Source organism: Dipodomys spectabilis, unplaced genomic scaffold, assembly GCF_019054845.1.
Source record: "Dipodomys spectabilis isolate Male_0828 unplaced genomic scaffold, ASM1905484v1 ptg000373l, whole genome shotgun sequence".
In the NCBI taxonomy this organism is placed as follows: Eukaryota; Metazoa; Chordata; class Mammalia; order Rodentia; family Heteromyidae; genus Dipodomys; species Dipodomys spectabilis.
The window spans coordinates 2,897,393-3,019,288 of NW_024871050.1; the positions used below are offsets into that span (position 1 = coordinate 2,897,393).

The following is a 121,896-nucleotide window of genomic DNA, read 5'->3' on the forward strand; positions in this document are numbered from 1 at the left end:
TGTAATGTCACTAAGAATAATAACCAGTTTGTGACTTCAGAAGCACTGACAAACTGCATCTGCTTGCTGATATATTTAGGAGACATCATGAATTCTAAGGTGGATACTTATTTCATAGGAGTTAAAATGTAAAATAAAGCCAGGTGTTAGTAGCTAATGCCTATAATCCTAGCTACATAGAAGGCTAAGATCCAGAGGATCATGGTTCGAAGCCAGCCCTGACAGAAAAATCCTCAAGACTCAATCTTCAAAATAACCAGCATAAAGCAGGCCTGGAAGTATGGCTCAAGTGGTAGAGCACCAGCTGAGGAATCAGGAGGCTCTGATTTCATTACTGAGAGAAGAAAAGAAAAAAGAGTGTGTGTGTGTGTACCAGTGTGTGTGTGCACTCTCCTTTAGCTTTTTGCCCAAGCAAAAAAGTCACAGCTCCATATCTAGCTTTTTGCTGGTTAAGTGGAGATAAGAGTCCTAAGGATTTTTCTGCTCTAGTTGGTTTCAAACTGAGATCCTCAAATTTCAGTTTCCTGAGTAGTTAGGATTATAGGCATGAGCCACTGGCATATGATCTCTCCATATTTTGACAATATTTAGATCCGTGGTCCTTTAAATACTTGTCTAACTAATAAGTCAACATTGACTTTTCATGATTGGTGATTTTTATATTTTATGAGGTTAAACATGTTAAAGAATTATTTTTAATTTTTGTGTCAGTACTGGGGCTTGAACTCAGGGTCTGGTCACTATCCTTTTTTTTTCTTATGGACTAGCACTCTAACACCTGAGCCACACCTGCACTTCTGGCTTTTTATTATTGGTTATTTGGAGATATATTTTCCTGTCTAGACCTCAGCCTCCTGAATAGCTAGGATTACAGGCATGAGCCACCAGCTCCCAGCTTTTACAGTTTTTTGTCAAATGTTCCTATTTGTTTTGTGAGATAGATTCTCATATAATCTTACATTTTTATGGATGTTTCTTTTTCTACTAATCTGTAAGAACCTTTTATATTTTATTTGTACTAGTTTACTTTTATTTGTACTATTTTGTATTACCACAAATGCTACTAGCATTGTTAAGTCCAGCTAACACTTTTTTATTATGAACTCTGCATCATTTTATAAACTTTCTTCACCCTTAGGTGTTCCTAATGTACACATCTACTATGCAAGTTTTGCAGTGCTTTTACTGGTTTAATTTTTCAATCAAATAATCTAAAATGTATAAAATTTTAAGATAAGGGTTTGAGGGCTCTTCTTTTTTTTTTTTTGGTTAGTCATGGGGCTTGAACTCTGGGCTTGGGAGCTGTCCCTGCGCTCTTCAGCTCAAGGCGAGTGCTCTATTGCTTGAGCCACAGCACCACTTCCGGTTTTCTAGTAGTTTATTGGAGATAAGAGTCTCAAGGACTTTCCTGCCCAGGCTGGCTTTGAACTGCGATCCTCAGATCTCAGCCTCCTGAGTAGCTAGAATTACAGGCGTGAGCCACTGGCGCCCGGCAGAGGGCTCTTCTTTGTTTCAAATATCTAGCCATTAATTAATAAGTTATGTTTTTCCTCCGAGTTTCTTCAGAGCTTTCAAGTTATCATTAAGACTTCTAGTAACCCACTCTGCTGCTTAACATCTCTAAATCTTAGAGACTAATTTCTAACCTTTTTTTGTGCCTCAGATAATGTTTATCAGTATCTTGAGTGAAATAAAAATAATTACAGCCAGGCATCAGTGGCTTACATCTGCAATCTTAGCTACTGAGGAATCTGAGATCCAGAGGATCAGAGTTTAAAGCCAACCCAAGCATAAAAGTCTGTGAGACTCTGTCACCAAAATAACCAACAAAAAACAAGGCTGGAGGTGTGACTTGAGTGTTAGCGTACCAGCTGAGCAAACAAGAGCCCCTGAGTTCAAACTCAGTACCACCCCCCCCCAAAAAAATTAGCTATCTGTGGATTTTATTTATTCATTTATACCATAGTCTAAAAACTGAGGACTTACTCTGCTGCCTTATCCTTTCCCTTCTCCTTTTTTAAAATAGAACTAACTTATGCCTGTTGCAATTAGTTTGAAAGTGCCTTGACTGAGATCATAAAAATAAACGTGACTGTACAGCCCACTCAAAGGAGTGGGCGAGGAAAGAGTCTTTTACTTTACTAGCTTACATTTATCTGCGTTTACTTAGAAACTCTATGTCTAGAGACTAGATGCGTGTTTTCCTATTCCAGGTTTGGTCTGAGATTGGGAAAGGCTTTCTAGATGGGTCACTTGATAAAAGTACAACTCGGAAAAAGCAATATGAACATGGTAAGTTTGGCTACTCCTAATTTTTTGTAAAGGAGAGAAAGATATATTCCCAATTTTATTTATTTCTGACTGGTTCAATTTATATTTTCTCTCTTTAAGTTTTTACTTACTTTGAAAGTTTTTCTTCAAAAAAAGAGGAGCAGAGGAAGAGGGCAGAAGACTAGGAAGAGATGCAGAGCAGAAGCAAGGAGAGTTATTGGGTTTTTTTTAGTGAAGCAGGCAATAGAGAGGATGTAGCTTGGACTAGACAGCAGGCAGCAGAAACTAGAGAACAGCAACAACAGAGAGTAAAAGAAGAATTGTTTTTTTGTTTTTGGTGTTTTTGTTTGTTTTGGTTTTTTTTGGTTTTGGTTTTGGTTTTGGTTTTTTTACCAGTCCTGGGGCTTAAATTCTGGGCCTGGCTTTTTTTTTTTTTTTTTTGCTCAAGGCTAGCACTCTACCACTTGAGCCACAACTCCACTTCTGGCTTTTCCTGTGTATGTGGCACTGAGGAATCAAACCCAGGGCTTCATGCATGCAAGGCAAGCACTCTACCACTAAGCCACATTCCCAGTCCACCAGACTGGGAGTATTCTTTTTTTTTTTTTAATTGTATTTTTGTCATTTCTTTTTTGGTACTGGGGATCGAACCCAGGACATGGCACTTGCTAGACAAGTGCTTTGTCACTGAGCTACATCCCAGCCCCAGTAATTCTGTATTATGAAGATTAAAACCTCAACATTAGCTGGTAGATTAAATGTGAAGTGAAAAAGGGAAGACAACATGGTTTTAGACCTGAATAACTGGCAAATTTGTAAATGAAATGAGAAGGCTGTAGGAAGGTCCAGGTGTTGAGTAAACCATGAAGAGTTTAATGTGTTAGGTTTAATATATTTAATATGTTAGGTTTAATATGTTAAATCTAAATGGAGATGTTGAGTTTGTTATTAAATATGTAAATCTGGAGTTCTGGGGAAAGAAAGAAGCAAAAATATTCAAAGTGTTTGGTATGTACACTTTAAACCTCAGTACTAGAGAGCACCAAGGTAGCAAATTCTGACACAAAAAGAGGCTCAAAATCTGAGCTTGGTCCTAGAATACATCATCATGAAGAAATTTATTTATTTATTAATTTATTTTGGTCATGGGGCCTGAACTCTGGGCCTAGGCGCTGTCCCTCAGCTCTTCAGCTCAAGGCTAGCGCTCTACCACATGAGCCACAGTGCTACTTCCGGCTTTTTCTAATTATGTGGTGCTGAGGAATTGAACCTAGGGCCTCATGCATGTGAGGCAAGCACTCCACCACTGAGCCACCTTCCCAGCCCGATCATAAGAAATTTAAGAGCCAAGAAGGAATCAAAAAGGAGAGGCAGGAAAAGGGGGAGGAAGTGTGACATTCAGGGAGTATAGAGTCCTGGAGCAAGTGACATCATAGGTCAGCTATGATGAAATAGATATTTGGCTAATTTGACCATTGGATATCAGAAATTTATTTCATTTAGCTTTCAGAATTTACTTTTCTGATTATTTCACATGTCTTTCTTAGTGATACCTGGTTTGAGAGAAGCAATGGAGTTAAGAAAATCTAGAACACAGGTAGATAATATTAAGGGAGAGGCTTAAGTATTTCAGGCCTTTTGGGAGCTACAGTTGTTTACTTCTCAACCTTAGTGGTAATGATATATGGTGTATTTTGGGTACTTTTTTGTATCTAAATTTTAGGGGGAAAGAAGGAAGAAAAATTAGTTCAAATATGAAGTAGTTTTTTTTGTAGTGTACTACCTTTGAAGGTTTTACACCTGGTAACATTGTGAAGCATTATTTTTTAGAACATTTAATCTCCATAAATGCTTGTATTCTAAAAATTTTTTGTTTTTTTTTTTAAGCCCTTGAACAGCTGGAATCTGTTTTAAAGAAAACAATAAAAGAAAGAAAAGAAGGGAAGTTCAATCAACATATTTTCATTGACTCCTTAGTACAGGGCAACCTTAATGACCAACAGGTGATATAATTATTAAATGCTGATCAAATAAAAACAATTATACATGTAGAGTGTGCTTCTCATTTACTTTAATCATGATGCCCTCCCAGCATTCAGTACTTCTCTTTTTTATTATACATCACACAAGCACTCAGTCTCTTTGTTATTTAGCTCTTAGAAGCAGCTGTATAATGTTGAATGTTTATGTAAGTAAATATTTAGCCAGGGTTTTCAGATTATAAATGAGGAGACAGGCTTATGTAAGCCTCCATGAACTGCCTGTGTGGACAGGTATGGCACTTGATGGCATTCACAATGCTTGTTTGTTACCAGCAGCAACACCACTGTATCTTTGCTGTTTTAGGCAAAGGGCAAATGGAGTCATTGCTCTACCAGTTCATTGTAGCATTCTTTGGCCTCATTCGACACATGGTGGCCATAAGTGGTTTTTTGGGGGGGAGGTGTTGGTATAGAAATTGAACAGTGGCAGACACTTCTCCATTGTTCCCACGACACTGTCAGTAGGCCAAGCCAGAGAAAACAGACTGAACATTTTTGTTTTGTCAAAGTGTAACATGAGCCAGTAATAGTTCCAACAGTGTCTATTGTATCAAACAGGCAATGTACTATTTAGATTGGTTTACACATGAAACAGATTTTAAGATGTAGTAAAGAAATAATACACTTTTTTTCTTTAGTTGACCCTAATTTTATACTGTTGATAATTTTAGTAGGGCCTAATATAGGCCACCTTATATGTCATAGTTTCTAAACTTGGCTTTTTTTTTAGATTCTAGAAGATGGAGTGATATTTTCTCTGGCTGGTTGCATAATTACTGCAAAGTGTAAGTATAAATTGATTTTTTTCAGATAAATTACAAAATATACAAGGTATAAAGATACTCTAAAAAGAAAAAAGGAAAGATTATTTACGAGACCTTTTTATATTTTGACTTCCCTGCTTTTCATTTTTATTCTTATTTAAAAAGCTTAATTCACATAGGTGCCTTTTTTTAAACTCCCAAGTGCTTGATACCACCTCTGAAAAATGCTATAAATTTCTTGACACATTTTATAGATTCTGAATTCTATTTAGTACCTTTAAAATGAACTACAGTTGACACCTTTCAGGAGAGCAGAGAGCTTTTCCATCTCCTGCCACTGCTTTTCACAGATGTGAGCCATTCTGCTATTATTAAAGTCTCCAACAGAGGATGTAGGCCACAGAAACCATGATTAAAAAAAACTCTTGGTGGGACTGAAGAAAATATCTATTAAAAATTCCGAAATGCATGATTTGATCATAAGATCCTTCACTGGTTTTAGGTTAGTGAAATAGCACCATTCATATAGTGCTTATAAAAAAAATTTTATAGATGTAAAAATATATGAGATAAAAATGCTTCCAGGAAGTATTAGGGTATTAAAGTCATTTAAAATGTTTCATTTACCTATTTTTAAAATGATGAATATAAATGTCAGCTTCCCACAAGTGTATATTCTTTGACATCTAGATATTATAGATTAAATAAAATGTTTACAATCATGTACCATAAATAATATACTCAACTTGCTTAATATTTACTTGTTTTAAATATATATTACTTTATATATCTATGTAAAGGGCTTTAAAAAATCTAAAATCAGCTGGGTTTTAGTAGCTGTCCTCTCAGCACTTGAGAGGCTAAATCTAGAGGATGGAAAGTTTAAGGCCAACTTGAAGACTGACTTTTTCAAAAAGCAAAAACAAAAATAGAAAGTAAATAGCTTTGGGCATTTGAAGTTCCAGTAAGCTACTGATTTTAGCAAGTAAAAGGTAAAGTAAGATAAAAATTTCTATAAGCATACTAGAAGTATCTGACATAGAAAAGTTGAGCTGTAGGTAGAATTAGCTGAAGCATATTCTAGAAAGTAGTAGTCATATTGGGATAGTTCCATTATCTGGCCAATTATAATCCCAGTGGATTCTTAAAGGAAATGTGACTATTTTATTTCCTCAGATTTATGTTCTTTGTGTAATTTTCTTACAGTTCCATTAAATCGGGAAAAGAATCCTTAAACCAGTTTTAAGACAAAATTAAGCCATGAATCTATGATGTTCCAATTTGGGTGTTCATCAATAACTGTGTTTGGGTGTTCATGAGTAATTGTGATACTTGTTAGAAGTGGATGTGTGGACCTTACTATCAACCTTACTGAATCATCTGTGAATGTGAGGTTGTGGTACCAGCCAACTCACAGGTGATTTTTGAGAACTTTTGGACTAAGCAATAATCAGTGATGGTTCTTGACCTTAGTATAATACTATTGTAAATAAAAAATGTAGACTGTTGACATATAGGTAAATCTCCTGCTATTTTGATTTATCTGTATCATTTTATTATAGTTCCTGAGAGAACTGATGAATCAATTTGTTTTTCAAGATTGAGTGAACCAGATAGTTGATCACAATCACAAAAATTGAGGTCTTCCCCAGATATGAAGTTTATTCCCTTTAACCTTGGGTAAAGAGCATTAAGTGGCAAAACTTGATAGTTTTAAGAAAATATCCAGATTTTAATATCTATTTTGGCACCTTCTATAAATATTCATGTTCTCTTCAAAGAAAGAAAAATCCTGTGAAGAATTTTGTTATTTGTCATCTCTATAAAAAATACATTTAAAAAACAAGGAAAATTTAAAACTCTCCAATCATTAGGTTTTTCTTGTTCTATACCAAAAGTGTGAATTAACTGTTTTTATTATTGCTAATATAATTTCTTACCTAGTGTGTACCTGGGCAGTTTGTTTTTTAACCACTTCTGAAGAAGCTCAGAAAAAGCTGTACAATGAAATAGACCAAATTTTGGAAAAGAGTCCTATTTCTCCAGAAAAAATTGAACAGCTCAGGTAAGAGCATAACAAAAAGAAGAGGAGACCACTAAAAGGTAAATTCAAACTGGTTTTGCTGATTTAAAGGTAATGTTATTATATAGGACATCTATCTATTTTTATAGAAATTTTAATACATTTAGATGCTAATTGGTCATTTAATCTAGTTTTTAAAATCATAAATCATTCTTTAAATTAGCTTGGCACTTGACCCATGATATAAAACAAATAGAATAATCATATTTTAGTGGTAATACAAAAATGATACGGCCTCATTGGGAGGATTTTATATAGTTAAATAGAACGGTAAATAGAATGGTAGGATTTTATAAAGTTAAATAGAATAAGCATATGACTCACTAGTTCTACTCCAAGGTAATTACTCAAGAGAAATGCAAATATGTTCACACAATATGTGTAAAGGTTCATAGTATACTCTTTTGACTCAAAAGAGTCAAAAGAACTGCTCTGGAAGCAGTTAAAAAAGTTACCATCTGGTAAATAGATAAACATATATAACCACACCATGGAATACTACTAATCAATAAAAGGAAAACAGTATCAATATTTACAACAACATGGATAAATCTCATTATGGTAAGTAAAAGAAGTGAAACACGAAAGACTACATCTGGCATGATTTCATTGATCTGAAATTCTGGCAAAACTATAGTGGTAGAAAGCCTGGATCTGCTTCTCTTCAATCTACTCTTCAAATTGCTGCTTGAGCCCTTGGCTATATGCTGTCATCACTTGGGCCACTAAAAATAAGATGCCTGGAACGAACCCAAAACCAGTTAATTCACAATCTCTAAAGCACTCTTCCTAAGTTAGTTATGCCATGTGTTTCCCTCATACTCCGGATTTTATCATAATATTTACAGTGTCTGTTTTAATTTTCCATCCTTTATATCTCCTTGACTTCCCCTGCCTTGCTGACTTTCTTTCTTCCCTTTCCTTCTTTTCTTTTTTCCTTCCTCTCTTCCTTCCTTCATCCCTTTGGGGTTTTTTGTTTTTGTTTTGTAGTAACTAGATTTGAAATCAGAACCTTAGTAGGTGGGTGCTGTACTGCTGAACCACGCATCCAGCCACTTTTTCCACTGGTTATTTTTTAGCAAAATTCTCACTTCTGCCCAGGCATGTGCTGGAATCCACCTATGTTGGATGACAGGCATGTGCATGCCTAACTCTCATTGAGATTGAATCTTAACAGACTTTCTTGTCCAAGCTGGCTTTGAATTGTGAGCCTCCTGATATCAAACTTTCAAGAAGCTAGGATTACAGGTGTGAGCCACCAGTGCCTGGCTTCCATTGACAACATCTATCTTATTCACTGTCTAGCATGTGTCTAGCATGGTGTTTCAAATATATTAGGTGTCTAATACATATTTGTCCAAAAATAAAGGGAAACGATGCTTCCTCTTTTGCTTTTGATATAAAAAACAATTTCATTACTATGCTTACATCTTTGTTAGTATTTTCAGTGTCTGCATAGGAAGATTCTAAAGTGAGCTTATGGCATAGGAACATATACATCAGTGCAGTCTGTAAGATTAGGAGCTATGGAGCAAGACAGGCATAGGTTTGAATTTTGTCGATACTGCTTACCTGATAGATGATCCTAAGTAATTCTTTTTATCTATTAAACCTGTAAAATTAGGATGAGAGCACCCAAGAATTCTGGTAAGGATTAAATGAGATCCTGCATATAAGAAATTTAAGAAAATTGATATTTTATCTTTTATGTCATTTTGATGTATACATAATATTTTGATGTGTTTTGTCAAAAATGCATTAGGACGGTGGTAGAAATTTATGCTTCTGCCAACTAGATATCTTTTTCTCCACCTTTTATTAATAATATCTCTTGTTCTTTTTTTATCTTTGCCAATTCAGCAAGTAAAAAATATTTTGGCTAGTAATCTTTTCATTACTAACGAAGTTTTGTATCATTTCATTGGCCTCTAGGCCATTTATGTTCTTTGCAAAATTATTTGAATTATCTGTCTATGTTTCTGTTGGGGTATTTGATTGTATTAATTAGTTTTAGAGAGCTTTTGTACTTCCAGTATGTATTTATTGAAAATATTTTCCTACTTGTCATTTAATTTTATATTTACAAATATAAAACAATATTTTTATAGATTATGCATATTATTGATTAGGATTTACATCATTTATTCCAAAAATAAGGGACTTTTGACATTGTTTTGTTGGTAGTAGTAAGACTTATGCTTCTTAGGGAGGCACTTAACCACTTGGACTACATGCGCAGTCCAATAAAGGACTGTGTGTGTGTGTGTGTGTGTGTGTTTGTATGTGTGTGTTTATACTACACAAGGGCTTGAACTCAGGGCCTCACACTCTTGCTTGGCTTTTTCACTAAAATCTGGTATTCTACTAGTTGAGCCACAACTCTGCCTGCAGTTTTTTTTCTTTGTACCAATACTGGAACTTGAATTCGGGGCCTGAGTACTATCCCTGAAGCTCTTTTTTTTTTATTTTAACTTTAATTTTTTAATTGAAAAGGTGATGAGCTGAGGGTTATAGTTACATAGGTAAGACAATAAGTACATTTGTTTTTAATAATTACCCCATCCCTCTTTTTCTCCTACTTACCCTTCCCTGCCCTCCCCCCCACCCAAGTTGTAATGTTCATGTTTGACATAGTGTCAAGTGAGTGTCAAGGTTGTTGTGGTTCATCCGTGATTCCCTTTCCCTTTCACATACTGCATTGTTTATTATATGAAACACGAGGTACAAAAAGCTGGGAGAAACAAAGAAAAACAATAGAGAAAAAAGAATGAACTATATACAGGGTCTAATGAGACCCTCTTATTTCTATTTGGAGTTCATGTTAATATGCTTCATTATATATAGTCCTTTGCACTAAGCACTTGGGTTCTTGAGATCACCTGTTAAGAATATCATCTGTGAAGATGGCGACGGGGCAGTAGGGAAATGCCACAGCTCTCCCCAACCAAAAAGAGAGTTTGAGTTCCAACACTTAACTCCCCAAGAGATGGACAACGACAAAAAGATGAACACCCAGAGAAAGACAGGAGGCGGAAAAAAAAAAAAGAGAGAAAAAGAAGAATTTCAGAACAGAGAAGAACGAAGACCCCTCCCCCAACTTGTACTAGCCACCCGGCAGCGTGCCAAGCCGTGGCCAGCCCGGCCCAACGGGGGCTGCCGGAGTCCCAGAGACACAGGGGGCTGTCTGCAGGTCACCCCCGCAGAAGCTACATGAAGTAACGGTGTCGGACCCACTGATCGCTACTAACAGAGAAACCTCCAAGCCCAGAGCTTGCACAAAGATCCCACCCCTACCCCTCACTCTCCATCCAGAGAGGCTCCATCCTGCCAAAGCCACCCAACCCCATGGCAGGAACCCCAGAGCTACACGGGACGCCCACAGAACACCAGAGCAGAAGACCTGCAAGGAAGTGGTGCTGATCCAGAGAGCACAGAGACAAAACCCAGTGCTCAGAACCTGCACAGAGGCCCCACCCCCACCCCTCGGGCGGAGGCTGGAGGCCCATCCCTGCAGCACAGACCCAAACAGTGTCTACCGTGGTTGAGACAGAAGAGAAACATGCAGAGCCACTACTGCCCAGCCCAGCCCACAAGCACCTCAACTGAACTCTGATTGCAACTGCAACCAACGACCTACATCACACAGAAACAACAACTAGCTCCAGGGTGAGTACCCTGCAGGGGACAGTGTATCCCTTAAGGGAGACCAGAGCTGGTGGGGATCCCCAGACCCTGACCCAGACCCCCTACCCCAACACCTGGACCACAGGACCCACTAAAACTGGGAACTGTACAAGAGCTCCACCAGCCCATGGAGCACACTCCGCTGGCCAGGCTAGAGCAAGAACGCCCCTGGAAGGGAGCTTAAACGCCCAAACCAGGAACAGTGCCCCTGGGTCAAAACACCCAACAGTGGAAGAAATTTGAACTGTGTACTCCAGGCTGTGTAACCTAGGCGGGATACACAACAGCACAGGTCCAACCAGTGTGCCCCAGGCCGGGGGCCAGGACCAGACCTGGGGATCCGGTGCCTTAGCAACACAACCAACTCCTCCCAACTGAAGTCAGAAGCTGAGCATACGCCTCAGCAGAGGGGAGACAAACAGGGAACTGCACCCCCTGGGAACTACGCCTGGGACAGCAAAAGACCCAGGGGTTCAGGACAAGAGAAGCCTAAACCCCACCAGAATCCGACCCATATATTCTAGGCTGGGAATTGAACAACACAGGGTGCCAGCACCTGATAATAGTCGGGAGCTCAGGCTGGTAAGGTGGCTCAGCAGTAGAGGGCTTGTTTTGGGTGCATGAGGCCCTGGATCTGATTCCTCAGCACCACATAAGCAGAAAGGGCCAGAAGTGGTGCTGTGCTCAAATGGTAGGGTGCCAGTCTTGAGCTGAAGAGCTGAGGGACAGCGCCCAAGCCCAGAGTTCAAGCCCACAACCGGCCAAAAAGAACATCAGGAGCCCATAGCAGACTCCAGCAGCTGGGAGAGTGCATCCAGCACATCTGATCTCTCCAAGAGCACCTATAGGAGCAAACAGGAGCACTCCAGGCTGTTCAACCCTTCTAAAGGCGGGAACTGCCAGTGATCTACAGCAGAGAGCCGAGAACCCTATGTGGGTCAGACCAGCGGCTGGAGGTCAGCCCCCAACAGAACCGAGATCAGGCACACACTCTCTCTACCAGCACAGAAACAGCAACCAAGCAAAGACAGACGCCTATTGACCAAAACAAAATTTCAGATTAGTCTCCAATAATCCCTGAATTCCCATGCAAAAATCACAGAGAAAAATTACAACGTTTATCAACACCAGGATAGCAAGCTATTCCCAAAAGCCAGCAGCGACCTAGGGGAGAGCCCCAGTGGGAGCAAAGCAGGAATGGAAGACAAAAGCTACATCCAAGAGATGCTGGAGGCAATGACTCAAGAAATAAAGCGAGAAATAGACCAGAAATTGAAAGAGCACAGGGTCAAAATATTGAAAGAGATGCAGGATATCAAACAGGAGATGCATGCAAAAATAGAGGCATCACACACCTCACTAAGAGGTGAGATTAGTGCCTAAATAGAGGCAGTACACACCTCATTAAGAGGTGAGATTAATACTTTGAGAACCAACATCGAATCCATAAATGAGTCCATTTCCTCCATGTAAACCAAAATGGAAGCCATAGATAGCAGAATGAATGAAATGGAATTTAGAGTGTCAGATACAGAAGACAGAATACACCAACTGGACCAAAAAGTCACAGATATGGAAAAATCACTTAAATAATACCAAAATGAAATCCAAGAGCAAGCGGATAGTGCCAAGAAATTTAACCTTCACGTAATTGGAGTGGACAAAGGCGAGGAATATCAAAGCAAGAGAATTCAACACTTATTCAACAAGATAATCGGTGAAAAATTTCCCCATCTCAAAAAAGAACATCCTACCTACAAAACAGAAGCATATAGAACACCTAACAAGCAAGATTCTAGGAGAAACACTTCTAGATACATTATAGTAACAATGATAGATCTGAATAATAAGGAAACAACCTTGCAGCAAAAATTAAGAAGGAGCTATACTACAATGGGAAAAAAATTAGAATCACTCCACATAAACATTGAATGCAAGAAAGGCCTGGGAAAGTACCATATGCGCCCTGAGAGCCAATAACTGCCAACCCAGACTGATATACCCGGCAAAGCTGGCATTCACATTCAATGGAGAACTGAAAATTTTTAATAGCAAAGAAAAACTAAACGAATACATAAACATTAAGCCAGCATTACAAAGAATACTAAGAGAGGGAATACAACCTGAAGAAAGCAACCAGGAACAGGGACCTGCACCCAGACAGGCATTAATAGAAGTCTAACTGAACAAGCACAGGTGGAAAGGAAAGAAGAAAAACCTAGGAAAAGGGAATGGCAGGGACCACAATGCATCTCTCTATACTATCTCTTAATATTAATGGGCTTAGTTCGCCAATCAAAAGAAAAAGAACTGCAGATTGGATCAGAAAACATGACCCATCCATCTGTTGTCTTTAGGAGACCCACCTCTCAGCCAAACAAACAAACTCAGAGTGAAGAGTTGGAAAAAGATCTACCAATCAAATGCCCCCAGTAAGAAAGCAGGTGTAGCAATCCTGATATCTGACAAAATAAACTTTTCATTAAAATCAATACAAAAAGACAAGGGCAGACACTACATATTAATACAGAGAACAATCCAAGAGGAGAATATTAACCATCATCAACTTATATTCCCCAGACATTGGAGCACCCAAATATGTTAAGCAAATACTCTCAAACTTACAGAATAAAATAGATCCCAATATGATAATACTAGGAGACTTTAACACCCCACTCTTACCAAAGGACAGGTTTACCAACCAGAGGACAAGAAACAACCAAATTAAGTGAGGCCATACTTCAAGCGGAACTAACTGACATCTACCGAGTATTTCACCCTAAAACAACACAGTACACATTTAAGATTTCCTGGCATAGCTATGATAACAGGCCCACACCAGCCCCCATTCAAATCTCCATTGAGAAAGGGATCTTGGGAACTCCACACCCACCCAAGGCTGGCTTTGTTCCTGTCAATACCAGCTTCTTAAGTAGCAAGAAGCACAACCATGAGCTACCTGCATCTTGTTGGACTACCATTTTTCTTTGAGTGTAAGTCAATTGTCTCTCAATTTACCTATTTATTTATACCAGAAATATACTTTATTTCTTCCAAAGCATTTTACCGAAGAATTTAAGAGATCAATGACAGCTTTTAGTAGCTTTAAATAGTCCTATTCTGAAACAACTTTTCAAAACTACTTGAGATTACCCTAATGACATTACACTTGGTGACTGAAGCTATTGGCAGCTCTAGGTCTATAAAATGCTTGCAGTTAGTTAGCCACAGGTTGAAACACAGAAAAATGAGCAGTTATTTCTATTATTTGTGAAAATAAATAGCACATATGCTAAGTGTGGTTCAGTTACTACTTTCTTACTCCCACACAGTTTGGAGATGATGTGGAAAAATAAATGGAAGAGGAACTAATCTTTCTCATTTTTAAAATGGGCTGCAAGTATATTATATTCTGCAGGTATATTTATTCTATATTCTAGAAGTCATGTAGCTAAACCTTCCTTTCATTTGTATATGATGTTATAGCAAGGAAAAACTTAGTAATGATTTCCTTGTAATAAATATTAAACAAAATCACCCGAGTCCAGTGGTGTCTTAACATTTAGTTAAAAGTATGCTGTGAACTTGTGGAATCTCTTCTTCCAATGCTAAACTCTATTTTAGTCTACTGGAAATTAAAAAACAAAACAATGAAAGTATGTCAATCTCAATGTCTAATGAACAAAACCCATGACTCTTAAAGGGACAGTTTCATCTGTAGACCCTCAACAAGGCTACTGAGGGAATTTAGGTGAGAGTTCTGTGAAACACAAGCAGGTTGACTTTCCTAGAACCTGCAGCTCCAAAAACATCATTGAAATCGGCACCAACTATGATAATGTAATTACTATTGCTTTGCCTATTTTGATGGTTTTGTTTTTTAGGGACTTGCACTTAAATAGCCCCCACAGAGTCACATTGTGCATAAGGCAAATTCTGAAAGGAAATTCACTCATGTTGCAATTAAAACAGCTAGAAAAACATGAAAAAATGGAACTTAAAGTTACTAGACAGAGCCAGATAACCAAACTAAGAGCAGAGATTAATGAAATAGAGAATTGGAGAATCATAGCCAAAATTAACCAAACAAAAAGCTGGTTCCTTGAAAAAATAAACAAAATTGATGGACCATTGGCAAGATTAATTAAAACAAAAAAGAGAGGAAACCCATATCAACAGGATTAGGGATGCTATGGAAAAAATCACAACACATACCCAAGATATCCAAACAATTTTAACGGACTATTTCAAAAGTTATACTCTCTAAAGAAAGAAAACCTGGCAGAAATGGATGCATTTTTAGAGAAATACAAGTTGCCCAAACTGAGCAAAGAAGAAGTAAATCAATTAATAAGCAAGTATCCTACAACGAGATACAGGAAGCAATCAGAAGTCTTCCAACAAAGAAAAGCCCAGGACCAGATGGATTCACAACAGAATTCTATAAGACCTTTAAAGAAGGTCAAGCTCTTCAGAGAAACAGGAGGGAGCTATCCCAAACTCATTCTACAATGCCAATATCACACTCATCCCCAAACCAGGCAAAGACCCAACCAAAAAAGAGAATTATAGGCCAATTTCCTTGATGAACACAGATGCAAAGATCCTTAACAAATTTCTAGCTATCCAGAAACACATAAAAAAAATCATGTACTATGACCAGGTATGCTTCATGCTAGAAATGCAGGGATGGTTTAACATACGTAAATCAATAAATGTAATCCAACACATCAACAGATCCAAGGTCAAGAACCACATGATTATCTCCACAGATGTGGAAAAGGCCTTTGATAAAATTCAACAATCATTCATGCTAAAAGCTCTGGAGAAAATAGGAATAAAAGGAACATTTCTTTTTTTGGGGGGTTCTGTCGTGAAGCCTGAACTCTGGGCCTGGGCGCTGTCCCTCAGCTCTTCAGCTCAAGGCTAGTGCTCTACCATTTGAACCACAGCGCCACTTCCAGCTTTTTCCTTTTTGCTTATGTGGTGCTGAGGAATCGAACCCAGGCCCTCAGGCATGCAAGGCAAGCGCTCTACCACTGAGCCACCTTCCCAGCCCTAGAAAGAACATTTCTTAAAACAATAAAAGCCATTTACGACAGACCAATAGCCAATATTATACTTAATGGGGAAAAGTTACAACCAATTCTCCTAAAAGCAGGAACAAGGCAAGGATGCCCACTGTCTCTACTCCTCTTCAATATAGTCCTGGAACCTTTAGCAAGGGCAATAAGGCAAGAAAAAGACACTAAAGGGATCCGCATAGGGAAAGAAGTTAAACTATCCCTTCTTGCAAATGACATGATACTATACCTTCACTATCCCAAAAACCCCACCCCCAAACTCTTAGAAATTATAAATCACTTCAGCAAACTAGCAGGATACAAAATCAACACACAAAACTCAGTCGCCTTCCTGTACACTGACAATGTACAAGCAGAGAGGTAAATAAAGGAAGCAACCCCATTCACGATAACCTCCCAAAAATAAAATATTTAGGAATTAACTTAACCAAAGATGTAAAAGAACTATTTAATGAAAACTATAAAAACTTAAAGAAATTACAGAAGACACTAGGAAATGGAAAGACCTCCCATGCTCTTGGATAGGCAGACTTAATATAGTGAAAATGGCAATACTGCCAAAATTAATATGCAAATTCAGTGCAAATCCTATTAAAATCCCAGTGATGTACACCTCTGAAATACAGAAAACAGTCCAAAATTCATATGGAACAACAAAAGACCTAGAACAGCCAAAACAATTCTAGGGAATAAAGACAACATGGGAGGGATATACATGCCGAACTTCAAACTCTACTATAGAGCCGTAATAACAAAAACAGCATGGTACTGGCACAAAAACAGACCCGAAGACCAATAAATAAATAAATCCACATGCCTACAGTCAGTTGATATTTGACAAAGGAGCCAAAGACATACAATGGAAGAAACACAGCCTCTTCAACTACTGGTGCTGGGAAAACTGGGTGGCCACATGCAGAAGACTAAAAGTGGACCCCAGCCTATCACCATGCACCAACATCAACTAAAATGGATTAAAGACCTTAACATTAAACCTGAATCTCTGAAACTACTGCAGGACAAAGTAGGAGAGACACTTGAACTTAAAGTTACAGGAAGAAACTTCCTGAACAGAGTCCCAGGGTCACAACGGATTGGAGAGAGATTCGACAAAGGGGACTACCTTAAAATAAAAGGCTTCTGCACAGCTAACGCTATCACAACCAAGCTAGAAAGGCAATCAACTAATTGGGAAAAAATATTTACCAGCAATATATCAGACAAGGGGTTAATATCCAGTATATACAGGGAACTCAAGAAACTAATCCCTCCCAAACCTAACAAACCAATTACTAAATGAGCAAGGGAACTAAAGAGAGACTTCTCAGATGAAGACATAAAAATGGCAAAGAAATGCATGAGGAAATGATCACCATCCCTGGTTGTAAAGGAAATGCAAATAAAGACAACCCTGAGATACCACCTTACCCCAGTCAGAATGTCCCACATCCTCAAGTCAGCCAACGACAAATGCTGGAGGGGATGTGGAGAAAGAGGAACCCTATTACACTGCTGGTGGGAATGTACACTTATACAACCACTTTGGAAAGCAGTCTGGAAGGTCCTCAGAAAGCTAAAGATTGACCTCCCGTATGACCCAGTCATACCACTTCTAGGCATCTATCCTGAACAACAGGAACCAGTATACAAGGACACATGCACCTCCATGTTTATTGCAGCACTGTTCACAATAGCCAGGATATGGAAATAACCCAGATGTCCCACCACAGATGAATGGATCCAAATATTGTGGTATCTATACACTATGGAATATTATGCAGCCATTAGAAAGGACAAAATAATGGCATTTGCAGGGAAATGGATGGAGCTAGAAGAAATCATGTTGAGCAAGGTAAGCTAAGAGCAAAGAGACAAATGGTACATGGTCTCCCTGATAAGTGTATATTACATCCAAAATGTTAGATGATACTACAAAATTAACAGGACTTAAGAAACAAAGGACTTCCACACATCTGGTCAAATCACTACTAAATAACCCCATGCTGCTGATCACATGTATGGTATATATGTATATACCGGAGGGGAAGCAGGAAGACGACACAGAACTAGAGGGAATCAGAGAAAAACATATAACAGCAGGACCCATCAGCTGCACTGGACATTGACCAAAATGAACTAAGCAACTTAATGGCGGTGATGGGAGGGAGGGAAAAAGTGGGAAAGAGGGAACAGCTGATGCTATGCAAAACAAAAGAAATGTACATACCACCTAATGTGGAAGAAATAACTGTATCACAAAACTCATAGAACTCATAAATGTTATAGACCGTGATAGACAATTTGCTCCAGGAAAGTTAGAATGTGTTTGTGACTTTAACTGAGCATCACTATCCCACAATACTGTGAAATTTGGGAAATTATGTAACCACTTAATCACAATAAAAAATTTGAAAAAAAAAAGAATATCATCTGTGTGTTCTTACAAATGAGGGAGTTCATGCGACATGCTTTTCTTTGGGTCTGGTTTATTTCACTTAATATAATTTTTCCCATGTCTTTCCATTTCCTTATGAATGGAACAATGTTATTCTTTCTGATGGAAGCATAGAATTCCATCATGTATATGTACCACATTTTCTTGATCCATTCATCTACCGATGGACATTTGGGTTGGTTCCATATCTTGGCTATGGTGAATAATGCTGCGATGAACATCGTTGTACTGGTGCGTCTAGTGAGGCCTTGTTTGTGGATATTTGGGTAGATTCCCAGAAGTGGGATTGCTGGGTCATAGGGAAGCTCTATGTGTAGTGTTCTGAGGAACCTCCATACTGCTTTCCAGAGTGGTTGAACAAGTTTGCACTCCCACCAACAGTGTAGTAGTATTCCCCTTTGGTCACATCCCCACCAGCATCTGTTGTTAGATTTCTTGATTATGGACATTCTAACGGGTGAGGTGAAATCTCAATGTTTTGATTTGCATTTCTTTTATAGCCAATGATGTTGTGTCTTTTGGCCATTTGTATTTCCTTTTCAGAGAGGTCTCTCTTAAGGTTTTTAGCTCATTTTATAATAGGATGGTTGTTTCTTGGGGAATTGTTTTGGGGGAATTTAATTTCTTGAGCTGTTGGTATATTTTAGGTATTAGGCCCTTATCTGTTGTATGGGTGGTGAAGATCTTGTCCCAGTCTGGGAGGTTTCCATATATTTTGGTAATTATGTTCTTTGCCATGCAGAAGCTCTGTAGTTTAATTCAATCCCATTTATCCAGCCTTTCTTTGATTTGTTGTGTTTCTGGATCTTTATTAAGAATGTTTCAACCTGTGCCAAGGATCCCTAGTGTTTCTCCTATTCCTTCTTGTAATATTTTGAAGGTATCTGCCTGAAATTCTTTTTGTTCAAGGCTACATTTGAGCCACAGCTGCACTTCCAACTTTTTGTGATTAGTTGGAGATAAGAATCTCAAGGACTTTTACTGCCTGGGCTGGCTTCAAACTATAATCCTCATACCTCAGCCTCCTGAATAACTAGATTTATAGGCAAGACCCATGAGCTCCTGGTTTCTGTTTAAATTTTAAAAGTTTTTCTAGTTTTGTGAAAAGTTCCATTGGTATTTCAAGAGGGATTGCACTTAAATCTTTAGATTTCTAGATAGTATGGGCATTTCAGAGAAAGAGCAAGTGAGTGAGTGTGTGTGTGTGTGTGTGTGTGTGTGTGTGTGTGTGTGTGTGTGTGTGTCCTTTTCAGCGCTTTCTCAATGTTTTACGACTTTCTCTTTGGTTAAAGTTATTCTAGGTATTTTATTTTTGTAGCTATTGTTAATGGGATTGCTTTCTTGATTTCTGTTTGAAATCATTGGCTATTGAGCATCTACTAATACTAGTGGTTTTTGTATGTTGCAGCTTTGCTGAATTTTGTTTGTTCTAATAGTTTTTTTGTTACGTCCACATTTTCTCTATATAAGATCATGAGTATACATACAGTTTGTATATTTGCAGATGGTGACAGTTTTACTTCCTCTTTTCCAGTTTTTTTTTTTTTTTTTTTGGTCAGTCGTGGGGCCTGAACTCTGGGCCTGGCACTGTCCCTCAGCTCTTCAGCTCAAGGCTAGCGCTCTATCACTTGAGCCACAGAGCCACTTCCAGCTTTTTCTACTTATGTGGTACTGAGGAATCAAACTCAGGGCCTCATGCATGCAAGGCAAGCACTCTACCACTGAGCCACCTTCCCAGCCCATGTTTTCCAGTTTTGATGTCCTTTATTTCCTAATCCTGCCCAAACGCTCTGGCTGGGGCTTATAGTACTATTAGTGAATTGGTGGAAGTGGCCATCCTTGTCTTGGTCCAGAGTTAGAGGGAAAGATTTCAGCTTTTCCCTATTTAGTGTAATGTTAGTTGTTGGCTTATGTTATGTGGCCTTTATTATGTTGGAGTATATTCCATCTGTGCCTAACTTGCTCAGTGTTTTTTTTTTTTTTATCATAAAGAGGTAATGAATTTAATTAAATGTTTGTTTTGCATTGCTTGAGATGATAGCGTAGCTTTTGACCTTCATTATGCTAATATGCTATATGATGTTTGTTGATATCAATACCTGTTTAAAATTTTCCTTAAACAGATACTGTAGGAAAATACTTTGTGAAACTGTTCGGACTGCCAAGCTGACCCCAGTTTCTGCCCGGCTTCAAAATACTGAGGGAAAAATCGACCAATTTATTATACCTAGAGAGGTAAAATTTATTTGGCATATTATCTCATTTAGTTATTCTCAGCTCCTTTGGTATATATTTAAAATTTTTGTTTAAAGTACCTAATAAATACATCCATTATTAAAGCCATGATAGACAACTTCTATTACAAAATAATAGGGACTTATTTTAAAGTTCAAATAATTTAAAAGTCTTCCTTCTCTATATGTGCTGTCAGTAATATTATATACCCTAAAAAACAAGTCCCAGGCTTGAACTCAAGGCCTTGCATTCCCATAGACTTTTTTTGTTCACAGTTGGTACCCCACCACTTGATCTACACCCCCAGTCCAGCTTTTCTTTAAAACTGGCTAATTGGAGATAGAGTCTCTCACTCTTCCACCCAAGTTGGCTTTGAATCACAGTCCTCCTATCTCAGCCTCTTGAATAACTAGGATTATAGGCATGAGCCCCAGCACCCAGAATTTTTTTATTATTATAAATTCTGTACTTGTATAATAAATATTGAGCAGCATCTTAGAAATGGAGTTTTTGGATCAAAGTCTATGTGTATTACATTTAATTACCATGTAAGAAATTGAAGGGTAGCTTTGTGGTAGAACCCTTTTCTACCAGACACTCAGCCCTAGGTTTAAGACCCATTATCCTAAAAGATGAGAATGATGATAAAATAAATAATTCTCTAATAGAGAATTGATATTTTTGGCAACAGTTTGTAAAAAGATTTTTTTTTCAGAGCCAAACATGGTACTATCTATCTATAGTCCAAGATTCTCAGGAGAGAGAGGCAGGAGAATCAAAAGTTTGAGTCTAGAGCAAAGGTAGCAAAACTGTGTCCAAAAAAAAAAAAGGAAAGAGAAACAAAAGTACTTAAGATATTGCTTAAGCGTATCCAGTGGTTGAGCACTTGCCTAGCATGTGTGAGCCCCTAAATTAAATCCTTAATACAACAAGAAAAAAACTAAAGAAAAGAAAGTTTTTTCAGGGCTAGAAATGTAGCTCAGTGATAGAACCCTTGCCTACACACACAGGAATACATGTTTAGGTTGAGGTAGAGTTCAACATAAGGCCTTAGGTTCAATCCTTAGCACCAAAAAAGTGTACTTTAAAACCTCTCCAGTTGGGGCTGGGAAGGTGGCTCAGTGGTAGAGCACTTGCCTTGCAATGCATGAGGCCCTGGGTTCAATTCCTCAGCACCACATAAGCAAAAAGAAAAAAGCCGGAAGTGGAGCTGTGGCTCAAGTGGCAGAGCGCTAGCCTTGGGCTGAAGAGCTGAGGGACAGCGCCCAGGCCCAGAGTTCAGGCCCCATGACCGGACCCCAAAACAAACAAACAAACAAACAAAAAACCTCTCCAGTCAACACTGTTAGTTTCATGAACTTTCCATATATTTTATGAATCTTGTTGGAAAAAATCAATCTCATTTTACTTCTCCCTAATTATTGGAGAGATTACCCAACTTTTCATATGTATATTTTTCATGTATATTTATACTTAAAAAGTTCGTATTTCTTCTGTGAAGTATCTTTAAACTTCTACTTTTCTTCCTAGTGATTATTTGTCTTTTTGTATAGTGGTCTAAAACTAACTGCTATATGGTGAAGTTTTTTTCTATTTATGACTCTTTAGCTTAGCGTGTTGTTGAGCTTTTTCTTTTTAACTGAATGCAGATTTCAAATTGTTGTATTAGGTAGTCAGTTATTTCTTTATGGTTTCCAGATTTTGACATGCTTACAGGGACTTTCCACATCATAAGATCCCCAAAATAATGGCTCATGCACTATTATTTTGCATTATTTTATTGTCATTATCTGTATTTAAAGAGCTCTAGGATAAGTTGACTTCCTGAGAATTACTTTTTCTCAGTTAAACTCAATTAATTGAATTGATTTTGTTTTCTATTTGTTCTTCTTCTTCTTTTCCGGCAGACTCTTGTTCTTTATGCCCTTGGTGTGGTACTTCAGGATCCTAATACTTGGCCATCACCATATAAGTATGTAACATGTTCCTGTTTTTGTGATTGTTGATTTTAATGTACTAGCTTATTTGCATTCCTTTTGTAACTTTCAAGGAGAAAATTCAACTTGTGGCAATGACAACAAAAGAAAGCCACTGCACTCCCTTTCTGTGTCCTGTCAACATGAATTTTCTTTTTTTTTTTCAACATGAATTTTCTATCTGCCACTCTTGGTCTCTTTATTACCATGTCTGAGATCTATTTAGTTACTTGGTCTCTGCAGCAGTCCTTTAATTTTAATAGAATTTGGGGATTCATTCATTGTTAAGAGGTTATTGCTCATACAGATTCTTTTTTCCTTCTGTTTATTTCAACTACTCATCTCTTTTGAAGAATTTAGTAAAGAAATAACTGTTGTATGTATGTGTATCCTGTATGCAAATGGTGAGGGAGGAGAACAAAGGCTTCTAAGTGGGCAGCTAGTAAAGCCTGATTTTGGTAGTATTCTAGGATTTTTTGCCCTGGAAGAAGGTGATATATCAAGTTGATTTGAGTTGAGACAGCAGTATGAAAGCAAGGGGACCCAAGGATGAGCTTAGTGTTTTATTATTTCAGTTGTTAGGATAATGACCTTAACAAAAAAAATTTTAATGAATAAAGTAGCAGTCCTTCAAAATTTGTTAGAAGTTACATGTCAGATGGTTTTTTTCTAAAAAAATAAAGATATACCTTGGTCTGAAAATGAGCACCTGGGGCTTGGAAGTTGGCTCAGTGGTAGAGTGATTGCCTCACATGCATGAGGCCCTTGGTTCAATTCCTCAGCACCACATAAGCAGGAAAAAGCTGGAAGTGGCGCTGTGGCTCAAGTGGTAGGGCGCTAGCCTTGACCTGAAGAGCTGAGGGACAGTGCCCAGGCCCAGAGTTCAGGCCCCACGACTGACAAAAAAAAAAAAAGAAAAGAAAATGTACACATATAATTATAGAAAACTAAAATTTTAAGTTTCAAAAAAATACTTGTGGAAAAAATGCTGTTTTATCAGTTCTAAGTATAGTATGAAATAAGGCTGTCAACTCTAAAAGCCAGACTAAAAGATCTCAACTCTGAAAGTAGGCAGAGACCAAGAAACTCTATGACATTAAATAATCAGTTTTTCATTTTCATTTTGTTTTATTTTTAAATTAATACTTAAAAATGTGACTTCTCAAGGGGATGTGTTAATTCTTGCCTGTAGTCCATTCTGCCCAGGAGACTGAGCTCAGGATTTGGAGGTTGGCCTGAAGATCAATGGAAGTAAGGGGTTTGAGCTTTGCCTGAAACCTCCAGTTCATTTACCAAAGAAAGGAAAGGAAAGGGGAAAGGGGGATGGGAAGGGAGGGGAGAGGGAAAGGAGAAAGAAAGCTGGACAAGGTGGCTCACACCTATAATTCTAGATACTTAGGAGGCTGAGCTGTGAAGATTGCTGTTTGGGATGGTAGTTTCAGGAACTTTTAATATAGGCTGTCCTAGAACTTCCATCCTTCCATTTCAGCATTCTGAATAGCTAGGATTACAGGCATGAGTCACTTCATCTGGCTTCTTTCTTTCTTTCTTTCTTTCTTTCTTTCTTTCTTTCTTTCTTTCTCTCTCTCTCTCTCTCTCTCTCTCTCTCTCTCTCTCTCTCTCTCCTCCCTCCTTCCCTCCCTCCCTCCTTCCCTCCCTCCCTTCCTTCCTTTCTTTCTCTTTCTTTTTTGTCAGTCTTGGGGCTAGAACTCTGAGCCTGGGTGCTGTCCCTCAACTCTTCAGCTCAAGGTGAGCACTCTACCACTTGAGCCACAGTGCTACTTCTGGTTTTCTGGTGGTTTATTGGAGATAAGAGTCTCATGGACTTTTCCTGCCCGGGCTGGCTTTGAAGCAAAATCCTCAGATTTCAGCCTACTGAGTTGCTAGGATTACAGGTGTGAGCTGCCAGCTCCTAGCTTATTTTCCTTTTAATAAATTTTAAACTAATGCCATTCTAAAAGGGAAATTCTAAAACTAAAAGCTGTCCTTTTTATTAGCCTCTTCATTTCCCTCACTTACTAAATTTGAGTATACAATAATTGATAAATATAATTTAAGGCTTAACCCTTCATATTTAAAAAGTAAATTTTAATTAAGAAATGAAAATACCTCACAAATTGATTGATGGGTCCATAAAAGAGACCTTAAGTTTATTTAAGTATGTATTATTATTTTTGTTTGATTTACTATAAACATATTTTACAGTCACATTCCTTACTAAAACTGACGAGTATATTTTGCTTTTATTTAGAAGCAATGGATTAGGAAGCAGTAAGTGACTAAATATCCATATGTTCAATTATTTGAGAACATAATAAGATAAAATGTGATGACACATTCTATTTTTGGTAGATTTTATTCCTTCTTACAGACAGACCTGTATTGTTTTAAGTTACATTGTGATTAACCCCAAATTTTCCTTTTAGATTTGATCCAGATCGCTTTGAAGATGACTCAGTGATGAAAATGTTCTCCTCACTTGGATTTTCAGGCACACAGGAATGTCCAGAGTTGAGGTGAATGGTCAAGGAAATAATGGGAAAGGAAAAGACGCCAGACTCTACTTAGAATTTTAAAGATTACAATTGATGAGATTGAGTAATCTATAGTAAGAATATAATGTAGTTACATAATGTAATCTATATAATAGGAATATAATGTTTACTGTATAGTAACCAATTGACTTACTTCCTGACTAGGTTTGCATATATGGTGACCACGGTACTTCTGAGTGTATTGGTGAAGAAACTGCACTTACATTCTGTTGAGGGACAAGTTATAGAAACAAAGTATGAACTTGTCACGTCGCCCAGGGAAGAAGCTTGGATCACTGTCTCAAAGAGAAACTAAAATTGTGTACATTTTTCGATCTTTGTTTATTAGGTGAAGGAAAATGGCTGTTTAGAATATACATTGAATACTCAGATAAAACAAGTATTTCATAAGCACCTATTACTACTTCACTCTGTAAATTTGTATTTTTACACATCAGGTTTTCTTAATACATGATATATGTTTATACTTGCTCTACTAATAGACTGATCATTTCAGCTCTAATTTCTACTTTTAATTTCTATCATTTTTCTAAGCCATTTTTATCTTCTTAGCTCAATCTCTAAACATTGTTGAATAGAAAAAGTGGATTTTTTCAAATTGGGAAATCATATGCTTCAAATATTTATAGAATAAAAACGTATGCTCCTTTTTGTACTTCCTTTTGTTTCTTGGATTGTTTTTTAATTTTTGGTTGTTTATGCTTCCATTATTTTATCAATGCTGAATAATTCTTTGGATATCTACCCTGGATTTGCAAACATTTGGACTCTTCATAGTTTTCACTTAATGGCTTATACAAGCTTCATTTAAACAGTTCTGAGTCCTTTGGAAAATAATACATTTGTGGGCTGGGAAGGTGGCTCAGTGGTAGAGCACTTGCCTTGCATGCTCGAGGCCCTGGGTTCGATTCCTCAGCACCACATAAGCAAAAAGAGAAAAGCCGGAAGTGGCACTGTGGCTCAAGTGGTAGAGCGCTAGCCTTGAGCTGAAGAGCTGAGGGACAGCGCCCAGGCCCAGAGTTCAGGCCCCACGACTGGAATTAAAAAAAAAGAAAAGAATACATTTGTTTCTGAATAATACATCCCTCTTCTGTGACAACCTGAGACTGAGACTTTCCTTTTTTGGTAGAAATCTTGCAGTACTCTTTTTTATTCCAGTAATCTTCATTTATGGAACTAGAATTCCAATATTTACAACTGACTGATGACTGAAGTACTGATAGGTACAAAAGAAGAAAGCACTAAACAGAAACAACAACCTAAGTGGGGGAAAGGAGGAATAAAGATGAATGTAAAATTAGCAAAATTTGACAGCAAGAAAATAACCATATTACACAGGTGTGAGCCCATGCTTGTAATCCTAGCTACTCAGGAGACTGAGATCTGAGGATCTAAGTTCAAACTCAGCCTGGGCAGGAAAGTCCATGAGACTCTTACCTCTGATTAACCACCAGAAACCAGAAGTGGCTCTGTGGCTAAAAGGGCTAGACCACTAGCCTTGAGCATAAGAACTCAAGGACAGTGCCCAGACCCTGAGTTCAAGCCCCATTACTCACAAAAGAATTAGTAAGGGGCTAGTGACAAGACTCAGTGGAAGAACATTTATCTCTATAACATCTCTGAATCCCTAGTTTTGATCCCTACTACCATAAAAACAATAAACAAAACCAATTGTTAAGAAAAGTATATAATGGATGAATGGACAAAAGATCTGAAGTTGGGTTTTATTGTGTTTATTTGGGAGGGGGTTGAATGTAAAGTCATGCTAGGCAGATATTCTATCCATTGAGTCCAGCCTTCTACCCAGTCCCCAGCCTTTAAAAAAAATTTTTAATAGGGTCTTGATTTTTGCCTGGGCTGGTCTAGACTATGATTCTCCTATTTTTGCTTTCTCAAAGCTGGAATGACATTGACATAACCATGTCCTAGCTATTTATTGGTTAAGATGCAATCTTTGGAATTTTTTGCCTGACTGGCTTCAAATATTGATTCTCCTGATCTCTGCCTCCCAAGTAGCTAGAATTATAGATGTGAATTAACGATTTTTACAGGAGGAAGTACCTGATAAACTTTTAGGAAAGTACTCAGTCTCATTAGTAAGCAAAGAAATGTTAGACTTATTTGGGAAGAATTTCAGTTATCTTTCAAAATAGCATTAGCACTAGTAAGTTTTTTTGTTTTTTGTTGTTTTTGTTGTTGTTGGTTGGTTGTGGGGCCTGAACTCTGCGCCTGGGCACTGTCCTTCAGCTCTTCAGCTCAAGGCTAGCACTCTACCACTTGAGCCACAGCACCACTTCTGGCTTTTGCTGCTTATGTGGTCCTGAGGAATCGAACCCAGGGCCTCATGCATGCAAGACAAGCACTCTACCACTGAGCCACCTTCCCAGCCCCCTAGCACTAGTAAGTTTTATACATAATACCTTGTTGATAATCAAATTTAGTTTATTTTTTGGGTACACTTCATGAAGAATTCCTTATTTTTTTTCCTTAATACTTGATTTTAGGCAAAAATGCTAAGTACAGATGGAGAAAAAGGAAGAAAAATGGTAATTATTTGCAAGATTATTACCTATAACACTGCTGAATTCCATTTATAATTTTAGAGTAAAGAATATGGAGATGGGATATGGCTCTATAGGTAAGTACAGCTGCCCTGGCCTTGGTCCCTAGTATCTTTGTTTCTCTCTGTCTCTGTCTGTCTGTCTGTCTGTCTGTCTGTCTCTCTCTCTCTCTCTCTCTCTCTCTCACACACACACACACACACACACACACACACATACACACACACACACATATCCTAGTTACTGAATTATTTTATATGCTATTTATAGTTAAGTAACATTGTAGACCTTATTACGACTAGTTAACATAGATGCAGTCTTTATTTTCAAGAAAGACTTAATTTGTAGAGTTACTTAAAGCAAAAACCTTAAGAATGTATTCTTAGTTAAATTTATCTCTTTCCATCTACTTTTCTTTGATTGTGTTTATAGAGCATTCTCCTTTGTAACCTAGGGTCAGTGAATGGACTGGAAAGGACAGTGGAAGGTTAGACTTTTAGCAGGTAAGCCAGGTGTCAGTGAGATCAGATGAGATGATGTACACTGTAGTGAATTTTAAAACAAATGAGATCTAATTAAGCTGTGATCATATGGCTAAAGCAGAGCCACTGAGCCACTCAGAATGTTGGCACAATTGTCAGTGAAGCTGTTCATGGTAACCAGAATCAAGGAAAAGAGAACACAGAGGAATCAGCTAAGTGAGCATGTTTTGTCCATAGTTACATAAAACAAAGAAGTTATTTTCTAGAGAATTTTTTTAAATTTAAGGATACTGCAAGGCTGGGTAGTGTAGCTAGTCTTTAGCATGTGCAATGCTCTAGATTCATTCCCCAGCACCATTGAAATGTATCTATTTATTGTTGTTATTCTTGGCTCCTTGTATTTAGTACGGAAATTTCCTTAGTCTCAGTGTCACTGATGGCTTGGAGCATGATTCTTGCAGGACTCATACATAACCATGCAATAGTTTTGTAATTGATGTGAAAGTGAGTAATTTGACTTTTGTAGCTTTAGAGCTAAAACTATTTCTTCATTGATTTTGACATGTATTATTTCTTTTAGTTTATGTATTTCTTTTTTTATTTTTGAGACGAAGTCTTAACTTCATATCCCAAGCTGTCCTTTAACTCAGTCTTCCTGCCTCATACTCTTGTGTGCTGGGATTACTGGAGTGTGTCAGCATGATTCACAGTTATTTATTTATTTATTATCGGTCATGGCGCTTGAACTCTGGGCCTGGACGTTGTCCCTGAGCAATTCAACTCAAGGTGAGTGCTCTACCACTTGAGCCACACCACCACTTCCAGTTTTCTGGTACTTAATTGAAGATAAGAGTCTCACGGATATTCCTGCCTGGGCTGGATTTGAACTGCGATCCTCAGATTTCAGCTTCCTGAGTAACTAGGATTACAGGCATGAGCCACCGGTACCTGGCTCCACATTATTTTTGATAGCTCAAAATTTATTATTAAGAACATGAGCACTTAAAAGGGCTCTTCTATACTTGATGCTAGTAAAATTAGCAAGAGTAATTTTCTGTGTGTATTTGGGAAATATAAAGAACTCACATGCATATTTATTTGGCCCAGCTATCCTATTTCTTTGGTCTGGGAATGTGCAGTTCTTTTTTTTTTTAATATGTGGATTCTGTCTTGCTTATTGATTTGATATCAATATGTATTTGTTTTCTTTGTTTTAAAAGTTTTTTGAGGGGGCTGGAAAGGTGGTTCAGTGGTAGAGTGTTTGCCTTGCATGCATGAGACCCTGGGTTTGATTCCTCAGCACCACATAAGCAGAAAAAGCTGGAAGTGATACTGTGGCTCTAGTGGTAGAATGCTAGCCTTGAGCTGAAGAGCTGAGGGACAGTGCCCAGGCCCATAGTTCAGGACCTATGACCAAAAAAAAAAAGTTTTTTGGCTTAATGGTAGAGTGCTTGCCTAGCATGCATGAAGCCATGGGTTCGATTTCTCTGTACCACATAAACAGAAAAAGCTGGAAGTGGCGCTGTGGCTTAAGTGGTAGAGTGCTAGCCTTGAACACAGAGAGGCTCAGGGACAGTGCCCAAGTCCTGAGTCAAGTCCCCGGACCAGCAAAAAAAAAAAGGTTTTTATTTTTATTTTTATTTTTTTGTCTTTTTCTTTTTTGGTACTGCAGATCAACCCCAGGATGCTGCACTTGCTAGGCAAGCACTTTGCCACTGAGATATAACCCAGCCCTTAAAACTTGTTTTAAAAATGTTTAATTTTTAGATATGAAAATTATAATTTGAGGGGCTGGGAAGATGGCTCAGTGGTAGAACACTTGCCTTGCATGCAGGAGGCCCTGGGTTCGATTCATCAGCACCACCTAAGCAAAATGAAAAAAGCTGGAAGTGGCGCTATGGCTCAAGTGGTAGAGCTCTAGCCTTGAGCTGAAGAGCTGAGGGACAGTGCCCAGGCCCAGAGTTCAGGCCCTACGACTGGACCCAAAAAAAAGTATACATATATAATTTGAAAGTCCAACAGAAACATAAAAATGACAAGCTTAGTGATCAATAATCTCACTCCTTGAAGTTAATTACTGGTAAAATTCTGATTTAGATCTACTGTTTGAATGCATATATAATTTATACATATTCTTTTCATTTAACACATTATAAATCTATAATCTTTTTCGGTATTTAAAACATTACCATGCTTGTTCCGCTAAAAGCACGGGTTTTTGTTGTTCTTTTCTCTTTCTTCCTTCTTTTTCAACTTTAGAGAGTCTTCATTCTCTCAAAGTTGTGAACATTTGTGAAATGAAATTACTACCATAATAAATTCTGTATAAGCCTGGGTGGTTCACACTTGTGACCTTCAGGAGGCTGAGAACTGAGGTTTGAAGCCATTCAGGGCAGAAAAGTTCCTGTGAGACTCTTAACTCCAGTTAACCACTCAAAAACCAGAAGTGGAACTGTGGCTCAAAGTAGTAGAGCACTAACCCTGAGAAAAAGAGCCCAACTGAGTATTCCAAATGTATTGGGGTTTTTTTTCTTATAAACATAAAACTTACTCTAGTGTTTCTTAAGTTGTATGGAACAGAATCTATTTTGTCCAACATCATTTACAGAAAGAGGAGTTCTAAGGAATATTTATCTTGGCTTGTTCCTTAAAATATACTGGTCCAAGGGAAAGGAAACAAGAAAAGGAAAAAATATATATACCTGATCCAAGCAGTGTACCAGTGGCTCGTGCCTATAATCCTAGCTATTCAGGAGGCTGAGATCTAAGGATCATGGTTTGAAGCTAACCTGGGCAGGAAAATCTGTGAGATTCTTATCTCCAATTAACCCTCAGTAGAACTGGAAATGGCATGGTGGCTCAAAGAGGTAGAGTGCTAGTCTTGAGCAAAAGAGCTCAGGGACTGAGTTCAAGTCCCATGACAAAAAAGTGTGTGTGTACCTGGTCCAAAATTTTTTCTAGTCTGAGAATGAACATGGTATTAAGAACCAATCCATATAAATTTTTTTATTATATTTTATTTTTTTTGTGAACATGCTGTACAGAGGGGTTACAATTACATGGGCAGGATAATGCGTACATTTCTTATCAAGCATTGCAGCCTCCTTTGTTTACCCTTCACATCCCTTCCCAGCCTCCCCTCCCCCCACCAAATCCTTCCCCCCTCCCTCCCCATCCATATAAATTTTATATTCTCTCCCTTACCCCCATTTCTTTCCTCTGCCAGATATAGTACCCAGTAGCTCTGCTAACTTTTTTCTCTTTCCTGACTTTTCCTTTCCTGCGCATTTGTCAGACAGCATGCTGGATCTTTGTGCTAGATACTTGGGAGATAGCAGTGAACAAAATCGATGTGCTATGTACTCAGTCATAGAGCATCTGGGTTCAATCCCCCCAGTACCAAAAAGAAAAATTGGCATGACATTTCTGTGTCTTTTCACATGTTTCATCCTAGGAAGGAATACTCATAGTCTTACGTTCCAATGCTTTACTTCCTTCAGCCTTGTAGCACCCAGAGCTCTATAGGCCTCAGCTCAGAAGCAACTGAGGAAGGAGCATGTAGCTGACCAAGTGGCAAAAACACAAGATGATTCAGTTATAGATAGCAGTGAGGGAAAGCACCAAAAGGAGGGAGTGGGGGAGAAAGACAAAGGAAGGAAAATAGAAAAGGGGAAGAAGGAAGAACTTTCCTATTGGAACTCAAATCATTGCTTTTTGTTTTTTGCTTAACGTTATTCTTTTTCTTTTTCTTTTTTTTGTTCGTGGGGCTTGAATTCTGGGCCTGGGTACTGTCCCTCAGCTCTTCAGCTCAAGGCGAACACTCTACCACTTGAGCCACAGCACCGCTTCTGGTGGTTAATTGGAGATGAGTCTCACAGACTCAGCCCCAGCTGGCTTTGAACCGTGATCCTCAGATCTCAGCCTCCTGAATAGCTGGGATTCAGGCGTGAGCCACTGGCGCCCGGCTTAACTTTATTCTTATTTTTGTGGAACTGAGGGTTAGGCCCAATGTATCATGCCTCCTAGGCAAATACTCTTTCACTGAACTATACCCTAATTGCAAACCGTTGTTTTATTTTCAGTGAATGAGCAAAAGAATTGTACTAAGTGTATTATCAAGGAACACTTAACATTTATGTTAAATAGAAATAACAAAGACCCTTTCAAAGTGAAACAACAATAAGAAAGCTAAAAACTGGTTTGATTTAGTTATAAAACAATATTAATTTGTATGAATTGTTGCTTAACTTACTGTTGTGCTAGATGTGTTCAGTTCCCATGATTTGTTGCTTATGGTGCAAGGTTATCAACCAATAGATAATTGACTTTTAGAGCTCTAAAGGATCTTTAGGGATTTAACAACTTAAAATATAGAGATAGAAGCCTAGAAAGAGCTTCTGGGAGTAGAAGAATGTTACTAAGCTTTCAATTTGGATCTTCTCATGTAAGGCCTTCTGAAATGCATGCTTAAATCTATGCTGCCTTTATATTCATAGGATTTTATAAAGCTTTCAAAGAAGTATAGATTCCAAAGGAATTTGAAAACAATTTTTAAAAAATATTCTGGATCTAGACCTTTGAGGGACATGCAAATGTGTTTTGAATGCTAAATTTACTAAGATTTAAAAATACATATCTTCCAGCAATGTTGCCATGACAACCTTTCTTAATGTGTGCACAAATTTTTATGTCTGTCTCTTTGAGGCTTTTATCTTTTCCAATGAGAGTCTAATGGCAAGAGTTGAGCACTATAGTATATTTCTATCTGCTTGGTGCCCTCTGGAAATTATATAATTTTGGAAAATGTATTAGGTTTCAAACCCAGTGAGCTCTAAGATTGAGATCCATGAATCTGTTCTGTATTTCTTTCTTAATTCTTATCTAGAGGATTTATAGAATGGTCCTACAAAGTTGGGTAAATACAGAGAAAAATCTTGGCTAGTTCTAAAACTGATCCAACCTCCCTTGGATCTTCTAAATCAAATTCTTGGTTGAAATCATAGGATGACTCAGAATTGTGAGTCACTGCTACAATGGCATGTGCAGAGATAACCCAGAGGCTGCCTCTGGCCTCTAATCCAACCATGTTAGAGAGATGCCATTATCTCTTCACCTCCTTTTACTTCATTTCCAGTAGTCTTTTTCTATTTTGCATGTTGGGAACTAGAAAAAGAGTAGTTGAGGTTTAGAGATCCAAAGTTCAGGTATGTAGAATTTTCATCCTCAATTCTGCTAAGAATTTCTTAAGCAAAGGACAAAGGGGATAATTTACATCTGTAGTGTCTACTGTGATGATGAATTCTTAACATGAAAAATGTAGATGTTTGCTAAAGATCAGCACACAAATTGTTTTACTATTTCTTTTTTGTTGTTGTTGTTGGTCATGGGGGTTGAACTCGGCCTGAGCACTGTTCCTCAGCTCTTCAGCTCAAGGCTAGCACCCTACCAAGTGAGCCACAGCACCACTTCTTTTTTCTGCTTATGTCGTGCTGAGGAATCAAACCCAGGGCCTCATGCATTTGAGGCAAGCACTCTACCACTGAGCCAACTTCCCAGCCCATGTTTTACTATTTCAAAATTTTACTTTTGAATTCTCTAAAGATTTTTTTTTCCTGTTTCCTATTCCTGTTTCCTGAATGCTGGACATTGAACCCAGGACCTTGCTACATTAGTGTGGCTACATTAGTGTGATATGCTATTGAGACAAATTGTAGTTCCTTATATGTAAACACAACACTTGAAAAGAGATGCTTCAGTTCAAACCCCAGTAGTACTCCCCACCCCAAAAAACAAAACAAAGGAAGGAGGGACCCAACTACTGATGGAAAAAAAAATCATCTCAACCATGCATGTATTAAATGTCTCTAATAATACTGTGCTAACCATGGAGTAAAAATGTACAGTTAATTTCTGCTTCTCTGCACCACTGGAAAGGAGTCATGGGAAATCAAAATGGACAGATCATCCATGCAGCTGATTAAGGACCATGGCCCCACTGTACACAATGGCTGAAAACTAGAAGTAGCCCTACCTTAGCTAAGTGCCTACTCAGGAGCCTCTAGACAGGGTTCTCCATAGCCCAGATGCCAGCCTACTGGGAGATCTGGCTCTGATTGTAGTTGGACACCCAGTGCTTCAGTACTGTCATCTTTCCAGAACTGAAAAACCAGCCTAACACGGGAGTGCAAAACCTATAAAGAAATATCTGCCCAGACATCATCCACGTCATTATTAGAGAATACAATTATTTTGCCAAGTATAAACTAGGGTATTCTCAATCTGATGATTTTTCAAGATGAGACCAACTAGCTAACAACAATTTTTTTTTTTTTGGTCGTGAGTCTTGAACTCTGGGCCTGAGCGCTGTCCCTCAGTTCTTCAGCTCAAGGTGAGTGCTCTACCGCTTGAGCCACAGCGCCACTTCCGGTTTTCTAGTGGTTTATTGGAGATAACAGTCTCATGGACTTTCCTGCCTGGGCTGGCTTTGGACCTTGATCCTCAAATCTCCTGAATAGCTAGGTTTATAGGCTTGAGCCACCGGCGCCTGGCAACAACAAATTTTGACTTTAAAATTTTCCACCCAAAAACTAGAAGAGTAACATCTCAAAGCAAACTAGCAAAAAGAATGGCATTCACGTATTTAATCAGCCCAATATTAGATATTATATAAAATCTTTTATTCAAAACTGGGTATAGTGGTACTTTCTTGTAACTACAGCTCTTAGGAGGCTGAGGCAGAGGACCACAAATTACAGGCCAGTCATAGCTACACAGCGAGATCTTGCCTTAAAGTAAAAATTTTTTATCCAGTGTGAACAACTGAGTATTTTATTTAAAAAAACAGAGATTTCATAACCAAAAACTAGCAGTTCACCTTTTGCTCACTTTGGACTACAGAATACAAACCAGAAGAATCCTAATTAAAGCCACAAGCCAGAGAAGTGGGGGTGGCATGAGGGGAAAGAGTCCCATTTTGTAAATAAGCTCACCCATTCCATATGATTAATAATGTAAATACCATCTGTTTTGGATAGCTGTGTAAAACTGCTCCTGCTTCCAGTAAAGGAAATACTAATAAAAATAAATAGTGACCTGGAAAAAAAAAGAGATGCTCTGCAGTCTTCAGTCATACTTGGAAATGTTTGGGGATAATTTTTATTGTAAGAGACAGTCAGGATTGACTACATAATTTGTAGGGCCTAGTGACAAGTGAAAATGTAGGGTCTTGTCTAGAGCAAGTCCATTCCATCACCGTCTGCCCTTTTAACCTACGGTGGATGTATGACTTGCAAGGGACTGAAATCCTTGGTACTAGGATTTTAATCTAATTTACTTGAATTGCAAGGGGCTAAAAAGCCCCATGGTGAACATGCTGTCGTACTGTTAGCTTAATACAGGGAAGATTACTTTCTTTCCCCCACCTCAAGAGGTTCTGCTTGCAGAACCTTGGTTCTCCCCAGCAGCAGGTCTCAGGAGGCTGATGATGGTGATGACACTGGATGGGGTGGGGCGGGGAAGTAAGCCTAACTCTCCTGCCAGTGCAATCCAATTGCTTCTCTGGAAGAAAGCAAGACTGGTTATAAGTAGAAGTGGGGAGAGAGAGGCCAGGGGGCAGGGACTGGTCACTGAGAACCTGCAGGAGCAAGCAGGCTCCTAGTCACTGGTGCATGTTCTGTGGTCCCACTAGACTTCACTTATGAAACACAATTCAAAGGTAAAATTATTAAGAATTACAAGACACTACCCACAAAGTGTTAACCCCAAATATAGACCCCTTCCTGACAAGGAAGGGGTCACAGGAGTCAGAGTACTGTGACTCAGTGGTGGTTGTGGGGTTTTTTTTACATTGAATATAATGACTGTATTTGCCCACCCTTCCTCTCTTCATTTGTCTGGCCCCTCCATCTGCCCTCCCTCTTCCTTACAAAACATGTTCCAGCTTCCTGGTATTCATTTTGTTAGTTATGAAAAGAAATTACAACATTAGAATCTTCTCCTGAGTTTACCACCCTGTAGTCAATTTATTTGGGTACACATGTATATAGCCCTGTATGTGTTTTCATATATATTTATAATTTAGTTTTAACTTTCACATATGAGAGAAAGTATGTGCTATTTTTCTCTCTGAACCTAACTCACTTCACTTAACATAAATTTTCCCATCCATTTCTTTCTGACAGATGAATAAAATTCCATTCTCTCTCTCACTCTCTCTTTCTCTCTTTATAACAGTTTTCTGGATCGCTCATCCATTGTAGGGCATCTAGGCTGTTTCTATAACTTGGCTATCATGAATAGTGCAGCAATAAACATGAATGTGAAAATGTCTTTACTGTATTCTGACTTGCAGTATTCCAAGAATGGTATCACTGGGTCATAGGGTAATTCTATATTTCATTTTGTGAGAAATCAACAAACCACCTTTCAGAGTGACTGTATTTGTTTACATTCCCACCCATAGTGTAATAGGTTTCCTTTATCCTATATCCCTGCCAGTATTTGTTGTTGTTTGCATTCTTAATGATGGATACTCTTACTGGGTTTGGGATTTCAGTGAGAGCTTTTTTTGTTTGTTTGTTCTGTTTTGTTTCTTGGTGTAGATCCTGAGGCTTGAACTCAGGGTCTGGCTACTGTGTGAGAGCTTTCTTGCTCAAGGCAAGAGCTCTACCACTTGATCCACAGCTCCATTTCTGGGTTCTTGGTGGTTAGTTAGAGATGAGTCTCAAGGGCTTTCTTGCCAGGGCTGGCTTTGTACCATGATCTTCAGACTCAGCCTCCTGAGTAGCTAGTACTACAGTCATAATCCACCAGTGCCAGGCTGCAGTGTCATTTTAATTCGCATTTTCCTCATGTCTAGAGGTGTTGAGTATTTTCTCATGTGTTTATGTCTTACTTCTGAGAAGTTTCCTATCCATTGATTAATTGAGTTGTTAATTTAGGGGTAGGTAATTTTTTTTTTTGGAAGGTGGAACCATGTGCCTTTATTGGCTGTGCGGTTTACTTGAGGGGGATGAAGCACCATGAGAGGGTGGCTCCAACGCCCGGTCGACAAGGCTTTACAGGCTTGTAGATGATGGAGAACTCACCCAAGTAGTCACCCATCATCTCAGGCTTGATTTCCACCAGGTGGAATGTCTTGCCATTGCATACACCGAACCTGCTTCCTACCACCTCAGGCAGCATGATTATGTCTCCGGGGTCTTCACCACTTCTAGCTTCTCCATGGGCGGTGCCTCCTTCTTGGCCTCGCACAGGGGCTTCAGCAGTGAATGCTGCTTTCTGCGCAGACCCGGGCTGAGCCGCTGCCGCTGTTGGGCACTGTACAGCGGCATCAGCTGCTCCCAGGACGTGTCCCCGCCGCGGTAGGTGAATTTGCGGAAGGTCGGCTTCTGCTGCTCCACTTCCGCCATCTTGCCGGCCGCTGAGCAAAGCTGGGGGTAGGTAATTGCTTGAGCTCATATATTTTGGATACTATTAGGCTCTTAGATGTACAGCCAGCGAAGATCTCCCCAAGATCTCTACGTTCTGGAAGGCTGCCTTTTTACCTTAGTAACTGCGTCCTTCACTTGGCAGAAACTTTTTAGCGTGATGCAATTCCATTTGTCGATTCTCTCCAAGTTTCTGCGTGCCTGGAACTCTACTCAGAAAGTTTCTGCATATGTCAATGAGTTCTAATGTTTCTCCTACTCATTCTGGCTCAGAGGTTCTTGAGGGCTATATTTCTTGCTCCTTGTCCTTGCAAATACCCATGATGTATCATTTATGACTTCTTATTTTTGTAGTGATGAAGATCAACTATTTTTTATCCCTAAGTAATTTAAATCTCTCAGATGCCTTAAAATTCTTTTTAAAATAGGCAATGAATAAACAACACACATTTTTAAAGAAAAAAGAACAATTTCATAATACCACCACCCCCTTTTATTTTACAGTGCTAAGGAGCAAACCTACAGCCTCATGCATGCTAAGCAAACTCTTTATCACAAAGCCACATCTAGTGTAATACATATCTAGTGTATTAGTGCATTAAAAAAAAAAATTTCTAAGTCCCATTTCAGGGATGAAACTTGCCTGGGGTGGGGGGAGAAGAGATGTCTTGGTATGTAATCCAGGCTGTCTTTAAACTCAAAACCCTGGGCTGGGAAGGTGGCTCAGTGGTAGAGTGCTTGCCTTGCATGCATGAGGCCCTGGGTTCGATTCCTCAGCACCACATAACAAAAAGAAAAAAATCCGGAAGTGGCACTGTGGCTCAAGTGGTAGATTGCTAACCTTGAGCTGAAGAGCTGAGGGACAGCGCCCAGGCCCAGAGTTCAGGCCCCACGACTGGACCCAAAAAACAAAAACAAATAAAACCCTCCTTCCTCTGCCTTCCCAGTTCTGGAATTACAGACATACAATATTATGCCCAGCTTGCTGATGAAACTCTTACTTTCCTATAATTGACAGATTTTTTTTTTTCTGTTGGAAGATAAATTGGTATTTTTCCCTGAAATAGCCTCATCAAATCCATGAAATACTTCAGTGATATGAGTCATTTACTTACTCATCTGAGTAGACAGTCAGTTAATAGAAGTACTTAACAGAAATCTGTGAGGTATATATTGTTGATTCCTGTGGAGGAGGAAGGAAGAAACCCTGATGTGTTTGAAGTGTAGTTGAATTTAGGGTTTCTGCTATTTCAAAACATGAAGGTTTTTCTATATTCTTTCTTTCCTAAGAGGATACATAAACTAGCTTTGGCAGGGTTTTTGTTTGTGCTCTTGCTTTTGCTGTTCACTCCATTCCATGAAAGTAGCAGTTAGTGGCTGCTATAGTTTGAATACACTGCCCCAAAGTTCATGTATGGGGAACTCAATGGTATTTGGAAATAGCGCTTTTTGTAGGACCATATGAGGCCATGGGAGTGAGGGAGTCTCTGCTATGACTGGGATTAAAGGACTCTTACATGTTAAAAGTTTGGTTCCCAGGTTGCCAGTAATATGAGATGGTAGAACCTTTGAGAGATGGTGCTCATTGGGAGGTTTTGGTTCATTAGAGCTGTGGCCCTTGAAAAGGATTGTGGGACATTGGCCTCTTCCTGTTTCTCTTTCTTCTCCTGGTTCCTAACATGAGTGGGTTGCTTTGCCATCTATTCCTGCTGTAATGTGCTGCCCTTGTAAGGGCCCCAAAGCAAAAAGGCCACTCAAACTTGTACTATAACCTTCAGAACTATGAGCCAAAATAACCCTTTTCTCTTTATGAATTAATTACCTTGGATATATCATTAGAGTAACGAGGAGCTAACTAATACAGGACCCTAGGATAGTATTTGTGGCTTTAGAGGACTGGCCATTAAAATCAAATAGTAGACAGAAAACTAGATGACATCTCATGGACTTTACTGCCCAGTCTGGTTTAGAACGATGATCCTCCAATCTCAGCCTCCTGAGTAGCTAGGATTACAGACGTGAACCACCCAGCTAATAATATTTTTTTTTTTTTTTTGGTCGGCCGTGGGGCTTGAACTCTGGGCCTGGGTGCTGTCCTTCAGCTCTTCAGCTCAAGGCGAGTGCTCTACCACTTAAGCTACAGCGCCACTTCTGGTTTTTTTCTGGTGGTTTATTGGAGATAGGAGTCTCACGGTCTTTCCTGCCCGGGCTGGCTTTGAACCGCGATCCTCAGATCTCAGCCTCCTGAGTAGCTAGGATTACAGGCGTGAGCCACCAGCGCCTGGCTGCTAATAATATTTTTTAAACAAGAGAAAATAGAACTGGGTGGGATAGCGGGGGAGAGGTTGCAGCTCAATGGTAGAGTACTTGTGTAGTATATTCAAGGCCTTGGATTCAACCTACAGCGCCATAAAAATGAAATATATAGATATAGCAAATTAAATGTAATGGATATTTTGAATTATATTAAGGACACTAAAACTAGGAGGTTGATACCTTTTAAAGGGCAGACAAATGTTTTTGAGCTAAACAGTTGAAAACAATGTTAAGGATTAACTAGCATGTTAATAGCATGCAGGGAGAAGATAGGGCTATATAAGGAATGACCTAAGTCTTCTTTTTTTTTTTTTTGGGTCCAGTCGTGGGGCCTGAACTCTGGGCCTGGGTGCTGTCCCTCAGCTCTTCAGCTCAAGGCTAGCGCTCTACCACTAGAGCCACAGTGCCACTTCTGGCTTTTTTCTTTTTGCTTATGTGGTGCTGAGGAATCGAACCCAGGGCCTCATGCATGCAAGGCAAGCGCTCTACCACTGAGCCACCTTCCCAACCCCTGATCTATGTCTTCTTGATGTTAAAAGGCAGGCAATGTGCACAGTGAGGTAAACCATACTTATTTCTTCAGAGCCCATGCTACCAGGCATTGTACTATGTACTTTACTTTAATCTCCTCACTTAGCGATAAAGTTGCTTGGATGATGTATGGTAGAATTCCACAGACATAATACATGTTTGTCTCAGCAGAAGAATTTGTTAGTTTCTTGTAAAAATATGATAAAATATAATAGGATATGAGATATTTAAGATACATTCATAGTGGCTTACCTAACTGAGGCCTGAGTAACAAGCCATCAGGTTCTCATCTTAGATTTGTTCAATGTTTTGCCTTGCTTTGTTTTATTATGGAAATTGAATTTAGGGCCTTGTGCATGCTGAGTACATATTCTACCACTGAGATGAACCCTCAGTCCCACAACAATCTTATTCAAGGCTTTGATGGGTACAAAGGTCATCCTGTCCAATTTGTAGGTTGTATAAAGCAAGATTCCCTCCTCTCCCTCTCCTGTCCCTTCCCTTCCCCTCCCATCCCCTCCTCCTTTCTTCCCCTCCCCTTCCCTCCTCTCTTTTCTTTTGTGCTGGTCCTAGGGCATGAACTCAGGGCCTAGGCATTGTCATTGAACTTTTTTTACTCAAGGCTTGTGTTCTACCACTTGAGCCATAACTCTACTTCTGGATTTGTGTGTTTAATTAGAGAACAGAGTCTCACAGGCATTCCTGCCCAGGCTGGTTTTTAACTGTGATCCTCAAATTCCAGCCTCCTGAGTAGCTAGAATTACAGGCATGAGCAACCAGTGCTCAGTAATATTTCTTTTCTTGTGTGTATACTGATACTGGGGCTTGAACTCAGAACCTGGTTACTGTTCTTTAGCTCTTTCACTCCAAGGGCTCTTCCACTTGAGCCGCAGTTCTGCTTCTGAGTTTTCTGTGGTTAAGTGGAGATGAGAGTCTCATGGACTTGTCAAAGTTTAGGCTTGCTTTGAACAATGATCCTCTGTCTTAGCCTCCTGTGTAGCTATATTACAGATGTGAGCCATAGGTGTCCAGTTAATATTGAAAATATTTTGAGAAATCTTTTCTTTACTGAATATTTAGAATTATGATTTCTTCATCAATGCAGCATAACAACTATTTATATAACATAAGTTATCTGTAGATGATTTGAAGTATACAGAGGATGTGTCTTAGGTTTTATATAAGGGATTTATTTTATAGAATTTTATAGAATTTATTTTATGGATTTGGTTGTAGGTGGGAGAGAGTTGGGGAGCAGGGAAGGAATCCAAGAACTAATTGCCCAAGGATACTCAGGCAGGAACAGCTGTATAAAGAACTTTAGTTTTAAAAAATAAATTGCACTTCATGTGACTCGCATAATAGGTAAAAAACAAAACAACAACAATAACAAAAAAAAGCTTAAGAGATTTTTAATGGTTACTTTGAATCAAGCTGATAATAAAATTGGTCTAATAGTTATCTTGGACTACGTTAATAGTTCTCCCTAATTTGAGGAGCTATAAAGCCTCACTACTCTTAGAAGAACAATCCATGTTCATTTCAGAAAATATTAAGATGAGTAAAACTAAAAATCTCTACAATTCCACCATTCAAATAATACAAATACTAAATGGTACATTTACAAATGACCTCTGAGAAAGTTTGGTAGGTAAGAAATGTTACTGTTATTTTATTTTATTTTTATTATTTTTACATTCTTTGTGTTATTTTATTTGCATCTCATTCAGTATTGGTGAGACTGAACTATGTATGTATAAATTAAGTAATTTCCCAAAAGTAGTATGGTAGCAAAAGGCCAATGCAATGTCTTTTATGTTAGTGTTATTATTCATCGAATATCTAGAGGCAGAGTTTTACTATGTAGCCCACGCTGGCCTCAAACTCTTCATCCTCCTGCCTCAGTCTCCTGATCAATGGGGTTCCAGAGGTGTACCACCAAGAAAAAAAATTATTTTAGTAGGAGCAGCTATACTGAGACTTGAACTCAGGGTTTCACATTTGTTAGACAGATGTTGTGTTTCCAGTCCATTACATATAAAAAAGGATCTCTCTTTCTTCCTAGATGTGTCTGCATTGTGATCTATTTTAGAATTCTCATTTTTAGCTGGAATTACAGGCACATTCCACTATACTTGGCTTTTTTCCATTGACACAGATTCTCAAAGATTTTCTGCCTGGGCTGACATGGAATAGCAGTCCTTCCAATCTCAGTTTCCCAAGTAGCTAAGATTGCAAGCATGAACCAGTGCTGCCCAGATCTAAAAACATGCTCCTGTGGAATGTAAGTATAGAAGAGTTATGTCATTAGCTAGGAATTAACCTTTCTTTTCATTATGAAGTTTTTCTAAAATCAGTTTTCGATGGGCATTATTAGTATCTAAGTGCCAAGCACTGTGTTTATAGAGTTACAATAAACATATTTTAAACATTGTTTAAATTATATTTGAATTATTTTATATTATATAATACATATTTAGTGCATTTAAGCTTAAATGAAGTGGGTGTTTAAATGTAATGACTATAGTATAATAGAAAAGAAAAACATTTTAAGAAAGCAAGTCAGTAAATCCTAGCACCATATATTTCTAAATGTATTTGTTATTTGTTTCTCTACCCCTGGGTTGTTTTTTTTTTTTGAGTCTGTACATGGCAATCATAAAACCTGCTTTGCAATATTTGTGAGGACTGAGATATGGGGAATGCTGGCTGGATACCTGGCATGTAATAGACACATGTCCATTATTCAGGATTACTGATAATTTTCATTACTTCCCTGACTTTCTCCATAGCTGTTAAAGATTTCATTATTTGAGGGGAGAAAAATGATAGCCTACTCAAAGATTTTATTGTGATTTAAGTAATTTCCCAAAAGTAGTATGGTAGCCAAAAGCCAATGTAATGTCTTTTATGTTAGTGTTATTATTGACAACGGATCAAAACATACAGAGAAGCTGGGAAGGTGACTCAGTGGTAGAGTGCTTGCCCAGCATGCATGAAGCCCTGGGTTCAATTCCTCAGTACCACATACACAGAGAAAGCTGGGAGTGGCGCTGTGGCTCAAGTGGTAGAGTGCTCAGAGACAGCGCCTAGGCCTTGTGATTAAGTCCCATGACTAGCAAAACAAAACAAAATGAAAAAAGATCTCAAAACATACAGAGAAGGTAAATTGGGGAGTTTTTATGAGTATGTGGAATCTTATGTAATTTACCCCACTTCTCAGGTGTCCAGCCACCTGATTACCATCATTGACCCCTCTTGCTCTTTTATCTTCTGTATGCACTTACCAACCCTGTTGATTTCACCTCCTGAATGTTTACTACTACATTCACTTCTTTGCATCTTGCCTTCCTGAAGATCATCACCTTTTACCTCATCATCTTTTACCTAGTCTTGATTAAACAGTTTTCCAACTAGTCTCTGCCTTCAGCTTTGCTTTCCTGGTCCTCCCAAATATATGTATCCTAAGTTTGTTTGATGAGCATTTAAAACTTTTCCAAGATATGAAGGATTTTCATTCAGTATGTAATAATTATACTGTAATTTACAGTTGACCTCTTTTGAGCCTGAACTGAGCAGCATCTTGTTCTTAGATAGGAGATGCTCTGTAATGAGGGGAAAATGATTACTTAAGTAGATAAATGAGAAAAGCAAGAACTACTAAATCACATAATGGCTTTTAAAGGTAACCTATTCTATATAGGACTTTGAAGAGCCTAAATCACTACAATGTAAAAGGTTGTTTCAAAATAGATTATAGCTACACAACCTCATAAATGAGTATGTTAAATACGTACAATTAAAATTCTTTCTTAAGTTGGGCATTGGTGGCTCACACCTGTATTCCTAACTACTCAGGAGGCTGAGATCTGAGGATCACAGTTCAAAGCCAGAATGGGCAGGAAAGTTCCTGAGACTCTTATCTCCAAAAAACCACTAGAAAACCAGATGTGGCGCTGTGGCTCAAGAGGTAGAGTGCTAGCCCTGAGAGGAAGAGCTAAGGAACAACTCCCAGACCCAGAGTTCAAGCCCCAGGACTGAAAAAAAAATCTTTCTTAGAGTTCTTGAAATACAGTTTCTTTTTTCTAGGGCAATGAGTTTGCTTATATGAATGTATATAGAGATGTTCACATGTGGCATATACTACTATTATGATTGTTAATCTGATGGCTCAAATGTGCACCTCTTATTTTATCACTATTTCATATGAAAAGCTTTTTTTGAGTGCTTGTTCTGGGGTTTAAACTCAGGGCCTGGATGCTGTCCTTGAGCTTTTTGTGCTCAAGGCTAGCGCTCTACCACTAGAGTCACAGTTCTATTTCCAGCTTTTTGGTGATCTGTTTAATTTTGAAAACCACTCACCTGGAAATAAGAATCTTAGACTTTTTTTTGCCCTCAGTGGCTTCAAACCAAGATCCTCAGATCTCAGCCTCCTGATCCTGAATAGCTAGGATTATAGGTATTAGCCACTGTGCCTGGCATGTTGTGTGTGTGTGTGTGTGTGTGAGTGCATGCACGTGCACACGTGCATGCATGCACACGTGGTGCTGGTCCTCGAGTTTGAACTCAGGGCCTGGGCACTGAGTTTTTTGCTCTACCACCTTGAGCCACAGCTCTACTTGCAGCTTTTTGGTGATTAATTGGAGATCAGAGTCTCATGGACTTTCTTGCCTGTGCTGGCTTTGAACTGTGATCTTCAAATCTCAGTCTCCTAAGTAACAAGAGTCACAGACATGACCCATGGGCACCTGACTGAAAGCATTTAAAATAAACAGAGTTCATTACCTTTGTCAACTTAAGTATGGGTAACTAGTAAAGGATTTTCACAAGATGCACAATCCTGTCCCTTTTATAGATTTTATGGTTGTTTTCCTTTTTTTAAATTCGGTTTTGGCGACAGCTAAGGTTTATTTTTATTTTTGTTGGTCTTTGGATCTTTTAGATTTTTCCTGGGTGTTAAAAGCACTTATCTTGGTGGCGACACTCAACTGCTCAGAAATTGGAATCATAGGCCTTGATAGAGCCTGGAGGACTGTTTCTGGGGATCACCTGTACATCTGTAAGAAACATGAATTGTGCCAGACCAAATGAATAAGCAAGGGAGGGGGGAGTGTCCCCAGTATTCAGTTTCACAAGTCCTGGTGATCTGGTTAATTTTGAAAACCACTCACCTGGATTTAACTCTTTGATTTTTTTTTTTTTTTTGATAAGGAATCAAATACCCAAAGAGGTAACCACAAATTAATTAGAGAAAGTACCAGAATCTTTGCTCAGTAATTTCTAGCATAATCCTCCTCAGGGAAATTTATTGAGTGAATTGCTAAGCAATAATTGAATGCATAAGTATAGTCTGGGATCTACATTTATCTCACTTGGTGGGCTTCTTAAGTATTCACCTATTTTTTTTTTTTTAATCTATTGGTTTAGTCTGAAAGGAAAGCTTGCTTGATTCACTTGATTATACATTTGTACCTTGTTCCCCTGTTTATGTGCCATTTATTTAACTATCTAATTCTGCCATTCCTACTCCCTAGCTAATGAATATCTAGATGTGACCCTACATTTTCTCTCATGAAGCCCCAGCCGTCATTTTGAACAAGCTCCTCACACTTAAGCTATAGTACCTTCATACTGATAAAGGTGTTTACATTCACACTAATAGCGAAAATGTTTGAAGTGTTTAAGAATAAAACCAGACTAGATCAACATTTTAAGTATTGATTCTATAATGAAAATTCATTTTGTTAATGTATACATCATAAAGCCAATATAACATTAAATTTTGTCTGTAATGATAATTATTATTAAAGCGCTTGTTTTTAGTATGTTTTCCTAGTGAAAAAGAAAGAATTCAATGTGCAAGTCCTAAGAAACCACCAGAGCAAGAGTAAGAGTTGAAACAATGGATTCTAGTCTAAGCTAAGATGGTAACCACACTGGAGTTTCCAGTTTAGATAAAGGTCAGGGCTTATCCCAGCAGTTGTCGAAAGTGTTAGTTTTTTAAGATTACATTGTACAGGGTAGCTTGAGGGAAAAAGTTAACAATATCTGGTGATTAAGCACAGTTGACTCCTCTCTTCTTTATCAAGATCAGTTATCTAGCTTCAATCTTTGTAGTACTCAACGTTTTCAATGTGTTCACATTTTGTTTTAACCTCATCACAACCGTAGGAAAAAGGAAATTAGTACCAGCAAAGCCATTTTAAAAATGTCCTGTGAAGGGGAGCTTTATTGACAGCACAGGTGGAAAGAGCAAAGGCCCAGGATGGATCTGGCATTGCTGTAATCCTAGCTCCTGGGGAGGCAGAGGTAGGAGGATTGCAAGTTCAAGCCCAGCCTGGGCTACAATAATGAGAATCTGCCTCTTAAAAAAAGAAGCAGAATTTGGATCTGGAAACTTCCATTTTGTGACAAAGAGGATGGGGTGGAAACGAAGACGGTGGCACTTAAGCTGCATGGAAGTTTTGCGAGCTTTGCCACCAGTGTGGGCTGCTCTTCCCCGGGTTGCCAGGCAGGGGCCGAGAAAGGCCGCCCCGAGGGGATCCTGCGGATGGCCTCGACGAGGGTTCGGTCCCAGGCTGTGGAGAGTGGGGAGGTCAAGGATGGAGGGCGCCCCGGAGGAAGCCGGCAGAAAGAGTGGCTCGTTCCCACCGGGTTATCAGAGGCAGCTACAGGAGGCCTGGCAGCCTTCGCAGCCGGCCGAGGGGACCCAAGAGTTAACCGCGCTCCCGGCTCGGCGCGCGCCCGGGGCCTCGCCCCCGCCCCGCCGTCGCTAGGAGACGCCGGAAGTGGGGAGGAGGAGCGGGCGAGGCTGGGAATCTTTCGGGCGCCCGCGGAGGGAAAGAGGGAGGAGAGCGCGCGTGCGCGTGCGCGCGCCCGGCGGCCGTCGCCGCGGTGACCGTCCTCGCGGCCCGCCGGTCCGCGCCCCGCCTCCGTCCCCGCTGCCCCCTCCGCTGTGGCGCGCGCCGGGGGTGTTTCTCGCTCCTCCCGAGTTACGGTCGTGGTCGCGGCTGCTCCTCCTCTCCCGGGCTTGGGTTTCCCTGGCGCTGCCGCCGCCGCTAGCCCTGCGGGCTGCATGAGGAGGAGGAGGAGGAGGAGGAGGATGTGAAGATGGCGGAGCTGCAGATGCTGCTGGAAGAGGAAATCCCGGGGGGCCGCCGGGCCCTCTTCGACAGCTACACGAATCTGGAGCGGGTGGCCGACTACTGCGAGAACAACTACATCCAGGTGTGGCGCCCGCGCCGGCCCGGCGGCGTCGGGTATCGGGGTGCTGAGGGCGCGCGGGGACCCGGGAGCCCGAGGCGCGCGCGGGGCCGGGGCCGGGGCCCCTCCGGGGTGGGGGTGGGGTGGGCGCCGGGCGGGGCGCGGGCCGAGGGCCGCGGGGCCACGGGCCAGGGCCAGGGCTGGAATCCCCGGGCTGCGGAAATCGCTGCTTTACAACCTCGTTAGAGACCCGCGGAGGTGCGGCGCGCCGCGCGCGTCGTGTCCGCCTCCTCGCCGCTCCGGCCCGGCCGCCCCCGCTCTCCGTGCCTGTCAGCGTCCGGGCTGGCGGAGGGTCGCATTTTGTATTGAAGGCAACCCTACTTGAATGGCAGGTGTGTGTGCGTGTGCGTGTGTGTGGTTGAGGGGAGATCCACTCACAATGCTGGAGGATTTGTTTAAGGGGCTCTGATTGCAAAGCGAAGTATCTCATTTTTCTATTCTTGGGAATGCTTCAAATCCACCTTTATTTTCAGCCTGTGGCGAGCATACCCTGCAAGAGCAATTGTCTCTTGTGGAAAGTTAGTGCCATTTTTCTCCCCTTGGACAATAGGGAAGTTGCATGGTAATGAGCGTTCTCCCCCCCCCCCCCCGCCCCCCAAGTCCTGCTAAAATAGATAATTTTCCTGTGGGGGGAAAAAGAACTATTTTCCCAGAGAGAATTAGGGCAATGAACCTCATGGTTTAATGTTTTCTCATGATGGTTAGCTGAGCACAGAGACTCATAGCGTGTGTGTGTGTGTATGTGTGTGTGTGTGTGTGTGTGTGTGTGTCTGTAGGCGGGAGATACTGTGAGATGAGATCCAGCTGGACCTGGGTGAAGCAAAAAGATTCTGGGTATTAAAAAAAAATCCTTTAAAATTACTTGGTGGATTGGTAGCAGGTTAAACGCAGGGATTGCAAATCCAGCATCTTTTGTCTTCCTTAAGGCTTATTCCGAGTTATAGGTTCTGCCTCCATTTTTTTCCTTCCCATTTAAATTCTCTTTGGAAAGGAGGAAATAGAAGCAGTGTGTGTTAAAATACTTCTCATGGCCCTTCATTTTCTTGTTCCCATTCCTGGCTTTTCAGGCATCCTTCTTAACATCACATATATTGTAAACTATTCTCAAATTTTATTTAGTATAACTTTTAAAACAATAGATACTACAATTAATAGGCTTATAAATTTTGTGAGGACTACAAGAATGGTGTTCAGGCATTTTATTTTATTGATTAAGCATACTGAACTCTGTGTTATCTGGCAGGGAACATTTGTATTGGCATGATCCGAACCATTTCTCTAAAGAGTCAATTGAAATACATTCATTAGAGAGAGAATGTGTCTTGGGTCAAAGATTAATTTAAAAAAATACAGTTTTGAAGGATACCTTGCAAATACTGATAGATAAAGATTTAAAGACTCAGTTCAGATTTTCACTAAATGTACTTGAAAATCTTCTACGGCCTAGAACTGTGCCAAGGGTTGATAACACACCTAGTGTCTTCAGAGTTTCATATGTATTAACACAATGAACTGTTGATGTGTGTGCAAATTAATACCATATATACTCAGTCTTTCCTTATTAGAGGGTTCCACAGTGTTGGATTCAGTCAGCTTAGACTTGAAAAAAAGTTGCATTTGTAATAAACATATAGACTTTGCTATTGCCATTATTCCCTAACTGGTAACACTTTAAGAAATATTTGTATTGTATTAGTAATCTACAGATTATTATAGGGGAAGATGTGAGGTATGTTATATGCAGATACTGTGTCATTGATATAAAGCTCTTGAACGTTTTGTTATCTATGAATTGCCCTAGAACTAATTTCTGGTGGATACTGAGGGACAAGATAAACATGGCTGATTTATACTCTGTAGTGGATTGTGACTGGGAAGGATTGGAGGAAGCTTGTCAGTTCTCAGGGAATTAATCTCTAGGAGAGGAAAACCCAAAGGACTGAAGTGTGGATTCCATTAACTTGAACAGCATATTATGAGAAAGAGTTATAGGTAAGAAGAAAAATTGGAGATGGAAGTGCAGTTGCTGCCAATAAGCAATTAAAAAGAAACAGATTTGTCTCTTTGGAAATGAATTTTATTGTAATTTGGAAGTATAGTTTGTTTTAAGATTGTAATTCCTACATTAAGGTACATATAAAGCTGATGGGTTAAAGGGAGATCAGCAGTTTAATTTTATATTTCATACATTTATTACAGTTGAAGATAAAAATGTGTTAGTGTCTTTGGAGTTTATTTTAGCAATGTGAGTCAGAATTTGGTGTGTTGGCATCTAATTTATTTTGGGGGCTGAGGACTGAACCCAGAGCCCTAGGATTGCTAAACACAAATTCTATCATCTAGCCCATGTTTATTGGTCTAAAGTACAAATACTGAATGACTGGAAATATATATATATATATTTTAATTTAATTTTTAATTTTTTTTGATAGTCGTGAGGCTTGAACTCAGAGATTGGGTGCTGTCCCTGAGCTCTTTTGCTCAAGGTAGCACTCTACCACTTTGAGTTACAGTGCCACTTCCCGTTTTCTGGTAGTTAATTGGAGATTAGAGTCTCCTGCATTTTCCTTCCCCAGTTGACTTTGAACTGCAATCCTCAGATCTCAGACTTCTAAATAGCTAGGATTATAGGCAAGAGTTAGCACGCGGCTGGCTATATTTTGAATTAAATGATCTCATCCTCCCTCCTTCCCTTCCTCCCTCCCTTCCTCTCTCCCTCCCTCCCTTCCTCTCTCCCTCCCTCCTTCCCTCCCTCTCTTCCTTTCTTCCTTCCCTCCCTCTCTTCCTTCCTTCCTTCCTTCCTTCCTTCCTTCCTTCCTTCCTTCCTTCCTTCCTTCCTTCCTTCCTTCCTTCCTTCCTTCGTTCTTTCCTTCCTTCCTTTTTGTTTTCTCTCTTTTCTGTTTTTTTTTTCCTCTCTTCTGTTTTCTCTTTTATTTTGCTTTGTGCTAAAACTCCAGGTCTAGTACTCTCATTAAGCTCCCTTCTCCTCCTTTCAGGGGCCCAAGTATGTACAATTTGAACCATGCCTCCATTTCTGGCTTTTTGTGGGTGAATTGGAGATAAAGTCTCCAAATGTCCTCCAGGTTGATTCTGATATCATATTTCATTTTAGTAGCTAGGATTATAGGCATGAACCACCAGCGTCCAGAAAATTATCTTATTTCTTCAGTCTAGTATTTGAAGTAGATTATATTCTTTTAACTGTCAGGTTGTCATCTATTTTTAGAATCAAACTGGGTATGTTACTGCTACACTTTCCCAGCAATAACTTGTATATCATTTGCTTGTAGCAAAATTGGTAAAGAGAACATGGTGATAGTGGATTTCTGCTGAATCAGCTATATTTGTGACCAAAGAACTGATCAGCAGTGGTTGTGATGTTGCCTATAACCCCATAGTAGAAGAAAGTTAATTGGCAAGATCGATGATCAAATGGTCTGTTTAGCCTTATTATCATTTTTTAGCCACTAGCTTGAGTTAAAGCTCATTTTATTGTATTGAAATACAATTTTCACTTTGCATAAAGCAGTAAAAAGAAATCTGCTGATCTTATGTGCTGTTTTCACTGTGTTAAGTAGCTGGTTTATGCCAAGGAATATTAAACTAAGGCAAATAATAATCAAAATATGGATTGTATTTAGTGTGAAAATTGAGCAAAGAAAGGAAAGAATTTGCTGTTCTGAAACACTTGGACTTTAAGTTTCTGTCTTAGAAAGGTATCCTTCAGAAATACCAGTGGCAATTGAAGTAATCAGAAAATGCCTATAATAAGTATGTATAATCTGTACATAGAGCATTATTGTAAATAGTTGTTACTTTGGTTAATAGTGAAGGTAAAATTTAACAATTTTTAATAAAAATTGAGATATTTTATTATTTTTACATCTAGAAAAAATAATAGTCAAAACTGATGTTATAAAATGTAGTAATAAAATTATTACTGAGCTTTATCAACATTTCCTAGGTTTTATGCTGATAAAAATTACTTAATAATGTTAGTTTAGGGACAATCAGAAACACCAACCAACTATACTGTGAACATCTGACATGAGCTTTTTACTTTATGTATAAAGTGTCTTTTTTTTTTAAAAAAATTGCTTAATAGCTAAACATGTAAAATATTTCTTTTTATTTATTAATATGATTATGGAATGCCTTATCCTTTAGAAAACCTTCAGAAATTTAAAAATTATTTTTATTATTTTTTATTTTGTAAAATGAGTCACTATAATATTTTAAATAAGTTTATAATTGTTAGCTTCTTTAAATCTGAAAAAACCAGCTTGTTCATACATATATATATATATATATATATATATATATATATTTTTTTTTTTTTGGCAGTAGTGGGGCCTGAACTCTGGGCCTGGTCGCTGTCCCTCAGTTTTTTAGCTTAAGGCTAGTGCTATACTACTTGAGCCACAGCGCCACTTCTGGCTTTTTCTGCTTATATGGTGTTAAGGAATCGAACCGTGGGCCTCATACATGCAAGGCAAGCACTCTACCACTGAGCCACCTTCCCAGCCCCATATTTTTCTTTTATGAGATAGAATGTGATTGCTTCTTGTGAGTTATAATTCACATCCCTTTATTATTTATATTAAAGCAGAATTACCATATAATATGGATTTATTCAGAATAAAAATTGAGGGGCTGAGGGTTTAGCTCAGCGGAAGAGTGCCCGCCTGGTGAGCGCAAGACCCTGAGTTCGGTCCTCAGCTCTGGGAAAAAAAAATTGAGTTTATTTTAAGCCATGCCTGGTTCATGCCTGTAATTGTAGCTGCTTAGGAAGCTGAGATCTGGAGGATCGAAATAATCAACAAAAAAAAGGCTAGCTGGAGGTATGGACCAAGTGTAGAGCACCAGCCAAGAAAGCCCTATCCCTAAGTTCAAACCCTGGTACGGAGCAAAAAAAAATTATAAAGAATTTTCTTTAAAAAAATTATCTGAAATATATTTTTGAACAATAGGAGAGACATAATGTTAGTAGTTTTGCTTTTCTTCATAAGTATGGATGGATACTCCTAGAATTAAAAGTTCCACAGAAAGCTTATAAGAGGATAAAATAGTTTTTTTAAATAAAAAATTAGGTTCATAAGTTATATAATGATTAAAATTTTTTATTTAATAAAAATGATTAGAATACATGTCCTGTGTCTGTGTGTGGGGGGGCATTATTGAGATTTGCATGCAGAACCTGGGCACTGTCCCTCAGCTTATTTTTTTCCGCAAGTCTAGAGCTCTATACTTGAGCCACAACTCCACTTACAGCTTTTTGGTGGTTAATTGGAGATAAAGTCTCATGGAGTTTCCTGCCCACGCTGGCTTTGAATTCTAGTCCTCAGATCTCAGCCACCTGAGTAGCTAGGATTACAGGTGTGAGCCTGGCACAGGCTATTATTATTACGTGTTACTACTATTATTATTATTTTTTGGTTGGTTGTGGGGCTTGAACTCTGGGCTTGGGCACTGTCCCTGCGCTCTTCAGCTCAAGGCGAGCACTCTACCGCTTGAGCCACAGTTCCACTTCCAGTTTTCTAGTGGTTTCTTGGAGATAAGAGTCTCACGGACTTTCCTGCCTGGGCTGGCTTTGAACCGCGATCCTCAGATCTCAGCCTCTTGAGTAGATAGGATTACAGTCGTGAGCCACCGGCGCCCGGATACTATTATTATTTTTATTACCTGTTCTAGTACTCGGACTTGAACTAGGGCCTCGCTGCTGCCCCTTAGTTTTTTCGCTTAAGGCTGGTACTCAATTACTTGAGCCACAGTTTTACTTCTGGCTTTTGCTGGTTATATAAAGATGTCTTACTGACTTTTTCCTAGGTTGGCTTTGAACTGCAATCCTCAGATTGCAGTCTCTTGCATAGCTAGCGTTTTATAAGTGTGATCCACCAGTGCCTGGCCCAGCCAGATTTTGGTCTTTTTTTTAATATTACCAGTGTTTTTACTTTTTGATTATATATAGTTAACTGTTAATTTTAATATTTACGTTAGGTTTTGATGGGTTTCTTTATTGGTCATTTTTCTTCCTTTATTATGTATCTGGTAACTTTCATTATATGCTGGTCATTGTAGTGATTGTTATTAGCTCCTCAAGTTTTTTTTTTTAATATTTCTATAAATGTTCTTAAGCTTCTTCACAGATGCAGTTAACCTACTTGGAGGCTTTGTTAAGTTCCAACTGTAGAGCTAATTATTCCCATTACTCAGAAGATAAGGTCCTCTTGAGTAGTGCTTACCATTCTGAGAGTTGTATTTCTATTCAGACAGGAACATGCACTGTTCCCTATCCTGTGTGAACCTCAGGTGCTCTTCCTTCTCATTTCTCTTATGTGATTTCTTCTCCACCCTTGGGATTGTTTTTTCATAAGCATGCTTTAGTTAGTACTATGTGGAAGATTTAAGAGTTTAAGATTTAAGAATCTCTGGTCATCTCTATGCAAATCCCTTCTCTGATACTTTTGTCTTTATCTTCCAGTCATTTAGCTGTGATTTGTCCCACTTCTTTTTGTCTGTAGAATCTTCCTTCTTTCCAGGATTCAGTTATGATTTCTTATTGCACTTACTTGTCATGTCTTTTGTGCTTATTTAACCTAGAACAGTTATTTGACCTTACTGTATTTGCACAGTATTGACATTATTGAAGACTCTGTCAGTTTTTGTTTTATCTTTTATTAGACCCTTCAATGTGAGTTTCTCTGATTGTTTCCTTGGGAGTATATTTCGTTTATACATTTTTGTTTGTTTGGTAAGAAGTAATGTGTTATTCTTTGCGTACCATATCAGAATTTTGTCCCATTATTTGGGATGTTTTGGTTTTCTCAAGTTGTTTTTACTATTCTTTTATGATGTTTGCTTGAAATAGTTATAACTGCATTGGTTGCAATATGGTAGCCTTCTACCATTTCTTAATCATAAAGAAGAGCTCTAGCATTCCATTTACCATCTGTATCAATCTGGAGTCTTTATTCTATGTAGCATAATTCATCATTGTGTTTTTTTTCATCTTCTCAGCTTTGTATCAGTTTTGTCACAGTTTTAAGTTGGATCTTCTGTCCTTTTTGGCAGGAACTGAACAACTTTAGAGTGTTTCTTTGTGGCTTAATTCACTTTGGAAAAGAAATTACTCTTTCAAAATATTTTCAGGACTCATTTTATTGTTCTGAGAAGTTGTCTTACCATAAATATACATTTAGGGCTGGAGGGTTTAGCTCCATGGTAGTGCAGCTTATATAGCATGCATGAAGTCCTGGGTTCAGTCCAAGGCACACACCCAACCTCCCCAAATATGTGTATATGTACATACACATAATATGTGCTTGCACACATGCATGTTAGGGTATCTCCCCTTTCTTTGTTATATTTAACATTTTCTATTAACCTAGGACATTCCACTTTAGTTTTAGAAATACTCATTTCTAAGTGTACCTTTTCATGGCTTAAATATATATTTCAAAATAGGAAAGGTTATATGTTTTTTTTTCCTTACTATAAGTATACATTATATTTATAGTGAAAGTACTGGGCTGGGAATGTGGCTTAGTGGTAGAGTGCTTGCCTAGCATGCATGAAGCCCTGAGTTCGATTCCTCAGTACCACATAAACAGAAAAAAGAGAAAAACTAGGGCTGGGAAGGTGGCTTAGTGTAGAGTACTTGCCTTGCATGCATGAGGCCCTGGGTTCGATTCCTTAGCACCACATAAGCAGAAAAAGCCAGAAGTGGCATTGTGGCTCAAGTGGTAGAGTGCTAGTCCTGAGCAAAAGAAGCTCAGGAGCTCAGGGATAATGCCTAGATCTTGAGTTCAAACCCCAGGACTAGCAAAAAAGGAAAAAAGAAAGAAAGTATATTAGTTTGAGTTTGCCACTTTTGTCAAGTATTGTGGATTAGCTAGTTTAATACTAATTCTGCTTTATAGTCTCATGCTACAGAATCTAAAATGTGAAAACTTCCTTAGAGCCCAGTGTTCCTGATACAATCTATGTTTTTAATTAAAGGATACACAGCTGTGATCTTTAGAGAGGGAAATAGTTTAACTTCATTCTATGGCTGCAGTTTGTGGTATTCAAAGCAGTATGGAAATTTTGAGGGTTTTTTTGTGGGGGAGGGAGGGACAGTGTAAATGATGATAATGTTGCACTTAAGTTTTTTTAGGATGATGCACATTTACTGGTGTATTGGTAGGTGCTAGGGCCCACAGTAATGATGTAGCAGTTTTCTTGTGTAGGTTGCTATACTCATGGAGTTAAGATTTCCAGTTTTTGCCTTCTACCTTGTTCTCCTCTCTGATAGTATTAGATCAGTCTGTTCCTGGTAGGCCAATTCTATGATTTAAATTATAGTTATGATATCTCAACTGCTTACTAGATGCCACTCTTGTAATTTCTGTTATTTGGCAAACACCGATTTTTTGGTATGAGTGTCTCTTAAATGGCACTGTTTCTTCTTCCATGGTCACTTTTAGTAGTTAACCTTCCCTTCCATCAGTATAAGAAAATACCTAAAGAAAGGAGGAGGCAACAATGCTCAATAGGAAATGTACTTATTACCTTGCTCACGTAATTGTAACCCCTCTGTACAGCATTTTTACAATAAAAAACATACCAAAAAAGAAAAAGAAAAAATACCTGAGGCTGTTAACTTGGAAAGGTTTGTTTTGGCTTATGGTTTTGAGTATAACAGTCCATGATCAAGTATTCCTAGAACTTTGGGCTTCTGACAAGGCAGCTCATTATGATGGGAAAGCATGGTAGGACATACTGCTTACCTCATGAGCCAGGAAACAGAGAGAAATGGAAAGAGGAAAGACTTGGACTTACATAACTAATAGAACTCCTAGGTTTCAAATTGGGAAATTTGCTTTGTGCTTTGGATAATCTCAAGATATTTATAATTTAGTCATTAATCAGGTTAACAAATACATGAAAAATAAATGATTTGAAAGAGAAAAGGCTTATTATCATAATTTTACATTAAAATAAATATAGAGGAAGTGGCGCTGTAGCTCAAGTGGTAGAGCGCTCGCCTTGAGTTGAAGAGCTGAGGGACAGCACCCAGGCCCAGAGTTCAAGCCCCACGACCGACAAAAAATAAATAAATAAATAAAATAAAATAAATATAGAAAAGGTTAAGTTTAGTACTTTTGAGGAGATTTATTTTGGATAAGTAGTATTCCCTACATGAAACATAATAAATTCTCTAAAACTAAAGTGATTATTTTAATTATGGGACACGCACAGGGGGGTAGTTAACTTTAGACATCATGGTGAAAACCATGAGTAATTTATATACGTCACTTATATCCGTCTTTTTGTATGATGCAACAACTGTAGATGATTGCCATTTCGACATACTTAATTATGTTTTGTTTTGATAGGATAATTAAAAGGAGGCTTATAAGTCAAATTTTAATAATGGTAAAACCTGAAGTTAATGGAAAATTTTCTCTTATTTGGTTGAAAGTTTTTTTTTTTTTGGTTGGTTGTGGGGCTTGAACTCTGGGCCTGAACATTTGAACTCTTCAGCTCAAGTGAGCGCTCTACCACTTGAGCCACAGCACCACTTCCAGTTTTCTGGTGCCTAATTGGAGATAAGAGTCTCTCGGACTTTTCTTGCCCAGGCTGGCTTTGAACCATTATCCTCAGATCTCAGCCTCCTGAGTAGCTAGGATTACAGGTGTGAGCCACCAGTGCCACTGCTGGTTGAAAGTTTTTAAGTAAAGATCTAGAAACAACAAATTGAAGACTTGATAAGTTGGAATCTCATCAAACTTAAAGGTTTCTGCATGGCAAAGATAACTGAGATTTTTACCAGCTACACATTAGACAAGTGCCTGATGTCCTTGGAACTCAAAAAATTAAATCCTCAAAGAAATAACAGTCCAATTAATAAATGGGGTAGTGACTTAAGAAAGACATCAATATCTCTGGCAATAAAGGAAATGCACATTAAAACAACACTGAGATTTTATCTCACCCCAGTTAAAATGGGGTGAGAAAACAATAAATGCTGGTGAGGATGTGGCCAGAAGAGAATTCTGATACACTGCTGGTGGGAATATAGGCTTATTCCACTGAGCAGTGTGGAGATTTCCTCAAAAAACTAAATGTAGAACTACCTATGACCCAGCAATTCCACTTCTGGGCATTTATTCAATAGATCACAAGGTTACAGTAAAGCCATCAACACAATCATGTTAATTGCAGCATGTATATATTGCAGCATGGTATATATACACAATGAAATTCTACTCATCCATCAGAAAGAATGATATTGTACTATTCATAAGGAACTGTAAAGACTTGGAAAAAATTATATTAAGTCAGACCCAGAGAAACAAAGGTTGCATGGCTTCCTCAATTTGTGGTAGCTAGAATGTGCCTACAAGTAAATGTGTTGGGTGGTATGCAAGTGGTAAAAATGAATTTACTGAAGTATCATAGACTGTGGAGAGCTCAAATAGCAGAATTTTTTAGAAAGACAACGTCCAAACCCAACAAAAATGGACACCAGGAAATGGATACATGCAAGAGGTAGGGTGGGACCAAGGAGATAGGGGACAGGGAAAATGCTGTCAAGAATTCATTGTATGTTCCACAAAATTAAGAAGAGTAGGGGAAGGAGTGGGTGGAAGCAGGTGAGAGTGAGAGTTGTTGAATGGGGTGGCACTGATCACTATGCATCGCATTCGTGAAGTGCTTTGTTAAAAGTCACTTTCTTTGTACAACTATTTAAAGATAATAAAATTGAAAAAAATAAACAATATCACCCCACCTGGAATTCATTTTACTTTTTTTTTTTTTTTGGTGGGTCGTGGAGGCTTGAACTCTGGGCCTGGGCGCTGTCTCTCAGCTCTTCAGCTCAAGGCTAGCACCCTACTACTAAAGCCACAGCACCACTTTTCTGGCTTTTTTCTGCTTATGTGGTGCTGAGGAATTGAACCCAGGGACCCATGCATGCGAGGCAAGCACTCTACCATGGAGCCAACTTCCCAGCCCTCATCTTACTTTTTAAATAAGATTAAATTCCAGAGTGTTGCATTTGTCACAGTTGATGTGTCTCCATTGATATCATTATTGTAAGTTTATTTTTGATTAATTAAAAAAATTCTTTTCCCTTCTCTTTTTAACATCTTTTATTTTGTCTGAACCAGTTGGGAGTAAGCTGCTGATCTTGAGTGTCCTACCCCTTTTGAATACTCTAATTAGTGCTTTTTCTATAAACATGAACATTTTTAGTCTACTCTTTTACATATTGATCACCATCTATTCCTCACGTTTCTCTTCAATTTTTGCCATTTGTTCCACAAATATTTACTAGATGAATAATGCAGTTTAGAAGTGTGTGTTGTATTTAAGTTATCATAATAATGTAATTTTCAGTCTTGAACTTCTTTTGATTTTTCAAGACCATGCCAACTTTTTTTTCTTTTTTGTTGTACTGGGGATTGAACTTGGGGCCTTGTGCTTGTTAGGCAAAGGCTCTACCACTTTAGTCATATCTGAAGTCCTTTTGCTTTTAATTTGTATAGCTGAGTTTCTGCTTTGTGTTTTTATTGCTGAGTTATTTAATTATTTAATTTATTTAGTTTTGCTTTATTGTTTTTCACTCTCACTTGTATGATTCACTCTAAGTTGAATGTTATGCTTTTTTTATAGCGTGCATTTCTTCCTCTCAGCTATATGAAGTCTGGTATTGTGACCTTAGTTCTGTGATTGCACGTGTAAATTTTCACATATCAGTGAGGTACTTTCCTGACTAAGCTACATTCTCCATCCTGCATGTGTGAAATTTTTGCTTAACAATTTTGTGAGGAAAGAAAATGGTTACTGTATTTTAAATTCCAGCAGATGCCAAAGTCCTAAAGTGTGGGGGTATTAGGGAACTGATGATTTGATTCAGGAGTACTGAACTCTGTTGTTTTTAGCCTTGCTTGGGCTAATGGATTCACTTGCATGGATTTACTCTCTCAACCTTTCTTGGCAGTGCAAACTGTATTCTTTGAAGCTCCTTTCACAGTGTCACTTAAGATAGCATTCCTACTTGAATATCATCTGTATCCCTTACCATGTTGCATAGACGTTTTCTGTTTATTTGTCTCTCTTTGTACTGGAATAAAAACTGCTTGACTGTAGAGAACATGCTTTCATTTTGAATGCTACTGTCTATTACAGGTGTTCAGTGAATAAGGACTTACTGAAATGAATTGGTTGAACTTAGTTGCATCATGGGGAGTGACTAGGAGACATCACTGAATATTTTGAAGAGCTAACTGATAAAATGAGAACTGATGATTGTAATCTACCAATTTGAGCATAGTTTATTCCCAGAATCAAAGTAATTGCAGTGGAATGGACTTGACTGGGCCAAAGAAGTACTTCTAGAGAAGAGAAAGAGACTGATAATAATTTGTAGAGAAAAATCTCCTTTCATGTCTTCACTTGTGCTTCCTAATTATTATCTTTTCCTGCCACATTGTTGATTATACCCTAAATTGTCTATAAAATGCATGCTGTTATGATAGATAGATAGATAATGAACCTAATGTTAATGATACTAAAGTTTTTTTTACTTTTTTTTTTTTTTTTACTTTCTCCAGAGGTTTGTAGAGGTTTATTTTTCTTCTGATTACCAGACCTAAAACATCAAATTGAAAAGTAAGTTTTAAGTTTTCTCTTAGAGAGTATACCAAGTAGGTAAAACCAAGTAGGTTTGATGTTGCCAGTGCTTCTGGAGTTAAAACTCTCCCACAATATATTTCTCTCCCCCCTTTTCTTTCATTAGGTGATAGAAGTAGGCCACCCCACTGGAGGAGGGAGAGGATGCTTTACAGGCTGGGCTGAACTACAAGTCTGCTATGCCTTCTCTGGCTGGGAGGATCTGAAAGTGTGTCCATGTACCCCTTTTTTGAGCTGGACCTTCTTTATGGTAGTGTGGAAGGAGTAGGACACTCATTTCTTCTGGATGTTTTTTTCTAGGCCCTAAAATCTGTCTGTTTTAGGCAAAGGATTCTAGCCCATTGGCACAGATGAGATATAATACTTCATATAATCTGAACAGAAATGAATTTACTTCATCATTGGCATGGTAGAAAATGTAATTTGTTCATAAAATCTAGATACTTGTGCTGGGTGCTTGTGGCCCAACCCTGTAATCTTAGCTACTTTTAGGAGACTGATATATTAGGATTTAGGTAAGAAGACAACTTTGGCAAACAGATCTGGGTGGAGTTGAGAGTGTAGCTCAGTGGTAAAAACACTTGCTTAGGAGGTTAGTCAGTCCTCAGTACCACAAACAATGATAAACGATAGAAAGAAAAGGAGCTAATGAGTGACTATGGCAGGATATATCAGCAAAGAATGTAAAGACAGTTTAGATTGGAAGTCCATACTGCTAACATGGTAGCAGATATATCTAAAAATGGGCTAGAGCCAGGTTTAGTGGCTATGCCTATAATCCAAAAACCTGAGGAAGTGGAACCAGGAGTTCAGGACCAGCCTGGGCTACATAGAAAACTTTTATTTTTCTTTTTAAAAAAGTAATTGTGGGCTGGGAATGTGGCTTAGTGATAGAGTGCTTGCCTAGCATGCATGAGGCCCTGGGTTCGATTCCTCAGTACTATATAAACAGAAAAAGCCGGATGTGAAGCTGTGGCTCAAAGTGTTAGAGTGCTAGCCTTGAGCAAAAAGCAGCTCAGGGACAGTGCGTAGGCCCTGAGTTCAGTCCCAAGACTGGCAAAAAAAAAAAAAAGAACTGTGAATCTCTGGAACCTTACTTCAGATATTCTAGAACTCCTATGTTATAATGTGATAGGTGTGTAAAGAAAATACTTTTACTTTTCTTTAAGAGCCTTACCACTAGGGGTCGTATGAATCTGCTCAATGTTAACTGTGTCCTGTACATTTGTTAAATTGCTATGGGAATTGGTTTTACTTGAAGTTCAAGACTGTATAGTTTGTTGGCAAAAGGTATACTATAGGTGAAGGAAAAGGAAGAACACAGAAGTAGACAACTATGAGCCATGTTTTGGGCATCATAAGATTAATTAAAGTTCAGATAAGGTTGAATAGGAAATAATTTCTAGATTTTATTAGTGAAGGAATTTTATTAGTGGAGGAGTTTGTATTTAAGTGGAAGAGAGGAAGCCATAGAGGCTTCAGCTGATTTGGAAAGATGAATCAATTAGGCCAGATATAAGATACTGTCATTTGCTCTGGAAACTAATATAGTAGTACTTCCAAGAAAACCAGATGAGTAGTATATGACTAGTAGGAGGCCAAAAAAAGGAGCGCATGTAAAGTACAGATACAAAGTAAGTATGCTGGGATAGAGAGTTTGAAAGTATGTAAGATGATGGAGTAGTAGTGTTAAAAGTAGGAGGAAGTGGTTTTAAGGGGAAGGTGATAAATTGTAGATAATATGGAGCTGGTATAATGAACAGAGTAATATGCCATATAAACAGTTTGTACGGAATGGGTTGTGTTTGGAAATAACAGTGAAATTTCTCTCAAAGGCCTGAAAGTACAGTGAGAAGAATAGTATTAAAAAAAAAAAAGTTTCGGGGCTGGGGAAGGTGGCTCAGTGGTAGAGCGCTTGCCTTGCATGCCTGAGGTCCTGGGTTTGATTCCTCAGCACCACATAAGCAAAAAGAAAAAAGCCGTAAGTGGCGCTGTGGCTCAAGTGGTAGAGCGCTAGCCTTGAGCTGAAGAGCTGAGGGACAGTGCCCAGGCCCAGAGTTGAAGCCCCACGACCGGACCCAAAAATAAGTTTCGATCCAGGTGCCAGTGGCCTGTAATAACTTTATGGGGGGCTGAGACTGGCAGATTCTGGATTTGAGGCCTGCTTGGGCAGAAAAAATTTGAGAGACCCTTTTTTAAATCAATAGCTGAGTGTGGTGATATGCACTTGTCATTCTAGCTATATCAGGAGGATTACAGTTCCTGGTCAGCCTGGACCAAAAAACAAAACAAAACAAAAGTCCACAAGACTCCATCTCAGTGGATTAAGTTGCACATGGTAATACCTGTCATCCTAATTACAATTGGAAGTGAAAAATAATAGCATCGCAGACTAGGCACACTTTCGCAGGAATCAAAAAGCAGTGCAAAAAAGGGATGGGGTCATGGATCAGTAGTGTAGCAAGTATGAAACCCTGAGTTCAAACTCGGTACTGCAAAAAAAAAAAAAAAAAGATGGGAAGAATCAATAGTATGACAAAAATTATTTGACTGTAGCTGTGTGGTTTTATTTGCTGGTCTTTTGGATCTGTTTTTGTGCTAGTACCAATCTGTTTTTGTTGTTTTGGCTTTGTAGTATAATTTGAAGTTGGGTATTGTAGTACCTCCATTGGTGCTGTTTTTACTGAGAATTGCTTTTGCTACTTGGTGTCTTTTGTTTCTCCATATGAACTTTTGGATTTCTATAATTCAGTGAGGAAAGCTATTGGGTCTGGTCTTGGACTCTTAATCCTCCTTAGTAGCTGGGATCATAGGCATGTGCTACCACTGCCAGTTGGGTTTTTTTCGGTGCCAATCCTGGGACTTGAACTCAGGGACTGGGCACTGTCCCTGAACTTCTTTTGCTCAAGGCTGTACTTTGCTACTTGAGCCACGGCTCCTCTTTTTGCTTTTGGTAAATTAGAAGTAACAATCTCACAGACTTTCTTACCCGGGACTGGCTTCCAACCATGATCCTCAGATCTCAGCCTACTGAGTAGAATTTCAGGCATGAGTCACCAGTGCCCGGCCCCCACTGTTTATATATCTATATATAAATATATATACACACACATATATAATGTATATATATGTATATATAATTTGTGTTTTGAGACAGGGCTTGCTATGTTGCTCACGTTGATTTCAAAAGTTTTGCTTATGTGGTACTTAGGAATCGAACCCAGGGCCTCGGGAATGCAAGGCAAGCACTCTACCACTGAGCCACCTTCCCAGCCCCTTTAGTCTTAGTTCTTTCCAGAAGCAGTTTAATTTTGATTATAATAGATTTGAGATTAAAAATATTACTTATTGTCTGTGGGTTGGATATAAAAATACATAATACTTTTTTTTTTTGGGTCCGGTCGTGGGGCCTGAACTCTGGGCCTGAGCGCTGTCCCTCAGCTCTTCAGCTCAAGGCTAGCGCTCTACCACTTGAGCCACAGCGCCACTTCCAGCTTTTTTCTTTTTGCTTATGTGGTGCTGAGGAATCGAACCCAGAGCCTCATGCATGCAAGGCAAGGGCTCTACCACTGAGCCACCTTCCCAGCCCGAATTTTACTTCTTTTTCTTAACCCCTACCTTGGAAAATTTTGTATCTACATTTATTGATTCTGATTTCAGACCATGTGGGAGACAAGATTGTGACCGTAGTGATGGACAGTTATTACGTATGTTTGTATTTTAGAAAGTGGTTTTTTTTTCTTAGTGGGTTGTGGGGCTTGAACTCTGGGCTTGGGCAGTGTTCCTGAGCTCTTCAGCTCAAGGGGAACACTCTACCACTTGAACCACAGCACCACTTCTGATTTTCTGGTGGTTAATGGAGATAAGAGTCTCATGAACTTTCCTGCCTGGGTTGGCTTTGAACCAGATCCTCAGATCTTAGTCTCCCGAGTAGCTAGGATTACAGGTGTGAGATACCAGTGCCTGGTTTAGAAAGTGATTTTACATTCCTTATCTTATTCAAGGTTCACACATTCTTAGAAAAGCTTAATCAGGAATTTATCTTCTTCACCTTGTAATTGAGGGAACTGATAACTGTGACAGTTGTTCAAGTTGTCATATTACAGTAAAGAGTAGTGATGATACTAAAAGATTTCTGGCTCCTGAACCATAGAATCTTTCTATGTTCTCACTTCAGTGAGAAGATAGTGTTTGACATTTGGTAGTATACATTGTTTAACTGCCATTGCTTTGCTTTGCAACCTTAGAAATAATTTAGACAATTTTTGCTGTATAGTCTTTGTCTAATGGAGCTTATGATTTTTGCAATTTATACCCCATAGGGTTGTCATACTTAAAATACTCAGGAAAAAATAATCTTTTCATTATTTTTATTTTTGTCATTATTAACAATTTTCATTTATCTTTTTTTTCCGGTCATGGGGCTTGAACTCTGGGCTTGGGCGCTGTCCCTCAGCTCTTCAGCTCAAGGCGAGCGCTCGACTGCTTGAGCCACAGTGCCACTTCGGGTTTTCTGGTGGTTTATTGGAGATAAGAGTCTCACCGACTTTCCTTGTCCGGGCTAGCTTTGAACCGGGATCCTCAGATCTCAGCTTCCTCAGGAGCTAGGATTACAGGTGTGAGCCACCGGCACCTGGCTCATTTATCATTAATATTTTGATAAGACATAGGTAACCACATATAGTCACATTTTACCACATTGCACATTGTTAGGGTGAAAAAAATGACTTCAGAAAAGTAGGAAAGGCTATGCCAGAATTTATGCATTTAAATCAGTATTGCTTTTCTCTGCAGTGACTTTGAAAAGATACACACACACACACTCTCTCTCTCTCTCTCTCTCTCATATGGTTAATTGGAGATAAACACATATATATATGGTTAATTGGATTTATATGTATCTCTCTCTCTCTCTCTCTCTCTATCTATCTACAGTTACTTGGAGATGAGTTTTATGGGCTTTTCCTGCTTAGCCTGGCTGTGTAACACACACACACACACACACACACACACACACACACACACACACACACACGTGCTATTACTGCTCAAATGTTTATTGGATCTCAGTGTTAAAAAGCTTCAGTATTTCATTTTCATTTGTACAAGGTGTGTATTTACCATTAAATTACCAAGGAACTTAGTCATTAGTTTAGTTTGGAGTTTTTATGAACTTATCATTGGTTTACAGAATATTTTTGGCTGTGGGTATAGATTTAGTAGTGGTTTTAAGGAGTATTTTTGTGGGTGATGGATAGAAATGGGTGGTCTTTGAAATAATCATTACTGATTTGCTTTTTCCATAGTCATCAGATAAGCAGCGAGCCCTAGAAGAAACCAAAGCCTATACCACCCAATCCTTAGCAAGCGTTGCCTATCTGATAAACACCTTGGCCAACAATGTCCTACAGATGCTGGATATCCAGGCATCCCAGTTACGAAGGATGGAATCTTCAATCAATCACATTTCACAAGTGAGCCATGTTATTTTCCTATTTGTCTGTGTGAAACAATATTCACAAGCCAATGTATCATGTTGATGTCTTTTATTATGTGAGATAATGTACCTGTATTATTTGGAAAATACAAATTCAATATTATTTTATTATTTTTGTGGTGTAGTTATTGTGTCTGTAATTAGGAAAGTAAATTTTAATAGATTCTATTAAAAGTTATTTATCATGATAACATAATTAGCTTGGAAGTGAAAATATGTCCTTTATATATGTACTTTATATATGTACTTTATTATTTTAAATAAAGTCTAATGGCTTGGTGGCTTGTTTAATATTTCTTAGGTTTTTAGATTTTATTTTTCTTGGTGCCAGTTCTGGGGCTTGAACTCAGGGCTTGGGTGCATCCTTAAGCTTTTTTTCTCAAGGTTAACATTTGACTATAGACTTTGCTGCCCAGGCTGGCTTTGAAATGCAGCCCTAGCTGGGATGGTAGGTGTGAGCCACTGGTGTGGAGCTCCTAGGTTTTTATTTTTTTTGCAGTGTTGGAACAAACTCTGTTCTGTCACTGAGCTATGACCCACACTTAGGTTTTATGTTTATTGGAATAATACTAGATGTACTTGTGGTACTGGAAAGAATAAGAGACTTAGAAAACCTTACAAAAATAGCTTTATATAGAACTTAAAATTTTTTTTTTAATTAGAAAACTCATGCTCATGAAAATACAGGAACAAAATGGAAAAACAAACTTTTCTGCTGAATCTTTTTACTATTAATACTTTCTTTTGTATATAATACTTTTTTCATAGTTGTAAAATTATAGCTGTAATTATAATAGGTATAGAATTTGTAGTTTTTTTTTTTTTTTTTGTTGGTTGTGGGGCTTGAACATTGGGCCTGTGCACTGTCCCTAAGCTCTTGAGCTCAAGACTAGCACTCTACCACTTGAGCCATAATACCACTTCCGGCCTTTTCTGTTTATATGGTGCTGAGGAATTGAACCTTGGGCCTCATGCATGCGAGGCAAACACTCTACCACTGAGCCACTTTCCCAGCTAAAACACATTTTTTATGATGGTATAATCTTTTTGTATATGCTTCTAGAGGTTGCATGTTGGCATGTTGTAATCATTCTAATATTTTAGGGCCATTTAAAATAATGATACTGCTGGGTGTGGTGATGCACATCTGTAATCCTAGTACTCTGAAGGCTGAGGTAAGAGAATTCAGTTTGAGGCCACTTTGAGCTAGCAAGACCCCTACCTCAAAAAATGAAACAAAAACCACTTCAATGGAAAACTAATTTAATTGGAAATGTAATTTCCAAAAAAATTAAAATGATAAAAGTTTGATCTGCCCCAAAGAGATGTTTAAAGTTGTCAGTTTTTGCCTTTTTTGCCATTTTGAGTAATTTGATGTCATACTATATAAGTGCACTATTTTTTTTTTGGGGTGGGGGGAGTCTGGTCGTGGGGCCTGAACTCTGGGCCTGGGCGCTGTCCCTCAGCTCAGCTCTTCAGCTCAAGGCTAGCTAGCGCTCTACCACTTGAGCCACAGTGCCACTTCCAGCTTTTTTCTTTTTGTTTATGTGGTGCTGAGGAATCAAACCCAGGGCCTCATGCATGCAAGGCAGGCAATCTACCACTGAGCCACCTTCCCAGCCCCAAGTGCACTATTTCGAAACCTAAATAATTACAACTTTCGTAGAATTAAAAGAATTTTAAAATGTACATATTGTTATTTGTATATCTTGAGAGTTCACTACTTTTAAAAATCATTTAATCTAAGCTCGCTCTGTGGCGCACAATGGATAGCACATTGGACTTCTAAAAATCGTTTAATCTAGCCATTTTTGAGTCTAAAAGTTTACCCATTTTTATAAATAATTATCTTTTATATAGTATAATTCTACACTATAATGCTACTTGAAAATTTATCAGACTAGAGGACTTTCATTTTAAATCTGTTTTTTTTTTTGGGGGGGGGGGGTTCAGTCGTGGGCCTGAACTCTGGGCCTGGGTGCTGTCCCTCAGCTTTCAGCTCAAGGCTAGCATTCTACCACTTGAGCCACGGAGCCACTTCCGGCTTTTTTCTTTTTGTTTATGTGGTGCTGAGGAATCGAACCCAGGGCCTCAGGCATGCAAGGCAAGCGCTCTACCACTGATCCACCTTCCCAGCCCCTCATTTTAAATCTGAATTTAACATTTTAAAGGTTTCTTCATATCCCATCTAAACTTCTGTGGACATTTTATCCTTTATTACTTTTGTATTGCTAGAGCAAAAAAGAATTGATGAATTTAATGAGTGAGAGGAAATTTTATTTCAGAAAGGTCCCCTAAAGGGAAGAATCAGTGATATTTGAAATAAATAGATAAACTTATGGAAGGGGAGTTGAAAAATGACTAATTTTTCAAGTTTTGTATTTGATGATTTTAAAATTTTTGCATGTTTAAAGTATTTACAAAGGACCTGAAAAAGTCAGAAGAAAAGAGCTAATATAGAAAAGAAATTAATATAGCCAAGTTCCCAAGAAGTAATGACATTTTGTTAAATGACAGATGAAAATAGGAGAGATTATGTGAGTAAATAAATGATGACAATAGCGAAGAACAGCAGGAGAGAATAATTTATTTTATTACAATTCTGAAGTCCTTACTTAGATAAGAAAAGGAGAATGGGTAACAAGCTCAAGGAAGAAGGTGAATACTTTGAAGGGCACCCTAGATTGTAAGTGTTTGTATTCAGCTAATGAACTTCTATGTATCATATAAAGTAACGTTTGAGTATATAGCCTAAAGCATGCATCTTTTAAAGCTATTTGAGTAGAATAAGTAAAGAAGTAGGTAGAGAGCTGAATAGGATTTCTTGGGCCAGACATTAGTTGGTCATGAATAAAGTAGATAAAAATAAATGTTTGTAAAATAATGTAAGCTGGAATTCTTCTCAAAGCACAGTGGAAGATATAAACATCAATGAATTCAATATTTAGGATAATTTTTATTTAAAATTATATATTTTTGTTGCTTAGATATTTTTGCTTATAAATTAGTTTTAAATTAAATGCCACCTAAGGCTATCGTTGTGTAATTTTGCATAAACATTAGGTTTTGTATACTTCCTAGTGTCCTCTGTGTAGTTTTCATGTTATGAATGAAGGATGGATAACTGAAAGTTATGTTTTACATTTGTTAGTAAATCATTTGTTTATAGAAAATGGGTAATTTGGAGCACACTTATGATTTCAGTAATTAAATGCTTAGTTAAAATGTTAGCTTACTAATAAGAAATTTGAGACATATTAAAAACACCCACTTAGTTGAGTTAATAAACTGTAACTGTTTAATTGCAGATATTTTCCCACACTGATGGGCAGCTAACTGAGGTAGTGTTATCCAGTACAGTCAACTCTCAATTATCTGTGGTAATGGGAAACAAAAATGCATGGATAAGCCTTAAACAATGTTTTATACAGTCCTTTCCTGTCATCTGCTGGGGCCTGAGCATGTGCTTGGGTTCATGAGGGAGATCTGGCAGTGGGGCTCAGGCTTGCAAAGGAGTTCTGGGAGTCAGTATGATTCCTCAAAGCAATATGAAGTATTCTGTAGGAACCTGGACTTGGCACTGTGTGGCTGAAGTGTCATGGGGGAGCCTGCAGCATGCAAGACCAGCTTGGCAATAGCAGTGAGAAGGGTGAAAAAACTGATGACAAGAATAGATACTTTAAATCATACACATTTGCCATCATATTCCTTGGTGTGTGTTCTGGTTACCAGGATCTGTAGCAAACAGTAGTAATTTAAGCAACAGTGAATTTGCATTAGTTTTGGTCTTCTTTGCCAGCTAAACAGTTATTTTTACTTGCTACAGGTGAGTGTTACTATTCAGGTCTCTTCTAAATAAGAATACATTTATTGTCTCATATAATTAGTAGCTTTAGAAAACCAGGATTATACTTAAAATACTTCTCTTAATATTAACATTCTTCTTAAATACCACTATTAGATCTATACATCTAGAAATTTAATGCATTTTATATTGCAGTGGCAAAGAATATCATGAAGCAAAGGCAGTGGTCATTACTGAAACCTGTGCATTTGATTCAAAGAAAACATAGTAGCCATAGTTTCTATTTAAAGATATGTTATAGAAGTAGAAAATATGTGAACTAGTTTGTGAAGTTCATAAAAGGTTATCTTGTAGTTTTCTATGATTTTTTTTAACCTTTATAGGATGAACACTACTTTGAAATAGCTTGTGTGGTTCATAAAAGATTATCTTGTAGTTTTCTATGATTTTTTTAACCTTTATAGGACTAACACTACTTTAAATGTGTGGTTTAAAACAAAAAAAATCTCTATTTATATATACATCAGAAAGGCTTTACTTAACTTATCCAGTGACATTTCTTTTTCTTTTAATGGTCCTGAGGTTTGAACTCAGCTTCCCATTTGCTAGATGAATACTTTACCACTCCTCTAGTACTTTTTGCTGACAAAGACCAGTAGTACTATTTTTTTTGGGGGGGGTTCTGGTCGTAGAGCCTGAACTCTGGGCCTGGGCGCTGTCCCTCAGCTCTTCAGCTCAAGGCTAGCACTCTACCACTTGAGCCACAGCACCACTTCCGGCTTTTCTTTTTTTTTTTCTTATGTGGTGCTGGGGAATCGAACCCAGGGCCTTATGCATGCAAGGCAAGCACTCTACCACTGAGCCACCTTCCCAGCCCCTATTTTGTTTATTTTTATTATTGTTATTATTATTTTTTGTCAGTCGTGGGGCTTGAACTCAAGGTCTAGGTGCTGTCCTACCACTTTGAGCTACAGCACCACTTCCAGTTTTCTGGTGGCTAATTGGTGTTAAGAGTCTCACAGACTTTTCTGCATGGGCTGGCTTCCAACCATGATCTTTAGATTCAGTCTCCTGAGTAGCTAGGATTACAGGTGTGAGCCACTGGTGCCTGGCTTATTTTTACTGTTTTTTTTCTTTTCTTTTTTTATAGTTGTGGACTTGAACTCTGGACCTGGGCACTGTCCCTGAGCAATTCAGCTCAAGGCAAACGTTCTACCACTTGAGCCACAGTGCCACTTCCATTTTTTTGGTGATTAAACAGTCTCACGGACTTTCCTGCCCAGGCCGGCTTTGAACAGCAATTCTCAGATCTCAGTCTCTGAGTAGCTAGGCTTACAACTCTATTTTTACTGTTTTAAAAAATTATTTTCAAGCAGTTGTACAAAGGACGTTATACAACATGTCACATGCCAATTTATGAGTACAATGCATCTTGATCAGTGTCGCCTCTTACATCATTCTTACCTCCATCCTTCCCAACTTCCCCTCATCCCCTTTTTGTTTATTTTGAAGTAAAAAGGTTCTATTTTCCAAGCCTCACCTCCCCCCACTTTTTTTCTCTACTGACATTTGAACTTTGGGCTATTGGTAGAGCAACTTGCTCTGGTTATTTTTATTTAAAATTTAAGTAGTTGTATGAAGGGGATCTCAATTCAAATTTACTTTATTATTATTGAGGTGATATACAGAGGGGTTACATTTATATGAGTCAGGTAATAAGTATATTTCCTTTCTTTCGTACAATATCATCTGGTCCCTCATATCTCTCTCTCTCTCTCTCTCTCTCTCTCTCTCTCTCTCTCTCTCTCTCTCTCTTCCTTTTCCTTTTTGCCAGTCCTGGGGGTTGAACTCAGGCTTTGGCAGTGTCCCTGCACTTCTTTTGCTCAAGGCTAGCACTGTACCACCTGAGCCACAGCACTACTTCTGGATTTTTCTGTGTATGTGGGAAGAATCAAACCCAGGCCATTGTGCATGCTAGGCAAGCACACTGCCACTAAGCCACCTTCATCTGCTTTTTCTATGTGGTACTTCCAGGGCTTCATGTATGCTAGATAAGCATTCTACCACCATGCTACATTCCCAGCCTTCATTCTCTCTCATTCCCCCCTCCCATCTCCACCCACTTTCATAAGTGTCCAGTGCGCTCCAGTGCTGTACTTTTTCACCCCTTTCCCCTGAATTCTGTCTGTGATCTGCATGTGAATACACCATATATAAGGTAAAGAATATAGGATCATCAGACAAAAGAAAAAAACAAATCTTCTGTATCATCAGAAAAAAGAAAACAAAATCTTTGTTTCCATATCCTACTAAGATATGGAAATAAAACTATGAAGAGATGCTTTAACATTGTATTTATCAATACATCTTGATCAGTGTCACCCCTTCCATTGTGTTGCTCTGGTTATTTTTGAGATAAGGTCTTACTTCTTTGTGCAGGTTAGCATGGACAAAATGCTTCTGTTTTATACTTTTGCTGTAGTTAGCATGACAGGTACACATCACCATGCTCAGCCATTTTCTATTGAGATGAGGGGAATCTCATAAACTTGTTTTGTCCATGCTGGCCTGGAACTGCAACCCTTCTTATTTCTACCTTGAGTAGCTAGCTCAAGTAGCTAGGTTTACAGATGTGAACCACTGGTACCCCATCTTCCTAGTGGTATTTCTTTTACTTTTTTATCTACTTATTTCCAATAAATTCTGAAGTAAAAAATAATATATGAGGAAAGATGTCACTGTAATATTAACTGTTAACTTTTGTTCATAGAAACTTTAAGCTTTAAGGGACAATAAAGAGCTAATAAATTTTCACTTCCATTTATCGAAAAGTATGTTTTAGGAACTTGAGTATCCTAAGTTTATGAATGTTGGAGCTTGATGATAAGTATAGGATAGTGGTATTTGTTATATTATCTGTTGAATTTGAATATGCTTATGTTTTTATAAGAAAAATCTAAAAATTGAAATAGGTAATTGAATAATATTGTAAGACTACAGTTATACACAGTAAGTATTTTTAAACATTTGTTGTATATGTAAATAAATGCATAATCATATACTAGATACAATGTAAAATACATTTTCCCCCGTTGGGTTACAAATTCACTATTGTTAATATTACTATTATTTCCTCAGAATCTTTGGACCAAATTTCTCCTTATTTATGAAATAGATTTAGTGCTGAGTTTTTATTCAAAGCTGAAATAAAAAACATAGCCATTTTTTAAAGGTACATTTGATTCTATCTGGAGGTACTTACGCAGTTCAGTATGGTGGGAAGAGTATAGTTACTCTTTCATTTTCTTAACCATGTATTTCCTTTACTGCTGTACATTTTTAAAAAGTTAATGATGATACTAAGTATTATTCTCTGGAAGTTACAGAGATACTAATCTTGTGTATGTGTGTGCATGTGTACACGCATGTGTGTACGTGTGTGCATGTGTGTGCACACCAGTACTGGGTCTTGAACTCAGGGCCTTGTACTCTTGTTTGCCTTTTTCTGCTCAAGACTGGTAGTCTACCTTTTGAGCCACATCTCTATTTCTGGCTTTCTGCTGGTTAACTAAAAGTTAAGAGTTTCTCAGATTTGTCTGCCTGCCTGGCTTTTGAACCTTGATCCTCAAATATCAGCCTTCTAAGTAGCAAGGATTACAGATTTGAGTTACCACTGCCCAACAGCATACTAATCTTGAGTTAACTGTTGTGGAAAGTTTGGAAATAATTGCTGTTTGGGAATGAATGAAGAACAACTGAATTAGTCCTTCTTCTAGGTCTTTGATCCTCAGTCAGGAAAAATTTCCCGTAAGAGGATATTTGGAAATGTCTGACAGCTTTGCTTATCCAGGGGGTAGGTGAGTGCTATAGATACTACATGGGTTCTTCTTTATATCCTACAATGCTTTTGACAGCATAATACAGAATTATTGTGCCTAAAACATCATTTGAAATTTCAGTTTGCTATAAGCTTAAAATACTGTTTGGTTGGTCAGCTTTACATTTTAGTGATTTCTGAATAAGTTAAAGTATGTTTTTAAAAACTGAGAATAATAAAAATAAGACCTCAGAAAGGATTTCCTTCTCTAATAAATTTTCTTTTGTTGATCTAACAAAGACCAGTAGTGCTTTTAGTTGTTATTATTATTGATTTTGAAATACTTTGATAAAGAGTTCAAATTAATTTTCCTAGCCCTGTTTGTTAAAATTTTTTTTTTTTTGGTGGTATTGAGGTTTGAACTCAGGGTTTCAAGCTTCCTACCTAGCTAGGGTCTTGCTTTTCCTAAGCTGACCTTGAGCCTCCATCCTGCCCATCTCCATCTGCTGAGTATGTAGTACAGGTATGTACTACAATGCTACACCCTCTAGCCTATGTTTTATACATATATGTCTCTCTCTTTCTCTCTCTCTATATATAAAATTATCTGTATTATATATGTACATTACCTTTTTTGGACAATGTACCCCTCCCTTCACTTTTCCATAGTTCTCTCCTCCCATCCCTGCCTACAAGTTACATCGTTTTCCACATAGTGTATATTAACTAGCATGATTGTCACCCTCCCTCCTTTTCTGTGCCATTTGCCCCCCTTAAAAATCCACACAAAAAAACCCAAATACTATTACCATCCCCACCACCAACAATAATAATAACAAAAACCCCATATTTCCATTTCCTGGAATTTGTATCAGTTAATAATATTTTTGTTTTTTTTTAATTTTAATTTTTTTTATTTTTGTCAGTTTGGGGCCTGAACTCTGGGCCTGGGCTCTGTCCCTGAGCTCTTCAGCAGAAGTCTAGTGCTCTACCACTTGAGCCACAGCACCACTTCCAGCCTTTTCTGCTTATGCGGTGCTGAGGAATTGAACCCAGGGCCTCATGCATGCAAGGCAAGCACTCTACCACTGAGCCACCTTCCCAGCCCCAGTTAATAGTATTTTAAATGTCCAGAGAAGTTACACCTTTGGGTTCCTCCTCTAAGGATATCCTCCTTAGAGGATATCATGTGTGTGAATGCCTTCAGTCCTGTATAGATTATGTTATAGATTATGTCCAGTTATGTTTTAGATCTAGCTTCCACATACAAGAGAAAACATGCACTATTTTTCACTCTGAGCTTAGCTTACCTGACTTAACATGATTCGTTCTAGGTCCATCCATTTCTCTGCAAATGGAATTATCTTAATCTTTCTAATGGATGAGTAAAATTCCATTGTGTTATATATACAACTTTTATTGATGCTCATTTATCTGCTGTAGGGCATCTGTGCTGTTTCCATAATTTTAGCCTATGTTTTTAATGATTCAGGATGAATCATTAAAGTTTATTCAAAGTTCCATTTCTCTGAAGTTAAAAATTAAGTAAATTTTAGTATTATTAAAAACTTCTGTTTCAGTTTCCTCAGTAGTTGGAAAGGAAAACAAGTGTTAAATTTTGTTTAACATGTTCAGAAAAAGTTCAAAACTTTTTTTTTTTTTTTTGGTTGGTCATGGGGCTTGAACTCTGGGTCTAGGTACTGGTCCCTCAGCACTTCAGTTCAAGACTAGCACTCTACCACTTGAGCCACAGAGCCACTTTGGTTTTTTGTTGGTTAGTTGGAGATAAGTGTCTCATAGACTTTCTTGCCTGGGCTGGCTTTGAACCGTGATCCTCAGATCTCAGCCTCCTAGGATTACAGGTGCCCTGCTCAAAGACCTTTTTTTTAAAAAAAAAAAAAAAAATTAAAATGAATGCCTAAAAGTGTTAGTTACCACTTAATTTGTTATTTCATTTAGACATATATTGTGAAACAGATTCTGTGCTGTTAAAGAAGTCTTTGTTGTAGAAAATTGGGAGACTGTTTCAAAATCTATCTCTTAAGCATATTATTTGTAGAGAAATAAATGATCAGTTTTCAGGTGTTATTTAATGCTGTCAGGATACTTATTATCTTTTAATGGTTATTACCTACTTCTTTTAGAATGTGAAAATTAAACTGGGGAGGAGCTGGTTGCCAGTAGCTCACGCCTGTAATCCTAGCTACTCTAGAGGCTGAGATCTGAGGATCATGATTCAAAGCCTGGGCAGGAAAAGTGTGAGACTCTTTATTTCCACTTTAAAAAATACTCAGAAAAAGTTGGAAGTGGTACTAGTGCTCAAGTGGTAGAACACTAGCCCTGAACACAAAGAGGTTCAGGAACAGCACCCAAGACCAGGAAAAAACAAAACAAAAAATGTAGGAGGAATTAGATGTGGGGTGGTAGAGTGACTGTTAATTTCTACCTGAACCAGGAATGTTGATAAAGAGATGTGAACAATTTTAAGAGTCAAACTCTTGACTGCAACCCACAGGGGGAAAATGAATTTTACATTATATGTAGTATATAATTCATGTATATATTTATAATATTAAACAAATGTCTCAAGAAACTGGGCTTACTCTGTGCTTGGAGTCTCATTGTCATTTGAAGTGATTGTTACTTATATGTCAAGTGTTTAGCCTTTTTTAGTACACTAATAAAATTATACTAATGAGTTATTTAATATAACCAGATTAAATGCTGATGGCTTACTTTCCTAATCATTGTATGAGGCTAACTCTTAATGGAGAGGGGAAAATTAGAATGTATTAACTTAGGGTTGGCAAAGTTTTTCTGTAATGGGCAGCTAATAAATGTTTTAGACTTTGTAAGTCACAAATTCTCTATTGTGCTTATTTGTCTCTGCCATTATAGTATAAAACTAGCCATATATGGACAAGTAGGCAAATGAGCACCGTTACAGTGTTCCAACAAAATTTGAATTTCATGCAGTTTCATGACATTTTTTTCATTCACTTGATTTTTTTCAAATGTTAAAAAAATGCAAACATTGGACTTGGAGAGGTATATGGTTCAAGTGATAGAGCTCTGAAGGAAAAAGCCTAGTGAGAGCACCAAGCCCTGAGTTCGATCTTTCGAACCAGCACATTCTAAACAAAGCAAATATTACTCACAGTTCTAGGTGTAAAAATCAGATGGCATGCCCAATTTGGCCTGTGGGCCATACTTTGCCAACTCTAACATTAGCTTAAAAATGGAGAAAGTGAGTACTCTAGAAAATACCAAGTTTAGCAAGTGAATATGAAGCAGAGTTAAATCTGTAGGCACTTATATTTTTTATATTTATGGATATGAGAGCTATATATGTTTGTATTGTCTTTTAATATTATATCTTGCAGACAGTGGATATTCATAAAGAGAAAGTTGCAAGAAGAGAAATTGGTATATTGACAACCAATAAAAACACTTCAAGGACACATAAGATTATTGCTCCAGCTAATCTTGAACGACCAGTTCGTTATATTAGAAAACCTATTGACTATACAATTCTAGATGATATTGGGCATGGAGTAAAGGTAGGTATAACTTGTCAAGCTTTTAAAAATATTAGCCCCAAATGGCACTCTAGAAAATTAAGCTTATGTCTTTCCTAAAGGACCAAATCTTGGCTCAGTTGTGGTTATGAAGATTCCTTACTACTGTAAACTGTTTTACCCTTACTGCTTTTTCTTTGTATTCTCAAATTTTAAGCAACCGTTTTTGAATGGATTACATTTACATAATCAATTATGATAATATCAGATCAAATAAACTATGGCATAATCTTCGTAGTCTTAATATGACTGACAAATCATTCAGCATATTCTTAAAATATTTATCTCAAGCCGGGTGCTGGTGGCTCATGCCTGTAATCCTAGCTACTGAGGAGGCTGAGATCTAAGGATCATGGTTCAAAGCCAGCCCAGGCAGGAAAGTCTGTGAAACTCTTATCTCCAATTAATCACCAGAAAACCAGAAGTGGTGCTGTAACTAAAGAGGTAGAGCACTAGCCTTGAGCTAAAGAGCTGAGGGACACAGTGCTTAGGCCCAGATATCAAGCCCCATGACTGACCCCCCCCCAAAAAAAATCTCAGAAATTTATTAGACTTTTGGCATTAGTTTTCAAAATAATGTAAATTATTAAACATACTTGTGACTTTTTCTAGAATAATTTTATCCCAGCATTTTGAGAATTGGGTAGATAAAAGTAAGATGTCAATTATTAATGTTTCTACAGTGTTGGAATATGTAGATATTACATAACTTTCCTATCTTTCAGGGTGTGTTTGAGTGTCTAATATGGTCCAAGGCTGGCCTTGAGCAAAAATGAGAGAACTTAACTGAAAAATAACTAAAGAGAATAGAGGGGGATGTGGCTTAACTGGTAAAGTGCCTGAACTAGAAACTTTTTTGAGTTCAAACTGCACTGTGGACCCCCTGTATCCCCAAAAGTTAACAACTCCTAATAGGCTATTTTAGGGAATCTAATGCTAAAAGGCACTTGGACTTTTTTTTTTTAAGATCAAATTATTGCTTGGCTGTATATAATAAAAAGGTGATCTTCTGCAATTCTTTCTTATCTTCAAAGTAATATGTATTCATTTAGGACTCTATAGTCCCTTTGCTATTTGTATTTCAGTGTGTACAGGTCACAATTTATAAATCTTTAATGAAATTAAGTTTTTTAATAAAACAGTGTCTTAAATAATTTCATCAAAGAAACTCCTGTTCATGACACATTCTGCTTTAACCACTCTTTCTACGATCTACTGAAACATGGTTTTGTTAATGCTGAATGCTTAACTTGTTTTTTGTTTTTTCCTTTCTCTTCACATCCTGAAGTTTCAACTAACCTTTCAATGCTTTTTTTCCTTACCTCTTTTATTTGCTCCATTTATGCATTAAGTGGTTGCTTAGATTTAAGGTAAGAGATTCCAGGGCTGGATTTCCATTCTTTGTTCTTATGTAGAATATTACATATGGGGAGTAAACAGATCTTTGGCACTTGGCCTTCTAACATCAACAGTTTATCCCTCCTTTTGTTGTATAATTTGTCTTCATGTTCCTTGAGGGTAGATGTTTTTGTCTTACTTTGTTCACTGCTCTTTTGTACATAGAACAGTGCTTGACACAGATTAGGTGATTTATAAGTATTTGTATCAAATAATAAGTATTATTTGATAATTTTACAGTGTTGCTATATTTGTGAAACAAATGTAAGCTACCCTCTCATTAAATGTTACAAAATAAAATTAGCTGGATTTGTAGAAATGTGGAAATTGCATTATGGGTTGGAGGGCCAGCTAATGTGCTCTAACCCTCCCCCTGTGTAATAACTATTTTATTCTATAAGTGGCGTGCTTATTATATACCTGTTGCCAATATGCTGTTTGTTATCATTTTGACTTGTAATCAATATAAAGAAATTGAGAAGCAAGAAATACTTAGGGTGATGTATTTTTTTTAAGTTGCAGTATCATTTACAATAAAGAATTAGCCTTTAAAAATAGCTTTATAAAATTTTATATAAACTCTATGAGTTTTCAAAGGTGAATATTAATTGTATGTCAGACATGTGTGTATTTCAACAAAGTACAACTTAATAACTAGAGACAGAGGGTCAAAATATTGCTTTGCTGTAAAGTACTTGTCTGACATGTACAAGGTCCTGGGTTCAGTTTCCAGCACTCAAAAAGAAAAAAGGAAAATCCTGTTGTAGTTTGTTTGAGTAACATTTTAATGCTTTGAAGGATCAGTGGTGAACATGACTTCACTATATATTCAAGAAGTCGTCAGCCGGGCGCTGGTGGCTCACGCCTGTAATCCTAGCTAGTAGGGCGGCTGAGATCTGAGGATCAGGATTCAAAGCCAGCAAGAAAGTCCGAGAAATTCCTATCTCCAATAAACCACCAGAAAACTGGAAGTGGCGCTGTAGCTCAAGTGGTAGAGCACTAGCCTTGAGGCGAAAAGCTGAGGGGCAGTACGCAAGCCCAGAGTTCAAGCCCCATGACCGGCAAAAAAAAAGAAAAAATCATCAGACGAAGTTTAACCAAAATTATTTTCACTAAACAAGGCATGCACTTTTTTTTTTTAGCCAAATTTTGTAATTTCTTTTCAAACTTATTTTTGTCTAGTACCCTGTTGTTTGCGTGTCTTCAGTGTAGTAATTGATAACCAGAAGACTAGACATGTCTGTTTTGAATCATTAATTAGTACTAATCATTACCATAGAACTTTTACCTCTTCCGGAAAGATTTGACTAAAAGAGCCTATGCAAATGTACTCCTTTGTTATTGACTGGAGTGTTGCCTATAAACTTTCAGTTTTGGTGTGCTACATATGTGTAACTGTGGGGAGATTCATTCTGCTTACAATAGGAAGGATGAAGTGAACTACTAAAAGGCTGTGTGGCAGCCCTTACCTTTTTCTGCTGAAGTCTGTGTTTCACTTTTGGTTATCAGTATGTTAACTTCCAAAGTAATAGAAGTACATAGAAATTTTAACTGAAGAAGACGCAAGAGATAAGCCAGGCCTGGTAAGAGGCATAGGTACAAGGCTGGCCCTGGTTAAAAAATGTGAACGTTCTGAGAAATAATTAAAGCAAAATGGACTGGGTGTGTGGCTCAAGTGGTAGAGCACTTGTCAGAGGCAAGGTCTTGAGTTAAACCACAATCCATAATACCACCAAAAATACTTAACCTAGCAACTAACCAACTAACCAAACAAACCAAAATCCACAGAAGTAGACAAATCCATTATCATTAATGTTTAGATCAGTTGCCCAAGCTATTATCCCGACTGATTACCTTTAGGTCCCACTATTTTTCCTTCTTGAGCTTCTTGGGTTCAGTGTCTGTTCCTGTGAAGGAGATGGACCCAACTGAGGGACTCCTAGGAAGAACTGATAAATTACACTTTAATATAGTCTTAGCCTCTTTGTTCTTTGCACCAAAAGCTCCATTTCTATACTAGATGGTTACAGTGAAGAACAATGCTGGACAGAAATGAGCACCTAGCGTTGCTTGAGCAATTTCTTTTCATCTTCCATTCTGCATACAGATGAAACCTACATACATTCTTCCTCTTTTCCCCCAATTTGTTGTTACTATAAAGGTGATGTACAGAGGGGTTAGGGTTACAGTTATGTCACCCCTTTGCTTCTCTCCCAGTTTTTCCCTCCTTTTTACTTTGTATAATTATGTTTCTCTTCGTCCTGTTCTTCCTCATCACAGTCTACCACTACACTCACTACCTCCAACCCAAATTTCTGTTTTGTTTCTTTTTTTTAAACAGTTCCGCTCAGGTTTTTAAAAATGAAATCTACCAGTTTCTTCTGACATTATTTCTTTTGTGCATATGTGATTTTTATAGAATTTGTACACATTTCTTTTAACTATGAACCCCAGTTATTTTTATATATGATTTGTCCTCTACCCTCTTATTTTCAAAGGTCTTTATTTTTGTACACAGTTGTCTGGTAAGTGGTTGGTAAATGATAGTTCACAAATACCATTTTAGAACATATGTGTAAAATATGGACCTGCTGCTGCTATTCTGTTCCAGCAAGTTGTCTTTCAGTGAGAGATTTCATAGCAGAATTAACGTCTCTTGTGAGCTAGAAATACTTGCCAGCTTTACAAATAATGCCTAGGTTCAGAAAAATGCTAGAAAGCACTGCCTTTTGTGTGTGCAATTCTAAGTATCAAACTTAGAGCCTTGTCAGGAACCAGTGGCTCGTGCCTGTAATTCTAGCTACTGAGGAGGCTGAGATCTGAGGATGGTGGTTGGAAGCCAGCCTGGAGAAGGAAAGGCTGTGATATTCTTGTCTCCAATTAATCACCATAAAGGAGGAAGTAGAACTGTGGCTGAAGTAGTAGAGTTACAGCCTTGAGCAGAAAAACACAGGGGTAGCACCCAGACCCTGAGATCAGGCCCTAGCACTAGCACAAAAAAAAAATCCCAAAACATAACAAACATGAGCCTTATACATGCTAAGCTGAGCACTCTGCCAACCAAGTACTCTTAATGATGAGGACACGGTCTAAAAACTATACCATTAAGTTATTTAACATTATTGAGTATGGTAACATTAATTCACAGCCACAATGTCACTAGACATTTTCACTATTTGTAGTATTTATACTACAATATGTGTTGTTGACTGAAACATCATTATATCTGGTTGTGTTACATATCATGATTCAAGTAGATATTGAATATACCAAAGGAGGACAGATCAGGAAAATTGAGTAAATTATAGAAGTAGAATAGTTGACCTGATGAATTGTGCTAATTGTAGAGTTTGCAAAAGAGAACCACACTAAACCAGACAGACCACTTTTGTTCTTAAAAGAACATCTACTTCTGTTCTTGTGCTGACTCTCATGACTTAAAATGATTTTTTCTAATTGGAGATTGCTCTGTGTCAAATAACCTGCTTTACCTAATAGCTTTTGATGATTTCTTTTATGGAATAAATAATATAATGAAGTTATTGTTGCTGTCAGTCACCTAAGTTTCATTAATTCCTAAATAAGAGATTATGAGCATTCTTGCTCATGACTCAACATTATTACCTAACTATACGTTTATTTATGCGCCTAATGATACTTCTGGGCAGTACTGAGCATTTAACTTATGGTCTCTAGTGTATCAGGCGAACAGTGTATACCTGAGTACCTCCAGATTCTCTCTTACCCCCTCCATCTCTCTTTCTCTCTTGCTCTCCTCCCCTCTTTTCTTCTCCTCTCCCTCTTATAAGTACACACCATTGTATCCAAGCTTTATGTTTGTATTTTAAAAATATATGTCAAGAAGAATTACTGTTCTAAAGTGGCTGTTGTCTTTTTTAGGTCCACGATTGCTATTTAGTATTTTTTTTTCTTCCACTCTTGGTTGTCCAGTCCTTTATTCTGAGCTCTTCCCTTCCCTCCCCTCCCCTCCCCTCCCCTCCCCTCCCCTCCCCTCTCCTCCCCTCCTCTCCCTTTCCTGTCTATCATGGGGCCTGAACTCTGGGACTGGGCGCTGCCCCTCAGCTCTTCATCTCTTCATCTCAAGGGTAGTGCTCTACCACTTGAGCCACAGTGCCACTTCCAGCTTTTTTTTGCTTTATGTGGTACTGAGGAATTGAACCCAGGCCTCATGTATGCAAGGCAAGCACTCAACCATTGAGCCACCTTCCCAGCCCTTATTCTGAGCATAAATATATTTATACACACACAGATGTATATATAAATATATATACATATATTTATTATTAAGTTGTTGTACAGAGGGGTTACCATTCCATAAGTCAAGTAGTATTTTTTTACAAAATTATTTTAGATCTGAATTATCATTTAACTTTAATTAAAATATTTTTACCATTTATAAAGAAATTAAGGTTTTGTTTTTTTTTTGTGCTTGTACTAATACTTGAACTCAGGGCTTGGGCTCTATCCCTTAGCTTTTTCAGTCAAGGTTTGCATAACACGTAAGCCACAGCCCTGCTTCCAGCTTTTTGGTAGTTAATTGGAGCTGAGAGTATCATGGACTTTCCTGTCCTGAGTGGCTTCAAATCATGATCATTTGATCTCAGCCTCCCAGGTAGCTAGGATTATAGGTATGAGCGACTGGCATCTCGTAGTTATTAAGTTTTTTTAAAATTTTATTTACATTTATTACTGTTCTTCACTTTCCTTAATTCTGAGGGCAGTGTTTATTTTGCATTTATTTTCATTGTGTTACACAGCACACAAACATTTGTGTTTCTGTGTGTGTGCACACATGCGTGCCAGTGCCAGTATGGGAGCTTGAACTCAAGGTCTGATCACTGTCCCTTAGCTTTTTGCCACTGAACCACACTTCCACTTAGACTTTTTGCTGGTTAATTGGAGACAGTAGCCTCACAGCTGGCTTCCAACTGCAATCTTTAGATCTCAGCCTCTTGAGTAGCAAGGATTACCAAGTGTGGGCCACCAGCTCTTGGATAAGCACACAGACATTTTTTATAGAATAAAACTGCCTTGAAACAATTATCAGTGAACTATAAAGTGGTTTGGATACTACACAGGTATTTAAGTGATTTAATTACTCATCCAATCTATTAATCAAACTAAGAATTCTCCAGATCACTGTTATTGACTCACCAGGTTTTAATTTATAGATTATTTGTTTCATTTTATTTTAAAGATAGATTCTAAGACTTAAAAATGATACTGCAATTTAAACAAAAACACTGTACCTACTAAAATTAAAGTTGAAAAGTTATTTTCCAGTAATTTAGCTATTCCATATATAGAATAAAATTTCTTTTACTCTTTTTTATTCTTGCTCCTTTTCCTTCCTGTTTCTAGCAAATTGATTTGTAGTTCAGTGTTTGGTTCACTTCTCCCTCATCTCTTAAAGTAACTTTGGGTTTTAAATTGTTTCATGTTGAGCTTAAAGGACTTTGTTTATTACATTTAACATCTTTTGGTATCATTAAATTAAGAGAAACAGTTTTTTAAAGCTGTGGTGGTTATTTGATCACTCCTAAAATTTTCTCCAGATGTGATTTTTTTAAAAAAGCTTTTTCTGGCATTTTTATGTTGAGGATATAATAGCATACCCTCTGCTTATTAATTTGAGAGAGCAAAGATACGTTAATTTTTATTCTTACTTGAGTCTTGTGTTTTATATTTATTATTCAAAACAGGGTAAAATGATCACAGAGAAATTATTCACTTTAAAAAAGTTGACATTTCAAAAAGTACCATTTGTCACTAAAGATTATTTTAACATCACACACAACTTATTCACTGGGTTCTTCATTTGAAGAAATGTTATTTTTGATATATTATTTCTTACATACTGTTTTAGAACTTCAAAGAATCCCACCGAAGGGAGAATTAATTTTGGTAGTCTCAATACTTTGTATACAATTACAATTTGCTTTCTTAAAATTTATATTTTGACTTTGTAATTATAAATGTATTGATTTCAGGGATAAAATAATAGCTTTTTTACAAATATAATTTTATAATTCTAGACAGATAAAAATTTGAGGTTTGGTTTTGAAATGTGTTTTGACAATAGCAGTCCAAAATCTTAAGATTAGTTTCAAAATAGTCATGTATGAACCTATTTGGTTTATACATGAACATGAACAAACCCATTGGTAGTCTCAAACAACTTGAGATTACATTTGAACCGTACTTGTGAATTACTTTTTTTAAACTCATCAGATAATCCAGAGTTTTAGGGCTTTCTCTGTATCTGTTGCATATTCCCCTGATGACATTCATTCCTAAATTACTCATCCTTCTTACAGTTTCATTTCAGTTGGGATTAGAATAGTCAGTGCAGTCATGATCCAGCTCTGAATTAGACTGTTACTCTTTTCTCATGCCTGAATTAACTTTCACTTTGGGCCTGAGTGGGTCAAGTTTCTGTTTAAAGTAGGACATTGGCAATAGCTTTTGTGCTGCTTCCCGTTGAATGGCATATATCAGTCCTAACTTTCTGATTCAGATGTTTAGGAATATGCTTCTAGCAATTTTCAGGTAGGTGATTTTCTCATAAGAGTACTTTAAAGAAATCTCAGGTGTAAGGCTGATTCACAGCTTAAAAAACACTAAGATTTTCTCTGCATATCATATAATTTATCTTTATTTTCATACTCCCTAGCTATAATGAACTGATTATTTGCATAATTGCACATTTTTTATTTGGGAAATGTGTTTTGTTGGAAAGAGTAAAAAATGAATTGCTTAAAGGCTGTATTGTTTCTGATTGAATTGTTTTTAATTAAAACTAAATATTTTATAACTATTTCAGGTGAATGTAATATCAAATAGTCTAACCAGTGATCTGTTGGTGTGATGGCCTAATGGCAAATAAATTCTTTCCATGCAAGTTTCCTATCATTTGAAAATCTCATATTAGGAAGAGTCCTTTGAGTACAACTGTAGAATAATAGTAGAGTAGAAATTGCATATGAAATGCATGGCCTCTAATTTTTTTTCCTATATTTAAGTCTTCCCCTCTTTTGTTAAATAGCATTATTTCCCAAAAGTAATACTGGATTGCACTGTGTACAAGTTAAGTTGGGCTTTCCTCAACATTTTTTAGGTGAGTACCCAGAATATGAAGATGGGTGGGCTGCCACGTACAACACCTCCAACTCAGAAGCCTCCCAGCCCCCCAATGTCAGGGAAAGGGACACTTGGGTAAGTATATCAATAAGTAGTAGAAGATATCCATTTCATGAAGTGTTCTGTTAAAAATCAAACACAATCTACATTTAGTTTTGAATATTTGAAGAGAGAACATTTTCTTCCTAGGGTTATTTTTTGTGTTCATAAAACTCCTTTTTTTTTCTGGAAATGACAGTTTATACATTAAAAAGTTTATCTAGAAATTATTTTTAATGAATTTTAAATTCAGGTAAAATCTTAGTTCAAATTTGTGGTTTTGTATAAAGACTCATTTTAATTTATCATTTTTCAGAAGTTTTTATAGTTTCTTCAACTTATTAAAGTATCCTCAAAGTGGCTGTATAGATTAGAAATTTCTATGTAACCTGTTATGATACAGTTGAGCTTTGATTTAGAATTGGGCTTTTGTTTTGACTTAGGCAAAAATGATAAATGAATGGAAAAACTTGTTGTTTCTTTTTCTCTGTAACATCAGAGTGTAAGCTTGGTTTATTGTGCTTACGATATATGAACATGTGAGCATAATAGCCCAGAAGCCATCTATTATTCTGGTTTAGTTCTGTTGCTTTCTTTGTGGTCCTGTGTAGCCAGTCTCTCAATAGTTCAGTTTTTTCATCTGTAAAATGGGGTAATATTCACCTTCTGTCAACTTTTCAGTCACTGTAACATAAATTGGATTTTAGAAAATGTATAAGGTAAACAAAATACTTTGACAACTATTGGCTTTGTGATATATTCTAAAAGTTTTTAATTGGCAATCTTGTTTTTGGCCCCCTCCCCCCCCCCAAAAAAATTAAAAAACCCCCATAACCTCCCACCACTACCACACAAATAAACAAACATCGAATCAACAGAACACTATAAAGGAAAAAAACAAAACAAAAGCCAAAACTTCTCCTTCCCCTCCAAACTAAAACCCAGTCACACACTATGGATTGAGACAAGACAAAAATGAGTTGCAAGAAAGATGAGGATAGTGTTGGAAGAAGAATTTCAATTACGACAGTGAGAGACAAAAGAATAAAAATGATTACCAACCAGGAACAGTCTGACTTTATTTGAAGTGGTCAGAAAAGTTCTGCTTCAAATGGAGAGGAAAGGTGAAATAAGATTTAAACTAAAAGGTAGTAAGCAGATGACTTAACAGTGGGAAGAGAAGGGAGATCCAGAGAAAGGTCTTTATTTAGTTTTCCTGTAGAACATTTACATTTTTGTCATATATAGTGCTTAATTAATTTTGTTAGTGTTTAAATCAAGATTGTTAGCAAGATAACTCAGACTCTAGTAAATAAAATATTTTGCCCTTCAAATTTTGTTTCTCTTCCATATTAACAGTGGTTTTTTCAAGAAGATACTTGGAGACCACTGTTGCTGATGGACATGGACTTTTTTTTTTTTTTTTTTTTATCACATAGGATACCTAGTTACCATATATTGTTTTTCTTATTTGTTTTTAAACCATGTTCAGATCATTTCCTTTTTACTCGGTAGCTCTCAGTTATTAATAAAAGTTTTTTTCTTGGATGAGACAAATTTTTTATTTTCTGGAAAACTATCTAAAATTAGATGTTTAGAAATTAATCATTTTGTGTATTTTTAATATTTTTATTATAATGCTAAAGATGCTTAAACTTCTTTTTAATGTTTGAGTCCAGGATCTTGACATTTCATTATTCCTTTGACTCAATATTCCATCTAGTGCCCCTTATTTATTTCTCATTGTCAAGTTATATATTTGAGACTTTGAAGGTAGTAGAGTCAACACTGTTATTGCATGATGATTTCATTGAAATCACTGAGCTTTAACTTCAGTGTCCCAGCATCTTTCAAGAAAAAGGAGACTTTAATTTTAACATCTGAGATATCACTGTTCAAAATCTTACATATTAGATATCAGTTTCATATTTGTCATTGTCCTGAAGAATTTTGACAGAGATGAGAACTGATTTAATAATCATTTATGTCTCAGTGTGCATCTTCCTGTTATATTTCCTATCTTACTCTTTCATCTCCTCCTTTAAAAGGAAAATTGGGGAAGGAGAGAAGGAAATATATGTTAATATCATCTGGTTTGTATCTTGAAGTAAGATAGAAGTGTTTAGATGATTAAAAAATAGTTTATCCTCTTATATGTAGAACTCTGGAGAGAGAAAGAGGAAAGAAACCAGGCAAAAGTTAAAGGAGAAAAATGTGGTAGTATATTTTCATGTGCAAATATATTTGATATCTACGTATTTAGTAAAGGGAAATAAATTGTTACAGCTGTTATTGGATGTCTGTGGGATTTGTGAATACAAAATCCAAAATCGTTGTTTATATTTGAATATCTTTGGTTAGGAAGAGAAGGAAGAGGAAGAAAATTAGTGCATTCATGCAGTGCATTTGGGTGTTTTTGACATCACTAAAGTAATTCCAACTCTGCTAAGAAAGAGTAGAGTCTAGGAAACATTGGCTTCAATAGTAGAGAATTCTGTGTTCTCAAAAACTAAATAAACAAAATTGGCTTAGTACAGGGAAATGAGGTTGGAGAGTGAGAAATAACAGTATTCACCAGAACCCTGATGGTGGAGGAGAGATAGCAATTGGTAGCTGGGATAAGCCACATTTCCTATTTCTGATTACAAATTGTATTTCACTACTGGCAATTATTTGAATTGATTGCCCCGAAACCTGATTAATCACACGATACATCCGCTCTTCTTTTTGTAGGCGGCACTCCCCCTATCGCACACTGGAGCCAGTGCGTCCTCCAGTGGTACCAAATGATTACGTACCTAGCCCAACCCGTAATATGGCTCCCTCGCAGCAGAGCCCTGTGAGGACAGCTTCTGTGAATCAAAGAAATCGAACTTACAGGTATTTTCTCTACCTCAGCGCAAAACGTGATGGTTTAGAACCATATTTGTTCAGATAAATCTTTCTCATTTTCCAAGCGCTAAGTTCTAGTTCTTTTCCTCACTCTACTCTTCCAAACCTCATCTGATTCCACCCCTCCTCATGTTCTGATGCAACTGAGCAGTCAGGAAGCTAAAATGGAACAGGTATCTCCCAGTGCAAACTTTGCTACAAAAAAAGTTTAATTGATATAAAAAAATTATGGACCAGGTGTGGAAAGTTGAAAATACTTTTTTAGTGGAACTTTACAGATGAAAAACTACACAATAAAATACTGGGTTGAGATAGTCTATCAAGATAACATAAAATAATTTCTTCAGTTGAGTATTAAAACGAATATAAGAAGGTAGTATTCATTATTTTTTATGTGTTGTCCCAGTGTGTTTTACTTGTCTTTATTTTTTTCAGTTTCTTTTTTTTTTTTTTTGTCAGTCATGGGTCTTGAACTCTGGGCCTGGGCGCTGTCCCTCAGCTCTTCAGCTCAAGGCTAATGCTCTGCCTCTTGAGCCACAACGCCACTTCCAGTTTTCTGAGTGGTTTATTGGAGATAAGACTCTCATGGACTTTCCTGCCCGGGCTGGCTTTGAACCGTGATCCTCAGATCTCAGCCTCCTGAGTAGCTAGTATTACAGGCATGAGCCACCGGCGCCAGGCTCAATTTCTTTAATACCTCTTACTGAAAGCGGCCAAAGGAAGCTTGCAGAACTCAGCTAACAACTTGACTAACAAATTTGTATTTGAAATGGAAAGTATTTGAAACCTTTCCTGTGGCTAAGTTCATTTCAGAGAATGTTGGGAAATGCTGAGTGTATCTTACTCTCTATAAATTCTCAAATTTTATGGCTTTTTATTTCTTCAGCAGCAGTGGGAGTAGTGGAGGAAGCCATCCAAGCAGTCGGAGCAGCAGTCGAGAGAACAGTGGAAGTGGGAGTGTGGGGGTTCCTATTGCTGTGCCTACTCCATCTCCTCCCAGTGTCTTCCCAGGTAAAGTACTGACGGTTCCTTGTGTCTACTTCTCTTTTGTGAATTCCAGTGCAGATTGTAATTTAATTGTTGGGGGCTGTCTCTCCTACCTCCTCCTCCTTCTCCTGCTGTTCTTATTCCTCCTCCCCCTCTCCCTCCTTTTTTTTTTAAATATATTTTTTATTGTAAAGATACTGTACAGAAGGGTTACAGTTACATGAGCAAGGTAATGAGTCCATTTCCTATCGAACATTGTTACCTTCTCCTTTGTTTTTCCCTACCATCCCTTTTCTCCCCACCTCCTCCCTCCCTCCCAAGTTGTAAAGTTCATTTTCAGCATAGTGTTCCCTCCTTTTTTGTGTGCTGAGGATCAAATCTAAAGCCCCATGCAAGTAAGCTTTCTCCTTAATCAGGATTAAAAAATTCTTTTAGTACTCCATAAATATTGGGAAGGCTATAATTTGTTATTTTAGCCAAGTGCTATTTAAAATTTTGCTATTTTTATACTTCTCTATTACTTGAAATTATGGTTTTGGTGTTTTGAGGTTTCAGGTGCCATTTTTTGGTATGAATTTTAGATGTGTAATTGCTGCTAGTGTTGTTGACAGTGCATACATTTGGACATGGGCTAGGGGTCTGATAACATTGATGTGAGACTGGTAACCAAAGACAATCAAATGAAGTAGGCTTAAAAGTTACATTTAGTGAATTGTTAGAATTTGATTTTCTCTAAAATGGTACTCATTTTTTTCCCCCTCCAAAATAGGAAAATATGCTTATTTGATAGGAGGACATAGAAAATTTAAGTTTTGGGAAGTGGTGCTGTGACTCAAGTGGTAGAGTGCTAACACTGAGCAAAAAAGAAGCTCAGGGACAGTGCGCAAGCCCAGAGTTCAAGCCCCAGGACTGGCAAAAAGTTTAAATTATGGTCTGGAGACATGACTCAAGTGGTAGAACACCTACCTGGCAAGCATAAGGCTCTTGAGTTCAAATACCACTAATGGGAAAAAAGTTTAAATTTAGTTTTAAAAGCGTAACACAAAAGACATTAGAATACAATGTTATATATTTAAGGTGGCCATGGTGGTACATCCATGTAGTCCTATTAATAACTTGGCCAACATAGTGAGACCCTGTGTCAAGAAAGAAAAACTATTTTATCATGAAAAATATTTGAGTATGCATATGTGTTCTTGTGTGATAAGATATTTGTCTGACATATGGCTGTTTTCTGACTTGTAAAATTCAAACAGAGTGCTGATTTTTAGAAATGTATTATGCTTAGTTTTGCATACTATTTACAGAATGTTATGCTAAAAGTAACACACAGGGAGCTGTTGCTAGATTAGTAGTGTTCACATAAAAAGGAGGACTTGTTTATAATGAATTTAAAAATTTATACATTACTCTGAGCATCTTACATTGTTTGTTGCATATCTAATGTCCTTTAACATAAGCTTCATTCTTTTCTCAACTCTTCTTTTTTTTTTTTTTGGTTTTGTTTTGTTTTTGGCTATTGATAAACCCTGAATGTCTAACATTAAATACTCTAATGCCTGTTCTAATCCAGCCTAATGTGACTGCCTCATTAATGCTGCTTCTTACTCCTCTTTCCCCTTAGCCCCCGCTGGCTCTGCTGGCACTCCTCCCCTTCCTGCTACTTCTGCATCTGCCCCTACCCCTCTTGTTCCTGCTACTGTCCCCTCCTCTGCTGCCCCAGAAGCTGCTGCTGGGGGTGCCCAGACCCTTGCTGATGGCTTCACTTCTCCAACTCCCCCTGTTGTTTCTTCTAATCCCCCTACAGGTGAGTATTCACTGACAGGCAGATCCAGTCATCTGGCTATTCTTACCTGGAACTGCAACTTTATTTTACTTTTATTTTTTGTTTCTTGGGTTGGTTGTACATTGTATTAGATAGATAGATAGATAGATAGATAGATAGATAGATAGATAGATAGATAGATAGATAGATAGATAGATAGATAGATAGAATGTTCTAACTAGAAAGTGGTATGTGATCAGAGATTAGAATTTCTTGCGAATAGACATACCTTAAATTTCATTTATTAAAGGATTGTAAACTTAGTATTGAGTCACTAGAAATATTGTTATAGGTCAAGTAATTGACAAAAAGAATATTATTGAAAAAATGATATTGAAAGGGGTATTTTATAGAAATATTTCATGTAACAAATTAAGAGCCCTTGTACATCTCTTAGAATCTCCTAGCAGAATTGGAAACTCAAACAATGGATTTCTAAAGGATTTCAGGTTTATTTAAGTTAATTGTGTTTTAGTGTTTTAAAATTACAACCTAAAATGTGTTTCATGAGATAGGAGATAAAGACTCATTTGTTACAAACATTTAAATACTGATAAGTGGTTAAAGAGTTTTTATCTGTTCTAAAAATGTATATATGTATGTATGGACACATTACTCTAGTGTTTAGCTTGCCAGTAAAATACAGAGTGAATATTCACTTCTATAACCAGATACATTTTAAAAGACACTTTTAGCTAAATTGGATTTAGATGCTGTAGCTTTTATAATAGCAGTTACAACAAAAGCTTTCTGATATTAGAGGAAATGATTTTAGTTTTTCACCATTTAATATGATGTTTGCTGTTGGTCTGTCATATATAACCTTTATTATGTTGAGGTATGTTCCTTCTATTCCTAGCTTCTGTTGAAGGCTTTTTCTGCATCTTTTGATACGATCATGTGATTCTCGTCTCACTCTGCTAATAGGGTGTATTATGTTTATTGATTTATAGCTCTTGCATCTCTGGGATAAAACCCACTTGATCATGGTGTATAATTTTGTTGATTAGTTGTTGAATTCTGTTGTCAAATATTTTATTAAGGAGCTTTGTGTTCATACTCATTAGAGAGATTGGTCTGTAGTTCTCTTTTTCATTGGGTCCCTACCTGGTTTGGGGATGAGTATAATGGTGGCATCATAAAATGTATTTGGTAGTAATCCTTGCATTTCTTTTTTCTTTTTTTTTTTTTTTTTTTTTGGTCCAGTCGTGGGGCCTGAACTCTGGGCCTGGATGCTGTCCCTCAGCTCTTCAGCTCAAAGCTAGCGCTCTACCACTTGAGCCACAGCGCCACTTCCGGCTTTTTTCTTTTTGCTTATGTGGTGCTGAGGAATCGAACCCAGGGCCTCATGCATGCAAGGCAAGCGCTCTACCACTGAGCTACCTTCCCGGCCCCATTGCATTTCTATTTCATGGAAAAGTTTGGAAACTATAGGTGTTCATCTTTAAAGGTCTTACAGAATTCAGTTGTGAATCCAACATAACCTCAACTTTTTCTTGTTGGAAGTCTCTTTATTACTTCCTTGATCTCATTGTGTATTTTGAGTCTGTTTTAGTATTATGGGTCTTTTTGGTTCTGTTTAGGCAGCTTGTATATCTCTAGGAATTTATCTGTTTCTACCAGATTTTCCATCTTATTTGAGTATAGGGTTTGAAAGTAGTCCCTCATAATCTTGGATTTCTTAGATGTTTATTGTGATGTTTCCTTTGTCATCTCTAATTTGTTGATTTGAATCTCTTTTTTCCTTTTACTCATCAACTTAGCTAGGAGTTTTTCAGTTTTATTAATTTTTTCAAAGAGTTAGCTTTTTGTTTTGTTGATTCTATGTACAATTTTTTTTTAGTTTGTAATTCATTGATTTCTGCCATAATCTTTACTATCTTCTCCATTTGATAGTTTTGAGTTTCATTTGTTCCCATTTTTCTAGCAGCTCTCGCTGCATCCTGACGACGTCATTTCCTTGAGCTGTTTCTGTTTTCTGTATTCATGTATTTGGAATTACGAACTTGCCTCGTTTTCATTTTCATTCAATTGTAGGGACTTAACCTACAGTTGTGTAGGTTAAGTGTGTTGTTCAGTCTCCATATGTTTGAATATTTCCTGTAGTATCTTTTGCTGTTAAGATCTAGTTTAATTCCATTGTGATCAGATAGGATGCAGGGAGTTATCTCAATCCTTTTGTATTTGCTAAGGCTTGTTGAATGTTTTAGGATATGATCTACTTTGGAAAAGTTTCCATGGACTGCTGAGGAGAATTAGGTAGTTGTTGGATGAAGTACTCTGAAGATGTCTGTTAAGTCCATTTGAATTATGGTGTCATTTAATTCAAAGGCTTTTTCACTGATTTTTTGTTTGGTTGTCCTGTCGTTTGTTGAGAGTGGAAGTGTTAAAGTCTCCCACTATTATTGGAATCTATCAGTTTCTTTTAAGTCTAAGAGTGTTTGTTTAATGTGTTTAGGTGCCCCATTGTTTGGTCCATATATATATTGACCACTGTAATTTCCTCTTTGTGGATCATTGTTTCTACCTAGGTCTACTGGTAATTAGCCATAAGGTCTTATTCATTTATTTATATTGTAAAGGTGATACAGGGGGGTTATAATTACATAAGTCAGGTAATGAGTACATTTGTTTTTGAACAGTGTCACCTCTTTCCTCATTTTTTCCCAGTTTTTTCCCTCAGCCATAGGATTTTTTTAAAACTTAATTTGACCCCAAACAAAGCAGATATCTCATTAATATGTAGTGTCTCATGGTTTTGGATCAAGCTAACATATAACAGTTGAAAATTTAAACTGCATTTATAGAATTCATAATGGTGTTAATCGAATATTTTTTACTTGAAGATCCTAGGTTTGTGTTAGTTTAGATTTAATTAATAAAATGCCACGGATATATTTTTATCTAATGATTCAAATGAATAAATGTGTCATACAATAATTAAATAATTCTTTGATGCTTTGCAATATATTACTTTTCATCATGGTTACTTACATTTCTTAGCTGTCAGTGAATTAAGTTTAAACTTGAATGTATCAGACTTTATGCAGCAAAGTTTTTGGTTTTCATCCATATATAAGAACATTTAATTGTATGGTATATTTTGAGTGCTTTTATAATATTCAATGTATGACTCAATAATCCAAGTTTTATAAATTTATGGGGTTCCTGAAGAGCATCCTTAATTACATAAAATCATTTTATAATCACAGATAAAATGAAAAATTGTCTAAGATGAAAAATTGTCAAATATATTTTTCTTTTCACTCTTCTTTCTTCCTGTTTTTACTGCTTTTTTTCCTTTCCCCCTTTTTTTCCCTGTCCCCTAAGCCCTCCATCAGTTCCTCCTTTTCCCTTCCCATTTTGCTTCCCTTCCCTTCCTCCTCCTCCTGTCATGAATTTTAATGTGATGATTTTGTATCATAATGTTATAATTTTATAACTAGACAGTAACTGTTGTATTGTCTTTCAGATCACAACTAATGGGATAAACACTGTTACAGTGTGGGCAGTGTTTCGAAGCACTTTTTTGAATCTGAAATAATTTTCTTTTAATCATAGACTTATGTTCTGTACTTTTTCAGGTCATCCTGTTCAGTTCTACAGCATGAATAGGCCTGTCTCTCGTCATACTCCCCCAACAATAGGAGGTTCGCTGCCCTATAGACGCCCTCCTTCCATAACTTCACAAACTAGCCTTCAGAATCAGATGAACGGAGGACCTTTTTATAGTCAGAATCCAGGTTAGATTTTCATTTTGTGAATTGTACCTACTTGAATATCTTTAATTAAAAACTTTTAGTTATAATTAGCCCATAACAAGTGGTTAACACTATTTGTGGAATGATTAGAAGAATGAATATTAGACTGCTAATAATACTGTAACTAATATACCTCCCTCTACCTTTCCCCTTCTTTCCCTCTCCACTTCTTTCTCTTTCCCCTTCCCTCCATCCTTCCCTTTGTCACTGTCTCTCCCTTTGTCCTTCTCTCCTTCCACTCAATACATGATTTGTTTGTAAAGTTGTAGAACTTAATCTTTCTTTTTAAAAAAAAAATTATCTTTAAATTGTTGTACAAAGGAGTTGCCATTTGACAAAACGATTTGTGAATAGAATGTGTCTTGATTAGTGTCATCTTTTTCAACGTGCTCACTCATCCCTCCCAACTCACCCCTTCCCTCACTTAATTTTGTAATTTTTTCCTTGCTATTTTTAAACTTTTGACTGCACTCTCCCCATTTCTTCTCTTCATTTGTTTATATCCCTCTCCTTGGCGCCATCTCTCTCCTTTCAAGTACCATTTCCTGGTGTTCATTTTGTTGACCTTTGATTTAGCCTTTCTAAGAAATTATAGTGTTTGAGTTCTCTCCTGAATCAACCTTATTTCGGTTAATATGTTTTTGTGCACTTGTATATAGAACTTAACATTTCAAAACAATTCTTTTTGAATGCGTTATTGATTATTTGCTTTTAGTACCAGGGGTTGTAGGGTGATTTATGCCTGTAATCTCAGTTACTTGAGAGGCAGAGATGATCAGGAGGATGGTTTGAGGCTACCCTGTACAAAAATTAAACTGAGTATGGTAGTATACTTAGTATACATGTGGTATAGCTACCAGAGGGGAGAATTGGAGTCAGAGGCCTGGCCTTGGCATGAAACATGAGACCTTACCTGAAAAGTTAAATAAAAGAAATATATACTATCTTACTCAATTATTATACCAAACCTCTGAAGGAGAAACTGGGATTGGAGAAATGGCTCAACTGTAACAATTACAATAAATAATTCAATCTTATATACCCAACTAATCTGGCACATATTTAATCATTCATTCATTTATGTATTTATTTATCTGTGCCCATATTGGGGCTTGAACTCAGGGCCTGGGCGCTGTCCCTTAGGTTGTTTGCTCAAGGATAGCACTCTACCACTTAAGCCACAGCTCCTGTCTTGGGAGAAGGGAGTGCTTAATTGGAGATAAAAGTTTCTTGCACTCTCCTGCCCAGGCTGGCTTCAAACCACAGCTTGCAGATTTCAGCCTCAAGAAGTGAGTTAACAAGCCAGTGCCGCTTTTTTTGGTATAAATCTAGTAGCACTGGAATAACTTATAATTTGAGTTTGGGAAAGGAACAATGGGGGCATGTCTCAAGTGGTAAAACACCTGCCTACTAAGTGAGAGGTCTGCTCTGAGTTCAGATTTAGTACCACGAAAAGTAAAGTATAAAACATAATACCCAGTGTCTCGTGCTAAGTCCAAAGAACACAGTAATTATTTTCTGATGAGTAATTATTTTCTTTGAGTTCTCTCATTGTTTCTTTAGTCAGCCAAAGAATAAGGAATATCAATTTCTTATTTATCTTGCTAACAGTGGAGAGAGTTGTAGAAACACATAGGTTTAGTTATAAGTTATCAGTCTTTAAGTACAAATGTAAAGCACCTTGGTGGCAGAATATAGTACGCATATTTATGCATGTACATTTGCATACATAAGCCTAGTTTCGTAAGGCACAGGACATGTGGCACTCTAGGCACATAATCCTTTAGTACCTACATTTTTATCGATCAAAATTTCTTACAAAAGAGACTTTTTCCCTCTCTGATACTGCAACTTGAACTCAGCCTTTTTGCTTAACACTAGTTAGTGCCCACCGCTTGAGCCACAGATCCGTTTTCAGCCTTTTTCTTTTTTTGGTGATGGTTAATTGGATTTTTCTGCCCAGGCTGATTTAAGCTGTTAGCCTCACATCTTACCCTCCTGAGTAGCTAGATTACAGGCTTGAGCTGCCAGTGACTGACAGAAGAGGCTTTTAAAAAAATCCCACAAAAACCCAAATCAGCTGACGGCATGGATAAGAGATAGAGCACCAGCTTAGCAAGCTCAAAGGAGTTCAAATCCCTATATAATACACAAAAAACTGAGCTCATAAAGCAAAACATTGGTTCTAAGACAAGCGATTTCAGTTAAATGAGCTAGAGAAATTTACCAAGAGAAATGTTAGGTAGGCTGAACCTGTTGAAAGTGTTCAAATGACTGAAATAGTGATGCTGCAAAAGAAAAGCTATATCATGTATTATTCTCCCAATGATGAATGAAGTGATAACATTACCTTAAACCTCCAGAAGAATAAAGATGTGATTAGACCTTAGCAAATTATCAGTAAGGAATGCAGCAAGAAGCTGTTTTGAATCCTATTTCAGACAGTCTTTAGGATTTTTACAGCAAGCTTACTTTAAAAAATACAAAACAAGAAAACAACTGAAAAGTGTAAATACAGTCTCAGGTGAACCAAATAAACCTCTTCCACTATTCACAAATTACGCTGTTTTTTTTTTTTTTAAGTTAAATTTTTTTTTTTTTATTAATGAGTTGTGCAGAAGGGTTTCAATTCCCTATTAAGCTTTGTAACTGTGTCTTCATTTGCTAGTTTGTCTTGGCATAACATCATATAGTGAGTTTTTCTTTTTTGAAAGAATAACAGAAAAGCTGGGTGTCGGTGGCTCACGCCTATAACCCTAGCTACTCAGGAGGCTGAGATCTGAGGATTGCAGTTCAAAGCCAGTCCAGGCAGGAAAGTCTGTGAGACTCTTATCTCCAATAAACCACTAGAAAACCAGAAGTGGTGCTGTGGCTTAAGCAGTAGAGCGCTCGCCTTGAGCTGAAGAGCGCAGGGACAGCACCCAAGCCCAGAGTTCAAGCCCCACAACCGACAAAAAAAGCAAACCAAAAAAAAAAGAACAGAAAAGATCCAGATTTTCAAAATTTCTTGAACTAGATAGTAATAATTATTTGGTAATTACCATTGTGTCATTTAAAAAATATCTTCTTACTGATTACTGGAGTTCTCTTTTAAATCTCCCTGTTTTCAATCGCTATTCAATTTTACCCAACTCTTAAACTGCTTGCATTATTTTTTCCTGTGGATATAAGATACAAGCATCTAACTTCACAATGGTGATCCTAAATTTATTTTTCAGCCTCTCAAGGTGATGTTCTTTAATGTTTTAGAAGTAGTAATGTTTACTTTGTCTAGTTTTCTTAGAATATTTTAAAAGACTTATAAAAATAATATGTAAAAGTCTAGCTTACTTTTTTAAACTCTTGGGACATGAAGTACTAACTCTAAAAGTTTACTCAAGCTTCAGAGGACTGTATAAAAAAACAGGAACATTATGTTGGGAGTCTGTCCTGGGTGCACTCATCCCCTGAGCTTGGCTTGCTCAGAAAGCCTTTTACTGTTTGTATCCAAATGTTGCTTTGTTATGAATTTTCATTGTATTTCAGGATCTTTGTAAAAACTCCAGTCATCTGGTGAGCTTATCTTTTCAGATTAACTCCATTATTGTATGTTATGAAAATAATTTAATTGAATCCAAATTTGGGAAATGTTTGGTGGTATGAAGTTATGGTCTTGTCATATGAGGAACAAGATATCTTGGCTAAATAATGAAACAAAACTTTATAAAATTACTTTCCATTTTTTTGTTGCCATTGTTCTAGGGATGGAACCCAGGGCCTTAGGCATACTAAGCCCATATTCTAACTAGTGAGCTATATGGCTTTATACTTCCTATTCTTTCCTATTCACAAGACACCTAGGACTAGAATTACTGACTAGTTCTAGTATTTGCATAAAGATCCTTCTTTCTCCCAGAAAATAGTTCGTTTTCAGCTCTACTCTAAGGAAGGTAAATCTAGTCTGAAATAGACTTTTAGCTGGGCACTGGAGGCTAACACCTAGAATCTAGTTATCAGGCTGAGAACTGAGAATTGCAATTCAAAGCTTATCAAGGCAAAAAAGTCTGTAAAGACTCTTGCCTTCAGTTAATTAGCAAAAATTTGGAACTGGAGGTTTCGTTCAAGTTGTAGAGCATCAGAGAAAAAGTCAAGCAAGAGCATGAGAATCTGAGTATTAACACCCCCAACCCCCTACCCCTACTCTGAGTAGAATTTTATGTTTGGTTTACAGGCATTCTGGTCAAATTGAAGATTTGTTGTGGGCAAAAAAATCTAGAATATTGAGTGACTTAATTTTTGAAAATGCTGTAAGAGTAGATTTGAAAATAATCTTCTTCTAAAATAATTCTATTTACAGAAGATATGGGATTGCTTTTTTCTCTTTTTGCTTTTGATGCACTCCTTAAAAGCACGGTGGTCTCACATCTAGGAGGAAGTAAGGCATACTCATTCATCTTTTAAAAATAATAAACTCACCTATCATAAAAAGACTACTGTCAAATTACTGATCTCTTTTTGTTCAAGTATTTTTATCTGGTAGAGAAAGATTGACTAAAGTGGGAAGTTTCCTACTGTATTGTTACAAAGAAGTTTGGGGTGTATGCTAACAGAAGAGGAGCATTTCATCATCTTTGATGTGAATTTGCACCTAATCTCTTTTTTTAGGGCTTGCTGACTTTGTCTATTTTGTTTGAGCTCCCTTCTCTGTTCCTTGTCTTCTGTTTCTTCTGTGTATTAGAAACAGGGTATTGTGAACACATCGACGATTGTTCCAAGACCCCATAAATCAAGAATTTACTTCCAAGAAGTGTGACTTTAAGGAAAACTCTTAAGTAAAGGTATTTCTTAAAGAAAGAAACTATTTTCTGAGGCTATACTTTGTATCCCTTACATCTAGATATTGTTCAAGATTATCTCTTTGGCTTTTCTCTGGGCAATTTGTGTTTTCCCTGAATCTATCTACAGTATCAATTATTATATATCTACTACTGATTTCTGACTTTATGCCTCTTGATTTTTCACATAAACTCAACCCATATTTTTCAGTTGCCTCCTAAATATGTGCTTGTTATGTTACTATAGTACTATCTCTTCCCAACATGTTTACTGAGGTATTTGCCTATGAAGGCTTTGTAGGTAGTTTATGACTTCTTCATTTTTGTAGTTACAAAGGCTAAAAATCTAAGAATCATACTTGCCTTATTGCTGTCCTTTCTGAGTAGCCAAAACATAAGTTACCACGTACTCTTTCTCCACACAATTACTAAATACTCTTCTTCTGTTTTTAGAAATTATGTTGATTGTGTGGCTTGGCCTGGGATTAGGCTTTCTGCATCTATAGTACTTTTTTTTCCCCCTCTATTTATCTTTTGAAACATTTTTTGAAGTAAGTTATGTTTCTTTCACTCGCAGTTACCAATTAGGTTCAAAGTAGTTAACTTGATTTACTACCCAGACAAAAAAAAGTAGCTGATCAGGTCTTTTTCTACTACATCCATCCATCATCCTGGAGTTTCACTTTTCAGGGAATCTTATGCTAGTCATGGCACCATTTCTGGAAGCTTGTGAACTTTTGTGCTGTTTCATGATTCTAAGTCTCTGCCCTCAGTTCCCTCAGCTTATCTTTTCAACTCCTGTTGAAATTGAAGGTGGTAAAGGCATTCTGTCTTTGAGAAGATGCATTTAATACATTATACCCATTCTAAAGGAAACTAACTCTAAAAGTAATCTTGTTTAATTGTTGAGGTAGCTAGGTTTTTTTTTTTTGCATTGTGCAACATTTGTTGAAGTTTTACTCTAGTGCTAGGCTCTGTACCAGGTGTTTGAGGGAAAGTGATAAACATCTTGGGGAGAATTCATCTCAGTCTCCTCAGAGTGACTTCAGTGAGGCAGGCAGTCCTCTGTCTCCTCAGGGAGGAAATATATCAATGACTTGGGATTATAAAAAACTGTACTCACAGCACCTGATTCTCAGCAATAGGTTTTGATGTTGGTCTCTTAGCAGAATAATTGCCACTTAGTATTTGTTTAATGAAGAATCAGTTAGCATATTGAAATATTTTTTTAAAAAAACCTGAATTTAGGTATTAACAAACATATCAACTTTTAAGCTTCAAGGTAAAATTCAGAGAACCAAATTATTCATGGCAGTTTGCAGAAAATTTTCTTTGAAGAGGTTTTTATAAATATGAAGAAAAATCAATTGCCATTATTAGAGTAAATCTGTATGTGATAAGTGCTTCAATTTGTAATTTTTTTTAGAACATAATAAAACTTCTCTAATACTTTGTTTTGTGTGTTAATAAGTTATCTCTGGCTCGGAAGGTGGCTCAGTGGTAGAGTGCTTGCCTTGCATGCATGAGGCCCTGGGTTTGATTCCTCAGCACCACATAAGCAGAAAAAGCTGTGGCTCAACTAATAGAGTGCTCGCCTTGAGCTGAAGAGCTGAGGGACAGCACCCAGGCCCAGAGTTCAGGCCCCATGGCTGACCAAAAAAAAAAAAAAAAGAGTTATCCCCTGGAAAGGGTATCCTTAAGACAGCATATAAAATATGGAGTGGTTTTCTTCCTTTGTATGTTCTCATTTATTGTATTATCCTTTCCCTTTTTAAGTAACTCTCCCTTACCCCTTATCCTCCACACCTTTTTTGTTTTTGCAGTATCTCTTGCTCCTCCTCCTCCCTCCATCCTTCAGGTAACTCCTCAGTTACCTTTAATGGGATTTGTGGCCAGAGTCCAAGAAAATAGTAAGTTATGTCTTCTTTATGCTGTAGATCAGATTATAGGCATAAAATGTTGTTTATTTATGGTTGACTAGTCATTCACGCAGTGATATTTCACGTATTTGGGTATTATAAGTCACTGTATGAATGGCCAGTGGGGATGATAAAATAATGAAAATGAAATTTTCTACTTTCAAATGGCTTCAGTAGCAGCTGGTAGTTGTAGTTCAGTGGTAGAACACATGCTCAGCATAGAGGCTCTGGGTTTTTATTCCAGCACTGAAACAAACAAAAAGTGCAGTAAGGATAAGACAGTAATCTAGAGTTATACACATATAAGGAAAGAAAGCTCACATGAAGCTGAAAAGATAGTGTAATTAGCAGATATCCACAAAAATCTAGAGTAGGTAGTAGTATAGATTTCTCTCATGAGAGTTGTAGAAGTTTGTATATAGTTCTTTCTTCCAATCTCATGATTCCAAGTACAAAAACAGCCATGTTATAATAGGTGCCAGAGGACCAGGCTGACAGTTTGTCTCCCAAGTGGCTTCTCAGATGGACAATGAATTTACTTTGACTTGTGATCTCGTGTTGAATCATGTGTATTCAGATAACTAATTTTATTGGCACATTGAGTCTCCTAAGGAAGCTCTGGAGACTTGTTTTCCTAAATGTCAGTGAGGAATTGCTGTCATGGAAACCAGTGAAGATAGTCCCTTTGATAGGTGAATTCTCCTGTAAGCATTCTATATAAGGCATGGCATTATGATTAGAAGAGTGCATGATAGTCACAGACACAAATTTGAATTGCTTGGATCCACTTATGCATAATTTTTTTGAGATTCATGATGACCTAAAAATTCATACTAAAAAAGAAGCTGGGCGCTGGGGCTCATATCTATAATGCTAGCTATTCAGGAGGCTGAGATCTGAGAGTTAGTTTGAAGCCAGGTTGGGCAGGAAAGTCTATGAAAATCTTTATCTCCAATGAACTACCTCCCCCCCCCAAAAAAACTGCAGGAAGTAGAACTCTTGGCTTAAGTGGTAGAGCGATAGCCTTGAGCAAAAGAAGCTCAGAGACAGCACCTATGCTTGAGTTCCAGCCCCAGAACCAGTAAAAAGAGAAAGGGACAGAGAGATAAGAGAGAGACACAGAAAAAACAATGAAAAAGAAAAAGGTAATGTTATAAATACATAAATGCTTATTATAATTTATTCTCATAAAATATGGTACAATATGGTATAAATTTTGTGAAAACTAGGCTTATATAAACACAGGCTAGGGCTGGGAATGTGGCTTAGTTGGTAGAGTGCTTGCCTAGCGTGCATGAAGCCCTGGGTTTGATTCCACAGTACCACATACACAGAAAAAGCCTGAAGTGGCACTGTGGCTCAAGTGGTAGCCTTGAGCAAAAGAAGCTCAAGGACAGTGCCTAGGTTCTGAGCTCAAGCCCCAGGACTGGCAAAAAACAACAAACACAGACTGTACATGGAATCATTTTCACTGGAAAGAAATGTAAACAAGTATAAGGATGCAGCATTATTACTGCATAAAAGCTATAGTAATTTTTTAAACATCTCCTTTGCTATTATTGAGCTTTCAAGTGTTCTGAATATTATCTGCTTTAAACCTGGTGTTTGGCTAATCATGTGTGAGCAGTTTGTTACTCTAGTAAATTATATATTGCTGTAAAAAGTAATCCCAGCTAATTGGAAGGTGAAGTTAGGGTGGATGTTCGTTTAAGGTGAGGCCAGGCAAAAAGTTGAGAACCCATTGTAACAAATAAGCTGCGTGTGGTGGCACATAAACGTTATCCCAGTTTCACTGGAGGCATGAGACCCTGCTTGAATAATAACTAAAGGAAAATAGAGAAAAGGCATAAGGTTATGTCTCAAGTGATGAGTATCTGCCTAGCAAGCACAAGACAGTTCAGACCCAGGGAAGGAAGGAAGGAAGGAAGGGAGGGAGGGAGGGAGGGAGGGAGGGATCTAGAGCTGAAGATAAGCAGTGGTAGAACACTTGAAGGAAGGAAAGAAGGAAGGTAGGAAGGAAGGTAGGAAGGAAGGAAGGAAGGAAGCGATCTAGAGCTGAAGATAAGCAGTGGTAGAACACTTGTCCAGCACGGTACAAAGCCCTAGGTTCTATCCCTGGCATCCCCAGCTCCCCCACTGAAAGGCTCAAAAGTGTGCCTAAAGTTATAGTCAGACTTTTGGTTGCTGTGAGGAGAGGTGAGATGTTCAACAGAACTATGTCTTAAGATTTATTGTCATCAGCACAGATGTGTACATCTCATAAAAATGATGGTGTCACTGATGGGAAAGAAACATTAGCAATTTGTTGCTTAAGGCTCTTTAGAAATGGGCACTGGTAGTAGTGGAATGTGCTCTGTGAGAGCAGGACTTGGCTGCTCTCCTTAGCACTTAGAAAAGTATCTGACACATAGTAGGCACTTTTGGTCCAACCTTTTTTGTTGGACCAACAAAATGTAAACGTTCTCCCAAGATGTGTTTGTGGCAGGCCCTGGTTGCTTATACCTGTAATCCTAGCTACTCAGTAGGCTGAGATCTGAGGATGGCAGTTTTAATCCATTCCATGCAGAAAAGACTGTGAGACTTTTATCCCCAATTAACGAACAAAAAGCCAGAAGTGGCAGTGTGGTTCAGTAGTGGAGAAGCCTGCTCAAGCATACAAATCTGAGACATTAATCTCCAGTAAACTACCAGAAAGCTGGAATTGGAGTACTGGCTCAATTGGTAGACTCACAGACATGAGCTAAAAAGACAAGTGAGAGCATGAAGCCCCGACTTTAAGTTCCAGTGTTAGTATTGGGGGGTGGGGGTGGGAGGAAATTTTCTATATTAACTGGTTATAATCCCATGTTACTGCTCTGAGGGCTCAGTGTCACTTCCAGATGCCTTTGACTTTTCTGTTTGATGATTTTTTTTCTTTAAAAAGTCTATTTTATCTACATCTGTTTATTGGAAGGTACCCTATGAATAACTGTAATACTTGTGATCCTATGACTTCTTAAGATGTTCGGTTAAAGAGCTATTTTCCTATGTGATTAGGTAGATTTCTTCTTTTTTTAAATCACCATGCTGAATTCTGTTTATCAGGTAGCAGATATGACCTACATTCAGAGAATGGTGAGATTACTTTAGCCACACCACAGGGCTGGACAAAGCATGTTGCCATTTTCTCATCTCACTTGGAAGCTGGTTTAGCAAAGTTATCTTCTAATTAACTCTGTGGCTTCCATCTTTTCCAGATGACCGCTCATGTGACCGCTGGTCTCTGGCTAGCGCTGCAGCTCATCAAACACCTTCCCTAACTTTGGGAGTCTCAGGCTTCACCACACCTTACTCTCACTAGGTTTCTTCTGTTGTACCAACAAAAACCTCTGTGAGCTGACAAATAAGGGTTTGGGGCTTAACTAATCTTATTTCCCTCATTTCTCAGAAGCTAAAGGCCCTTCACAAATCTTAAGATTCTTATGACCCTCTCCCCCTTTGCTTAGAGGTTCTGGCGCTTGCGTTGACCCCTTAGCTTCTAGAACCCTAAGAAGCTGGCTATCCTTGCCCCTTCCTGTTGCCCTGCCAGAGCTCACAAACCTGTAGGATTCTTAGCAGTTGGGAGGAGGTCTCTGAGACCCCCAAGCAACTCTAGGGTCTAAACTTGAGGGGTCCTTGCATCTTAGATTACGCTGTTTGAGGCCCTCTGTTCTTTTGGTTTGTGCATGGTTTTCCCATGCTAGCTCAGGGAGAAAATGCCCTGTCAGCAAGATTCAGCTGGCCCAGCATGTATGTGTTCAGGACAGCCACTGCGTGACCTTTGTTAGCCAGCCAGATTAGATGTGGGAGAAAAGATCATTGTTTCTTGCTCTTTAAAAATGTTTCTACAAACCGAGTGCCAGTGGCTCAAGCCTATAGATCCTAGCTACTCAGGAGGCTGAGATATGAGGATCACAGTTTGAAACGAGCCTTGGCAAGAAAGTCTAGGAGACTGTTATGACCAGCACTCCCCCAAAAAATTAAAAATTAAAAAAAGAATTCTGCAGCATTGAAAAGGCAAACCAAGTATAAAAGAATTTAAAGTACCAAAATTGAAGAGCTTCTAATTTGGTTCCATTTTATGTTCCAATGTAAAAGGAAAATTGAAACATTATAGTAAGAAAAACCTTCTGTCATCACAAATTAATTAATCTATAATTAATTGATTAATGAAGTGAATTGCTTGAACATGGGTCTTGGAGAATTCTACCATTGTTCTGTGACATGATGTCACTCATTATGAAGAAATATTTTAAGCAGCCTCTGGAGTACAGGCAAGATCTTGAAAATAACATTCACTAATCCATCAGTTTGTATAGAAACTAAAAAGTTACTGTATTTGTAAAAAACAGAACTTGAAAGCTAGATACTATTATGAAGTAGGGTGCCATTATTACTGCTATTTTTGATTGTGAAAATACCGTACAGAGGAGTTAAATTACATGAGCAAGGTAATGAGTACATTTTTATCAAGCATTGTTGCCTCCTCCTTTGTTTCCCCTTCCCATCCCTGCCCATCCCCCCCCTCAGGGTGCCATTATTTTTCACCAGGCTTTAGTGAAAGTAGCAATTATTGTAGAAATACCAAAATATTTCATGAATATATCTCTGGAAATACTGTTTTGATGTTAGTGAAGTATATGACTCACCAATTCCTTTAGAGATGTCTTTATATATGGTTGTAAAACATTGCCTATATTTTTAATTGCCTATATATTTTAATTGCCTATATATTAGTTCAGACACCCTACGACATTTGATTGCCTTTTGGGGATCCTCTAGTCTCCCTTCCTCTCTTCTCTTGTATGTGTATGTGTGAGTTTTGGTATTAGAGCTTGAACTTGGCTCAGTGCTTTTACTTGGCTTGCTTGCTCAAGCTGGCACTTTTCCACTTGAACCATGCCTCAAGTCCAGCATTTTGTGGATTAATTGGAGATGGGAGTTTCAGGCTTTTCTGCCCTTGCTGGCTTAGGACCATGATTCTCCAGGTCAGCCTCCTGATTAGCTAGGGTTATGGACATGGGTCACCAGTGCTCAGTTCTCCAGCCCTTTAAATTTTGGTTATTTTTAAATGTTAAATATAACTTTATGTTGTTACTATTAAGGTGTTTACAGAGGGGTTACTATTTCATAAGTCAGGTAATAAGTCCGTTTCTCTTTTTGGACAATGTCATCCCTTCGGTTTCCCGTTTCTCCCTCTGACCCTGCTCACAAGTTACACAGTTCATTTTCCACATAATATGTACTGAATAGCATGATTATCTTTGTTCATCCTTCCTCCTTTCCTTTTTGCTCCCCCTTTGCCCTCCCTAAAAAGAAAAAGAAAATCCTCCAAATCACCACCACCACCAATAAAAACCCATGTTTCCATTTCCTAGAATCCATTTAAATGAATGGTATATTTTGGTTATTTTTGAGTTGGGTATTGCTTTATGCCTGGGTTCTGAGCTGCCATTCCTGCTTGTGTTTCCCGGTGTTGCTGGGATGGCAGATCCCCCCAGTTGTGCTCAGCCATTGTTCTTCCCCTGTATCTATACCACCATGCCCAGCACTTAGTTGAGATGGTGTCTCTCAAACTTTTATTTTTATTTTTGTAGCACTAGGAATTTCAATTCCAGGCCTCACGCTTGCTGGGCTGGGATACTGCTGAGCCTTTCCTCAAGCTCTGTTTTTCCTTGGCTGTTTCTGTGATGGATCTGTTTCCTACCTGTGGCTTGCCTGAGCCTTGGTCCACCTTCCATAGACTAGGTCATGACAGAGAGCACAGGCGTATGGCACCCTGTCCAGCTTCCCTTCTGTGGAGGGAAGACTTTCCTCTGGACTGTTCTGGAACCACAAGCCTTCCAATCTCAGCCTCCTGTGTAGTTTGGAATGACCAGACACACACAACTGTGCCCTCCTATGGATTGAGAAGGGGACTTGATAACTTTTCTGTCCAGGCTGACCTCAAACTGTGATGCTTCTGTTCTCAGCTTCCCAAATAGCTAGGATCACAGATTTGAGCCACCAGTGCCTGGCTTCTTGTGAACTTCTTAATGCCTAGGCTGGCTTTGAACCATGATCCCCTGTGGGATCCCAAGTGGCTTCCTTCTTTTTGTATAAGATGTGCTGTGGCTGATTTTAGAGATATTAGAAAGATGTATACATTCAGACTAATGCTCCTGTTTAGTACTTACTTTAGTTAGTACTTTAGTGCTTGTTTTATTTTGCTTTGTTTTTGGGTTTTTATCTGACATGAAATATCCATCTCATACCATATTGACTCCTAGTCATTAACTCTTCCTTATCCTCAGGTCTAAGAGATCCGTTCCTAACCACATAGGAGATTCATTCTATGCTTCATATTCCATTGCATCTTACCACACTTATTCTGCGTAATTGTAAATGGAAGTTTGGCTATCCATTTTTTTTTTTTGTCTTTTGTCCACTGCTCTTTTCTCAAGGCTGAACATAGACTCTTAGTTGATTTTTATAGAATGAATCATAGTGAAACATAACCTTAATGTTATTAACTATCAAATTCTGTATTACAGTTTTAAAGGTAACAGACATAACCACTCAGGGTCTTTCTCTGCTTACTGCTGTAGAACTATTAAATCTTGAAGCCCATTTTCACATCTTTAAAATTAGAATCAACAGGAAAGTAAGTAGGTTGTTGAAATTTTACTATTCCCTGGACTTGAAATTGTTATAAATGAAATATCCATATTATTAATATTTCTCATATTGCCTTGAACACAGTATAAAGCTTAAATGTATGTTATACTGATTTATTTGAAAAGATTGTTAACATAAAAAGGTTCCAGAGCTGGAAGTGGAAGTGTGGCTCAAGTAGTAGAGCACCTGCCTTGAACTAAAAAAACCAAGTGAAAACATGAGGCACTGAGTTCAAGCCCCAAAGAGGAAAAAAAAGTTGCGGAGTCCTAGTCCACAGTAATGATTTCAGTAAATATTCAACCCTTATCAGTACTAAGTAAAATGGTGAAAGAAAGCCATGCTTAGAGGTACAGCACATTCATGTATTTGATACGGAACACTCAGCTTTTAAAAGATTATATTCAAGTATTGGTTTGCATTTCATGACTCTGAAGCTGAGGTAAAAAATACTGTTACTTTTAGTTTCAGATACACCACCTCCACCGCCACCTGTGGAAGAGCCAGTCTTTGATGAATCTCCTCCTCCCCCTCCCCCTCCAGAAGATTATGAGGAGGAGGAGGCAGCTGTGGTTGAGTACAGTGATCCTTATGCTGAAGAGGACCCGCCATGGGCTCCAAGGTCTTACTTGGAAAAAGGTAAGTTCAGGAGTTAACTGGAGTAGTGGGAAAATAAGTATACATAGAAATGAAATTGGCTGGTACTAAAGAGAGAATCTTTTTTGTTGTTGTTGGTCTTGGGCTACTTGTACCGAGGCCTGGGCGCTGTCCCTGAGCTTTTTCACTCAAGGCTAGCACTTTACCACTTTGAGCCATCGCTCCACTTCTGGTTTTCAGGTGGTTAATTGGAAATAAGAATCTCATGGCCTTTCCTCTCTGGGCTGGCTTTGAACCACAATCCTCAGATCTTAGCTTCCTGAGTAGCCAGGAATATAGGCTTGAGCTACCAATGTCCAGCTAAAGAGATAATTTTGTTTATTCTTTTTACTGATAGGTAAACTTTTATTTATTTGTGTCTTCCACTGAATTTTGGTGATATAATTTGCAAGGTTTATGATTTTGAAAATCATGGTAGTAAAATTGTGTGTAATTTTATTTAAGTTATGGTTATCTGTTGTCTATTGAACTTGAATTTTACAAATGAGTTGTATAAGACAAAAATCACAAAAGGCTTTTCTGCTTCCTCAAGGTCGTGTACAAATGAGTAAGATTCATTCCTCATGGATGACAGGCTAGTTTCCTCATTGGCTGTGTTGGCCAGTGGCTGCCCACACTTTTGCATCACATGGGCCTCCTGATAAAAGACGCTTATACTTTATACTGTATCTAAGAAATCCACTTGAAATGTAAAGACAATTTTGAGTAAAAGAAAAAGAATAAGAGAGCTGTATTGACTATATTAATGTGAAAGTATATTCAGAGCCAGGAATATCATCTGTAGTAAAGATCGATATTTTGTAAGGATAATTAAATTATTTCACTAAATAGGATATAATAATTATATATATATATATACTGAATCTTTGGTAGTGGGCATAGGCCTCAGACCTGTAATTCCAGCTATTCAGGAGCCAGTAATTAGGATTGTGGTTTGAGGCCAGCCCTGGTGCAAAGTTAGTGTGACCCTCAACTCAATCAGCAGGCTGGGTGTGGTAGTGCACGCTTGTGGTTGGTAGGAAGAGGATTACAGTTTGATGTTAGTCCTGAGCCAAAACATAAGACACTACCTAAACTAAACCAAAGAAGGGCTGGGGTTTTGGCTCAAGTAGTAGAGCATCTCCTAGAAAGCACCAGGCCCCAAGTTCAAAACTCCAGAACCATTAAATTAAAAAAAAAACTTCTATGCAAAAATAGAAAAACCTGACATTCTTGTCTACATTTTTGGACAGAAGAAATAGGAGATAGCGGGCTGGGAAGGTGGCTCAGTGGTAGAGCACTTGCCTTGCATGCTCGAGGCCCTGGGTTCAATTCCTCAACACCACATGAGAAAAAAAAGCTGGAAGTGGCACTGTGGCTCAAGTGGTAGAGTGCTAGCCTTGAGCTGAAGAGCTGAGGGACAGCGCCCAGACCCAGAGTTCAGGCTCCACGACTGGACCCAAAAAAAAAAAGAAGAAATAGGAGATAATGGCCAGCGGTATAGCTCAGTGACAGAGTGTTTTCCTAGAATGTACAAGGACCCTTATTGGAATAAAAAGAATAGGAAAGTTAAGTATGTACTGTAAATCAGAAAGTGTGATAGTTGTGATTTGAATGATAGAATATTATCCTAACCATTATCCTAAGCTTAAGTGCTGGGATTTGCCAGATTCTTGTGTTACAGTATTTGCTTGCATTACATTCTTCTTGGTGAATTTCTGTCTGTGCCATTTCACCTCCCTTCCTTTTTATCAAGTCATCTGTTCTTCTGCATCTCCAGCTCATCTGTGTTTCTTTTACCTAGATGTATGAATAATTTGTGATAAATGTCAGGTAACATTTCTGTCCTCACAAGATAGTCTCTTCCCTGTGTTTTCCTCTGTTCCTCTAAGTCAGCATGGCTGCTCTATTGATAATAAAAAATGAATAATGATCTAGTGCCAGTGGCTCACACCTGCAATCATAGTTCCTCAGGAGTCTGAGACCTGGAGGATTGAGATTTGAAGCCATCCAGGGAGAAAAAGGCTACAAGACTTCATCTCCAGACTGGGTGTGGTCAAGTGAGAACACAAGGCCCTGAGTTCAAGCACTGGTGATAGTAATTACCCCCCCCCCCAAAAAAAAATCTCTATACTGTGTGATCAGTGATTTAGGGAAGGTAAGAGGAGTGATAATAATAGAAACAGGAGAAAATATAGTTAAGGAAGATGTCACAGGTAATCAGTGCTGAACACTGCATGAAGGTCATTGAAGAACAGAATGAGGAGACTGGATCTCAAAATTAGAACCTTTTCTTCAGTGGTCACCTTTCAGTGACAGTTACTTCAGAATGGTGGACAGAAACAGTATGATTGCGTGAACTAAGCAGTATCATTTTAATAGAAATAGCATTCCTATTAGGTTCTGGAAAGTCTGTTAATTCCCACTGTATTGTTAAGCAGTTTAACATACTCTTCACTGATAATGTCTGAGTTAGCCTTGTTCTATCTGATGTCAGATCACACACCAGTTCCAAACTATGTTAAGTGGGATTTTACTATTCAGGATAAGCATTGCTTTTCCCATGTAAATCATCTCATTTCAGAACATGACTTAATAAGGAGTATATTGAGATAGATAATCTTACTTATGTTCTGATTTTCTACCAATTTACTGTACTTAATTCCTAGGTACATGCTCTACAGTATTTGGTAGTCATTCTTTTTTAGCTCCTACTAGTCACCTCTATATATCACTTTTCATTTTAGTTTGGTATCATCTCAGTTTTTTTCCCCCAGTGTATATTTAGGTAGTATTTCTTAATAACTGGTTGGTTGAATAATACAGAATATAGAGTTTAGTTAGAACTAGCTGGTATTTACGTATTTAGAAGCCTGATGAGAAGAGTTTTGTTTTTGTTTTAGACAGCGTCATCTCACTATGCTTCCTCTTTTCCGGTCTGGCCTAGTTGTGCCTTGGCCTCATATTCCACCATACTGGTTCTAGAATTATTTTGATAAAGTCTTTTGCTGTAATTCAAATGTGCCTTCCTTTTGAAGAATAGCTTTGTGATGTAAAAGTAAATAAGTAATTTACTGGCGTATGCTTTCCCCGGAATGAAAATGAATATTTTAAACAGCATTGTATGTGTGTGTGTGTGTGTTTGGTGTGTGTATATGTTCTTTTTGTTTTTGAGCTACTGGGTATAGCAGCTCAAGCCTGTAATGCTAGTCCTTTGGAGGTGGAGATTAGGGGATCTACTGCTTGAAGCCAGCCTGGGCATAGCCAGTGGCTGAGTAGTATGTGTCTTGTCATCCCAGTGACCAAAGAAGCACAAATGGGGTTGTAGCCTACGCCTGCCTGGACATAAAATGAGACCCCACGTTGAGAATAGCCAACATTATTTTAAAAAAAGGACTGGTGGAGTGGCTTAAGTGGTAAGAGTACCTGCTTAGCAAGCAAGCACTCAAGGCCCTGGGTTTCAATTCCAGTATGCAAAAAATGGCAAAGCAAAACAAAAAGCAGCTTCATAACTGATCACTAATGTTAACAGCTAACTCACCAATAGTAATAATAGGCATAAATGCATTGGTGGCTCATGCTTATAATCCTAGCTACTCAGCAGGCTGAGATTAGAGGATCATAATTCACAGGCAACCTGGACTGAAAAAGTCCATGAGATTCTATCTCCAAATAACCAGCAAAATGGAGGCATGGCCTAAGTAGTAGAGGGTCAGTCTGATCAAGAAAGCCAAGTGAGCATAAGATCCTGAGTTCAGACTCTGGTATGAGTGGGGGCAGGGAGGCAGGGAAGAAAAAACAAAACCAGCTGTCCAGTTCTTTACCACTATAAAGAGGTCCTGGAATCATACTCTGTCAATCCTACCTAATATAATTTCTACATTTTATTTATTTTTTTTGGTCCCATCGTGGGGCCTGAACTCTGGGCCTGGGCGCTGTCCCTCAGTCCTTCAGCTCAAGGCTAGTGCTCTACCACTTAAGCCACAGTGCCACTTCAGGCTTTTTTTTTTTTTTCTGCTTATGTGGTGCTGAGGAATCGAACCCAGGGCCTCAGGCATGCAAGGCAAGCACTCTACCACTGAGCCACCTCCCCAGCCCCAATTTCTACATTTTAAAACAGAAAATTAATACACATATAGCTAAATAACTTTTATTGCTTCTAAAGTTAATTGTAGCAGCATCCTTTTTATATTCTGTATTTTTTTGTAGGCTTGAAAAATATTAACTTTGAAAAATGTTGGAGGGGCTGGGAAGGTGGCTCAGTGGTAGAGCGCTTGCCTTGCATGCCTGAGGCCCTGGGTTCAATTCCTCAGCACCACATAAGCAAAAAGAAAAAAGCCGGAAGTGGTGCTGTGGCTCAAGTGGTAGAGCGCTAGCCTTGAGCTGAAGAGCTGAGGGACAGCGCCTAGGCCCAGAGTTCAGGCCCCACAACCGGACCCAAAAAAACAAACAAAAATGTTGGAAAATACAAGGTTTATAGCTTAACTTGTGACATAAAATTACATTGAATCAGTTTGGGTTTGGCTACCTTTTTTATGTAACCGAGTTTTGAACTCAGGGACTTAAGCTTGCTAGAGTGGTGCTCTATTGCTAAGCCACACCTCCAGATTTGTTTTTCATTGGTTATTTTTAAGGTAAGGTCTAGCATCTTGTGATGAACCTACTTTTGGGCTTCCAGAGATGGAATCTCAGAGACTTTTCTCCCTCAGCTGTCCTGGAACTACAATCGTCTCAGGGAGCTTAGAATGGCTGCTGTGTGCCAGCCAAGCCCAGCTTACTGGCTTGAGAAAGGGCTGTCATGAACTTTTCTGTTTAGGGTGGGCTTTATTGTTATCTGTTCAATCTCGGCCTCCCAGGAATGCAGATATGAGGCACCTGGTACCCAGCATGTTTGGCTGTCTTTTTTTTTTTTTCTTTTTGTCAGTTGTGGGGCCTGGACTCTGGGCCTGGGCGCTGTCCCTCAGCTATTCAGATCAAGGCGAGTGCTCTACCAATTGAGCCACAGCACCACTTCCAGCTTTTTTTGCTTCTGTGGTGCTGAGGAATTGAACCCAGGGCCTCATGCATGCAAGGCAAGCGCTCTACCACTGAGCCACTTTCCCAGCCCCTATTTGGTTGTCTTTTTAAGAAATACAGCCTGAACTCTTCCACGCTAGACCCTTGGAAAGTATTTCCTAACATCCTAAATGTATCAGCAAAAAGAAGATACTTACAAACAAGGAAGCCATTTATTTTTTAGTAAAGTGAGCCAGAAACACATACTTTCTTTTAACTTTTTAAGGCAAGTTGCATGATATTATTAGTCCCTGTCGTGGTTTCTGTGTCCTATATCTTTATATGAGGAATAAGGTTACATGAGGAACTAAACAATAAAAACAAAAAAAACTAGTATATACTTCTCAGAGCATGAAGAGCATGGATGAATGGTTTTATTGAGTGAATTTCTTGAACGGTTTAAAACTGGTAACAGGATTGTAATAAAAGTTGTCTTAATTGGAGTATAAGGTACCCAATTTTTACCAAACTGTTGAGGTAGTTGTAGTTAGCAGTCAGAGATTATGTGAGATAGGTCCCTGTGACCACTGGTGTAAGTAATGATAAAAGTCACAGAGTTAGGAGCCAGTGGCTCATGCCTGTAATCCTAGCTACTCAGGAGGCTGAGATCTGAGGATCACAGTTTGAAGCCAACCTAGGCAGAAAAGTCTGTGAGACTCTTATGTTCAATTAACTGCCAAAAGCCAGAAATGGAGTTGTGGCTCCAAGTGGTAGAGGCCCTGAATTCAGGCCCCAGGAATCAATCAATCAATCAATCAATCATTCGCCGAGAGCCTATAGGTGTCTTGGTTATTACTTTTAGACTATTATTTTGATATATTGATGGCATAATACAGCTTATATTTATAAAGAAGAGCTATATAGTAGACTCATTATTTATTTGTACATTAGTTGTGAGAATTTAACCATCATCTTACTCAGTGATTAGGAAGGAGATAGGAATCTATTTATTACTCACTTGGCTCTCATGTTTGTCACAGAACTAGTTTAATTCTGTCAAGTAATTGTTTTTACACAATGTGGTGTTTTTATGCAGTATGGTTTTTACACAGTATGTGATGGTACCTCAACACAAGTGTAGCTTGATAAAATAGCCATTTTTCATATTCTGAGATGTTAGACTAAATGCAGCTAATTGTTTTCTTTTTCCTTTTTTTGCCACTTGCACTAATTAGAACCTAACTTAATTTTTGAATCCAGGAAATAGGATTTCATTTGTATAGGAGTGGTTACAAGATAGAGATGTGTGTATACACACACACACACACACAAATTTTGTGTGTGCTTATCTATAAAGTTGCTTTGAGCGCTCATGGTTTTATTTTTCAGGAATAGACTTCTTCACATCCTGTTTTTTTCCCCTTCTAGTTGTGGCAATATATGATTACACAAAGGACAAGGAAGATGAGCTGTCCTTTCAGGAAGGAGCCATTATTTATGTCATCAAGAAGAATGACGATGGCTGGTATGAGGGCGTGATGAATGGAGTGACTGGGCTCTTTCCTGGGAATTACGTTGAGTCCATCATGCATTACTCCGAGTAAAGCTCAGCAGGGCTGGGCTCCCTCCCAGGAATAGTCAGTCTTCCCAGATTACCCAGAGGCCCTGGGCATTTCCTCCAGTGAAACAGAAAGAAGGGTACAAATGATAAAAACTACTTTTTTTTAAATCCCCAGTATTAAAAACAAAAAGACAAGCCAAATCTGAACAAATGCATCTTTCTGCCATCATTTGTACTACGCTGAGCTGTCTGGATTGAAATAAAGTGACCATTTCTGAATATGTCAAAAGTATACCTACATATTTAAGTATGTAGCTAAAACAAATCAGATTGACTGATTCAGAAAAAAAAAAATCTGGGATCTTTCTCAGGAATACTGTATACTTTTGGATTCCTCTTCCTATAGAATTTGTGACATTGGATGTTCTTCACTGTCTGTGCTAAGGGGTTAACCTCATGGCCCAGTGGAATCCTAGCTCCTTACTTTTATCACAAGTATGAAGAGGAGGGAACCAATATTTAAATACCATACTTAACTATTTAAAAAAATGGTTTCAGATGGCGTTTTTCCTCTTAAACACTGTAAATTCTACATTCTCTCAGCACTTGAGTGTGCCAGACAAGTTAATACTAAACTCAATTGCATCCATGTCTTTGTAGATTATAAGGATGATGAAATGTGAAAGTCTCCAAACATTCTGAAGGTGGTAAACGGTTGCCATAGTTTGACTATAATGTGCTGCTGCATAAGACACATGGCCATTAAGAGCCGGTGCCCGATGTGAAATGTGGTAGGTAGGTTGGTTTGTATGCTGAGCTTGGGGTGTGAAGCTAGAAATTAAGGTTCTTAAGGCTCTGATGGACTGAACTGTAGTGTCCTTGTCTTAGCTACTGTTTCCAAGATTATGATTTTGGAGGTGAAGCCAACTATTACTATCCTTTTGCTATTTAAAAACAACACACACACATATATATATGTATGTATATTTACATATGTGTATATATATGTATGTTTTTTTTAAAGGAAGAGAATAGCAGTTTGTTACAATTGTCTTGACAGTCACTGGGAATGGAAGGCTGTTACTGTGCTCTCTGAATGTGTTAGCTGCTGCCTAGCATTATCTCACTAAGCTCTATGTAGTAAAGAGCCTGATTTTGTATGATTAAACTCAGAAGTAGCTGCTCTTAATAAAAATTTGAACTTTATATCTGAAACTAAGAATAAAAGAGAGTAAGATTAATAAGCAGAAATTCTAATCTACTTAAATTGATAAAAAAAATAAATCCGTATAACTTAGAGAAAAACAGCAGAAAGTTATTTCTCCCCATCGGAACAGTGACAGCTTCAAACTGAGTGCAGATCTGATGGCTTTAATAATCATTTGTCATTAGCATAACAAATATTGAAAACAGTGGAGGGGTTGCTGCTCAGAAGGTAAATACCATGATAGTGGGTCCAGAGTTCCAGCATACTTCTCCAGTCCAGAAACTTGGTCAGAATAGGTCTTTGCCAAGAGGCAATAGCTTCATCGATTTCAAATGTAGGTCTTGAGCACAACAAGTAGTACATAGAACTTGGTTGGAAGATGAACAAGTGTAGTGTATGAGGAAATTTAAATGGTGTAGGCTGAAATTAACTTTCATTTGTAAATCTTATCCGAGCATAAAACATCACAATTTAATTAAGATTCAGCTAGTTTTCTTATCAAATTTTTCTGTTTTAAAGTTGTTTAAAAAACACATTAGAACTTGTTTTGCGTTTCAGTTTTTCTTAATGCTCTACATTTAGCTTTAATAACTTGTCTTTAATACACATTCTACTTCGTGCTTTTGTTAGGTCATCTTCACATGACTTACTCCTTGCTTTCCTTCAAACTAATGGCTTGGAAATGTTCTCTGAGCTCCATAAGGAGCCCAAACAAGACTATAATAGAAAGGTTGAACTCTCCTAAGTATTGGTGCATAACTAGAATCTTTTGAAATTACTTTTTTCAATTATTTATTTTAGTAGCATTTTGCTGAGAAAGCTTGTGGGTTAATAAAGGCAGAAGGTGTTTTGAAATCCAGCAGCTAGCTCAGTACTTCCAGAAACAAAAGCAGCAGAACTGAGCTGCAGGTGGCAGTCAGCAGGAGTGCAGCTCACCTGCTGTGCAGAAGGTACTGGTGAGGCCCTTTATGCTGAAGACCTGCACTGGGGGAAATTTATGTCTGTTGGTTTTTTCCTATGATTCAATAGTAATGTATATGAGTTTTTTATTTAAAAAATTTAAATTGTTATTGTAAAGGTGGTGAACAGAGGGGTTACAGAGTCACTAAGTCAGGTAAAAAGTACATTTCCTTTTGGGCAATGTCACCCCTTCCCTCGCTCAAGATTTTTTTTTTTTAACTGGTTCTGGGGCTTGAACTAAGGGCCTGGGTGCTCTCCCTGAGCCTCTTTGTGCTCAAGGCTAGCACTTGAGCCACAGCACCACTTCCAGCTTTTTGTGAGTAGTTTATTGGAGATAAGTGTCTCACAGACTTTTCAGCCCAGGCTGGCTTTGAACCATGATCCTCATATCTTAGCCTCCTGAGTAGCTAGGATTACAGTCATGAGCCATGAGTGGCCAGCATTTTTCTTTTTTAAACAAACACTATTTTTTCCTTTTCGGTCATGGGGCCTGAACTCTGGGCCTGGGCGCTGTCCCTCAGCTCTTCAGCTCAAGGCTAGCGCTCTACCACTTGAGCCACAGCGCCACTTCTGGCTTTTTGTGCTTATGTGGTGCTGAGGAATCAAACCCAGGGCCTCATGCATGCAAGGCAAGCACTCTACCACTGAGCCACCTTCCCAGCCTCCACAAACACTATCTTAAGCAGTTTTTGATGTTGTTGGTTGTGGGGCTTGAACTCTGGGGCCTGGGCACTGTCCCTGAGCTCTTCAGCTCAAGGTGAGCACTCTACCACTTGAGCCACAGGGCCAATTCTAGTTTTTTTGGTGGTTAACTGGAGATGAGTCTCATGGACTCCTGCCTGGGCTGGCTTTGAACCATGATCCTCAGATCTCAGCCTACTGAGTATTTAGGATTACAGGTATGAGCCACCGGCGTCTGGCTAGCTTCTGGATTTTTTTGTTTTTACCCCTCTTTAATTTTTGTAGTTTCAAGTTTTATAGGTTCTCTTGAAAGCATACTACATAATAATGAACCAGGCCTACAGTAATCGGAGACTTTTAATGTATGTAATATAGATTGCATGCCATTAATAGTCCATGAGATAGTTTCTTTTAAGTGTCAGATCCGTTTTTCTAATAAACTAAAGATGGTTGGTATTTAAATTTCAAATAAGAAAATCTTGATATGCTGCGTATTAATAATATTGCAAAGATGACCTGTCTTAAAATTTGATCAGTAAGCAACCATTTTATTAACATAGAGGGAAATGATGGTGTTCCTTCCTCCTAAAATGTTTGTGTGGCCCAAATCGGTTCCTTTTTCTTAGTATTAATATTTGAAAGTCTGTGAGGATATAAATTCTTGTCTTTGACCTATGGTAAAGGCAGATTGGAAATAAAGAGTGCCAATGTTTCAAAATCTAAGCCTGAGATACTCATCCTGTTGTCTTTGAAATAAATATGAATCTTTTAATATATAGGCTTCATTATTTTCCATCTTCTGGCTACTTTATTCTGTCTTCTTCAGAGGCTCCTGCTTGTCTCCATCTTGAGGTTGGTATGACTGCTGATTTTGCTATATTCCTAAGTCACTTCATGACATTTTCATCTGTTCCTTTCCTTCATCAAACCTGTTTATTATTATTATCAGTTAGAATGTTCTATGCATCTTTGTAGTAGTGTCTGCAGCATAGTCTGGTCTTTAGTACTTTTATACTGATTGAAGAGAATTCTCTTCCTGTTTGAGGAAGTATCAATATGATAGTAGTTTGCTTTTATATTTGTTTACATTTTCTTGTGCAGGTGACCTTTGTGCATTAAGAACTGTTCACCTTTTATTACCTTTTCTCCAATTAGAGTGAGCCTGGCATGTCTTGAAAGCCACCTTTATCTCTGAAAAGGGTTTGATGTTGGAATTGTACAGGTGACTGCTACATCTTTGAAAAGCATGAGGACCTATTTACTTCCAAACTTTTTTGGCCAGGAATTCCTTGGTGTGAATGTGATATTTTCCCCATGATTTTCACAGACTCATAGAATTTTAGAGCTTGATGAGTTTTTGAATTTTTTGGTTGTCTGACTGCTATGTTTAATTGCTGGTGAACAGCTAGCTAATGGTGGAAGAGTTCTTGATTCTGTCTGGTACTCTTTCCAGTGCACCACAACTGTCTTAATTAAATATGCAGTATTTTCTTTAAACACATTCTACTTGATGTTTTCAGGAATATACTTGAAAAGATGCCATGTTTTGATAACCATCAGAGTATTGAGACTGTTTAAAGGAGTATGTTAAGTATAACCTTAGTGAAAATAAAATTTGCCCACAAACTTCAGCACAAACTTCTATGTGTGTAGCAAAAATGCATTAGTTCAACACTGGCAAGAGCACAGCACAGAGAGCAGCCTTATTTACGAGAGCCTTATAAAAGTTATTAAATGGAGGCATTGAGCTCATTATCTTTATGTTTACTTTATGCTCTTGAGTTTGAGAATCTCTATTTAGAAAAGATTATAAATGAAATGACAGGGCCTAGCTGTGTATAATATCTTAAGGCTTTTTTTTTTTTTTTTGGTAAAAAAACGAAACCCTACCAAAAGTTTATTTTCACATTAAAATGAAAATCTTTTGCAACTTCTGAATTCTGCAATTTTTATCACATTTGTGTTCATGAACCTTTCTTCTTAAAATAATTTACAAATTAGGGTTGTAAACAACTTATGATCTGGCTAGTTATACTTTTAAGCTCCCAGAGCAAGTTGATAGTGTTGAGTAAAATACCATTCAGGCAACTTGAGGGAACAGGCTGTTGCCAGTAATGTTTCTTGTGTATGCCATTAAATCACCTCCAGATGTGGGGGAATATTCACTTTTTAATTTTTAAAATTATATTTGGAATTATTGCTGTGTACTAAAAGTTGACCTCAATAAAACCATACAAAATATACTCTAGTGTCTTGTGAAATTATTTGTGAAAGTATTCAATCTTCAAAAAACGGTATGTCAGCTGGGCGCTGGTGGCTCACGCCTGTAATCCTAGCTACTCAGGAGGCTGAGATCTAGGATCGCGGTTCAAAGCCAGCCCGGGCATGAGAGACTGTGAGACTCCTATCTCCAATAAACCACCAGAAAACCGGAAGTGGCACTGTAGCGCAAGTGGTAGAGCGCTCGCCTTGAGCTGAAGAGCTGAGGGACAGCGCCCAGGCCCAGAGTTCAAGCCCCATGACCAACCAAAAAAAAAAAAACAACGGTATGTCATCTGAAAAACAGGGATATTTTTCATTGTCTCTGAATTATTATTTTATATTTCTACTGACGTTAACTGAAATATTTATAACAAAAAGTTTTTTACCATAAGTATTGAGGATAAGCCCCAGCTTGGCTTTGTTCTAGAGATGGTTTTTTTTTTTTTTTTTTCCTTCCTTTTTACCAGTTGAACTTTAAGGTTGATTTCTGTGGGATTTTTCCCAAGGCAATTTCTCCAATTATGAACTATACTTTCTCAAATATGTGTGAATTTTACTAATGTAAAATTCTTTCAACACAGAAAATGGAAGTTGACTTTAAAAATGTAGACCAGATGTGATGTGTAGCCTGTTAGCTAAAATTCCAGATGATAAGCTAAAAGAATTTTCTAGTGATGTGCTTGAGAGTGTAATGGATATTATGTTTATCTCCAAGAAAAAGATATCCAAGAGTGCTGCTTCAGTTTTTCCCGTATTCCTAATCCATCTTTTTGGATGTCATTAAATAATGTGTGAGAAAAATGAACACTTAGCTAATACATTTTGAAAGAGTATTTTCATAAATGAAGAATTCTTATTCATAAATAAGAACTTTTTGACTTATGAGCAATCTTGTATCAAGGACACGTAGTATCTAGTGTTAGTTGTCTTAGTTGACTCCTGTGGAATCGCATGGTTTGAAGTACTTTGTGGATCTGAGGGAGTAGTATGCCATTTCTTCCTTGTCTGGTTGCCTCATGCC

General features: G+C 37.9%; 2 protein-coding genes and 1 pseudogene across 9 annotated transcripts in view; 2 read left to right on the plus strand and 1 right to left on the minus strand.

Moving 5' to 3' along the window:
• Positions 1–25,809, plus strand: part of LOC122096419 (cytochrome P450 20A1) — a 41,609-nt gene extending 15,800 nt beyond the window's left edge. The window contains exons 6-13 of the mRNA XM_042666959.1: positions 2,214–2,292; positions 4,159–4,274; positions 5,044–5,098; positions 7,022–7,142; positions 20,507–20,618; positions 22,526–22,590; positions 25,021–25,110; positions 25,294–25,809. Coding sequence (XP_042522893.1) covers positions 2,214–2,292; positions 4,159–4,274; positions 5,044–5,098; positions 7,022–7,142; positions 20,507–20,618; positions 22,526–22,590; positions 25,021–25,110; positions 25,294–25,444 — 789 coding nt within the window. The 3' untranslated portion in view covers positions 25,445–25,809. The remainder of the gene's footprint in view (positions 1–2,213; positions 2,293–4,158; positions 4,275–5,043; positions 5,099–7,021; positions 7,143–20,506; positions 20,619–22,525; positions 22,591–25,020; positions 25,111–25,293) is intronic.
• Positions 25,810–37,158: 11,349 nt separating this feature from the next.
• On the minus strand, positions 37,159–37,622 carry LOC122096458 (annotated as a pseudogene).
• A 9,817-nt stretch (positions 37,623–47,439) lies between these two features.
• Positions 47,440–117,347, plus strand: Abi2 (abl interactor 2). 8 transcript variants are annotated; one of them, XM_042667040.1, is made up of 11 exons: positions 47,440–47,694; positions 65,715–65,882; positions 76,911–77,087; positions 85,642–85,739; positions 88,437–88,583; positions 89,482–89,606; positions 94,992–95,150; positions 101,806–101,892; positions 109,039–109,212; positions 115,633–115,725; positions 115,941–117,347. In XM_042667040.1, the coding sequence occupies exons 1-11, from the start codon at positions 47,578–47,580 to the stop codon at positions 116,021–116,023; spliced, it is 1,428 nt and encodes a 475-aa protein (XP_042522974.1). In that variant the 5' UTR covers positions 47,440–47,577; the 3' UTR covers positions 116,024–117,347. The 8 variants fall into 8 exon arrangements, with proteins under 8 accessions (XP_042522974.1, XP_042522975.1, XP_042522970.1 ...); XM_042667041.1 differs by having other exon boundaries at positions 89,485–89,606; XM_042667036.1 differs by having other exon boundaries at positions 115,633–117,347.
• The last annotated feature ends 4,549 nt before the right edge of the window (positions 117,348–121,896 follow it).

Coding starts and splice junctions, on each gene's coding strand:
- Abi2 (XM_042667036.1), top strand. CDS start 47,578: ATGGCGGAGCTGCAGATGCTGCTGGAAGAGGAAATCCCGGGGGGCCGC. Junction 65,883..76,910: donor CAATCAATCACATTTCACAA/GTGAGCCATGTT, acceptor TATATCTTGCAG/ACAGTGGATATTCATAAAGA. Junction 88,584..89,481: donor CAAAGAAATCGAACTTACAG/GTATTTTCTCTA, acceptor TTATTTCTTCAG/CAGCAGTGGGAGTAGTGGAG.